Source organism: Lacerta agilis, chromosome 13 (assembly GCF_009819535.1).
Source record: "Lacerta agilis isolate rLacAgi1 chromosome 13, rLacAgi1.pri, whole genome shotgun sequence".
In the NCBI taxonomy this organism is placed as follows: domain Eukaryota; kingdom Metazoa; phylum Chordata; class Lepidosauria; order Squamata; family Lacertidae; genus Lacerta; species Lacerta agilis.
Window position 1 is genome coordinate 39,885,453 of NC_046324.1, and position 119,560 is coordinate 40,005,012.

The following is a 119,560-nucleotide window of genomic DNA, read 5'->3' on the forward strand; positions in this document are numbered from 1 at the left end:
TGCAGAATACTCCCCCCACCCCACCCCACTTTTACAATTAATGCTGTCAAAGGAAGAGGTTCAAAGCCAGAGGAGGCAGCTTGTCACATATACCGGTAATCTGCAGCATGGTTTTGCTATATAGAAGTAGAAACATACGGCATTGTGTGCCAACTACAAAAGGCAGCCTCTCCCAAGGTGGTGCGCTCCAAAGGTTGTTGGACCAGAATTCCTCCCATTAGTGGAAGCCAGCATGGCCAATGGGCGTTGTTGTCCCACATCAGCTGGAAGGCACCAGGCTGGGGAGGTCTGGTTCAAGGGTTCGTTTAGACAACTCTTAATTTTAGATGTGATCCTGCTTTTCTACATGGAACAATATCAAAGCTGCCTGACCTGAGAATTCATATTATGTGCTGCCTGCGCAGGCAATCTTCCTCAATACACCTGGTTTACAATGAAAGCTATTTGCGGATGGTTAATAGATGCTGCCAACTTTCTACATCTCACTAGTTGTTACCTAGAGCAGGCTCAGAATAGTGTGTGCAAAGCACAACAGCAGCAACAAATATAGTATTCTGAGAAATCGCCTATAGGAACTGGAAAAGCACTTTGCAATGAACAAGAGCCAATTTTCGTGGAAAGGAGGGATGTGAAGTATGAAAACTGATTTTGTTTTATAATGCCATGAAACAAAGGGTGTGTGGCATACCAAAAAGGATTACAAAAGATATTAAACCCACAAGAAAGATGGAAGATGCAAGTGCAGAAAGGCATGAAAAGCAAACACCCTCTAGATGGACTGAATGAAAGGACCTGAAAGTATCTGACTACCCAGGATTGGAGCAGCTGCACTTCTCAAGCCAGAAGAACCAGTTTGCCTACTGCAGAAACTGCAAACCCTGCAAAACCATTGCTCAAAGCTCTCACCAGAGACCTATAAAAGAAGCTGATCCACAACCATGTTCAAAAGCCAAGAGCAGTAGAGATCCCAGTATAAAGTATTTATTTAATACTCAACAATTAACACAAATTCATCCTTTTATTTTTATTTTTACAGTAAATAAAAATGTATTATTCCCCCTCATGCATGATCACTGTATTAATCTAAGCCTTTTTAAAATTTTAAATGTGAAAAAATAAAGTGTTTCCCCCATTTCATCTTTTAATCATACCGCTAACATCTGGTGTTGTGCATTAATGGAGACAAGATGTAGAATTATATTAAGCCTAACATGTGGTTTGCAGTTACTTGTAATTTTGTTCTTTTCTTTTTTTACATAAAGTGTTAAAATGAATCAATAAATCATCCCATAAAAATAAATATTGAACAAGAAAGAACCAAGAGGTCTGCAGCTTCCCCTTCTCCAAGGATCACCCTGTTTCAAATATTTGCATGCTCTGTTTCGTCTGCCAAAATGCAGTGTTTTGGCTGGGTTGTAGCAAGATCATTGAATGGGTGCAGGAAAAAAAAAAGCTGTCTCTCAGGGAATGAAGAGTATTTCAGCCACAGTACATATACATACAGTGTTAACTGGACTCAGAGAGGGTCTACTTTGATTAAGCCTTCGGTATTCAAGTGATCCACTCGCATTAAATTACATATATTAAAGTGGAGCAAGACCTTAAAGATGATTTGGTCAGTTCACAGCCCACACGCTATATTCAAAATCACCCTGGGTTTCCAAATCATATAATTTTCTACAATGGAAATTAATTTGGTATTTCTGCTTAGGGTTTTGATTTCTTTGGCTCATCTCGAAACGCTTTTGGCACCGGGTCTACCGATCATCCACTACAGCAGTTACAACTCTGCATTTCACGGGGCCCCTTGGTGACAGTTAAGCGCTTTATTTATTAGTTTACTGAAACAAAGGTGTAGTTTTTTTTTAAAAAAAATGTAAAGCAACAAATGTGTGTTTCAGCTTTATTCAGTGTGACTGTGAAAAGAGGGAATACTGCTCATGGAATCACAGAGAAGGCTACATCTCAGTCCATCACCAACCAGCGTTATCAGAGATCCACTAATGATCACACCAAATCAGCTCTCTTGGCTACCCCATTGCATTTTTACATAAATAATATAGACCAAAACATTATGAACATCTCAGCAACTGTCTTTTAAACAGAACAGAGGAGCCCTTTGACCTGTTGAGAAACGACTGCAGGACTCGTTCTCAAAGTGTCTTTTCTTTCTTTTATCCCCCAGTGAGCACATGGTCAGATTCCAAGCTGCTCTGGAAGGTCTCAATCCAGTTCAATGGGGCTGCTGTCTTCCTGTCCATCTTCCGTGTCATCCTCCTCCCCAGCTACCATCAGGCTGTTTAAAAGATTGCCTAGGATGGAAGTACAGGACAAGGGGAAAGTATCAAGAAGCGGCCATTTTCGAGTGCCCAGTGGAAGGGCAAGTTCCCACATTCTGGTTGAGAGATATGCTGAAATGACAGCTGTCACTGGGTTGTCTGCCAGGGTTGAGTAACCTGGTGATGAGACACTAGTGTTGTGTCAAATGACAGGTAGGCTTTCTAGATTGAGGGACACAGTGCTATTTCTCTGCCAGGATGCAGACTGTAAGTAGGAAAACTGGTTTCAGTTCACACAAGGCCTAAGCCCTGTAAGCTACTGTACTTCAAATGACAATGAGTGACAAGCATCCTGCAGTCTCTTTTCATTTAGGTTATCTTGTTTATCTATGGTGTTAAACTCACCTAATAGTCCTCCATAGGATGATGTTTGTTTGGGTGGGACACCAAAGAAGAGCTGTCCTATCCTGTCTAGATACTAAAAAAGTACAAGAAAGAGGGAATGTTGTAATAATAATAATAATAATAATAATAATAATAATAATAATAATAGTAATTTATTTATACCCCACCCACTCTGGGCAGCTCCCAACAGAATATTAAAAACGCGATAAAAGATCAAACATTAAAAACCTCCCTAAACAGGGCTGCCTTCAGATGTCTTCTAAAAGTCAGATAGTTGTTTATTTCCTTGACATCTGATGGGATGGCGTTCCACAGGGTGGGTGCCACTACAGAGAAGGCCCTCTGCCTGGTTCCCTGTAACCTCACTTCTCACAGGGAGGGAACCGCCAGAAGGCCCTCAGAGCTGGACCTCAGTGTCAAGGCTGAACTATGCGGGTGGAGACACTCCTTCAGGTGTATTGGGCTGAGGCCGTTTAGGGCTTTAAAGGTCAGCGCTGTGGGTTAAACCGCAGAGTCTAGGGCTTGCTGATCAGAAGTGTCAGCGGTTCGAATCCCTGCCACGGGGTGAGCTCCCGTTGCTCGGTCCCAGCTCCTGCCCACCTAGCAGTTCGAAAGCACGTCAAAGTGCAAGTAGATAAATAGGGACCGCTCCAGCGGGAAGGTAAACGGCGTTTCCGTGCGCTGCTCTGGTTCGCCAGAAGCAGCCTTGTCATGCTGGCCACATGACCCGGAAGCTGTCTGCGGACAAACGCCGGCTCCCTCGGCCTATAGAGCGAGATGAGCGCCGCAACCCCAGAGTCGGACACGACTGGACCTGATGGTCAGGGGTCCCTTTACCTTTTACCAACACTTTTAATTGTGCTCGGAAATGTACTGGGAGCAAATGTACGTCTTTCAGGACCAGTGTTATATGGTCTTTGGCAGCCACTTCCAGTCACCAGTCTAGTTGCTGCATTCTGGATTAGTTGCAGTTTCCAGGTCACCTTTGAAGGTAGCCACACATAGAGCGCATTGCAGTGTACATGCTAACCAACAGCATCTGGGAATCCAAGGCAGCAAGAATGCGCTGAGCAGTGCGCTCAGCAAATATGGAGAATAGGGCATTTTCAGTGGTGGGGCCTAGGCCCTGAAACTGCTTCCCTTGGGAGAACTGTTTAGCACCTTGCCTTGAAGCCGTCAGAAAGATGATGATGGCGATGATTTATAAAATTTGTATACCACCCTTCATCTGTAAATCTCAGGGCGGTTCAGAACTTGAGTTTTATTTAGAAGTGCTTTTATGCTGTCTGATTCCCAGAGTTTATGATGCGACTGGTTGTTTTTTTTTTAAAAAAAACCCGAAGTTGTTTCTGAATCCAATTTAATTGTACTGTTGCTGCTTTATTATGTTGTGAAACACTCTGTGGGGAGGGCACATATGGGACAGAAAAGCACAGAAGCAAAAGGAAAGTTTAAAAAGGTGACCGTAAAGGAATTAAAATTCCGCCAATTTAAAAGTTAACTTACTTCATTATACATAGGATCCCTCTTCAATGAAGGTTGATACTGTTCACACAATACTGTAAATACTGTTAGTTTTCCTCTAAAAGAGAAGCAACAGAGAATGTAAAACCAGGCACAAGGGCAAAAAAAAAAGGACAGCATTGTGCTTTGTGACTAAAACAAAACCGTACCCATCAACTGCCAGCAGCAGAAACCAAATGAAATTGAGCAATGGCTGTACAAAGGGAGGTCCCCTTTCTATGGAAGGATGCTTCTGTGTATAGGTCGTAAAAACCACTAATGCACTGCTTTTGTTCTTCAAGCACAGGAATCTGAAAAAAAGGAAACAGAATTTTTGAAGTTACGAAAAACGTAAAAAGGTTTAGAGAAGAGCTATGTACAATATCAGTCCTAGGACAAGAAGAGCTCAATGAGCTTAACTCTATTGTTTCATGCTTGGTCCTGTATACCTGAAGGAGCGTCTCCACCCCCATCATTCAGCCCGGACACTGAGATCCAGCGCCGAGGGCCTTCTGGCGGTTCCCTCACTGCGAAAAGTGAGGTTACAGGGAACCAGACAGAGGGCATTTTCGGTAGTGGCGCCCACCCTGTGGAACACCCTTCCACCAGATGTCAAGGATATAAGCAGCTATCCTATTTTTAAAGGACATCTGAAGGCAGCCCTGTTTAGGGAAGTTTTTAATATTTAATGCTGTACTGTTTTAATACTCGATTGGGAGCCGCCCAGAGTGGCTGGGGAAACTCAGCGAGATGGATGGGGTACAAATAAATTATTATTATTATTATTATTATTATTATTATTATTATTATTATTATTAATAATACCTGAAAATTTGCATATTAACCAGGTCGCCTTCACAGTAACCTCTGGTGTCACCGCTACAGTGGTGCCTCGCTAGACGAAAAAAATTCGTTCTGCGAGGGTTTTCGTCTTGCGAAGCACCAATGCAAACCGCTAGTTTTCGCTAAAATATAAAATAAAATAAATCGTCTTGCGAGGCAGCCCCATTGACTTTTCCATCTTGCGGGGCAGCCTTCCGCTAGCGAATGCCGTTCGTCTAGCGAGTTTTTCGTCTAGCGAGACATTCGTCTAGTGGGGCACCACTGTATTAACATATTAGAGAAGGGAAATTAAGGTCAAGAGTGGAGTCTTGCGTTCGTTGGTGGTAGAACGCTGTTGCCTGAAGGACAAGCCTGGGTGCTTGTGGTTTAAAGCCCACCTCTGCTACATTCTCACTATTCTCTCTCGAGATACAGGGGGTAATAAAACTGACCTACCTCACGGGTTTGCTCATGAGCACAGGGTTCACAGTCCTGCTGGGGAATGTGTTGGTAAAGCAGCAGCAAGCAGGATTGAACCTTGCCCATCTGTGCGTGTTACCCAGCGATGTCAGCTGATGGGACAAGTGGGTGTGTTTCTGGGGAAATGGCTTTGTGGGCCAATTTGGACCCCTTGGTGGGCCAAGATCAGTCCATGGGACAGAGCTTGTATACCTTTCTGCTCCTTTATTTATTTAATGTCTTATATTTGTATCCTGCCCTTCATCTAAAGATCACAGGGTGGTTCACAACATAAAAAGACAAAATGAGAACACCATATACAAAACAAAAGAAAACCAACAACAAACCAATAACCCCTCCATCCCTTATGGCTAAAAAAAGTTATCTGAACAACCACACAAGTGTGTAAACAAATTAAGATCAAAACACATACTGTAACACTGCCTGAGCGACAAACATGTCCACTTCACTGCGGTAACCCCTGGATGAGGAATATTCTACCAACATGTTTGCACACCCTTCACCGTCTGTGGAGTGCAAGAAGTGATACCGAGATTCACAATAGTTTTGCTCTGGAAAAGAAGTTTAAAAAGAAAATCAGTTTGCTTTGTATCTCTCTCTCTCCCTGTGTGTGTGATACATGTATATAACAGTCTCAGTTTATATTGGCAAGGTGGAAGCCATTTTACTTTTCAAGAATATTGCAAGATTAGAACAAGCTAATAAAGAAAGTACATTATAGCATGCAACGTGAAGGTTGGAACCCCAAGATATGAGTGAGGTTTATTATTCTTTTAATTCAATATTCTGATGCAAAATATTCCATATTTTAAAAATGTTGCAAGACATTGATATGACAATAATGCAGTGGTAAGTTAATTCCGTACACATTCAGAACAATAATAAAATAAAAGGTATCTTAAGAAACATATGCAGATTTCTGCTGTTTTTGTTGTTGATAGCACTGCCCTGATGGTCTTGGACCCAGGGACAAACCTGTTGGAGGTCATCAGGGAAATTGAAGCATTTGTTAAAATAGCCAGATTGACCATTAATAAAACTAATTCAGAGCTGCTATGTTTGAATGTCCCCTCAGAATTGCAAATAAGGTTACAATTCAAAAAAAGCTTTAAACTTTGCCCACATCATATTAAATACCTGGAAATTAATATCACAAAATCCTACAGTACAGAGCCAACTTTTTGTCAATGGTGAAGAGTATCAAAAAGAGGGGGGGGGGGGGCCTTAAAACGTGGTCCAAGACATCCCTATTGTAGATGGGGAGGGTAGCATCAGCCAAGATTATTATATCACCAATTTTATTTCTGTTCCAAACTTTGCCCATATGTACTGATACTCTTAAGAAATGACAAAAAACGATTGTAAACTTTGCATACAACAGCAAAAGACCCAGATTGTGCTTAACAGTGCTGTATCAACAATCTCAGCGGGAAGGGGCAGGGGCCTACCACATCTGCAAAGATACCACAATACTGCCCACATACAAAATGTCTTTGGCATGATGAGCAACATAAAAGGAAAGGCACGGGTGCAAATAGAATTCGATAAAGCTATGCAACACAGAATCCCAAGCATACCTTTTAAAATCTGTAATAAAATTATTCTAGAAATTGTTTTTTTAAAAACCCATTTGCAAAAGCAGAAAATCTGGCAGTCTTGGGTCTCCAAATTAGCCCCTAATCACCACTAATCCCATCCACAGTGCACTTTTACTGACCTGAAGGAAATCTATTTGATGTAAAAAGGAAAGGAAAAGGCTTATACAGACCAGCTAATTTCTACGGAAATGATAACATTCTTGGAGCATAATAAATTATGGAAAGTTTGGGTGAGTGTAATGTGATCTAGCTATCTATATATCAGGTCAAAAACTTTATTTCAAATCCAGAAGTTAAATTCCAAAGCACCACTGAGCCCTTTGGAAAAATTACTTTTAAATGTGGCTGTGCATTCTAAAAAAACATTATATACTCAATGATCTTGCCATTGGGCAATGTTCAGCCACGAAACAACTTTGGGAAACAGATTTAGGCACTGAAATTGAAGAAGCTGACTAGAACAACCAAAGGGCAAAAAAACTCTTTAAAATCAGTATCAACATGCGTAAGAGAAAACTCCTTTAAGTTTATTTACAGGTGGAATATGACTCTCTTAAGATATACATAGAACATCTTCACCCACATGCTGGGCAACTGGTACAACATTCCAAATTCCATGTGGTGGACATATGAACTAGTACAACAATTCTTGGAAGCGGTATTTGCTGAAATAAGTAACAACCAGAAAGTACTGGGTAATGAAAGTTTGGGTCAATTAACAATGCTTAAGGAAGGGAAACTTGCTTCATTATATAAGGAACTTACTACTTTTCTTCTGGTGGTGGGACGATTACTTATAGCGCAAAATTGGAAAGGACATGAACATCTGAATATCACACAATGGAGACTGGGCAATTGTCCATACATTCTATTTGGAAAAAACTAATGAAGAAGGTACATGAACAATATGTATGATGTGGATGATTTTATTGAAGTTTGGCAGCCCTTCATAAAATAGTCTAGATGACTGGCATCCACCGACCACGCATGTGGATTTATGGCAAAATCTTATACATTAATCTGTTCCAGGGGAGGAGGGTAAAAATGGGGGAAACGTCTTGTTCTGCTTATACATTGTTGAAAACTAGTAAAATTTTATTTATTTAAGGAAGTTTATTCCTTGCAGATCATGACAGGCTGGTGAAAGCAGACACTTCAAAATTATTAGCAACCGTCATCAAAATAAGGGCCACAACAAAGCCCTTGTTTTTAGAATTGTATAATTTTAAAATTCTAATTTATTTTGGTGGTTTTATTTGCTTAGCAGGGTTCTTGTGTTTATATTTTGTATACAAATTGCAATGGCTGGTGCCTTCGTTTGGTATGATAATTTTCCCTGCTTAGTTTTTTGCATTTTGTACTCTGACTGCAAAGGCCAGTGGCTGGTAAAAGTAATACCTATCTATCAATTATAAGTTAATAATTAGTTCACTATTTTAGATGCCGTAAAATTAATAGATGAATAAATCATTTTAAAACAATTCTTCAGAATTTTCCAGGTATCATTAAGAAGGAAATTAAAAAAACCTTAAAAAGGAAAGTGATTAATTAGATTGTTCCTAGCTAAGTATGTTTTTAACCGAGCATGCCTAATGGTCTTTGTTAATGAATTAACAAACGCCACTCTCTTGTCAACCCTTTCTTTTTCTTATGAAATCAATAAATTTAACCATATAGGCTACATCCCAGATTCTTAAAAGGCGTTTTTCAAAGGATGTTGGATTCACCTTTCTCAATCTACAACTATTTGACAATTTGGCTACTGTCAGTAAATGTATAACTATTATGTCTTTCAGGCAGCCTAGAGCAGCGGTCAGCAAACTTTTTCTTTTTTCTTTTCTTTTTTTTAAATATAAAAAAGCTTTATTTTATTATTTGCCAATACAACTATTAATACATTCGCATATTACAAACAAAATAAACTAACATTCACTCATTATTACATTCACTCATTTTTGCAAACAGAGTAAACTGACATTCAATCATTTACAGAAAAACAACAACAACAACAACAAAAACAACAGATAAAGAACAGAAACGGAAAAAAAAAACAAAAAGATCGACCAGTCTTCCCTTGCATCCTTACACCTGTTTTCCCCACCACCTTTCAACACCCCCCTCACCCTGTGCTTGACTTCCAGTCAACTCAGCTGCAGTTCATTTCCACTTATCCTTTTTCTTTCAACACACTGTTATTCCCATTTCTTATTTCTTTACAATTCTTTACAATTCTCCTTTATTATTCAGCTTGTTTAATATCTAATATTTATAACGGAACCTGTTTATTACAATAGGAGATCCGACTTTTCAACATAATTTTGTAAGTACCCTTTGAACGCTTTCCAGTTTTTTTCTGTCTTTTCTCTTGTGGTCCTTCCAATTTCTTCCATTGTTTTGGATATATTGTAATATTCTAAAAGTTTGGCAAGCCATTCCATTTTTGTTGGAATTACCCCGCTTTTCCAATTTTTTGCTATCAGTAGCCTTGCGGCTACTGTTGCGTATAGGTATAATGTTTTACTTTCTTCCTTTAGGCTTCTTGGGACTATTCCCAGTAGAAAACCTTCTGCTGTTTTTTTGAATCTCATTGTATATCATATCCCAAAATTGTGCTATATCCGAGCAATTCCACCATATGTGCATCATGGTACCTTTCCCAGTGTTGCATCGCCAGCAGATATCTCCGCAGTTTTTATTCATTTTGGCTATTTTTTCCGGTGTTAAATACCATCTGTGTTGCATTTTTAAGTAATTTTCTTTCAATATATTACATCTGGTAAAATTCATATCTTCTTTCCATAATTTTTCCCATTGTTCGAACATAATATTTTTCCCAATATCTTGTGCCCATTTAATCATAGATGCTTTGACTAATTCGTCTTTTGTTTCCCACTCTAATAATAGATCGTATAATTTAGATATATTTTTTGATGTTTCTTGTATTAAATATTTACTAAATTTAGAACATGGTCAGCAAACTTTTTCAGCAGGGGCCCAGTCCACTGTCCCTCAGACCTTGTGGGGGGCCGGACTACATTTTGAAAATAATAATAATGAATGAATTCCTATGCCCCACAAATAACCCAGAGGTGCATCTTAAATAAAAGGACACATTCTACTCATGTAAAAACACGCTGATTCCTTGACCGTCCGCGGGCCGGATTTAGAAGGTGATTGGGCCAGATCTAGAAGGCGATTGGGCCGGATCCGGCCCCCAGGCCTTTAGTTTGCGTACCCATGGCCTAGAGGAATGATGAAGAAATCATCAGACATCTCATAACTAGTGTTATTTTCCATTTCGCTTATTATCAGAACCAAATTTCTAATTTGAAGCCAAGCCCAAAATATAGTTTAAAAATGGGCATGATACCAGTTACATCTCCAACATTTTTGTATATTCTGCTTAGTTTTCATGAAGTTAAATATCTCCTGAAGAATAATTTATAAAGAAAAAAAATTAAGATTCAAACGGAGTGTGAAATGTGGATTTCATTTCCATTTCCATGCTGTGTGTGGAATATGTGGAATATTGTCATTAACCTCACCTTCCCATCTAACTAGGAAGGGATGACTAATAGTATCTAAATTTGCTGAGATTTTACATAGCTGACCTATAGTCTCTTTGATTGTTAGTGCAGTCACTCAATGGGTTATGCTTAGCACTTATGGAGGTTACCACCTAACTTATTTGTAGAGACTGAAAATAATGGGAGGCGAGAGTTGCCATTATCAGCAACTCTGTGTTAACACATTTGCAATCTCAAATTAGACCATAGTCCTCTCATATTTTAAAATTCCCTAATACTCGTTTATCTGTCAGTTTCTCATTACAATAAACTGCAGTGTAAAGTCATGAGCAAGGTCTTCATCTATTTTTATAAGCATAGGAAATTTTAAATAGAGTGCTAAAGCAAGGATTAGACTGGATTTGAGCCAGATCTTCTCTAGTCCAGTAGAAAGGTGTTTAATAGGTATGGAAAATCTTTGTGCTGCCAGCCTGGTAGCTTTATCTAAAGTAAACCACGAGGTTAAGTGGTGCCACACAGCTCTGTAATCTTTCACAAAACACAGTAAGGTGCTACCCCATTTTCATTTAACTGGCATAATGTGCTACTTTGTTTTTAAGGAGAGTGCTTGAGTAATTTCGGAGGGTTATCAGAGGTTAGAAATATGAAAGATCCCTTCTCTCTCTCCCTCTATATGCCCCACTCTACCCCCCCTTCTCCCCACTCCCTCCATATTTCCAACAGGTCAAAATCTGTGACAACATTTTGTTTCGACTATGGCAGACCAACACGGCTGCGGAACTGAGTAAAAATATATACAGTGGTACCTTGACTTACGAATTTAATCCGTTCCGAATGCATATTCGTAGGTCGAAAAATTAGTAAGTCGAAAAAAAGCGATTTCCCCATAGGAATGCATTGGAAACGAAAAATTCGTAAATCGAGTAAACCGCATCTAAAATTCGTAAGTCGAGTAAACCGCATCTAAAACCGCCAACGGATGTCCTTCGGATGTCGAAAAATTCGTAGGCGTGTGGGCACTTTTTTCATTCGTAAGTCGAAAAATTCGTATGTCGAGTAATTCGTAAGTCGAGGTACCACTGTAGACAAATTTCCTTGAAATGCAGCTTGAATTTGTGTGGAGGATGGAGACAGCAGCACGGAATATGAACAAACTTTGGTGAAGGGCTGCAGCTCAATGAAAGGACATCTGGTTTGTATGCAGAAGGTCCCAGGATCAATCCCTGGCAGTTTAAGGGAGGGCTGCGAATTTCCCCTGCCTGAAATCCAGGACAACTGTTGCTGGTCAGTGTAGACAATACTGAGCTAGCTGGACCAATGGTCTGACTTGGCATTTAAGGCAGCCTCCTATGTTCCTAACGTTGAACACTTTTAAAGAATATATGCTGTATTTTATAACGTATGTATTACAATGTAGTAAGAGGCTGAAATACATTCATGTTGAAAGAAGTCCATTTAGCAGGTGTCAATACTGTATGGATATGAGGGATCGGAGGCCTAAAAAAATCTCGAGACATGCTGCCAAGTTCCTAATTTATCTCTGTTGTGTTCATCCCAGATTTAAAAATAAAGCAGACATTGAACACACACTAATCCAAGTTGCCATAATCTCAAGCAATCGGGCCAGACCAGGTTTAGTATTTTACAAGCCAAAAATCTTTCATTCCAGTCTGATAGGCTTCTTCAAGGCTGGGCAGAGTAAAACAAGACATTTAAAAAGATGCAAGCTATGTTCTCAAGAGAGCTATTTTAAGTATGCCCACCAGTTTGCATGTGCCGGTTGGAACATATAGACCCACCCTCAATTTGATATCCCAGATCACTTTGGAGATCCCTCTCAGTTTCAGAAGTGATTGGAAGCGCAGTATGGGAGCTGCTCTTCAAAGCCCCCTTTGGGGCATAGAACTCTTTTTAGATCTAGGCCACAGTGGCCTGGTACACTAGTCACAGTAAATCACAGTTCATGAACTTGCCTTTCTTTTTTTTTTTTTCATAATCTTTTTATTCGAAATTTACAAGCATACATTATATTTACAATACTTTCTTATAAAACATTTCTGTGTTCTGACCTCTCAAGGTCTGGACTTCCCTCAATCCTTCGTTCTGGTTTTCACAATATCGTTTCTTTGTTTTTATATTTATTCCATATATTATTGCTTTAATTTTCACAGTCAACTTAATCTCAATTATATCATCATACAATAACATTCATTTTATACTACAAAGCCTCCTGTAATCCTACAAACGTATTCAATTGTGTATATTTTCTCAAGTAATTAACAAATTTTTTCCAATCGTCGATAAATTTCTGATCTCGCTGTTCTCTGACTCTCCCTGTCATTTTGTCTAATTCCGCATAGTCTACCATTTTCAAAATCCATTCCTCTTTCGTTGGTAATGTTTCCTGTTTCCATTTTTGAGCCATTAATATTCTGGCTGCTGTAGCCATGTATTGGAAAAGTTTTATATCCTCTTTTTTAATTCCTGTATTAATGATGCCTAATAGTAAAGATTCTGGCTTTTTGACAAAATTATACCCTAATATTTTCTTCATTTCATTATATATTTCATTCCAATAATTTTTAACTTTTTTACACTCCCACCACATGTGATAGAAAGTTCCCACGCTATCTTTACATTTCCAGCATTTGTTGTCTCCTTTGTGCATTTTTGCCAATTTTGCTGGGGTTATATACCATCTATATATCATTTTATAGATATTTTCTTTTAACGCATTACATGCTGTGAATTTCGTCCCTTCTCGCCACAACCTTTCCCAATCCGTCATCATAACATTGTAACCAAAATCTTTTGCCCAGCTTACCATAACCGACTTTACCTCCTCATCCTTCAGTTCCCACTCCAACAATATCTTATACATTTTTGATAATGTTTTGTGGTTGTTATTTAGTATTTCCCTTTCAAATTTAGATTTTACATCGTCAAAACCTTTCTTCTTTAAATCATTTCTAAACATTTCGTTTATTTGGTGGTAGTGTAGCCAATCATTTACATGTTCTTTTACTTCTTCATATGGTCTAAGTTTCCACTTTTCTGCATCTTTTTTAAGCAGTACTTCGTATGTTGGCCATTTCTCGTTCATATTTGCTTTTTTAAGAGACATAACTTCTAGTGGTGAGAGCCACCACGGAGTTTTCCTTTCTAGTAGGTTGCTATATCTCTCCCACACTTCGTAGAGGGCTTTCCTGAATATATGATTTCCGAATCCTTTATGCACTTTAGTTTTACCTTGCCATAAATAGGCGTGCCAGCCGAATCTATTGTCGTGGCCCTCTAAATCTAGTAAATTTGTATTTTTTAATATCATCCAATCTTTTATCCAGCAGAGGCATGCCGCCTCATAATACAATTTCAAATCTGGTAATGCGAATCCTCCTCTGTCTTTAGTATCCGTCAATAATTTAAATCGAATTCTGGGTTTTTTCCCTTGCCAAATATATCTTGATATTTTTCTTTGCCAATCTTTAAATATTGCTGTTCCTTTGAGTATGGGGATTGTCTGAAACAGAAACATCATCCTCGGCAGTACGCTCATTTTGATTGTCGCAATTCTTCCTAGAAGTGATAGTTTTAGTCTGTCCCATGTTTCCAAATCTTCCTTTATTTTGTTCCAAACCGGATCATAATTATTTTGAAATAGATTTATATTCTTATTTGTCAGCCATATTCCTAGGTATTTAACTTTTTTGACTACTTCTATTTCTGTGACTTCTAGTTTTTTAATTTCATCCTTGTCCATATTTTTAACCAATATTTTTGTTTTTTTCTTGTTTAATTTGAATCCTGCCAATTGGCCAAATTCTTCAATTTCTTGTAATGCCACTCTTGCACTTTCTACTGGATCTTCCAATGTCAATACTAGGTCATCTGCGAATGCTTTTACTTTATATTGCTTCTTTCCAATTGTTATTCCTTTGATTTTATCTGAATCTCTTACGCTTTTTAATAAAATTTCCAGGACTGATATAAATAGCAATGGTGAGAGTGGGCATCCTTGTCTTGTCCCTTTAGATATTTCTATACTTTCCGATACCACATTATTCACTATTAATTTGGCTTTTTGTTCCTTATAGATTGCTTTGATACTTCTTAATATTTTCTCTCCAAAATCCATTATTTCCAAATTTTTTATCATGAAGTCCCAATCCACGTTGTCGAAGGCTTTCTCTGCGTCTATGAAGATCATCGCAGCTTTTTTTTCGTTTCTGACGGACAGGTATTCTATTATGTTCACTACGTTCCTCACATTGTCCTTTAGCTGTCTGCCAGGTAAAAACCCAGTCTGATCCTCATTGACAATTGTATTTAGGACTTTCTTCATACGGTTGGCTATTATACTTGCAAATATTTTATAATCTTTATTTAATAATGAAATTGGTCTGTAATTTTTAATTTGAGAAGTATCCGAATCTGGTTTGGGGATTAGTGTGATGTATGCTTCTTTCCAGGTTTGTGGTATTTCCGCTTCTTCCCAGATGTTATTCAGTACCTCCTTAAATGGTTCTAGCAGGATGCCACTTGTTTTTTTTATAAAATTTTGCCGTGAATCCATCAGGTCCCGGTGATTTTCCACTTTTCATGTTCTTTATTGCATTTAATATTTCCTCTTTCTCAATTTTTTCATTCAGATGTATTTTCATTTCTGTTGGAATTTTTTGCACTCCTTTCCTGTTTATAAACTCTTCTATTTTATCTATTTTGGATTTCTCCTTCCTTTTATATAATTGTCTATAAAATTTTTCAAATCCCTGTCTTATTTCTATTGGGCTTTCAATCTCTTTTTCTTCAATTTTTATTTTATTTATAGTACTTTGTTCTTTCCTTTTCTTTATCTGCCAGGATAGCCATTTTCTGGGTTTGTTTGCATGCTCGAAATTCCTCTGCCTCATCAATTTTATTTTCCATTCTACCTCTTGATTTATAATCATTGCGAATTGACTCTGTAGTATTTTTATATTTTGGCTTGCTTTCAGATCGTTTGGTTTGGACGCCAGTTTTTTCTCGTTCTCCATTATTTGTTTTAGGATTTCTTCTTTTTTCTTCTCTTTAAGCTTCTTCTTTATACTATTTTTCTGTATGAAGAATCCCCTCATAACCGCTTTACTGGCGTCCCATACAATGTGTTCTTTTGTTCCCTTATTCCTATTTAATTCAAAAAATTCTTTTAGTTTCTCCTTTGCTTCTTCTTCTATTTTTTGATCGTCCAGCAAATTTTCATTCAGTCTCCATCTGTATGACTTTTCTTCAATTCCTTTTATTTCGCAATATATTGGGTTATGGTCCGATAGCGTCCTTGGTAGTATTTCAATTTTTTTTATTCTTGGTATCATCTCGTTTGAAGTTATTACATAGTCGATTCTTGCGTTTGATTGCTTTGATTCTGAGAAATGAGTGAATTCTTTTTCTAATGGGTGTCTTATTCTCCATGCGTCAACCAAATTACAGTTCTTCATCATTGAGAAAAAATTCTTAGGTAATTTCCCATCTTTTGCCTCCATTCTCTTTCTACTTCTGTCCATTTCTAATGAAATTACGCCGTTCATGTCTCCTAATATTATTATTTTTTGGTCCATATACTCAAAAAGTTTTTCTTCCAATCCCTCATAGAATTTTGATTTATTTTCATTGGGTGCATAAATTCCAACTAAGATTATTGTTTCTCCTTGCATTTTGACCTGTATTGCTATTATTCTACCTTCTTCGTCCTTGAATAGTTGTTTGGCCTCTAGGTGTTGTTTTACATATATGACTACTCCTCTTTTCTTAGTTTTGTCCGATGATATAAATTCATTTCCTAATTTTCTTTTAATTAGAATCTTTCTGTGTTTTTTTGCGATATGTGTTTCTTGTAGGCAAATAATGTCCAATTTTTTTTCCTGTAATATATGTTCAATCTTGTTTCGTTTTGCTTTCTGGTTTATTCCATTTACATTCCACGTCCAAATCCGTAATGCCATCTTGTTTATTACTAACCTTGTCTTTTGTCTTTACTTTTACTGTTCCTCCTTTTCTTCTTTTCCTTCCTCTTCCTCTTCTTCCTCCTCTTCCCTGATGCTGTCTTCTTCTTCCTCTTCTTCTCCTCTTAGCGGTGCTGCAGTTGCTCCCTCTAGTAATTCTTCCTGTTTCTCCAGTTCTTTGTATCTTCTCAAGAATTTTGTCACCTCCGGTAAACCCTTCAGCTTGTGTTTTTTTCCTTTATAATAAAATGAGATCCCTTCCGGGAATTCCCATTTAAAGTCAATTCTGTTTCTTCTCAATATCTGTGTCAACCGTTTGTATTTCTCTCTCTTTTTTAGCAGATGCATAGGAATGTCTTTAAACACGATTGTCATTGTATTGTCTATATATATTTTCTTTTCTCTATTCTTCATTAGTATCATATCTCTCATTCCTCTATCTTTGAATATTATTAGACAGTCGCCTGGAAATTTTTTCCCTTTTCTGCTTTTTGTTTTTATTCTAAAGACATTCACTACATTTTCTGCAAACTCCTCTTTTTCTATCTCCAGCCATGCCGCTAATTCGGTAATAATTTTTTCCGCAATGTTTTCTCCCGTTGTTTCCGGGATCGATCTCAGTCTCAAGTTTTTTTCCCTTGACCTCATGTCTTGCATTGCAATCATGTCCAGCATATCTTCTTGTGTTCTGCTTACCTCTAGTATTGCATTGCTTAGTTTGTCATCTTCCTTTTTCAGATCTTTAATATCTTTTTGCGTACGCTTGACTCCTTCTTCCACCTTTTGCGTTTTCTTTTCTACCTCTTGGACTTGCAATTTCAGTTCTTTAACTGTCATATCCCACTTCTGTTCCATTTTTTCTAATTTGTCTTCCACACTCTGTTTTGTTTCTTTTATGTCCTTTTTTAATTCTGCTAACATTTTTATTATTTCCTTGGAGTCCTCTTGTTTCGAACCTCTTCTGTCTCCTGGCGTTGCTGACCCTTTTGTTCCATTCTTTTTTTCCGCCATTTCCTCCCTTTTCTTTGTTCTATTATTATTGTTTTTTTTTTTCCCCTTACTTGTTATTGTTTTTACTATTACCTTTTCCCTTTAGTATAGTTCTGTTAAGGGGTAATATTATTATTTACCCTATAACCACTTCTTTTACCGTCCAAGTCCAGATTGTGAAATATTTGAATATATTCTGCCAAAAGTGTGATTAAAAATCTTATTTCCCCCTGACCCTTAATGTGTTGTTCCTTGATATGGGTATCTTAGAGCATATACAAAATATAAAGCAATATACAAAAAAGAAGCATTAAGGTTATTATATTGTTAGTGCTATATCTTCTTTTTTCCGCCTCTTGGATGGCTAAATCCACATGGGGTAGGGATAAGCTTCAAATGTTTGAGAGAGTTCAAAGGGAAAAAAAGTTTAAATAAACAAGGGGTTTAGAGAGGTTAATGTTAAATGTTAAATGTTTTGTGTTATCTATACCCCTTTTTTATGGTTATATGGTATTTGTCTTCTGCCACTTGGTTGGCTAATTCCCAAACAGGTAGGAAGATAAGTCCCAGAGAGAGGGGGAAAAAAGGGTACCTAAAAGGCAAAAATAAAAACAAACCAAAAATAAAGATGTAAAAAAGATGTAAAAAAAAAAAGAAAAAAGAAAAAATTGATTACTTCCAGTCTTTTCCCTTTCCACTTGGCTCCCTTAATTTGATCCAAGGACTCTGTACTTTGCCTTATTTCTTCTGCCACTTGTATGGCTAATCCACATTGATTATTTTAAGGAGCCAACAAAAGGGAGTTAATTCCTTAGTACTATTAAAAAATGAAACCGTAGCAATGCAGAGAGAAATCAAGCGTGTGGCAGATGGGGGCAAAGGATTCCCAAAAGAAATAATAGAAGGAAGAGGAACGGGAATAAGGTCTTCCGCTTCTTTGTCTGCCCCCCCCACTCCGTTATGGCGAAGTTCAGGGCAGAAGGCTTGCTGTTTGTCACGTAGGCACCTCCCGTCTCTACCCAGCGTAAAAAAGTTTTCCCCCCTTAGGATTTCTTGCGCAGTCTTTATTTCCAAACGAATTATATTAGGCTACTTGTTGCAGGGGCCAAATAGTTAAAAGGTGTCCTTTTGTAGCCTTATATCTATTTTATAGCTTTGAAAACTTTTAAGCTTGTTACAGTTACAGTTGCGGAGTCTTAGCAAAAGTGAAAGTATTCAGTGAGCTCTTTCTCCAGCGAGCTCCGTCTTCTGTTAAAGATCGCTGTTTCCAGCGTCTCTATCATACACTGTCAAGCACGAAGATTTTATAAAGTCCTTCAATTTTCCGGGGTTTACCTGATTTTTACTATTCAGTCCCGTTTTTAGGCTTCAATTTTTGACTCTTCTCACCCTTTGCGCTTTTCTAATATATATAAAATCCCCCACAGTCGGGATTGATCTCCTGTTTATACTCCCGCTGTCCTCCGAATTTTTATTGCCAATTCCGGTTCGGTTACCAACCTTTTAATTTCAAATTCGGGTTTCTTTCTTCCTTTGGAGCCGGGTCGCGGAGCTGGGAAGACCTGAGGCTTCGCTTTAGACGGGTCGAAAAAATGGCTACCCGTATCGGTGTCTCGATCTCACCACCGTGCAGCCTCCGAAAAAAGTGAAAAACCGGAGACCCTCTCGGTGACGGAGAGACCCTTCGATACTGCTGGGTTCTTTGTCCTCAAAATAATCCTTTTGAGGCTTTATGAGGAGTTGCGGCGCCCTGCAATCTCCCCTTTTTTCCGTCTAAAACTGGACTCTGCCCGGAGGGCAGAGTCCCGTCTATGAACTTGCCTTTCTTGACTGTTTGTCTCATTAGAGCACAGCGGAAGCAAAGCACAATCCCTGGTTTGACATTATGTCCAAACCGGGGATTGTGGTCTGTTTTGCCCACTACAGATTGTGGTGCGCTGGGAGCAAAACAAATGATTACCTTGAGCTTGAATGGCTAAGCCATGGATCATGGTTTGTTTCTTCCTGGCATGAGCAGGGAGGAATAAATTAACTGGGTTCAGCATATATATGGTAGAACATTACATGCAAACAAAGCCAGTATCTGGATCTTTTGAAGAGCAAGCAGCCAACCAACTTAATGGCCACTCACATTAACTGTTCCTACCTTTCCACAGCGTGATGGCTAGCAACTGGTGTAATTTTGGATGCCCAAGTTTTCCTGATCCGCCACTAGACCATTTCAGCGCCCTGGAAACAAAGGCCACTCTTTCAGGCGAATTTGGATCCATCAGGCTGAACACTTTGGCCAGGTTCTCTAGAAGCAACCACAACAAGCAACACTTAGCAAAACTTTTTTTTTTTTTTAACGGCAACTGCATCCTTTTCGTTTAAACACAAAAGTGGTGTAAAATGATCAGAATATACTCAGTTAACGTATTTAAAGCGTGAGTTTCTTTAGATAGAAGTCAGCAAAAAACACCTAATTGACCTCTCCGCTGCAGTGCAAGGAGCCACACCCTTTCCTAATACATGATGGCATGTCAGGGGGCAAGTTCCCTTGTTGAATGGCTTAACACAGATGTTCTGAAGCTACCATAATTTCAGGCAGGTGGAGAGAAGACTGTCTTCCATCAGAGGATGCTGTCAATGACCAAAGCCTGAAGATGGAGTTGGGTTGCAGGACACCAGGTAAGTTGCCAGGTTGGCAAGCTACAAAACTCTTTCTCTCCCGGCCTTCATTCTGTCCACAAACCCCTGGATCAGTGGTCAACGTGGAAAAGACTCTCCAAAGGATTTCCAGATGGGCAGCTTGTGTGAAGAGCTATATCAACTGCATGCTTACCGAATCAGGCAGTCTGATAAGTAAAGGACAAAAAGGTCGACCCGCAAGCAGTGAGCGCATCGCCAAGCAGACTGGAGAAGTGGCTGTCCATCAAAACGGCAGAGAGGTCAATTATTGTGCAGACATTACAGGTTGTGCCTGTGTTGGGGAGAGGATAGTGCCAAAGATCACGCTCCACCTACAAACAACTCTAGTTTACTCAGAACCATGGTCAGTTCATTATAATAGTTTATTTTTCAGTAACTTGGCATCAGTCGACGATAGGTCTAGCAGAGGCTTCTAGACATGGTAGCTCATGTTTGGTGTTCAGAGGTAGCATCTCTCAGGTTAGTAAGGCAGAACAACAAAAAGCAAACCTTCACACACTGTTTGTAAGCTGTCAGAGCCACCTGGCTGGCCACTGATGGAAATAGAGTGATGGGCTAGATCAGAACTGTTCTGGTCAAGCAAGACAATTCTTAAGTTCTCCCAACTCAGGGTGACAGAGGACCAAAATAAAAAAAAGGAATCAAAGCACTTGACGCTACTGGTTACACCTCAGAATTCTAGGTGCACAACTATGAAACAAAAACCGAAGAATCTCTTACCTAATAGCTCATCTGTAACTTTTGCATCCGATTTCTCTAGCGTCTCTAGAACTAGCATGGACAAATCAGCAGCGCTGTTTTGCTAGAAGATATAGAAGAAAAAATACTGAATAGATTCAAGTAAACCATCAACATTAAGAGGGCTGTGTGTGTCACAAATTATATATAAAACCCCCCAACTTGGATTGTATCATTACTGTTGCTTGGGCTAATTTCCCTGAGGCTTCTGAATGGGTTTATTCAAACCAGCACAAATATGCTGGTGAAGGCTGCTATCTTTATATTCTATTTGTAGAGAGCTTTTGCAACATTCTAAGAATCAATTATTTAGGGTGTGCTTATGTCTTACTTAGGCTGCTGCTACCACTCATTCACCCCTTCATGGATCACTGCCTTGTCGTGGCGAAGGGGCTTGAATAACTCCAAGAAGTTATATGCCGTGTAGGGCCACCCAAGACAGACAGGTCATAGCTGAGAGTTTAGACTACATGTGATCCACCTGGAGAAGGAACTGGCAATCTACTCCAGTATTTTGCCAAGAAAACTCCATGGGCATAAAAAAGGAGAAGCTTTGAGAAGAAAGTGAGAGTTTCCAAGGCATGCTCTGGTTCATGGGGTCACGGAGAGTAGAACACGACTAAGACGACTAAACAACAACCACCACTCATTCAACAAGGCAACCATGAAGCCAGGCAGCTCCCCATTTTTCTAAACTTAAAGGTTTCTCTCTAAGGCAATAGGAGAAGCGGAAGAGCTGAGGCTGTGCACACTGTTGTATCAGATACTTTCTTCCAGCCTTCAAAGATTTTATTTTGGGGGGGGGGGGAGAAGAAAGGAAAGAGGGGCAATCTGAGCAGCTGTTCCAGAGTTGCCCTGTGCTATATATTAAAATACTTATTGTTTGGGCAATAATGAACCTCTCCTCTTTCCTAACTTCAAAGGGCCACTAAGAGAGAGACAATGTGCAACATGAGCATGGCAGATGCATTTGCCACCCCAGTGCTTTCCCAGAGTAACTGCATATGCCCCAGGTAAGTGCATAAGCAGCAGATTGTTAGGCTGCCTTAAAACTGCTGCAGTTGGCCACAACCCAGCATTTATCAGGGCATTCCCTCCACTATCTTTCAGTGCTCAATATTTATTACATTTACACCATTTTGAATAGGTCTTACTTGATTGTGACTGAAGAACAAGAGGGCCCCCGAATACATGAGTTCTCTAGCTTCCACATGTTTGCCTTGTGACATGTACCTGCACATGGGAGGGAAAAAGAATGAAAGGTATTCAGAATACAGCAGAAAGAGGCAAGCTAGCATATGTTTGAAAATGCTTTGTACTGAATGGATTTTTATCTTTTAAATCATGAGATACTGCAGGAACAAACAAAAACTTGTGGAAGGTGTTCACGAGAAAAGTATTTTGAATTGCCCCTCAATCTTAGGGGGCCAATTTACACATGTACCCACCTAATGAGAGAAAGTATGCATATGAGCATTCCTTGGTCTCAAAGAAGAAAGCAAACTCCCACCCCACTCTACCCTCCAAAAAACCAGACTGCTGCACAGTGTTCTTGGCATCCCATTGCGAATCCATATATTCCTGGTGAGGAGAGATGCTCCTCCTGCCCACCAACTGAGAAGACAAGAAAACCGACAGAGAGAAGACTGCGAAAATAAAAAAAAGCCAAACAACACCTAGTATGTAAATGAAGATTCACCACATGAATAAGACAGCATTATTTAAGAACTATTTTCCCACTGAGCTGCCACCCAGCTGTCTTTGGCAGCAGCACCAAACCTTAAAAAGAAATATCTCATTTATTTTATCTCCACAGTATAGGAAGCCCCCTCCAACCATGGCTTGTCAGTATTAGCCTCCGAGGAAATGGAACCTGCTCTCTTCTTCTGGAGGTCAATCTCTGCAGCAGGATGGAGGCAGCTATCTCTAATCCTGAGCAAGTGGCCCCCACAGCCCCCTGTAGCCTTTTCCTTGCACTTTCAAAACCCACCACACCCTGCCACTGGTTCCAGCTTTCCTGAATTTGCCAAGCCCCTGCTGATTTCTAGATACCAGTGTTATGTGCACTGCATTTACAATGAAGGGGTCCTTTCAGGTTGCTGCTTTCCCATCTAAAATCCCCAAGCAGGGTGTGGCATATGAAAAAGCAGCAGTTAACAGCAGCTGAAATTGACAGCCTCAGTAAATTTGGACAGGAAGTAAAAGTGTGACCAGATGGCAACGTGGGTTTGATATTTGCATGCCAAACCAGAATCTCAGGAAGATGGCATAGCAGGCAACCTCAAAATGCAGACGCTTAACAGTGTAGTAGCCCTTGTCTATGGGCTGCATGACCAAACAGATCCTATGCTCACTAACGCCTGCATCATGGATGGGATGGAAATAGCAAATGATCAGCACCACACAGAGCAGCTGAAGCATGCAGACTGCAGGTGTTTACAGTGCACACATCTGTCTATCTTTGAAATTGCTGCACCCTAGGAAAGCTTCAGTACCAATGCTCCCGCCCTCAAAGATCAAAATCATATACCATATTAGCTCAAGCTATTCCATACAATCTAGGAAGTACCTTATTTCAGAACCTTTTCATTCAGTGCAGAGATTCACCCCAACTCCATATAGCCTCCAAAATCGTTACCCAATGCCTACAAACAGACAGTTTCCTTCCAAAAGCCACCATCTTCTTCCAGCACACAATTCTGCTTTGCTGATTATATGGGATTCCCCATTTCAAAGCGCTTTTCAACTGCCCCCATTCAAAGTGATTTTGCCCCTTTCTACATGCTAGGATAAGGTAGAGGTATAGAAAAGGGGTACCATATAGCCAATCCTGACATCACAAAGACAAATCAGAGAGGGTGAGTGATATTTACTATGTTTTGCAGACCCCCTGATTTATTGCCCAAGATTGGGGATACAATTCGCAAGGGGTAAATTGATTTGCAGTTCTACACTTGTTTTGGTTCAGTCCGAATCAGATACAGTTCTCCTGGGTGCATCAAATTTTCTTTCTCTCTCTTTTTCTTTTGCAAAAACATAGGTTTCTAAATGATACAGGTTTATGTTAAAATAGGCTAGGAAATGGGCAATACTTAATGAAATCACGAAACCCAGAAAAAGGCTCCTTGATCCTTTCCATAATTATCCAACAGTATTATGCAAAAAAGGAAACAGATTTGCTTAATATGCTTACCTTGCATAGGTCACCAAATTTGTGCAGTGCCCAGTATCACAGCTCTGATCATGGCTTAATCATAACCTTGACTGTTTTACTAGGAGTCCAGACAATTATTTTCCACTGCTCTGGAATATCGGCATAACTAAGAACATCAAGCTGATGTTATGCTCCAATTAATAGCTCCCAGACTTTTTGTTTCATCAGTTATGTTTACAGAAATGACACAACATGAAACAAATGGATGAGCTATAGAAGGAAAAGCCTGCACTTCTCAGGTTTCCTGGAATTATAAATAATATAGCAGAACTGTAATTAACTTTGCAGCCATGCAGTTTGGAGAAGATACCATCCACAAGTGTGCTATGCAGCACCTGAAAGCACCCCAGACCACAGTGGTACAAAGAGAGCAGGTACTGCCCAAATCATCACAACTACCACATCAACATATTTCCAACCTTGTCACAATGAGATCTACTTTCTATCATTTTTTCGTCGGCACAAACTCAAGGACATCCTTGAAACCCAACATTCAGATGTTTATAATCTAACAAATCCAACATCTTAGGCAAATATGCAGTGATAAGGGTGAGGAGGCACAGAAAACAAAACAAAAAACAAGATTAATTTCAAACTCTTATCAATTCACAGATGATTCTATGACGTCCTTACAATATGTACGATTGCCATTTCCTCTGCAGTAGTTTTCAATAGGATTTGGACAACTTAAAAAGATACCCTTACACAACATCTGGAAATGAGCTTCTTTTGTGATCTTTCAAGCACTCTTGAGGCCCACTGCTGGCTTTCAACAGAATTCAAACTATGAACTCAATGCCATCTAAAGCATCCGAAAACTTGCCACTTCAGGCCAGTTCACAATGGACACTTGAAAGGTTTCTTGTACTGCTCGTCTATAAATGGAATTGAAAAGTGAACTAAGTACTTTTAACAAGCTCATTCGATTGCCTTGATCCAAATAAAGACTTGTGTGCCAAATAAATTTTTGCGTGTGTATCTCAGTCTTGATCAGAAAATGAAAGGCTATGTCTAGCACCAGTTGTCTATGCTCTGGTTAGATTACACGAAGACAGTTAGGCTACCTCTTTGGATAGTTTGGAAACTACAGGTAATGCAGAATTCAACAGTCAGATTGCTTTCTAAGACAAGAAGGTCTGAGAATATTACACAGAAACTGGCCCAAATGCACTAGCTACCAATTAATTTCCATGCTCAATTCAAAGTGTCATATGTGGCAGAGGGACCCCAATACCACAAAGACAACCTTTCCCCCACAGGAACCAACCCTGACCCCTATAGTCTTGATCAGAGAAAACCTTTACTCAGGCCTTTAGTTGTTAAGCTAGCCTCTAGTGTGGTGTCATCTTGTGCATGTGGGGAGGGATAGGACTTGTCCTCATTCTACTGTGGGATGAACATTTTAGGAATGCTGTGTTGTACATTGGTTTCAATATTTTTGGCTTTTGACTGTATTTAACTCTTTTGTTTTATCTCATTAAATCACTTCAATACTTTTTTGTATAAAGCAGCTAACAAACAACTTTAAATGTTATTGCAACTTGTTTGCTGAAAATCTCTTTACACCCAGGCTTTAGTTTCATTTTTTTAATTAAAAAAATCATGTTATATATCCCCATATTTCCACAAGCCGCTCTCAGTGACAAATGATATATGAACCTTTTAAGGAATCCAACCTCATTTTATTTTCCATTTCAAATGAGTTAATTTAATGTACTGCGGCATGGATCTATGTTTCAGAAATTACTTGATCAAGTGTCCCAATTTCTCAAATCTGCAAAAAGCTTTGTATTTTCAGGGTAAGAGAAATGGGCCTGAGGAAGAAAAAGACAAAAGCCAAGATGTGCAATTAACAACTTACACCACAATAAAATAAAAAGGTAAAGGACTCCTGACAGTTAAGTCCAGTCATGAACGACTCTGGGGTTGTGGCGCTCATCTCGCTTTATTGGCCGAGGGAGCCGATGTTTGTCCACAGACAGTTTTTCTGGGTCATGTGGCCAACATGACTAAGCTGCTTCTGGCGAAACCAGAGCAGTGCATGGAAACGGCATTTACCTTTCCGCCGGAGCAGTACCTATTTACCTATTTATCTACTTGCACTTTGACGTGCTTTTGAACTACTAGGTTGGCAGGAGCTGGGACTGAGCAACGGGAGCTCACCCCGTCGCGGAGATTCGAACAGCCTACCTTCCAACTGGCAAACCCTAGGCTCAGTGGCTTAGACCACAGCGCCACCTGCTTAAATATTAAAATAGTTAATATTTAAGGTTCTACAATAGTCGAATCTTTCTGCTACAACGGAGTACAACGGACTATACAACTCCCACTGATAATGCTCACAACTGGCTTTTTGCAGACAAGTTAATTTCTGCAATAGCTGGTGATTTGTGATTGCAATGGAAACATAAAAGCCCATGTTCTCAATATGCCTTGAATATATTTCCAAGTGTCATACAAATGGTTTCCCAACGCAAGCTATGCCTTATATTTAAATACTTCAATTTCTCTGATCTATAGAAGGATTTGTATCAAATGGGTAAGGAAATGAGACAAGAGGAAGGTAAAGAGGGAAACTGAGGTGCAATTATCAACTCCAACTTGAAAGTACAAAATTCTAACTCAGTTAGCTTGAGTCAATGAGACCTTTGCCATTTTTCCACCTATCAATTCATATACCATTGCCTCAAACTACTGCAATTACAACCAGATCTCTGGGGAAATATTTGATCTATGACAGTGCTTGACTCAGCTCCCACATTAAAATATTTTCCCTTTTCTAGCTGCAAGACTCAAGGCAGCAATAACAATTTCCACTATGGTCACAAATTGAATCCCTTCTCCCACTCCTGATAAAGAACAAGGTTTATTCTACCCTACACCTCTTGTCTGAGGTAATGGAACTTGAAGTTCCACTGAAGTAAGGTGGAACTATGCTTCCACCTTAACCTGTTTTACACCCTGACCTCAAATGCATCTGCTTATAATCCCAAATTTCTTCTCCATTATCCCAGGACTTCAGGATGACTGGGAACTGGCTGCACATTAAAGATAACTAATCAAAAGATTATACTTACTCATTAAAACTTTAGCTATCCTGTCATACACACTACAATGAATTTGTTCCAATACTTTCTGTACAGGTAAAAGGATTTCTCCTGTACAGAATGCCTTATTTTAACTGTGCATCTTAACTTGCTGGCCTTATTTAAATATGTTGCTATCTGCTCAAAGTTCTAAAGGTGCAGAGGTTAAGTAATTCAACTGAAAAGAAAAAAACCGTAATCATGCTAATAATGAGAACCAAGTGTTGTGAAAAACCAATACCATTTATTTCAAAGTGACTTACCTCCCTGCACCTTGCATTGCTAGTCTTTTCCACCTGGTCTGGGAGGTTGGGGTGCTGACTGACTCCAGCTACCCAAGCTGAGGTTGCTGAACAGATTCTTGGGGTGCGGTATGGTTTAGGGGCTTTCATTGCTGTTACTGATAATAATTTTTTGTATCTTTCTTCTTAGATCTTATAACGATTTATGTGGAAAGTCTTCAATTATGGTTGTGTATTTTTCGATGTATTTTATTTATTTGTTGTGGTTTATGTATCCTTTTGTTACGTTTGTAATTTTTTAAATATTTTCATGTTGGTAAGGTGCCTTGACTATGGTTTTAACTATGGAAAGGAGATATACAATTAAATGATGATGATGATGATGAAGTAAGTATACTTTGAAGGCTCCCAGACTAACAGTTACATTGTGTCATGGATTTTGACAAGCTGAAGCCTGCTTGGTCAGATACATCTGATGAAGCAAGATTCAGCCTACAATAGCTTATGAAACAAGGCATTTCTGAATCTTAAAATAAACATAGTTTCCCTTCTCAAATATCACTAAGATGCCTATCCACTTGCTGGATAAAAACGGTGGTTGTAAAATAACCAATGCCTTGCTAGATCAAAGAGGTCTATCTAGTTCAGCAATGTGTGAGCAGCACACTTTGTGCTCTCCCCACATAGTTCTCAGTGGTCTACTGCTTCTGAAAAATGGAAGCTCTATTTAGCAGTCAAGATTAGTGACTGAGAGCAACTACTTCCTATAAATTTGTTTAAGCCTTGTCAAAGCTACCCAAGTTGGTGGCAGTCCCAAAATTCTGTGGAATAGCTTCTACTCATTAAGTGATGCATGAAGCAGCCAATAGTTCCTTAATAACCTACTGCTAATTAAAATCACTGGCTGACAGTGAGTGTTGTACTAAGCAAGATTAAAGTAGCTACATCACTCTGCTACAACAGAAGAAAATGCTAGAAAAACTGCTATTTCCAGTTACTGGTACTGCAAATGCTTACTTCACTTACTAGGTCTACATTTCAGCTTTGAACAGAAATGTCACGCAATGTATAACTCTTGCATTCCATGGTCTTTTCAACCCATTGTTTACTGTCCTTGCCGCCTCACCCCCCAAAGCATGCCAAAATATATCTGCCAACTAAGGATAACCATGCATCTGACAAAGTGGGCACCAACTTACACATGAAAGCACTGGCACAATAAACCTATTAATCACTCTCTCATTGAATATATTACACAGGGCAATTTTAAATGCACTGAACAGCACTTCTGACCAGTTTGCATCAGATCTTGGAAGGCTGCAATTAAATCACTACAGCCGTATTTCCATTGCAGTAATTTAACACATATATTAAAACTCATAAAGCAACATGAGCTGGCTCCCGCCCTTTTCAGCTGCTTTGACGTGAACCACATCCCATCAGGGCAGCGGAGGGCGGATAACAAAGCTGTTTGCTTTAAGCCTTTAACATCTCTGTTTTGTAAGTATGTGTATTTGTTTCGTGTGTCTGTGCTTGCATGCACGAGACAGTGGGAGCAGTTCAACAGTGGAACGTTCTCCCTGGAGAGATCGTGCACTCTCCTTCCTTGGAGGCTTTTAAGCAGAGCTTGGATGGCCACCTATCATGGATGCTTTACCTGTGATTTCTGCATTGCAGGGGGTTGGACTAGATGGGCCTTGGGGACCCCTTCCAACTCTACAATTCTCTGTTTCTATGGTGTGTGTGTCTCTGTACATAGCAAGCTTTAACACCTGTTTTTTTAAGTATGTATATATTCGGGGTTTGTGTGTGTATATATAGGAGCATCCATCCATCTACCTACCTACCTACCTACCGGTACGTATACACCTACAGACGACTCTAAATGCCTATCATATTAACTATGCCCTCCTTACTCTCTCCCTCCATCTCTCTTCTGATCCGGAGTTTCGCATAGATGGGGAGACACACCGAGAGCCCCCTCCTCCCTCCCGCGAACCCCGCCCCTTCTCTCGACCAATAAAGCTTCGGTCGAGCGAGAAAGGCAAGAGGCTCAGCCAATCGTATTGGGGAAAGGGCGGGGGCGTACGCGCGGAGGACTACTGGTGCGCAATTAGAAGCGTCTGGAAAGAGGTGGGGCGAAGCGAGGAATATATTCACGGCAGCGCGAGGGGGGGGAGGGGGGCTATGTGTGAAACGAAGCGCGAGCGGCGCCCCGGCGTACCTGAAGAACAGCGTCCGGTACATCTGGTGTGCCTCGTAATAGTCTCCTTTTTCCACGCTGGCGCGGAGCTTGCCCTCGACCCGTTGGACGCCGCCCCGGTTCCGGCCGCTGACGGCGCTGCCGCCCTTCAAGGCCTCTTGCTCCGCCGCCATGACTGCGGGGCGGGGAGAAACGCCACACAAGACGGCCAGAGTTGCCTCACGCAACGCGGCGCATGCGCAATATCAGCGGCGGCCTTCCCGGCTTCCGTCGGCTCCGCCTAGTCAACAATGGAGAGGAGGCGGTCGGGAGGGTGGCGGCCGCCGAGGGACATGCGCACGCAAACGAGCCCCGCCCTCGGCGTCTCCGAGGGAGTGACGTCCGACGTGGCTCGGCGCCCGCCTCAGATCAGATGGGAGGGGATGTAGGACGCAGGGGGCGTTTCCAGGGGCGTCTCCATGACGACGTTGCCTGCAAAGGGGGTTGGACGAGAGGACCCTCGTGGTTCCTTCCAGTTCTGTGATTCAATTCTCTCGCATGTCCCTCGAGCGCCTCTTCGGATTCTGGGAGGAGTTGGTGGGATCAAGATGTAGCCACTACCACCTTTGGTGGGACTGATCTGGCCTGGGGTGCAGCGATTTTGGCGTAAGGCTTCTGGTGACATAAATAAGACCCTAAAAGAAAACATTTTACTCTTGCCCAAAAAAAAAAATTTTTGAAGGAGAGTATCAAAAGTTTTGAATTATGGTGCTGGAGGAGACTCTTGAGAGTCCCATGGACTGCAAAAAAGATCAAACTTATCCATCCTTAAAGAAATCAGCCCTGAGTGCTCACTGGAAGGACAGATTCTGAAGTTGAGGCTCCAGTACTTTGGCCACCTCATGAGAAGAGAAGACTCCCTAGAAAATACCCTGATGTTGGGAAAGATGGAGGGCAGAACAAGGGGACGACAGAGGATGAGATGGTTGGACAGTGTTCTCGAAGCGACTAGCCTGAGTTTGGCCAAACTGTGGGAGGCAATGAAGGATAGGCGTGCCTGGCGTGCTCTGGTCCATGGGGTCACGAAGAGTTGGACACGACTGAACAACAACAATCAAGATACAAAAATTAAAAGATTTGTTAAATTGCCTTTTTATTGCTGCACGCCTACTGATTACTCAAAGATGGAAAACATTTTTAATTTAACACCACGTTATGGGGAAATAATATTTGGAAAATTGCATTACATGAGAAATTTACCTGGTCCTCGTTTTTAGAAAGAAAAAATCTCTTTTCTCTGTTGGGATTTCATTGAATACATAAAAAAAGAAAATTTAGACTTTTCTCTTCCATAGCCCTACGATAGGTAACATCTAACTGGCTGAACATTTTTCTTGACTTAGTAGCCTTTTTTTCATTGTACTCCGTGTGTGTCTGATGGTTTCTGTTATAGGCCTAGGCTTCCGTATACCTCATTCTATCGTTCGCTATGATGGTACTCTTCATTTGTCTGTATCTTATTGCAAATATACAGATAACCAGCTGTATCATTTTTTCTTGTGAATATAACATCCCATGCCAGCCTTGGTTTTGTTTTGTTTTTATGCATTTGTCTTAGGAAGTTTTATTTTGATACGTGGGCTATGTGGATCAAATTAAACAAAAATATATTCTGGACAACAGAGGTAGCAAGCACAACACCCCACCCCTCCTCACACATAAGATCTGTCTGAAGCTCCCTTGTGCTCCACCTATCTAACACACCACTGTACAGATTAATCCAGAACTTATTTTATGTAGAGAAGAGCAGCATGGTAACTCCTTTGTTTTCCCCATCTGCAGCAATGCTCTTCCAGTTTCTGACCCATTGGCTTTATTATTTAAAATGTTTTAGACACCGAAGAGGCATGTAGGAGAATCTTGTAAAAGTTAAAATGTGGATGGAATGCATGTTGGATGTGTGGGAAACCTCACAACATTCACACTGTCAATCAAGAGCCAGTTTTTTAAAATTCTCTCTCTCTCTCTCTCTCTCTCTATATATATATATAGAGAGAGAGAGAGAGAGAGAGAGAGAGAGAGAGAGAGAGAGAGAGAGAGAGAGCTGCACACAATAATGCAATTCATCCAGAACTGCTTCCGGCTTACAAGACGTTGCTTCCTATTTGGGAAGTACCCAGGAAACATCTACCTTCATCAGTAATGACAGGCCATGGAAACTGAACTTGTTAAACTACCAACACAATTGAAACGAACAACATCGGTACTGGGTGTATCTCTGTAAACAGACGTGGCTAAATCACTCTAATAAAAATGTGGCAGAAGAAACCACACCTGTCCTATTTGTTATATTCTGAACATGTTTCAAGCATACTATTTGTTTCCAAGAGTCAGGTTTTTATAAGGGCAATAAATTTCAAATCTCTTTCAAACAGGCACAACTAAGCAATTTTTGTTCTCCTGCAGTTACCAACCAGATTGCATATTTGCTCCCTCATTGGAAAGCAACAATGTCAAGTTGATAGATATGCTTCATTGGTACACAACAGCTTTAAACTGTGACAATTAAACAAACAAACAAAAAACCCTTCCATACTAAAGCATTCTGAAAATGTTCCCCTGAATACATTTTTTATTTACATATGTTCAGTACCTGACTTGAACAGATTAATTAAAACAGATGTTTCATTTTGCATTAATGCTACTCCTCATTTCCAGAAAGAGGAGACAAGAGGACAAAGCTAGAAGATCTCTTGATGTTTCCTTCTCTCTAGTTCTTATTATGCAGCTGGGCAGGGTCCCAGCTTGTAGAGCAATCACCAGTTCTCTTTTAATCTTTCCACTGCAATATTTCCTCAGTCTAGATAGCTCCTTCCCCAAAGCTGCTAGGCTAGGGAAAGCATACAGATGCCCAATCACTCATCTCGCCTCATGTGACTCCAATGAATCCTCACAAAGTACAGTACGTAATATGATACTGGGTACAGACTTAAGCACTCTGCAAAAACACTGCAGGGTTGTCATGAGGATAACACGGAGGAGGGGGGATAGCTGTGCTTGAGCTCCTTGGAGCAAAAACAGGATACATGCAGGTATTTAGTAGCAAACCAGTAGTAATTTAAGAAGTAAAAGCATTTTTTGAACTTTTATATAAAATTTAATTCTTGCATGGTTGTGTGTTTCTTTCACACAAGACACGCAGCAAATTGTACATGCCCTTGGATCTATAAAACGTGAACAAAAGTACATTCATAATATACTTTCTGCATAATTTTGGGGAGGAAGGCAGAGCATTTGGTGCAGAGATAGGCAAACAGAACCAGAAGAAGAAAATGCCATACTGAATTGGACCCATGTCCCTCTAGTTTAGTGTTCTGAGTCTGGTAGCTGTTGTCAACCAGATTGCTCTGGAAAGGTCAGAGGTGGGGAATGAGTGACGGCTGTCCTATTTGTACCTGAAAGTCTGGTCATCAGAGGGACAGGCCTTTGCAGATGGGGGTTACCTTTAACTATCAGGGCTAATAACCATTGAAAGATCCATCCTCTCCAAGTTTGCTGAATCCTTTCCAAGACTATTTATGTAGTAGCTTAATTGGTGTGGCACTATTAATATACATAACTGCTGTGTGCTGGGTAGTAATCATAGACCAGATTGTCCTGAAACAAGTCACTTTGCACTTAAATAAGATGACCACTAGGTGCCTTTCAGTGGCTTTAAAAATTACCAAGTTATTACAAGAGGCATTCAGCATAAATACCAAAAGGGGAAAAAAAGAAAACTTTTATTACTTAGTTCCCAATATTACATGCACTTTCCAAAAGTTAAACTCTTAAAACATTTTCAATAGCTTCTTGTCAGTTTGGAGGCAGCAAAGGATACCAGAGACAAATATTTTGAAAAAAGCATTTACAAAAATACATTGCACAAAGTCCTATCTTACGTCTTTAAAAAATAAGTTAGTGTTATGCAAAATATTCCCCACCCCGTCAACTTCCCCCATTTGGATTTATACAGGATAATTCTGATTTATATATTTAACCTACAGTTTATGAAACAGCTGTACAGGTTTTAACAAGCTCTTCTCAATAGGCCATTGGTTCTATTTCTAGCTGAACTTAGGCGAGCAAATGGTCTTCTGGAAATAAAACTCTCTATAAATATTTGAGGACTCTTTGTGCAACATACATTAACTCTCCATCTTGTTGTTCCCAAAAGAACAATTATTATAAACTCTCCAAAAAAGCAAAACGTAAGGTAAGATTTTCACACACCACCACTTTCAGGAATCTTTTTCCTAAGGAAGGTTTCTAATAATAATTCCAATTTAAAAGAAATCAAGTTGTCGGGGCATGCAACCAGTTCCATGTGTAACAAGAGCTCTAGGAAAACTTCCATTTCTGTCCTGAAGTTCATAACCATGTTATTGTTTGGGTGTTTTTTTTAAACTAACAGTTGTTTTGGGAGAAGTGACATCAAAACTTTGCCCCTGAGGTTTCAACAACATTCAATCTTGTGAAGTTTCCTCTGGCTTTCCAGAGATTAGCAGCAACCCCAGAATACCCAGTGAGGCTTGGGATATTAAACTGCACAAGAGAGAATGTGTGAATAAGCCCCAGGGATGAAACATCTGAGGTTTAGCATTTCTGGCATCATCCTTTTAATTCTGGTTCCACTTCCACTTCCTTATTATTTCCCATCGCTCAGCATCTACTCTTGTAAGCCATTCTAATTCAACCCTGTTAAGGCCATTTCTTATTGATGAGACCTCTTCCTCCTTTATTCAGCATATACTTCTGTTGATATTACGCTGAAACGCTTGGCCAAATTTGTACTTACCACTCATGGAAACCTTCTAATGCATTCAACTACTATTAGCTACTGTAACCATCAACTTGCTTAAAAGGAAAGTTTTTTTTTTAAAAAAATCAAAATTTAAAGCCATTTATGTTTAAAACACCTGTTAATGACGCTTTTCTCTCTTGTTTTTCCAGTTTGGTTACCAGTCTGAATAGACTTCTGGCTCTATCCCTCTCCTATCTGTAACATTAAAACATAATATATTCTTACCAAATGTGTCTTTTAACAAGATGTTCTTAAACAATTCCAGATGAAATGAGAAACTTTCCCTCAAAAACGCAACACGGGTGTCAAATCCTACTGAGAATTTAAAAGTATGTGAAGCGGCACCAGGTCTGAGAGGTTGTGGCCAAAAGGCAACGCAGCAACTACTGGTGCCACACAGTCTCCATCCCTTAAAGAGGGCTTGTGCTGGAACCACATGCAAACCCCGTCAAAGTGACTGGAAACTATTCAACTGCAGAATATGGTAGACTGCATCCACAGTCGTTTTTTTAAAAATCATATACGTGGGGAAGGTGAACCCCCACAACGAAAACAGATTCCTAGCTGCCAAAAAAGAAGTTTTAAAAAGCTTATATTGCAAAGTAATAAAATAGATATTTACTAGCTTGTTAACTGAGTTTTGCAAATGAGAGTGGTTGGCATGCAATATTTTTCTTAGAATGAACACGTTAAAAATATAAAGCTGTCTGGAAGGTACAAGCTGAGCATCCGAGCAAATAACCTTTTGGTTTGATATACAATTCTGTTGGCAGTCTTCTATACTTAGCCAAGAACTTGGAACCTGCAGCCCATCACGTATCTTTTAAGAATTCCAGTGTTCCAGGCTTTACCTTTATATACATATAAACAGAAAAAATATACATCCAGAAGTAGGAAAGCATACATAGGATTCATTCAGCAGGTCTCCCATGCACTCTAAACCGATAGAGGCAAGTGTACTCTGTATGGCCCCAGTTAGAAAATATTCTTAGCTCCACTATCTGGAATGGTTTTTCAGTTGTCTCCTAAAAAAATAAAGGACAAGGAAGAAGTTAGAACTTAGCAGATAACTTACTTTAAAAGTAATTTATCTGTAGAATAAATTATATTGTTAAAAATGTTAAACGCTATGAATTCAATCCAGCCGTTGTTAACCACATAACTCACACGTTATTTCTTATTGCAATGAACTGGACTAAAAGGGTGCTTATGGTTGTACCCAAAACGTACTCACAGCAGACTCACTGAAATTAATGGATATAAGTTAGGGTAGTATCCAGTGCTAGTCCTTCACAGAGTAGACCTACTGAAGTTAGTGGATGTGAATAACTTAGGTTTATTAATTTCAGTGGGTCTCTTCTCAGCAGGACCTAGCAACCCTTAGTCATGTTCATTAACTTCAGTGGGTTTACTTTGAGCAGGACCAGTATTGGATACAACCATTAGCTTTTCAGTATTTTGTCCTTAAAAGAAGCAGGATTACAATGTTGCATCTATAACTGTTGCTACAGCTTCCTTTGCATTCAACTTTACATGTACTATTGCAGTCAAAATAGGTCAAAAATCCATCAAGCCCATGCAAAAAAGGCAGGGCCAACAGTTCTCCGCAGATCAATTTATGTGGTATCAGAGAAGGGGAGAATTTGCGGTTAGTGCAATTTGAAATTGGAAATTTCCTCCAATTTGGAAAGCCTCGTGCTACTTTAAGATTTCTGTGAATGAGCAGTAAGTATGCTAGTAAAACCCTCTGTGGGCTTATATGCAAGACTGGAGCAAACCAGACTTTCATATTTTATTTGTCACATGCATGATCTAGCTTCTTTGCTTTACAGGAGCAAATCTAAACCTAATACTATTTGCATTCCACAATTACATGTCAATGCCTCCAAGAGTGTAAAAGAAAGAAGCCTAAAGGCAGATAGACTTTGTACTAATGTTGACATACCGTTACTTGAAACATCTGTAATGGCTCTCCATCTTGATCATAAATATATTGCCCAAGAAGTACGCCCTCTTGTTCATACTCACTTTCAAGACCCTGCCAACACAAATGTTTAATATTATTCTGAATTCTCACCAGAGAAGGTAACAATAAGATTCAGTTTTAGTTTCAACCTCTCTCAGTCCCTATTAAAAGACAAGATCACAATAAAAGCAGGTAGGACACACAACATATCCCACACACACCCTGAATCTTTTTAGGATAAGAAAAATATGAATTTACTACTTGGATTTCTATGAAGACAACCACAAAGTCTCAGGATAATTGCAATGTAAAATACTAGAAATGTCTGAAATGTGGTCTGAATGCAAGAGTAACTTTTATAAACCGTCACATCTTGACTTTCTACTTTAATTTTAACACAAAATATATTAAGTAGAATATGTGATCTCCTGTTTTCATTTCTTTGTTTTACTGAAAATTCTTTTATGTTATCTATCTGGGTACACTGAAAAGCTAATTAAAACAGTCTGTTCTTACAGCTGCTTGTACAGATGTCAAATACAGTTCCCAAGGGAAGAGTTTTGAAGCAGGCACATCCGGGGCAGGTTTGGAGATAAATCAATACACTAAGGTATTAGAAGTCCTGTTCCTTTGATCCCCATTTTATATCTTTATAACAATTGCAAAATAAATAAATATGAGGAAAATCATCCTAATCTATTTTGTCAAAGATAAAGCTTACATATACTGAAAAATCCTTTGGAGCACTGGTAATATTGCCTGTTGGTGAAAGTGTTTTTGGTATGTGTTCCAGGGTGAAGGCTGTAGGGTAGATCATCATGGAAAGCCTGACAACCAGATATCCCTGTGATCCTTTGAAAGCCCAGCAGTTTCCAGGATACATGTCAGGCTTAAGGGAAGAAATAAAAAAAAGTTGCAGTTCCATTAATAAGATTTAAAATAACAACGAGATCTGACATTATAATGTGGACAAAGCATATACTGAGAAATTGCATAATTTCCTTAGATGGTGCATATATTTTAAGTCATGTAGCACAGCAGCTCAAAATTATAATAACGAAAGTACAGCAACATAATAACGCCGTGTGGCATCATCATAAAAAATGTGAACAATTATAATGTGAAATAGCTTCCTTTAAGAAACCTTTAAGCAACTTTTGTTGCATAATTCAGTGGTTTTAAAACTTTCTGCACTGTTTTATCTGTTTGGGGAAATCTACCTATTGTGGGGTATTTGAGTGACATGTTTGAGGCCTGTTTGGTTTCACCATCACATTCTCCAAACTTACTGTGCCTCCTAAAATAATTATGGGCTGCCCTTAGTTTGGTGTGATCTGTCTCTTTGTTTTGTTTTTAAGATAGAATCCCCACAGCCTACTTGTATATTTTATAGTTACAAAGCAAGAGGTATGACTGATCTGCATTGTCACCCTAAATATGCTCTCTTTTTAAAGGACTGGATCAGACTTTCTAGTCCAGCATTCTTGGGGGGGGGGGGACACCTCAGGAGCCAACAAGCCATGTTCTGCCTTTTATTCAGACCTGTTGCATGCTCAATACCCCTGTACATGAACACTGCAGAAGGTGCTTATTGGTGGGCAAGCAGTTTTTCAGGGAAGTTTATTACTGATCTTTTCATTGAGCACCTTGAGAAGCCACAGGCTTCCTGTGTGCACAATCTGAAAACTACTGGTGTTTTTTACAATCCAGTGCATAAAAATTTATGAAATAGCTAATAAAAGCAGCTCAGTGTTGGGGCAATGACAACTGTCCTAGCTGTATAAGGGCATACATCCGTATGGAACAGCCCTATATTTCAAAAATGTGCACACACGGGACATACTAGACATCAGAACTCATGACTATAACATTCTTTCAGAAAGCCGGTCAACATTTAAATGGCTTGGGTTCTGAAGAGTGCACAAATTTAGCTGCAAAGCATCTCAGTGGTAAGGAACTGAGCAACAGTCAACATATAAATGCGCCTTCATGGAATGCTTGCCAGAGATTCTGGAAGAAAAGCTAACAAGAGATGGAAACTAAGTGACACCAATGTTAGCTCATCCAATATTGGCACAAAATTCATTCTTATTCCATGAGCACAGAAAGAAACTGATGACAGGATGCCAACAAGATGTGAGGAAGCCAAGATACTGCTGTACTAAGCAGAAATGACCTTACCTGTTGACACAGAAACCCTTCTGGACAAAAGCCCTGAGCAACTTGTGCCTTTTAAAAATCACTAGCCTTTTAATTACCTGGATCACTACGCGAGGAGATTGAGAGAAGTACCACAAGGGAATTCCAAAGAGACTAATTAGAGCTGTTTTGGTTTCGTATGTCTCTGAACAGCGAGTACTCAAAATACTGCCACCTTGAAGAAACAAGGAAACTATTCAGGTTCGTAAATAAGACAGTGCACACTTACTCTGTGTGTGCCTCTTCATTCTTTTTTAAATACTAAAACATTGTGCTACTTAACGCAGCCGTTTTCAACCCAAGGCAGCCAACTACGGTATGCTTTGGTGGACTACAGACAGGGCAGCCAGCAAAAACTCTAGCTGCTGGACAGCAGTTTTCTCCTTTATAAAGAAGCACAGTCTCACCTTCCTTGCTCTAATAATCTAGAGTCCAAGGGCTGGTTGTGCAGACAGAGCTGGCCCTTCCGCTCTTAATTGTGGTTGAGCAATTAGGAGCTAGCTTTTCAAACATGTGCTCCCCCTTCTCCCACCTCTTCCCCTCTTGGCAGTGAATTATTTACATTCCCCCTACCTGAACACTAGGCAAAAATATCTATGCCAATCTTATTTTTTAAAAAATAATTCTTAAAAGCAAATTTAACAAAGAAAAAAGAAAACAATGGGGAAAAGTGAAGGAAAAACAAAACCCACTGTTGGCTCACATTTAGGATCCAATAATCATCTGTATATCCTTCTTAAATTAACCATATATATATTGATATAAGCCACCCAGATGTCCAAACAGGTATCTACACAAGATGGATTTTTATAGGAAATAAGTTTAACAACTTTAACAAGAACAGTGCTAATCTCAACCACGACTCCTGCTGACTAGGGTTCCTTTCTAAACCAGGTAGAAAGAGGTTTTCAGGTTGGAGAATTTTAGCTTTCCTAGTGATTGATTTAAAGCACATTTTTAGATTCCCATAACTGCAGAGTCAAGAGTGAATTCTTCTTTCCTCAATGCAACTAGCTGTTAATCTGCAAGTGTGCCCAGGCCGTATTTCCCAAGCTGTCTCCACCCACTTTTCTTATGTCTGAGCCTCTTACACACAAACTCTATTAGTCTCTGAGCTAAAGCCTGTTATGGGATGAAGTATTCTATATTTATTTATTTATTTATTTATTTTGGGGATTTATACCCCAGCCTTTTGACAAGTGCCCTGAAGGCAGCTTACAAAACAAATCCATTTAAAATCAAGCAAAACTGGCACTGAAAACTACAAAATGAAACAAAAGAAGTAGCAAGTTATAATTAGTATACTGTGTTTCCCTGAAAATAAGTCATACCCATAAAATAAACCGTAGCAGGATTTCTATGCATTTGCGCAATATAAGCCATACCCCAAAAATAAGACATAGTGACGTGGCGCCTCCCTTAAGACGGCCTGGATAGGCGTGGCTATGCAGCGTACCGACGCAGAGTGGTTAAAATAAGACTTCCCCCGAAAATAAGCCATAATGTGTTTTCTTGAGGGAAAAAATAATAAGACAGTGTCTTATTTTTGGCGAAACACGGTAATGCTGTAGTACTCAAGGAGGGTGTGAAGCTGAGTGAGAAGTGTAGCCTGGGGGAGAGATGGTAGAGGGTAAGGAGGGGTTGTGCCCTGGTGAGAGCCCAAAGGGCCAGAAAGAGAAGCCTCGAATATTGAATTTGAGCCCCCAGGCCCAAGGTTCCTCCCTGCTATTTTAGGTGGTAGTCAAATACACCCAGGGAAAAAGTTAAAGGGTTTGGGGGCCACAACAGGAAAGGCCCCGAGAGCTAGCAAAACCTCTGCAGAACTTACTTGTAATGAAAGTCTGATCAAAACATTTAAACTATTTAACTGGTTGACAACACCTCTGGTATAAGACAGGCAATATCCCCTCAGAACTTACCTCCAGATTCCAAGGCAAAGTCAACCATGCCAGTCTTGTCTTGTGAAAAGAGCTTCAGTGCATTATTGACAATAATGCGTGCTTGCTGCAAATATACGTAAGAGGAATATGAGAAATTGAGAGTAAGCACTGTATTTCAGCATTCTGACACACTGATGCCAAGTTGTGCTTTTGCCATAGAATTGTTTTATACAGCATTCATTCATATATATATATATAACCCCAAAAATGTCTCTCTGAATTAAGAAAAAGTTCATGCAACGTAAACAGAGGATGTCTGTTGGTATTCTAAAGCAGTGACACCACCTGTTCCTAATGCCTACCAACTGTATTCCTAGTGGAGGTGGGACAAAGAGGGCCTTGAAGGCCAATCTTAACTTTAAGGCTTGTGCAAACTAGTCTTTGAAGCAACATATGGGCAAATCTGGTCTTTGATGTGACAAAGCCTCAGGTGATTAACAGTTTTAAAGGTCAATGCCAGAACTATGAATTGAGTTAGTGTTCAATTGTACAAATTGTACTCCTGAGCAGTAACCAATACAGTCAATACGGATGTGCTGTCCTCTTTATGAAATGCCATTCAGAATGAATGGGGCTGGTTTTCCTTTTTATGGCTGGAATTTTATTGATGTTTCTCTGGGTGCATTTTTAATTTTTAAGCAGTCCAATCTGACAATTTGATTTTTAAATTATGTTTGTGTTTGTTACATTACCTTGATTACATTATTTACTTTTGTTGCATATCTACCTTGAGTGCCACTCTTATTGGCAGAAAATGTGGTATGTAAATTTCAAATAAACGTTTCATCAGGATTTATTTTATATGCCTATTATTTTTTATTCCCAGCTTTATAACCCAGCAAGCCCTCAAGACATCACCTTCTCAGAATTGTACAGAGACACTAGTCTAGGAATTTGTGTTGGGTAGTAATTATCTGCAAATGTCTAGATAAGGAAAGCTTTAAAGAAGAAGAAAGAAGAGAAAGACTAACTTCTTCAAAGGCCAGGCATGATTAACATGGGCAGAGATCTACAAAATTAGGACTGGTATTGGTAGCAAAGCACTCGTCAGTGGCTTGGATCCCATGTTATTGAAAGTGGATCTTTGCTCATGGGATGCTTCTAGTGGTTGAAAGTTGGGAGCAATGGCATGGGGATAGAGGCGATTTTATTATTCTCCCTTTCTCCTGCAGCACCTTGAAGATCTGCTCATGAATGTTGCAGGATCCTTCAGAATTAGAATGAGGTGCACCACAGAGAGAAAGGGGAATCACTGAAAAATTGCCTCCTTCACTTCTGCCAATGTGAGCTTCCACAAGTTCAAAGAACCTTCCATTCATGGAAGGGTAACTTTGGATCCAAGGTATAATCATCTAATGACAATGATGAAATTATAATTTCAAATACTGGAGCAGAACTAACATTTCGTTCTGACACAGTGATGAACAAAGAACCCACATTAAAGTCAATTCACAAACTGTACTTAACACCACATAAGACTATTTTACACAAGTACTGGTTCCTCCCCAAAATATGTTTGAGGGGATGCCAAACCCTTGAGATGTGCTTGCATTTATGGTGGGATTGCCAAAAGGTTAAATGCTTTGGGGATGCAGTACTCTATGAAACTGGAACTACTATAAAATGCCAGGATACACCTTCTCTGGCACTCCTTAAAGACACTACAATGTACAGCAAGGAATTAGTTGGACACTTTCTTATTGCAGCATGATTCAGAATTTTGCCATTGTGAACAGACTTGGCAGGAGTTAATCTGGATTACCGGTATTCGTATGCAATGGTATGGGATGCTGCATTATTTAAAAAGCTGACATTCAAAATAAGAGTCCTTAGAGCCCAAAGTAAAAAAGATAACATTACAAAATCATACCACACTAAATTAAATTTATATTAATAGACAAAACATGGACTGACTCCATCTTTTTATCATTTATCTAAAATATTTGCTCTCATCTTTCTCCTGCAAAACATTTGTAGTTAAAGATGAATTGCACTTACTGTCTTAAAAATGAAATGCATAAAAACGTAAGCATAACAGTTTAATGAAGCTATTTCACAAAAGTGCAATCTAGAGTTTTAGTGGAAGTGTACAATATTTTTTGTCTTACTTACCGCTTCTGTGATGCCTGAAATCCCAGCCTCATTCACAACGCTCGTTACTACCTCTGAAGTTGACTTTGTATTTGCGACAGACATGTGGAGAGTTATGTTCTTGAGGATCTGCAATTCCATATCTTGTAACAAATTTTGCAAGTCACTCTTGCTCACAAATTTGGATGTTAGCCACTGAAGCAACGATTCTGGCAAGTCTCCTTGTTGGTTGCCAAAAAGCATGATCTTGACTGATTCTTTAACTTGGGCATCTACCTAGAAACATATCATATGGCAAGTTATATCACTGACTTTGCATCACTTTCCAATAGAATAGATGTTCTCTTAACACCCATACTTATTTTAGTTTCCTGCTATTCCCAACAATCAGACTGCTGTACCATAAAAGTTGAGGTGCTTTAACATTATGTTTTAATACATTAAGTTAGGCAACAAACATTTTTCCTCTGTCATAGTCATTCATGTTAACTATTCAAAGGAAACAAGTCAGAAATTCCCCTGGGTTTCTATAAACTCCTTCTCTGGGCCTAATCTGCTCTTTGGATCCCAGCTCTACAGCCTTTAATCCCATTTACCATGATCTTGAAATGGAATGACAAGGATAGCCAAAAGGAAATTCTAAATGACTATATGCTAGTGCCTGCCCACAGAAATTGAGTAGGTCAGCCTCCTGCTTGTAAACAGTCCTGTAAAGTCCTGAAACCAATTGCATTTTATGGTATTGTATTTTGAGTAAGCTAAACGGACACAATCATATGCTTCTCATGTATAGGACTAGCAAATTAATCCCTCCAGGAATCATACCTGGGACACAAAATGCTTTGTCAGAACTGGGTGCACAAATACAATGTATTAAACTTCATCCAGGGATGTCTCCTTTTCAACTTACCTTTTCATGAAGGGTATCCATTCTGTCACAGCAAGTCTTCAAACCCTGTGAACTTAGCAGTTCTGATTTCATGTGAGCCAACTCAAGTTCTAGGTGTTTAATCTTGGATAACAGATGTTTGTTTTGTTCATCGGTGTCACTGACAGCACAGAAAGATAATAAAAAACATACCGTAGTTCAAACATCAGAACTATTAGTAACAGATCTAGTAACAGTAAAAAAAAAATTACGCTGAAGTAAAACAAAATGAGCAAGTTTTTGGCAGAGAGATTTGTTCTCCATGCATGCAAGAACATATTTGATGTGATAAACATGTTTCCTCTACTCCACTATGAACAAGATAAAAAAGAAGTAATGGAGATGAATGTATGAACCATTCACACTTTGCTTATTATTCATTTGGGGAAATGTCCAAAGCCACCCAAGGTTCATATGATTCTTTGGAAATTTCTGTACAATTCACAGCATTTTGTTGAATTTGCTACTATATGTAGGCAGGAAACAGACATTAAATTCCAATTGTTGTTTTAAAGAAGCATGGTGGGGTGAAAATGCTAAATTCTCTTACTGCATAGTTTCAGCACAAAGCAGCAGTAAGCAAACAAACTGAATTTTGAAACTTTAAAATCAATTTTCTGAGCATATGGTTTAAGCCAGTGTAAAACAAGTATAGAATTAAAATAAGTCACCAGAAAGAAAATAAATTCTGAGTCGGTGGAATGACAGAATGATATTCCAGACTTATAGCAAGTATTAGAATGTAATTTCAAGATGCAGTATAGTGACAACAAAGATCAAACATTCAGTAGCTAAAACCACCTCCCTTATAGAGCCACCCACCCACCTTTAATTCAGAGGTGTTAAAAGAAGAACAGCTATCATCAGTTTACATGCTAGTTTTAACTGCTTAGTGACAGGATTCTCAGTTCAAGGAACTAGCTGCAGCCATACCTCACTCTTTGTGTGTTGGTTAGTTCAAGTTCCTTTTGAATGCCCTGAAAAATAACAAAATGATTAAATTCACATGGAACCTCCTTATTCTGAACTACAGAAGAGATGCTGGGAAGAAAAGATTCCCAGCAACAGAAACTTGGACTTGGAAAAAATATAGGATGAGGAACCAATTTGTATACTTTCTAAACTTCATTCAAAATTTCTGATAGCATTTTTGACATATTTATGCCATGGTGGAATGGGGGCAGGTGAGAGAAAGTAGCAGAGGCACTGGACTCCAACTGAGACTGCATGTGACTTGGGGAAGAAAATTGCTCTTAAACTACTTGGTGATAGTGGTTATTGTAATCCAGCTCTTATCCATTAACTCAACATATGGCTTTGGGGGAAGAGAGTGCATCACAAGAAACGAAGGCACAATCCTTCTTCCAGAGAAGAAGCAGAAACATTACCTGACATATGGAGATCCACGTAACACTCTGGGTCCTAAGACTGCAACTTGAGGTTACTAATCGTATTTTCACTAGGGCCTCTTTGCAAGTGAAAAATCCTTTCCTCTTTCTGTCTGATGCTTATCCAGAATAAATCTTGTTTGGTCAAACCAACTGTCTCCCCCATTATCCCAGCACATATCTTATTTTTTAATGCTTTTGAGAAATGGTTAGTGCTAACTGCAATTTTTTTAAAAAAATGTTTCTTAATGCTGGAAAAATCTGCCTTCCCAATTTGAAAATTCTGGTTCTCACAACAAATTATACATTTGGCACACTTTTGGCCTTATGAGCAACTCGTGGTATTTATCCTCACAACCATTCTGAGAAGCTAGTTTGATTGAGAGATTATAATGTGCCAAGAGGTACCCAGTGAGATTTTTAGACAATTTCAACCTAGACTTCCCCCATCCAAACCCAGCACAATAGCCATTAAACTACTACTTTGTGCCCAAATACATCGCTTCCCATCTAGGCAAGCAAGAGGCATTACCAAAGTTCAAGGAGACATTCTGGCCAGGTGACCAATTGGAGGAGGGTTTGCAACAGCATTAGTTCTGGGAGATAATCTCAAAAAAGAGAGATTTGGCTCCCTGGCCTGAGGTTCCACACTCATGAGGTGACATATTTCTCTTTTTCTTCTTTCTCTTCACTAAGCACATTTGCTTGGAAGCAGCCTGTGGATTCCACTGGGACTTGCTTCCAATCAAGTATTCTTAAAATTACAGCCTTTGCTACTGAAAGAAACTTAAAGCAAGTCTATCATTCTTTTCATTACCTCCGATTTTTCAGAAAGTTTTGCAAGGAGATCTTCTAAAGCTACAATGCGCCATTCATGTTCTTGGTGCAAGGTCATAAAGTCACCCTTTAAAAATAAAAAAGAATATTAACTTTTGAAGCCTATTTCTAACAAGATCCTTCCCATTTTTAAATATTGTATGGATTTTAACCACACAACCCAAAATAATATGTGTTCATCCTGAAGCCATATTTAAGTACAATGACCATATGAGAGCTATTTAATGCAGTTTGAAAAGGTAAAGATGTAAAATGGTATCATTTTAAAATCCATTCATGAAAAGCGTATTTTCTTCCTTTAAGAGACAGCGATTCAACTCTTAAGCTAATCATAGGAACGTGTGTTAAATGTACTGTATGTTGGGCTTTACATCAAATAATGCATTTTTAATGTTACCATCTTCAGGTTAAGCCTATGCATTTGGCTGAATGGAATTATAATGAAAAGCTTCCAGTGAGAATGACTATAATGCAATTTGCTAAACTATTACCATGTGCAAGCTGAAAACACTTGTATCCCACCCACACAAGCTCTCATTTCCCATGTCAGTTCTAAACAGCCTCCTACAACAGAAGCATTATTATTTGAATGACAAGTCTATAATGATCACATTAAAACTCCCAAGTTTTAAGAAACAGTTCCAAACAAATTACCGCTGGGTGTAGTGTTTCATCAGGCTTCATTTCTTTAATATGCTGTCCCACCACATTTTTAATGAGTGTCAGCATTTCACTTTTGTCATTCATCTGGGTAACTTGATCTTGAAGGCTTTGCAGGAGAAGTAGCATTTTACTATATTCTTCATCCCGATGATGCCATTTCTTAGACATAAAGGCCATTTTCTTTTCCAGCTCTATCACACGATCTGCATCAAATACCTTCATAGTTTCCTATAATTTTAAGGGTATTTATTCATTTATACTCCAGCTCTGTTCTAAAACATTCATAGTGGTTTACAATAACAAAATAGCTCACAAATGCAACAAATTACAGCTGTAAAACAAAACAAAAACCCTTAAAACAAGCTAGAGCAGCAGACTAAAGTAGCAGCTGCAGTTAATCCTGAATAATAACACCATTCAGAAAAGGTCCAATGAAATAAAATTGTCTCCACTGTTTTGCCTAAAAGCAGGCAGTGATAAGAATGGCATACCTCTCTTGGGAGTTTATTCCAGATTTTGGGATTAATTCTCATTATCCCCAAAGCAACGAATGATAAAATAAAATTTAAGAGATGGATTTAAAGGATACACTGCACATGGAAAGGACATGGGGAGGAAAGGACAAAGGTCATCCATTGGAGAAGGGGCGTTTTAAAAAACAAAACAAAACAAAACAAAACAAAACAAAAAACAAAACAAAACAAACACTATGCATATTGATGAGCAATCTAGATCAAGCCAACACAACTTGTGAAGCATCAAGCCAGCCTCATGCTCTGAGGTTTCAAAAAGAGAGAGCCTGTCAGACACCTGGAAAGTCAAGGCAGCCAGCAAACAATAATTGCTGGTAGGCTGCTGTACATGGCTGGCATATGTCATGTTTGGCATAGCGGACTGAGGCCTGCACAACAGGAACAAAATAATATGGCCAGCTTTTGCTTGTATCACTCCCAACCCTCCACAATTTTGGCAGGTATTCATTTGCAGATGGATAGACCAAAGGCCATCATCTAATAGGAAAGTGTGTAACATCCGGAGCCCCTTAGCCTTCACTTGCAAAACAAAAGGCCTTAAGACACATATTTTTAAATAGCACTTACATCAGGGTATGGAAGAGCATAAGAGGCATCGGGCTGAGGCTCAATGATATTTGCAGAATCTTCCCAGCTGTGTATACTGTGTATACCCGTCCAATTCAAAGCTGGCAATAATGAAAGGAAACCTTCGGTACCCCAGTGCCATAATCCTAAAAGAAAGAAGGCAAAAAGGGATAAAGATAAAGATCTTGATAACAGGAAATTCTCAGATTCTTTTCTAAAGCAAGTTTGACCAAATAAACCAACTTTAATTCGGCATTAATCATTAAATTAATATATTTGACCACAGTCTATATTAGGGGTCAGCAAAATTTTTCAGCAGGGGGCCAGTCCAGTCCCTCAGACCTTGTGGGGGGCTGGACTATATTTTTTTGGGCGGGGGTAAATGAACGAATTCCTATGCCCCACAAATAACCCAGAGATGTATTTTAAATAAAAGCACACATTCTACTCATGTAAAAACACGCTGATTCCCGGACCGTCCGCGGGCCGGATTCAGAAGGCGACTGGGCCGTTCCGGCCCCCGGGCCTTAGTTTGCCTACCCATGGTCTATATCCTTTCTCAATGCAGATATGAAAACTATGGGAACTCAAGAGCAACAGGGAAGTGCCCAGACTCTGTTGGAAAGCATATGTGTTGCAGGTGGAAGGCCTCAGGTACGATCACCAGCATCTCCTGATAGGGCTTGAAAAGCCCCCTGTCTGCGATCACGGAGAATCACTGCCAGTCAGTGCAGACGTAGAGAGTGATGTGGACCAATAGCCTGACTTAGAATAAAGGAGCTTCCAATGTTCCCAATAAATCCCAGGGCCCATGCCCTCCAATAAATTAATGATTTATACCAATTCCGCTACTTAAAACCTTTCAGTCATCCCTCAATATGAAGTGCTATTCTACATAATTATTGTACTTAGACCCTTCTGTTGCTACAAAGATTCACCATCTGTGTAGCTGGGCACACTCTTAACCTTCCAGCTGTGGTGGGAGCAGATCACACATACATGGATTGGATGTTGGGCTCTGCAATGAATTATTCATCATAATTGTGGCTCACCAGTACTAGGCATGTGTACACACACACACTTCCAGACCTAGGCAAGCAGGAAAAAAGGCTGCTCAAGTTTCTAGATAAGTGTTTCCCAAACTTTGGGAAACTTTTTGGACTACAATTCCCATCATCTCTGACCACTGGTCCTGCTAGCTAGGGATGATGGGAGTTGTAGTCCAAAAACAGCTTCAGATCCAAGTTTGGGAAATTATTCTAGATCTGGGATGTCCAACTGGTTGATCGTGGGGTGTTCCTGGTCGATTGTGTGATTCTGATTGAGCGACCTCCCCCCCCCAAAAAAAAACCCTCAACAACTTTGGTGAAGGCTCCCCCCCAAAAAAAAGCTCAACAACTTTGGTCAATCCAATGGGTCGATCACTGCCAGTGTTTTTATAGTGGGAGTAGATCGCAGTCTCTTGGAAGTTGGATATCCCTGTTCTAGATGAACCACTGTTATGTGCCTGGTTGGCTGCATTCAGTCTGAGTGGGCTACACATGTAGGCTGAATACACACAGCCCTATAAATAGGTAACCTAGATTAGTCAGATTTCAGGCTCATTCTAGTGATACATTTCCACCTACCTAGCAACAGCAATAGTGGGAGGAGAAACAACAGCAGTCTGAATATCTTTGGAAGGCATCTGGAAAATAGATAAAGGAATTTCACTGCAATGAGCTCACTGCCATTAGTTGCCTGAACATGTAACATATAACTGAAAATTTCAATTCCATTACTTAAGCACTGTATGACCGTGATCTGTAACAACGCCAACAACATTATGAAGATAGTTTTGTAACCCATTCAGAGAAAAAACAGCAGCACATATTAGACTATAGGCCACAATCTAGAACAGTTTAGACTTGCTCATAGGCTTAAAAGGTGCCTAGGACTTTTCTCTCTTGAACAGTGACTTGCTGTGATGTACTGCAAACTGCCTCTGGAACTCACTGATGTTCTCAACAGAAGCTTGTGTTCCAGTCCTGACGGTCACAGAAAATAAATTGCATGGATTTTAGGATTGTGGCCACTGGCCATTATCTCTCCTCTGTGTTATAAAGCCAATTTTAAAAATAAATTTAGAGGAGTGATATGGGAGGGAATTTTTTCCACTGCTATATTCATCCATTGAAAAGTTTCCATTTGTGGAATACATTACTACATACATTTTTAAAAAATAATATAATTAATTAATACAAGTCAAAATGAGCAACTGGAATGGAGACAGGAAGCTCTCAGAGCATGGCCAAATTAATTTAACCAGTTTCAAGTGCTAACATTTTCTTTCTTTAAAAAGATTTGCCATGCTTAAAATACTTACAAGTATTCCAATAAACTGAAGTTTCCAAACAAAGAATTTGTTTGATTTGAATTTGTTTTTATGTACATTAACTGTGCTTTATTTTATTCATTTAAAAGTAAGATATTTTAATTCAAATACTTTTGGGGGGAAACTTCAGAGATATTTATACAGCAAGGGAAAATAACATGGCATACTTTTTTAAGTTTTGGTTACTAAAATAAAATAAAATAATAAATCTCTATCTATCTATCCTAAATTAGGTCCCAATCTGTTCAGGGTAGTGTTATTCTTTCAGAGAAAATCTACCACTTTGTCTTGAGAACCCCAGTATTAAAACCAGGAGGAAATTTCTTAGCCTAGCTTGCAGAATTTAATAACCAAGCAAGCTCAGCAAATTGAGTGCTTTCCAATTCACATGATCATAACAGGAACAAGCAGCAGCAAGCCTCAGCCTGTGTGCACCCTGGCACCCACAGTATAGCTGTGAAGACTGGACACTTTCATTTCCATTTTCAGCTAACATCAGTATAGCATTACATCTGTAACCTAATCAGTGGTTAACTTTAACTATGGCTTGTTGAAACATGTCATTTTTATAATCAATGGTTTGAAGCTGGCTTATTTCAACCAACAGCAATAGGATTAAGTATTAAAATTAATCACCGTTTGTCCTTGACAAACTGTGGTTGATTTAAAATGAAAGTGAAAGTTTCCAATCTGCTTGCAACCACATCATGGAGTGGGGGGAGAGCATTTGTGTCCAAGACTCCCTGTGCTTTGTAATAATCCAGTGGTTTGTCATAATGTATGAAGCAGCTGAAAAAATGAGACTGTATCATCTTTAATTCAATTGTTTCCTGTGATAAAACTGTGATGAAGAAAACTGATCTACAATCATGGCTCTTCTAGACACATGGTGATCAAATTCTGTTAAGAAATGCTTACAAACCTTGTAAGAAGGAACACATTCAGCAAAGAAATCAGAGTAACAAGTTGATACCATCCAGTCCCAAGCCACCAGAACACTCCTGCAGCTGCCTTCCCTAGATGAGAACAGACAACGCTGGCTGAATTGGGAATATAAGATAATCACCGAAGACAATAGTTTTCAAACGTTTGGGTCTTCAGGGAAACTTTTCCAAATCAACATGTATGCTAGGAATCCCTGTAAGTGGATGAGGAACCTGGGACATATTCTAAGCCACATCCTCTGTTTACACACACTGGCTAGGCCCGCAGAGCTTGGCCACCATCATCCATGAACCAAGATGCACCCAAGGAGACAGCCAACATGGCCCTGTAGCTTCACACTGCAGGGGATGTTCTGTAATGTTGGGCAAGTGGCCTCTTGGGAAAGTTTGTCCACCATTACACATCTTTTCATTGGGGAGATCTAAGCTTCCCTGGAACACAGTTTGAAAACCACTGGCTTAGGAGGAGACTGAACAGAAGCAACAGGGGAGTGCTGTAGAAGAATATTATATGACATGCAGATTTTGGGGGTAAATGAGTATTGGCAAATGACCACACGCATGCAACAGTAAAATCAGTCCGTAACACATATTACAACCTATATTCGTAACCTGAAATGTCACACGCACACACACATGCACAAAGTCATGCAGCAGAGAGTAATGCAGTAGCAACTTAAGTCTGACATTTACAAAAGAAAAGTGCATGCTGAAGCTGCATTCTTAATATGTACTTAGTGTGTCAATGAAACCCCTTGGGGAATGAGATGAAGTAAGATGCCCAAGGTTACATGGAATTGCAAGGAGTCAGTTTTTCTATTTCTGAGAGCAGTCCTCACAACTAGCTAAGTCTGCCTCGCAATACTGGAAGCAGGCACACTGTATAAGGTATGCTGGGTTATTAATAAGCTGTGAGCACAACCACACTACAAATGTTAGCATTAAGCGAACAATGATGGAAAAACCAAAAGGATGCTTGAAACAAGTTCATTTCCTACATGAAAAGCGCTTCAACATAGGCAACAATGTGAAAACTAAGCCAGTCTACACAGTAGCAGAGGAAGGGGGGGGGTGCAGGCCGCCGAGGTGTCATCACTGAGGGGGGGGTGACAAAATGACAAAAATATGAGGGTGTTTTTAAAAAAAACAAAAAAACAACCACCCTGGGCTCACGAAACTTGTTAGTTCAGTCAACAAACATAACGTAACGTAACACGAGTGGCACTGGGTGCCACACTGCAGGGGCAGGCAATTACTGCAGGGCCTGCAGAGTGTGCCAGCCACACGTTTCTCCTGGGAGTGATGTGGTGGCTTGGGTGCCTGCAGGCTCCGCGCTGCCTGAAACAGCAGCGTGGGGCTTGCGTCTGCCCACCGCCTCTCCCTCAGCCACCCTACAGCTGAGGGGGAGGCGGCAGAGAGGCTCCATGCAGCACGCCCCGCCCCCGGCTGCAGGACGTTCGGGCCACCCCTGGCACCTGAGTGGCTAGCTACGCCACTGAGTCTACACACAAGTTTCATCCTCTTTTCCAAATAAAAATGCTGGGCATTCAGGAACTAAGAAGGCGGAGCTGTATAGGACGATGGAGAACACCTGTGACCTTTGTTCATAGCAGGGCTAGTGCCTGCAGGAAATAGAAAGTGGTTGGTTTCTCCTGATCTCCAGACTGGTTAGGTAGGTAGTTCTATACAGAGATTTCTGCCTATTGATTTGAAAGTCTTCTTTCCAAAGCCCATGCCTCATCAGGTGTACTGATGGTGCAAACAAGCCCCATGGCACTTACAGGAAGTGCTTTTTGTGTAGGAAATGTTTCTGTGTAGCATTTGAAGCTGCCCTAAGGATCACAAATCTAGGTTAAATCAGCTGATCACATCTACTATAAGATGCCAGTATGCTTTAAAAGGCAGAATACTCATGCAGAAGCATAAATACACACACACAAAATCAATAGTAACCTGGAGACACAACAGCTAGCCAAAGGAGTGACAAAATCTTCCTGGACACAAACCATCCTGCTGTTCCCATTCTTTGTAACATATGTAGCAAGAAGTAACCTAATATAACACAGATGAATATGAACACAGAAAATGGGGGGCATCTTCAATTAAAAACACTACCATTTTAAAACACTCTGGGATTGTTGTTGGTTTTTTTTTACATCCACATACAAAATATTTTATTAGCATTACAGCAGAGAAAAACTGGAACTAATATTATAAAGAAACATTGGATTTGATAATTCAACAGGCTCTATTTTCCAAGGGTTTACTACCATGTGTTTTTTTTAATAAACAAGAATGGTTTTGAGAAAATACTACTTCACTGAAAGAGTCATACTGCTAAGCAGCATGACAAAACATATCAAGCAACACACTACCACCTGCCTCTTTCTGATATCATTTGTTATCAAACTAAAAAGACCGTATTTATTAGGTGTAGATCTATTTTAGATAGAAGATTTTTTTTGGGGGGGGGGGGGGACGACAGAAACTCTCTTCTCTAAGATTATTGTTCCTCATCTGTAACATTCCATTTTAGCACAGTAGCACAAGCTATTGTATTCTGCGTTCCTAACAGTTCTGCAACATATGTAGAATGAGGATTATCTGCTCCAAGCTTCCTTCATGACAGGGGTCAACCTAAACTCATAGCAAGAGGTGTTGGCTGACACAAGCAAGTCACTCTAATCTACTTTGCAAGAAAGCTCTTAAAAACAACAACAGCGAGAGCAATTAACAATGAAGAGATTGTGATGATGAGAGCAAAAGAAATCAAATACGAAAACAAAATGGTGCAAGTCAACCTGTGTAAGAAAGATGTGCCAAATGGTCCTTGCTACGCTTTTAGACCTTGAGGATTGCATGTGGGCTGTTGTGTGTGTTTCAAGGTGTTTCTTCCCCTTACAGTCATCACCTGTTGGTTGTGGTAACAATCAATTAATATAACACATTCAAGAAGACAGTGGTGTGCCAGATATGTCACAGAAATTTATTTCCCCCCAGATTTCTCACCCGGAATCTTGGTGTGTTTTTGCCTTTTGTCTATAGAAATGGGAGCAGGCAGCAATGCAGTGGGGGACAGGCAGGCATGCCACAAACCTTGTGGTCTGTATCACTTGACACATTCATGCTGCAGATTCACCACCCAAACTTTAGTGACAAATAAAATTAAATTCCATAGACAGTTGCATCTATAAAGACAACTGTTAAAAAGCAATTGACAATAAAACACTTAGAGAGGTAACGGAGCAAACAACTGGAACTTCCTGCAAGTGCAGGATGAATCATGGCCAAGATACATTGCTTTTCCAGCTTCCACAAAATTACGGAATATCCCTGCAAAAGTCAGAATTATAACAGGGTTGTTATGACAAAATGGGAATGCCACCATGTATGCCACCTTCATCTCCTTACAGGAAAGGTGGGATTTAAATGCAACAATAAATAAATACGGTAACACTTTTTAATAATCTGTCAATCCATACTACACATTGATTCTCCATTCATACCCAGGTGGCCATCTTCCCTGAGAAATTCTTTTACATTCATGCTTCCACAGTAGCTAGAGTGAGCTGCAGCACAAGAAAAACAAATAATTAAGAAGAACAAAGATTTTCACACGCTACAAAAACAGAAAATACAACCCAGGAAAGTCCAACGGCAGGCACAATGTGTCCACTGCAATCTTTGATTTCTTTGCACAGCATATTTCCAGTGGAAAGTCACCTTACTTACAAAGCAGCTCACCACCCCATACCCAGAAGGAGAAAAAGGGGACAGCACATGTATCTTTGGAGTAGTGTGGTGAAGAAATACAACATAAAGACCCTCAGGGTGTGCCTATTTTTAAGGCCAGCTGTTCTTTGGATTGTACCCATATATACAGTACCCCCAGTTTGCACATAGCTGACAGCAAGTAAATTATTCTCTTTGTTAAAAGCTAGTTGAGGTCCTAAGAAACTCAACCCAGAAGGATGTTTAAGTTGAACTAGCTAGGATGAGCTATGCTCCATCTTAGTTTTTGCTGGGGGGGGGGGGGTGCTCATGAATTCTGCTGGGGGGAATTTTTAAGTCTATTTATATTCCTGGGTGATTGTTGCTTGCTAATATTTGTCCTGCTTAGAAGCCTTCTAAAGAAGACCTGGCCTGCTGTTTCTGACATTGTAAACACACCCTCTTTTCACTTCTGGAGACCAAGGGACACCAGAAAAAATATTTTAAAATACTTTAATATGCTTTGATTTCCTGCAGGAAACAAATCGTGGAAAGAGAAACCAAGTACATCTTGATGAGAAAGGCCATTACAAGACGACACCGGGATCCAAAGAGGTCACCAAGGGTTCAGCCCCATATGGTGGAATTTGCAGATCAGAATGTAATGTCACACAGTACCAAAAAACAGGTTTGCCATGGTGCTTGAGAACATAATTCCAAAGCGCTCTTGGGCATTAGATGCATGGTTCTTGTATCCAGGGCCAATATGCAAGCACAGTATTATGCATGGAAGTGTGGGTTTGCTACAGAAGCTGCAGACCATCTCAGCTCCCTTGGGCACAGACTGGTATAATATATGTAGATGAAAACACACTTGTCACATCCACACTTACATTTCTGGGCATTCATGTTAAAATGTTTAACGGGACCATCTTAAAAATGCAAATGAGAAGCAGTAGTTGGCCAATGACAGCAAGGAGTTACACTTCTATGGTGGAATATGCCATACACCTGACCAAAGCAAGCATGTTTATTGTTAAATACACTGTATATAAACACTAAAGAAAGAGAAAAACCCCAGCGCTTAAAAGACTGGGACAGTGTGATTTCATCTATAATGTAATGCAATTTAAATAATCTACTTTCATAATCAAGGTTAAGCTTTCATTCAAACCCACTATTCATGCCTTTTCAGAAAGGAAGGAAAAAAGGAGAACCTGCACCAGTGCCTTGTGCCTGCATACCGATGCTTCTAAGAGAATATATATATAAGGCAGGCAATTGAAGCAAGAAATAAGCGAGTCAGGTCACCAAGAGGACATAATAAAGCTGCAGAGTGAAAGACATGAAGAAGCATACGCACACTAAGGCAGCAGAGGGGTTCAGAATTTGTTTTTTAAGTGTTGGCATGGATGGAAAAGAAAATGATAAGCTAAAAAACGAAATACCTTACGTCATTAGCCCAGCTTCAGCAAGATCATTTGAAATAACTGCACTATGAGTGATGAAAAAGATGTTGTGGTATACTTGGCTGCTCGCAGAATCTGATTTGTGTAGAAAGGGAGGCCCCCTATTAAAGAGCATCAGTAGCATGTTAGTTGCTTCCATTTCTCTATTGACTGACACAGTGAAAATACAAGGTAACCCACAGAGGTGCAGTATGGTTATTTCTTACTTGCCAAAATATGAGAAGTCACCCATGGCAACAGTCATTTTTATCTTTCATTCATTCAAGCACATGGAGAATAAGTGGGGTTAAAAAAACAACAACCAAGTTACCAAAAAACACTATTAAGGTACCAGTCTATGTAACTAACAACTTCAGAAAAATAGGTAGCACAATGTTTCCTGCATTCCTTGCTTTGCAAATTTACTAGCCAAACGCTTAAGTTGGCAGATGAGCAAAACTGGTTAGCGCCAAATGCGTCTTCTTCCAGCATTCAAATAATGGCACAGAAAGAATGAGCCGCTCTCAACACTAATTTCCATGGGATACATTCAGACAAGCAGAATGCAGAACTCCTCAGAAGCAAAGACAATCAATACTACTGAGAGATGTAATCCTATAGTTTCATAGAGGCTGCCACTAAGTAAAGAAACCCCAATGAGATGATGGATCATTCTGGAAAATAAGACAGAAGTAAGAATGATGTGTTAGATACAGTTGCTCTGGGGAAAGTAGTTCAGGAGATTGTGCATTTGAAAGTGAGAAACCAAAGTTTCCCCCTTTTAATTCTTCCTCATTAAGAATGTAACCACACTCTAGTAACTCTGCCTCCTACTTTGGATGTCTATTGCACAGCTTATGGAAAGAACATCAGTTCTATGGAGTTTTTCTGAACAAAATGTGATCAGATGCCTTCCTCCAATGAAGATATGCAATGTGAGATTACCATACCCATGAGGGTTGGATAAACCTGTCATCAAGAGAGCCTACCAAGTTCAGATGAAGCAACCAATTCCTACCATGCTGGTGTTTCTATGCTAGAAACTGCTTGGGTTTCTCTGTTTTCGATTAGAAAGAATGTCATGATCTTCGATAAAGGATCAGCAGCACACAAGAACTTCCTTTGTGCCAGAAGTAGTCGCAGATAGATTGCCATGGGAACGTTCTATTAAAATTCCCCAACCTTTAGAACTTGACTCCTAACCAATGTAACGCAACACATTTTCACACAGTAAGATTTCATCATGCACCATTTCTCAACAGTGGCAAACCACAGAATGAACACCAACATTACTTACTAGACTTTGTTTTTGGCTTCGATCCCTGGAGTAAATTCTTGAGGATGGCATGCGAGCAGCCGAGAATGCTGTGAGGACCTCCTTCCGCTCAGAAAGCATGCTGCAGTCACTGCAGGTATACCCATTGCTCAGCGTTGTCTGGTTCTCAGCTGTTGCTAAGTCACCATTGCCCTGAATCACTGTAGTGTCTCCACCTGTTGAATGGCGATAAATATCTAACAATCAAATCCAGTGAATTGGGAGAGAGAAAATTATAATGAAAAACACTCCCTGGTTACCTTTGAGATCACCATCATCATCAAGACTGAAAAGTAAAGGGATGCTTTGTTTAAATTCAAGGAGGTGCACTATTTCTAAGTCAAAGTTAACTGCTATACCAAAAGAAATTCTCCTGCTAATTCTAGAACAATAAACAAGAAGCATAGTGGAAATTTTACTATGTACAAGGGAATATCTTTTTTTATTTATTAAGAACAGCCATTTATGTTATCTACCAAACAGGGTTACATTTCCAGGGGGAAATGTAAAGCAACAAAAAACTGTCTTTTATTACCCATGTTGCTACTGGGGAAGCTAGATAATTGGAAGCACACAATGTTTCTGTTGCTTAGTTACCACTTGCTCTAGCTGTAGCTCATCACAGAATAGTAAAACAAGGCGGTTAATGCCAATATTAACACTTAAAAATGCGCTACTAGTAGTTAACACAGGTTTCTTCAACCTGAGGTAAGCTGAGGCCTACAACTAGACTAGTTAAGTAGCATATGGCCTACAACTACGACAGCACCTTTCTCTGCTCACACAGGATCAAGATCTTCTCTGACAGTAGCGCTGCTCATTTGGCGCCCAGTCCTGCACTCCTTACACCAGAGTAAGTGGAAAATTGGCCTGAACAAGGTCAGACCTCAAGTCAGAAAGGATTATTAGGAAGGAGGGCGGAAAGCTTTATACACATTATGTTCCTCATCTGTCTCCCCAGGTACAGCAGCCCCACATATGCTCTTATATACAGACTTTCCAAATAAAAGATAATTTCTCAAGGTGGACTAAGGCTTTGTCTCAAATCCGTCCTTGAAGTCAATTTACAGTGACAAAGCAGCACCTTACTCCACTTGGAAATTAATGCGCTTGCTCTACAATTCTAGCAATCCCCACACAGCATGCCTCCTTGAGAGGAAACAGGATATAAGCTGCTTTAAAAGAGTCATCTGGCCCTCTGTTTCCCTTTTCTCTAGTTTCTCAGGCACCTGGCCATTAAAAAAGACATTAGTGAATCTTTCACAATTCTCCTAGTGTTTTACATTCAGACCCTCTGTTTACCTTGCTATTTCAAGTAGAAAGCAGCTGGACTGCAATGCATATTCTATGTATTTTGAAATGTACTGCTATAAAAATACTTCCATCTCAAATGTTTTTTTTTTTAATTTACAAAATCCCTGAACAATTTACAGATGGAAGCAAATCCAACACTGTAAGAATGACAAAGTCATCTTGAATGAAATCATATCAGTAACTAAACTGGTTTCATGTATGTCCAAAATTCAAATCGTAACTGGGGCATTGGCACTGGGGGACTGCAGGAATAAGTATAGATTAGCAGGCATTGCCTCCTCCACCCTCCCATCAAAAGGAGTGCCACTTGAGTGCAACTTTTCACAGAGGAAGTCAATGACAGGGTTTATATTTGAAACACACACACTTTACAGGACCAAGTGTACTTTTCAATACAGAATCCACAATTCCTTGTTTAATCACTCTCAGAATCTTCAGCCATCATGTATTTCTGCTGAAAGAATTGAAGAGTGGGTTTTGTTGTATATTCACAACTCTGAAGGTGATAGTAAGCCTTTATGTTCCACACTCTGTGAAAGCTCATTCTCAAAATACTAAGTTGGACCCAGAGAGATCCTTTAAGTACAAATTCACTTGCATTTGGTCAGCAGGATTTAGAGCCATAGATCAACATAGGAAACTGCCATATTAAGTTGAAGTGGGCCATCTAGCTCAGTATTGTCTCTACACTGATTTATAGTAGGCCTCCAGGATTTTTGACCAATCTTTTGCAGCCTTGCCTGGAGGTGCCAGGGACTGAACCTCGACTTTTTGCAAACAACAAAGCTTGTGTATTGTTGAGCTATGGCCTCTCCCTCTGTTTTAATCACAAAACTGCTTCTGGAATTCTTCCTTTATACTGTAAATATATAAAGTTTTGAAATGTAGTACAGTTGCTGCTATTTAAAGGACAAAATCCAAATCCTCCTTGGGCATCAAGGATCCTAGTTGTGCCACCTAACAGAACTTAGTAATGGCCTAGATGTATAACCATTTCTTTCTTACTCAGCCTTATTGAGTATAATGCAGCTTGCCCTTTGAACTAGAACTGACACCATAGACAACAGTATAAAGGTAAAGGGACCCCTGACCATTAGGTCCAGTCACGGATGACTCTGGGATTGCGGCGCTCATCTCGCTCTATTGGCCAAGGGAGCAGGCATACAGCTTCCGGGTCATGTGATCAGCATGACTAAGCCGCTTCTGGCGAACCAGAGCAGTGCATGGAAACGCCGCTTACCTTCCTGCCGGAGCGGTACCTACTTGCACTTTTGACGTGCTTTTGAACTGCTAGGTTGGCATCTGCTGGGACTGAGCAACGGGAGATCACCCCATCACGGGGATTCAAACCACCGATCTTCTGATCAGCAAGCCCTAGGCTCTGTGGTCTAACCCACAGCGCCACCCGCATCCCTGTTTAACAGTATACATTCTAAATATACAGTATGTGTATTGTAGTACATTATTACCTACCCCAAAAATGGTCAACAGCTGTCTGCTCCTGTATTGAAGACTCATCCAATATGGTTGACATTAAAGATCCATCACTTGCGTGGTACTGAACTACTGTGGCTAAAACTGGAAGAGCTGGGCACACTTTTTCTTGGGGTATGTCTTACAGAGCCAGACTGTTTCACCACACTTTGACGCTGCTTTACAAACCTTAAAGAAAAAGAAATGTCAAAGCATTCACCAACAGTACAGGCATATTAAGAATCTGTAACACAAGGCAAAAGAAAAGGGGCATAATAATCCAGCAGGTCTTCTGAAGCCATGTCAGTGTTACTTTGGCTATAGCAACAAAAAAGGAGTTTTCCTTTCCTCTTAAACTAGGAAGACATCTGAAGGCAGCTCTGTATCGGTAGGTTTTTAATGTTTGACGTTTTATTATGTTTTTATATGCGTTGGAAACTACCCAGAATGGCTGGGGCAACCCAGCCAGATGGTTGGGGTATAAATAATAAATTTGTTGTTGGGAAACATTACTCCAACATTAAAACCATCATAGAGCAGATAGTGGCTTAATTCAAATACACCACTCTACGGTCTATGCTAACCACAGGGTCTATACAATGTGGAAACACAGATTGTAATCTACACAATGAGGCAAAGTACAGTTTATTTCAGAGTTGCTTGCTGGTTTTTTGTTTTCTTTCTATTAAGAATTCCTAGCTTAGTCGAAATGACAGAGAAACTAGGACACCACAATCATGGATTCACAAGGTGTCTGAACTGTGTCAATGTGTGAAAACTGAACTTCCAGGGTAGTTTATGGTAACAATAAATCTCTTCCTGAGAACTGCTAACCTAAGGTGCCCATGAGGAAAGAATCCATCTTGTCACAAATTTTGTGGCATACACAGAAAAACGCTTTCATTCTGCTTCCAAGCATCTTTGAAAGTATATGCATTGTGAAAATATCAAGCCAGCCCCTCCCAGAGTTCTAGATGACTCATGAGAGGAGGAGGCCAGTCTCTGACTTTGCACAATAATCACAAGCAGTGACAAACCCTGCTTCTGCTTCTGGACAACTCTAGTACCTGGTCTAACATCACATTCTTTTTTCCCAAAGGACTTGTGGGAGGAGAGAAGGGTCACAACTATACATAATGGTTGTATACCAAAGCTGCTCCAAATTTGTGGATCTCTGTTCAAGCCAGCCCTGTTCTATAGACTGCGCCAAAAATATATGCAGAAGTCCTTTTTTAAACCACTGATCCTAAACTTGGAAACAAGTCCAATTAAAATTAAATAGCTGTAGCATCTAAATAAAGGAGTATAATCTAGGCAAAGTTAACCCTTTAAAGTCCCACTTTTAATGCATGTAATAAGTAAAAGTCTGCATTTCTCCCATTTTAAATCAATTGTACTTTTAACTTTTTGACTGACTATGCCAGGGGTCCCCACAGCCCAATCGCCTTCTCAATCCGGCCCGTGGATGGTCCAGGAATCAGCGTATTTTTACATGAGTAGAATGTGTCCTTTTATTTAAAATGCATCTCTGGGTTATTTGTGGGGCCTGCCTGGTGTTTTTACATGAGAAGAATATGTGCTTTTATTTAAAATGTATCTCTGGGTTATTTGTGGGGCATAGGAATTCGTTCATATATTTTTTTCAAAATATAGTCTGGCCCCCCACAAGGTCTGAGGGACAGTGGACCGGCCCCCTGCTGAAAAAGTTTGCTGACCCCTGGACTATGCCAATTTTATTTTATTTTTAGCACTAGAAATGGTCACATCGTAAACAAAACAATATGCACATATACATTCTGAATCTTCTGTTACTGTAATGGTATTTCCAAGAAACAAGGTCTATGAACTTTGGTGATTAAATAAGTATCCTTTGGAATGCAGATTAATAGTGGGGTTTCTTGAAGGACTTATGTTGTCCTACCTGGAAGCAACTCAGAAGGGACTACTTTAAAATAAAGATGCAGTAACAGGGTTTAAAGAGTGCAACTCACAAACAATTTCTTTGGGATTAACCCAATGAACAGTTCATACCTTTTCTACAGGGGATAGGGTGGCTGTGCAGGCAATGTGTACATGTGAAATGGTTCTTACTTAAGTCCCACTGAGGTCAGAAGGAACTTTATTACATGCCATTTGCAGCTTTTGAGTTTTCCTAAGAAGCCAAGATTATCCATAATCCTAAAATGTTTTTCTTGTGAATATTACCTCCTTCCATCTAGTATGATCATATTTGTGACCAACCAGAATCACTGATAGAATAAATGATTTAAATCATGGTCGATAGTAAGGGAGGGGTACACAAAAGATATTCCAGCTAATGACTGAAAAAGGAACAAGATTAGAATAAACTGAATGATACTGCATAGCTTTCTCTGATGAGAACCTCTAATGAGAAACTCCCCCCACCCCCCAAAAACAATGTTAACCACACTGAGTGAGCCAGTGTGCTGTAGTGGTTAAGAGCGGTGGACTTGTAATCTGGTGAACCAGGTTCGCGTCCCTGCTCATCCACATGCAGCTGCTGGGTGACCGTGGGCTAGTCACACTTCTCTGAAGTCTCTCAGCCTCACTTACCTCACAGAGTGTTTGTTGTGGGGGAGGAAGGAAAGGAGATTGTTAGCCGCTTTGAGATTCCTTAGGGAGTGATAAAGGCGGGATATCAAATCCAAATCTCCTCCTCCTCCTCCACATGCAAAACAAGACAAAATGAATTACTAGAATTCCAGTTACAGAGTTAATCGATCCATTTGAACAGTCCAGAAATGTAACCAGATCACTGGTCACCCGAGAAGCATCTCCTGTGGTTGACAGGTCTGAAAATAATGCAGCCATGTGGACTACATATACAGCTGTCCTCTTGTATTTTTTACTTGCCTCTTTTATTTTAGGCTGGGGACACAGAACACTTGAGCTTACATTAATGCTGCACAGAAGGACCAGGTACAAAGGAGGATCTTGCACAGAGGCGGGAAGTTTGGCAAGAGCAGCTTGTTAAAGATGTGAGAAAGCTGCCCCACTCTTAAGATTATGCAACTATTAAAAGTAATAGAAGAAGCTCCATCCTCAACTAACCAGTACTTTAAGTTTCTCTCGTACAAACCACACTCTCCATTTGCTGCTGCTACTTTCTTGGACTCAAGAGTCACAAAAGCATGTGCTAAAAAGTTAGGGAAGAAAACCTACTCAACTGGAGGCTACAATAGTAACTAGTACCATTAAAACAAAAAACGGGTGGCGCTGTGGGTTAAACCACAGAGCCTAGGGCTTGCCGATCAGAAGGTCAACAGTTCGAATCCCCGCGACGGAATGAGCTCCCGTTGCTCGGTCCCTGCTCCTGCCAACCTAGCAGTTCGAAAGCACGTCAAAGTGCAAGTAGATAAATAGGTACAGATCCGTTGGGAAAGTAAATGGCGTTTCCGTGTGCTGCTTTGGTTAGCCAGAAGTGGCTCTGTCATGCTGGCCACATGACCCAGAAGTTGTACGCCGGCTCCCTCAGCCAATAAAGTGAGATGAGCGCCGCAACCCGAGAGTCGTCCGTGATTGGACCTAATGGTCAGGGGTACCTTTACCTTACCATTTTTTAAAACAAATATTCTTTTAAAGAATTCTACAGTACAACAGAGGTATTTGCAAAACTGAAGCATCACCTTTGTTTTCCAGGAGGAGATGCCTAACTTAGGGAGGAGCAGTACTTCTCTTTTACCCACTGAAAACCCAAAGGAGAGTCAAAATTTCATGCAAACCTTTGAAGAAAAAACTAGTGACTATCATGATTCCCAATGCAATATAGAATACAAAACAAAAATCACAGCATGCAGTTGAACCTCTTAAAATTAATAGAATGGATGCAGTAAGAAGGTAACTTACATGAAGTATCTATTAAAAGAAATGCTTACTTAGTTGCCTTTTCCCCGCCATAGGAGCCGCTGCCACCAACAAAGATGCCTTCATTGTGTGTATCCTCAGGTGTGTTATATGTTGCAGCAGACAAACGTAAGCTGCGCCTTGACATTCTTGGGGAGTCAACACAGGGTCCAGTTTGTGTTCAGTCTCAAAATCTAGAGCTGTTGATGAGTAGCTTGAACTATAAGGAAAGACAGAAAAATATTTTGGTATATCTGCTGAAGGCAGCAGGCAGCTTCTCAACAGAGATGAGGAGACAGGAGTATAATTAACTGCTGTTGAGCAATCCATACTGATTGCTGTTAATGCTTCCAAGTAAAAATCAAGGCACTTAAATCTTTGAATCTCTTTGAGCCTTGCTCATCTGAGAGAGTCCCCATTTCTCCTTGTGCAAACCCACCATTTTATTGAAGATCATCGGGTTCAACGCTACTTCCCAACATGCAGAGAGATCAGAACATCGGAAAGGAACACCATCCTTTTAAGGCTTGAAAACTACCTACTTTCGTAATTTCAAGGGGGAAATGTTGAGGCCCACTTGCTTATGAAGACATTCAGGATGTGAGCTGTTGCAATAAAATAATCCATTTTAATCATTTGCTGTTCTAGAGGATTGGACATTAACAAAATAATGTACAATTATTTACTTATTGCTATGGAGTGGGTGTGTATCTTTTTATCACATTAACTAATTTATCAGGTTTTAAATTTTTTAATGAATGAATAAATATTCCAGTGCTTCAGGAAAGTTAGGTTCTGAAGCCTAGAGTAAAGGTGGGGAATCTCAGGCCACTCTATTTGGCCCTCGTGACTTTCCCCAGGGTTGTAACTTCTCCCACGGACCATAACTTCATTGAGTGCTTTTGCTTTGCTGGAATGTATCCTTGAAACTGTGATGGTGCTTCTTGCTTGCCTGGGAGAACAGAGGTATGTATGTTCATATAAACCTCTAGTTTTTTGCATGGGTGGACTGTAACCTCCTACACAAAGGGTCACATCTCTTGTTCTGCCACTTTTGTTTCTGGCGCTGCCCACCCTGGTATGCACTGCCTGGAATGCTGCCCAGAAGAAATGTGGCTCTCTGGTTCCAAAAAGGTTTTGTGTTTTTATCATCACTGTTATACAGTAGTTTGAATTTGTCAGAGGGCTCAGTTGGGTAGTTTCACTTGCTTTCAAATATGTCCTATCTTGAAGCCTAAAGGCGTAGTAGCTTGGCAAACATGGCGAGAAACTAAGTTTGGAGTAGACGAGACAGGTGCTCTCCACAAAGGATCACCTATTGGTCCTCCCTACGCTACTTTCTTCCTGCAGCACACAGCTTCACTTTGCACATAAAACATCATCCCATGTGTTTCCCTGCCCAGCACCACTACTACCACTATCAAGTAGCAGGATACATTGAAGTCATCATTATGAAAGAGTGGGGGTGACTGACATAGTGACTCTCCCTATGACTGCAATGCACACTAGGTGGGGCCTCTACTGTACTTGCTCTGGAAACTGCAATTAGTGCAGAATGCTGCAGCACAGTTGCTGACAGGAGTGAGACCTCATCAGCATATAACGCCTCTGCTCAGATATCTGCACAGGCACCCAATTTGTTAAATGACCGAGTTCAAGGTATGACTGTTAGTATATCAAGTCCATAACAGCTTGGGACCAGTTAATTGTGGATGCCTACCCCTTAAGTATCCATTCACTCCGATCTACAGAACTGCCACTGTTACAGGTGCCACACAATACTTGTTCCACACTTGTAAGAATCTGATCTTTTAGTGTGGTAACTTTAGATACCTATGATATCAGACAGGCATCTTTGCAGTACTCAGCACCCGCTTTTTGTTTAATTATATTTTGATTATTTTTAAATACCTGTTTTCATTTGTTAATTCTAATGCTTTTTTGTAACCACTTAGAGGTTTTATTATTACAATCAAGCAATGCTGTGAACTAAAAATAATAATAATTTTTAAATGGTGGTACATTTTTCAAGGGCCAGACCGTGCCTGCAGTAACAAGTGGTCTGTCCTTATATCCAGGGAGCCATGTTAGTCTGTTGTAGCAAAAACAAATATGTTAAATGCACCCATGAAAATGTAACTTATTTTAGGGAAAACAAATCTAGGATTACATTTTTAAAAGCAAAACAATGGTCTGAAGAGACTCCCTTTTGATGGAGAAAAAATGTAATGCCACATTAAAACCAAATGTCAGTGAAGTGAAGCTAACGCTTAAGAGAAAGCAGCCTTGAGCGTTGTGTGGTTAGTGACAGAGGAGGGAAAAACAGAATTCTGGCTTGAGAATCTCATTGCTAAAAGTTATTAAACTGAAACTGTTGCAAGCCAAAAATGGCTTATCTTCTGAGTTACGCCAATAAAACTCAGACAAAAAACGTGCACAGCTTCAGTTTTAAAATTAGGAATGCCAGGAGACTGCAATCATAACAAAAGATTGGGTTCAATCATTTATGGGGAAGAATGGGGTACCTCAGCAGCAGAACATGTGCTTTGTAAAACAAAATGTTTCAATCCTAATATGTATGTCCAGGTAGTGCTGAGAAAGACCCTTGTCTGAAACCCTAGAGAGCTGCTGCCAATCAATGTGTATTACTGAGTCAGACCATTGGTCAACCTAGCTTGGTATAAAGCAGCTTCCCAGGATCCAAGATTTATATTCTAGTCTTTTAATTGCATATATAAACATATTTCTCTGTTAATTCTGCAGTTTCACACATAGGAAAAAACTGCACAATAGTCTTCCCTTCCACTGGCATGGAAGGGAACATTCCAGCACATGGGCAGTCTCTAAATTATTTGCTAATCATTTTAAGATTAACCACCACAAAAGAGAATTATCTCCAGCTTGTCTAGAAATAATCAAGGGTCTGCATGGATTGAGTGTGGAGTGCCACATTCAATCATGTGTGTCAAGTCCCTACCCCCACCCACTGTCTGAAGTGGGACAGCCCAGGCACAGGTTTGCTGTCTGAGAGAGAACTAGGCCATGCACAGCAGCCCAAAACGTATTGAGCCTCAGATAAGCTGGACCAGAGTTGCTTAAGATGCATTAAAAGCATGTTCTATGATAACTGACAGCCTCTGCAACTTTCTAACTGACGTATGGAAGAACACATTATTTATTATTACCCATAGATCTCAGGCTCCTGCCCACCTAGCAGTTCGAAAGCACGTCAAAAGTGCAAGAAGATAAATAGGTACCGCTCTGGCGGGAAGGTAAACGGCGTTTCCGTGTGCTGCTCTGGTTCACCAGAAGCAGCTTTGTCATGCTGGCCACATGACCCGGAAGCTGTACGCCGGCTCCCTCAGCCAGTAAAGCGAGATGAGCACCGCAACCCCAGAGTCGGACACGACTGGACCTAATGGTCAGGGGTTCCTTTACCTTTACCTATAGATTTCAGGGCAGGTTCCTGAGACCTTTGGTGAGTTTGTAAGTAAACCATTTTAACTTACCAAATGTGTGTTCTATGCTGGAATACTTTGGAAGGAATTTTTAAATGGGACAGTTTTGGAACTCACCCAGAATAGTATATTTTAAAGGTTTTACATCCTACATTTTCACACTTTATTTGCCTCATATTTTGTGAATTTATATCCGCTGGTGTTTTCTCACCAGAGTAAGGTGTTCTCTCACCAGAGTACTTGCCCCAAATTTGAATCTTGGTATCCAGGAATTCTCTTCCTTTTATATCTATTTTCTTGAACCAGTAACATTTATATTCATTCTTCCCTCCCCCTTTTGCCTCTGGCCTCACCCATCACAGGCATGTGGCCCTCAGAAGGTTGCCCAAAATGAAATGTGGCTCTTGGGCTGAAAACAGATTCCTTGTTCCTGCTGTAACTTCATTTAGTACCTGGCAGCTCACAATTTTGCTTTTCAAAGGAGTGATGGCAATAGTCTATTTAAACATTCCCCACAAGCTACTATTGACACTTGTTATTATACAGTTGTTTTTATTCTACTTCTGCAAGTGATGGACTACAGGCACCTATTCAAATGAAGTACCAGGTGCTACAGACAGCTGCCACTAGCCCCAATTTGTTTTCACTTGGCAAACACACCTATTTGTTTAATAGCATATTTGTGAGGGCTGCTCACAAATGCAGATTGTTTTCAGGTCTTATTACTCTAGTAACAGCATAAATGGTGTCCTACAAACAAGAAAATTGCTCAAACATTAACAGTGCAAGAAAAACCATTGTCAGTTGTACATTTCAGAGATGGAACTAAGTCCACAAAAGTAGCCAGCCCCATCTACTTCTCACACATGCTATGTTGGTGGCACAGTGGAGGTTGGAAAAGGGGAAGGATACAACCCCTTTCCAGGTAAAGCAAACTTCTTACCTGGTAGCCTGGATGTAACTGGCACTGGCAACCAAACAAGTAGCTATTTACAAGGCTAGTATGAGAAAAAGAGCTACAGAATACACCATTTATAAGCTCCAGATATTTTTCATGATGACTTACTCGGGGCACAACCATTATTCAGTAATACTCAAAGCTTGATCTACTATTTTCCTTTTTCATCTAGGTCTAGGCAACCTAACTTCCTAACAGTTACTCCTGCCCATATTAATACATGCTGGATCAGTAACATGTAACATTAAAAGTTTACTGCAAAACTTAGCAATAAAAGAACAATTACAAGTAATAGTAAATTTATACCTTTGTACTTACTCTGCAAAACTGATAAGGACTCCTCATTGCAGTATGGAACTATATTAAGTTATATACACACACACACACACACACACACACCCTGCCATGTAATACCCCCCCACCCTGCATTTGCAAGCTAAAACAATGGTATTTGGGTGTGGTTCCCAAATACTTTATTTACAGCTACTGCCAAATCCTGAGTCACTGTCTTAGTCACCAGTGGTGCTGGATTAGAATCCACTGTAAAAACCTAAAACCAAACTGCTACATGCATCTATAAACAGGAAAGTCAGTGATATTTATGATCAAATGCCAAGTTTCTTTCCTTGATTTAAATCTTGCCACGAAACCCACAACATGCAGAGAAACCAGGTTCTATAGAAGGCAGCTTCTCTATAAGGAAAAAGATTCTCACCTGAGTGCATAAGTATAGCCAGTGTTCTCTGGCACACATTGGGGAGGGGTATACGTGTGAAGACGTGAAAAATCCATGGTCACTGTTTCAAATCATACTGCAAAAAGTTGAAAACACAGTGCTATATAACAGTTTAAAAGACAGAAAAAAGAGCTCTTGCTTGGTTCAGCCGGTACTTTAGAATACTGCAAATAATGCTTTGGCAGAGGAGGAAAAAAGCCACTGATATCAGAAGTAGTGTGCATTTTTAATGTGGCTGCTAATGTTAGATATCCCTTATCAAAAGTCACATGAACCCTAAGCACTTCCTCTTCTGGACAGCTTTTTCAAAAGTCTTAAGCATGCTCTGTTCTGTTTACAAAGTTCTCTTAAATGGTGTAATGAAAAGCTGAACCCTGTCCATACCTGCAGTGCTGCTTATAGTTTACTTGACAGATGCTATTAAACTGCACTTTGCTGAAAAAAGCCAAGTGTTTACAATACCTGCAATAGTATTTTCCCCATTAGTTAAGATTTTCTAGGTATGAGAACTGCACCAATCAAAACAGTTAAGTGAACAAAAAGTGATGTTTTTCATGTAACAACACATTTTTCTTTTAACATTTCATTTGTGCCACTGGAATGGAAAGAGGGAGTCTGGCTGGCTTGTGCTTTGAAAGAGACAGCCCTGTTTAGCTGGGATTGATTCAACTAATCACCTCGAAGAGAGCAAAGGCGCTTATGTACACACCCTAAAGGCTGATCCAAAATACAATCACAATTCTAGTGCTAGATCTGTATTCCTGGAACTTGTTTTAGCTCAGGCATTTTAAGGGAGTCACTTTGAAATGTTTAGACTGTGATCTAAAGAGCCACACAGCTAGCTTTGCTCATCCAAAGGGCCTTTGGGTATGTGTTTTTTCAAGAAGCAGTCCTGAATGCAAGTTACTTTAAAACTAAGCATTTGTAAAGTATTTTTGTATGGTTTGGAGTGCAGAAAAAAATCCCACACAGCACAGTGAAGGTCTTGGATGGGCCTGCGGTAGCTCTTTGGATTCCAGTCTTATTCAAAGCATTCTTATCCCATCCTTCAGCAGAAAATGTTTTCAGAGTTGTTTCCAGATCAAAAGACTGAAGGAAAAAGAAAAGGGTAGTGAGGAGGGGGGGAAGCTAACTCAGGGACAATTTCTTAAAGTTGCAATTCTTATATAGACCAGCTGGTGTGGAAACAGTTCAGGTGGCCTGATGGAATAATGGAATGAGGAATGATGAAATGATGAAACCCAGCCAGATGGGCAGGGTATAAATAATAAATTATTATTAAAATTATTATAATGACCCTTGCTAAGTGACAGATGATGATGATGATGATGAAGAGCCAAAAGCAACCAGTAGAGGATGGAACAGCCCTGCTTCCCTTCTCTAATTCTGCTGCAGCCTGAAAGCAGGATTTTTGAGTTTTCAGTCTTTTACGATGAGTATAAAACTGAATGAATATTAGCTAAAGGGCTACTAGACTGAAATTGAAGCAAACACTAAAATTTTAAACAAACCACAATTTAAGGTTGCAAAATGACTAGATTTACTAAGCAGTTCAAGTAACAGAAGCATGAAGAAATGTTCTTTCATAAGAACACAACACAAAACATTGAGCAATATTAGCTGTAAAGGCTGGTATTTTTAGACTTACTGGGCAAAAAGGGTGCCTTCAAGGCTGATATAAACTAATTCACCCTATTTTAAGATCACATCAGGCGCACAACACTGTTATCTGTGCTCTTATGTGCATGCTAGACACAAAACCAGGGATTCTATTCTGACTGCTTACGTCATGCTAAGTGCCAGCAATCATCCTCAGTACAGGACTAGGCGGAGGAAGAACATGCAAGAACCAAAGCCGGCCCACCTCTTCCATGGTGAGCCTTCAGAAGAAGTGATGTGCTACCCTCAAAGGGTTGTATCCAATGCTAGTCCTACCAAGAGCAGACCCTCAGAAATTCATGAGCATGACTAACATAGTCCCATTCACTTAAAAAGTGAGTATGAAGTATTCAGCTAAAACTCAGTGACTAAGACTTAAGAATGACAAAAGGCTGCTTTGAACAAAAGGAGGACACTAGTCGACACAAGATTCTGGTTATTAAAACTAGATGAAATCCAGTGCTTGCTTTTAATATAATAGTAAGGCAAGTTACTCATGTAGGGTCAGGTTCTCAGAACAGTTTTGATCTGTCTTGTACCAATGTGCTAAACAGGCAACTACCGTTATGTGCATGGTCACACAAACGTGCACAGTGCCAAGCCTGGAAGCAACGTGAAAACATAATAAGGATGTCACTGAAACATCACTAAATGGGTGGGGTGGGGGCAGGGTGTTTGCAGGCTTTTTCAATGGGTTTTTCTGATTTCACACAAGCGCAATGGCCCAAAACACAACCCCCGTGCAAAGAGGGAGTTGCCTATATTTTTTAAAAAGAACATTATTCACATAGAGTGGCTAGGGAAACCCAGCCAGATGGGCGAGGTATAAATAAATCATCATCATCATCCATCATCATCATCATAGCTATAATTTGGCCTTGAAGACAAAGGGGTTTATTAGGAAATGTTCACTCCATTTGTGAATTGAGCACCTCATAGATGAAATGAAGTGCTCTGGGCTTGCTGTTCCGACGGAGACAGGATAGGCTATGGCTAAACACATACAGGAAGGTAAAAGGTCTCAGTCCCGAATTAGCATTCACACAACCACAGCTCAGTAGTGTGGAGCTGGAATGGTAAGGTGGTTCTGCCAGACAAGCACATTCAGAATACATGCAGTGCACATGAATGTGTCCAGATTGCAATGCCTTGACGACAAAAATTAATTAGCTGTAATTTGCTTCAAAACTCAAGAGGATGTTGATGCTCAGAAACACCCCAAACACCTGACCAACAGAGAACACAGAGTACGTAGGTTGGGCAACTCGTTTATAAAAGGTCTATGACAAAGTACAAGTTAATGACCTTGCAGCTAATTTTAACAACATTTGTGCAATCCTCACATCCTGTGTGATGACCATCATTCTTAGAAGAAAAAGTCCCACATTTATCTGATTATGGTCTTTCCTACTTCTGCAGAAATTTGGGTTTAGAGCAAAAAGGTTGTGTGTTCCAATATATGAACTGAGGGAAGTGCATTTGCTTTATCAAGATATACTTTCTTCATGTTTTTACAGTGCTGTTCTGTACCCACCAGAGAGGGCACAGTGATGTCTTCACCCTATGTGCATTACTTGGTTTATTTACTCACACCCACAACCCACAAAACTCCTATTCAATGCAGTTATCATCTGCACATGCACAACTGAGATCTCAGATCTACACATCTCTGCTTAACTGCAGCAGACATTTACAAATCAGATGGAAGCTGGTTTGAGAGATAATGCATCAAACAGCAGTACCTCCCAGGAAACTACAGGATGCATATGGATTGCAGCTAACATCGTATGTACACAGCTTCAAATATCAGCAGCGGGAGTGCACTGGAGCCGGAGTAAACAGGAATGTGTACACAGTCTCAGAAAAGAGTTTTATCCCAGTCCATAAGTGTACTGCATTTATACATGCAATTTCTAAAACTATGTGTGCTCTATTTTATACATCCAATTGTATTATATATGTTTGTTCTGTAATGTGAAATCGTTTTGAGATGCCTCATAGGAAACTATTCATAAATAAATAAATAATAATGTCTAATAATTGCCAAATTGGCACAGTTACTATTAAGTTTAATTCGCAAAATAACAAGAAGTTGAAATCAGGTTATAATTCTGGTTTCACCCATAGGTTTGAGGGGAGTCTAAGGTTAGAGGTACCTATTGCAATGCTGGTTCAGATGCAATGTGAAACAACAGTTTCAGGGGAAAGAAGAGGGAATAATAAGGGAGGGGTGTGTAAAGAATGGGATGCTCCCAGTTGCCTGACTGGCTTGGCAACTGGGCAATTCACTGTCTGAACTGGACCAGTGTAATTACTCATATAGAACTGCAAAGCAGTGTACCCAACAGCTAGATAATGGAAACAATTCTTGAGAAACCTGGCTGTCTACAGTTCCCCCTGGGCCCAAACACAGACTAAGAGACACTGTTACTTAGCAAGCAGCATTGCATCAACAAATCTAATTTTGACCTGGCTGCTCAACAGCTGTCGTCACCCTCCTGAAACCCCACATATGAAACCTTAGATTGCCAGGGAAAGATCTTTAACAGGCACAAACACAAGCTACGTAGTGAGCTGTGACTTGTGTTCTACAGGAACTGGACACATAGCTATTATTTGCATACATCCCCCTTTACTCAAGTTGGAGATGAGCTGTTTAATCATTAAGATTCCTTTCCCACACAAGGCATTTGGCAACTTTCCAAGAACTAAAACTAAATATATTTTGTTCCTTCTTCAGACTATTCTGTATAGCTACAATTACAGCGAGAACTAACAGCAAGGTTATTGGAAACTCCCACTTGTAGCTAGTATTGTCTTCAGCCTTCTGTTGCAAAAAAACACAAGTGCATACCCTGAAAATGCAATCTAGTGTAGCATTAATATTTCTGCGGAAAGGTCAGGTTTCTAGAAAAAGCAGGCACTGATCCTTGGAGGAGCAGAATGACCCTCAGACTGATAAACAAGAGAAAGGACATTTGAAGAACTACAAATATGTAAACACAAAGAACTTGGTTATTGCCAAAGTTTCTCTTTGGGAGAAGTGGATTTGGGCAAAATTTAGTGGGAAAACTTTTTTTTTTTTTTTACATGGAAAGCCCAACAAATTCATATGGAAAGTCAAATAAATGTTAGCTATGAAGGATGAGTTGGTGTGGAGCAAAACCCTTTCTTCTTGAAAATAAATACACTCATTTTCTATGACCAACAGTGCTCTTGGGACCCCCAATTCATGGGGGAAATAAACATAACCCAAAACCCAATTTTCCAGGTAAGCACTCAAATAGGTTCAGAAGGAGGGCGAGTAAGTGTTTTCAGGACTAAGGAATGGTTGGAAGTGTGCCACCTGTGAACAGAGAGAGATTAGATAATGGACTTGCTCCTTAAATTTTTTTATGATGGGATAAGAATGAAATGTAGATGTTGACTGTTTTAATCCCTTATACTGTTAACTGTAATTATTTTTAAACTGTTTTTATTATTTAAATTTTTATATTTCTTGTAAACTGTTTGGAGATTTTAATAGTATATACATTTTGTTAAGAAGCTACCCAAAAATGTTATCAAGCATTGCCACCTGTCTCTTAAGAGTAATGATTGCTGAACTCTTGGTCAGCCTGTTGGAGAAGGCTAAGATGTCCTGACCAGAGGAAGAAATGGAATGGAGTGTTTCTCTCTTGGGATCTGTGGATGGCTTTCCATGTTATTTCATAAGTCTGAAAAGCAGAGAATCTGCAGGAGGTAAGAATGGTGTTAACTGTTTTCCTCACAATCCCGGTATTGACAGCACTGCTGTTCAGTTTTGAAGCATAAAAGCAGGTCTGATCTCAAAAGGACGGTAGATTGGGCTCTGTGAGAGAAGACTCAGTGAGATCAGGAAGGGTTAAGGGCCCAGAATCTCACATTCCATTAAGTCTGGGAATATTGGTCAGCCATGCAGAATACCGGTATTTCAGTTTTCCATGTGGAAGGACTGTGTCTTGCATAGGACCTTCCCTAAAAGTAGAGAGACAGTAGCCACTGTACGAAAAGTGAATCTACCACTTACCTATATACTTGAGTATAAGCCTAGTTTTTCAGCACACTTTTTGTGCTTTAAAAGCTGCCCTCAGCTTATACTCAAGTCAACCATTCCTTAAGAAGTGTACAAGAACGGTGGTTCTTTACTCTCCCCAGGCAGCTTGTTCCATTCCTGAACTGCTCACATAAATGCAAACTTTAGACCCCAGAAGGCAGAAAGCCTATCAGTTAAGGAAGTATTAAAACCCCACAGGTGCTCACTTTCCCTGGCTCCTGCTTAAACAGGACAGGATCCCAGCCTTCTCTGTATAACACAAGGGAACATTGCGCTGTGAGTTAAACCACAGAGCCCTAGGGCTTGCTGATCAGAAGAATGGCGGTTCGAAACCCTGCAACGGGGTGAGCTCCACAGCGGCAAAGGAGGAAGAGGAAGGAGCAGACGAAAGGGCAGCTTTGGGCTGCTCGTTCCTACCCTACCACAGTGGCAAAGGCGAACCGGCTTATACTTGAGTCAATAAGCTTTCCCACATTTTTGTAGGGAAATTAGGTGCCTCGGCTTATATTTGGGTCGACTTATACTCGAGTATATACGTAATATCCCTATTCTTGGAATTTGGAGAAGCAGTGTGTCATTTTGGGGTTCCTTTGGACATGAGGAATATACTGACAATTAAGAAGCCCAGATTAAAAGTTATTTAATGAGTTCTAGATGATACAGTCCTTGCTGAAACCAAAAGAAATTCATATATGAGCCCACCATAAATTTCAGCTGCCCAGCCCAAAATAGCTGATCCACTCAAAGTAACTTCTAAGTGTAGAGCCTGGGTCCAAGAATGGGAGCTCACACCAAAATAATTGACAGTGGTGGCTTTGATGGAAGTGTAATGGTCTCCCTCAGGAGGTTGTGGACTCTCCTTCCTTGGAGGTTTTAAAGCAGAGGTTGGATGGTCATCTGTCATGGATGGTTTAGTTGAGATTCTTGCATTCCAGGGGTTGGACTAGATGACCCTTGGGATCCCTTCCAACTCTACAATTCTATGATTCTATGAAAAAAGCATCTGGATCAAATCTATCATAGGCCAGCACCATTCTTCCTATCGGGGATTCATCTTGAATTCTGCTTTTTTCTGGGGAATTGCTGGCATGGGTATTAATGTAGCCACGAGGCCATCCACTGAGAGGACAGTGCACCTATCCATCACTTCTATGGAAGAGGATAAAACGTTTTGTGATAGGTTTGGAAGCCACAGCATCTTGTCCTCCCTTTCCTGAGCCTGTGGTCAAACAGGTGTGGGGTATAAGGCTATGAAGTTATAAAAGCCTTAAGATTGAGGTGTGATGTGCTGCACTCTTCCCTCCCTTTGTCAGAGGGAAGATAGGCTGAAATGTCTGAAGAAATGAGCAAGGAGGCCTCCAAACCCACATCTCTGTAGAAAAACTGAATAAGCACAGGAACCTCCTGCACAGAAGGGATATCAAAATTGCTGTCCCTGCCTTGGACCAGAGAAGGGATTAAGCCAGTCCAGCCTGCTCTGCTGTCCTGTGACCAAGAATTATCTGGCTGCAGAGCGCACAGAGAAAAATATTATAAATGCAAATGATCCAAGAAACATCTCAAAAAATTGTGGCCTACTCCTACATTATTGCATAGGAGACAGTAGTCCTGTTCGTACCTCCAGCACCACATTTACTCAATGTGTAGAGAGGAGACAAAACAATGAAAGCTAGTGTGGCATAATGGTTAGAGTGTTGGCCTCTGACCTGGGAGACCATGGTTCAAATCCCCACTCAGCCATGAAGCTCACTGGGTGGTGACCTTGGACCAGTCACTATCTCTTAGCTTAACTTATGTCACAGGGTTGTTGTGCGGATGAAATGGGTGAGAACACGGCTATAGTGCAATAGCTTCATCACTCAAGTAAAAATAGCCACATTTTAAAAATGGGTGTGTGTGTTCTGCTCCTCACAATGATTTCAATGTGTCTCTCTGTACTCAACAATCTTATTGACAGAAGTCAATGGCTCAGGAGAAAAACTATTCAAATTGCAAAAAGGCTTCAAACTTTCACTTTTGTTTTTGAATAAAGTTCAAAAATAAGACTTTTTGGGGGGCGGGGATCTCCACTCTTACTTTTCTAACAGGTCTGGATGGTGGGATGGAAGTAATCCGAAGTACAAAAAGTTGAACCTGATGTTCTAAGTACTGTAAGTTGTTGATACAACTCACGTGCTACATTTCAAAACTGCTATTATTCTTTTTAACAAATTCAGAACCATGGACATCAGTTTCCTTTTGCTGCTCAATTCACAGGTTGTGATAAAGAATATGAATACATTCCACTTAGTTTCACTTTTGATAAGGAAAAGGGATTGAAGGAGTAGGATATTAGATGTTCACAGAAAACAGGCATCTTTTAGAACTACTGGAACATATATCTTATAAGAATACACTAGCAGCAATAATACATAAGGCAATAATTGTCAATAAAATGGGCCTTCATTTTAGAATTAAAAGGATATTATTACTGATCAAACAATAAACAAAACATCAATAGTGCTGGTTTAAAAACCAAGACCTGCTATTCTAAAACACTTTAAAAACAATATGGTAACTTATGAGCTATAATATGCTAACTATGTATATTCCTAATGCCTCTTCAAAACAAACTGATATATGAACTCTCTTTTCAGTGCAGTACCAGTACATTAAATTATGGTTAATGCAGCCAATAACAAATAGCTTGCACCTTCAAATTTTAAGAACTTTGCAGCTGCTGTCTCAGCAGTTTACAAGCTAATCTAACTATAGTATTCCATTTTAGTCACTGAAAGCTCATTTCCAAAAATCTGAGTTATCTTACAGGGAATATCTAACATTTTGCAGTCTCTTTCACGTACCTCCCCACTTTAAAATTTAAAAAGAACAGGCTGAAAAGCAAAGAGCTTCACGCAAAAGTAAATACAAGATTTAGGGCAAAATACAGTTTCAGAAAGCTGTATCAATCACATGTTTAAAAAACACAGGTATTCTGACATACAAAGCTGATCATCTATAATATATTGCACTTGGCACAAGCTTTGACTGTAATATTACTTAGACTGTGGCTGTCAAAGGGGAGCACATATTACAACACTGTAAATATTTTTAAAGAATTATTCTGAACTTAAGAGGAACATACATAGCTAAATTGCAGTTAACAGAACATGGAATTTATAAAAATACTGAGCATTTCCTACATGCTTCAGATAACATGAGTGTTTTCACTTTACAAGCTAGTAACCCTGAAAAACAGCAATGATTGAAAAATCCAACTCAACTTGTTCTGTACAATAACACATTCAGATCCCAAATTACTAAGAAACAAATTGCAAACCAAGGCTCACTAAAGCAGAACAAGCAAGCAACTTGGTGCTTTGGCACAGCTAAAAACAAACTCAAGTTGCCAAGTTACGCTCCAGATCTATCAGACCTACACAACTGATCAGAAAACAGTAGCAGAGGTACACCTTCAAACCTGGATCTTTTCAAAATGCAGCATCATTCATCCCACAGAGAAGGAAGGAAGAATACTTTAATTCAGCATTGTGTTCCAGGATGGGGCGATCTCCTGCCCAATAACTCAAAACAAGTTTGAGAGTTGACAGCGCATTCTTTCTGTTCCACACTGCAGAATCCCAAAATGGCTTCCCAGCGTCAACAAAGCCTGAAGGATCAGACGAATCTAATCCAGCCTCTTAAAGCTTCCATTGTCACTCAGAGGCAGACTTTGAATTTATTGGACAAAGCTACTTCAGCCAGCCCACAATATTTAACCACTTAATTTCCTTCAAGGATGCACATACTGAAAACCTTTTCCAAGTGTTTTATTTATAGTTACAGGTTTCCATGGCACTTTCATTCTCACCTTTAATTAGCTCTTTAGCAAGGAGAAGCTACAATACTGCACAGAAGATCCCCCCCAACATGCTTTTGTTGTTTTCCTAGGCAACCTACAATGTTCTGTTTCCACAACATGCTTCTATCTAGCAAAAGGAAGGCAGAGAGGGGGCTGTTCCCTGCTTTTTAAAAATACACTCTGGAAATGTATGAGCAAGAACCCCATTAAATCTGTGCTAGCAAAATTGATACTTTAATAAAAATAATAATTACAAGGAGGCAAGTGCAGTTATTCAAATGCTAAACAATGTTCTTATGAGGGGGGGAACCTTTAATTATCTGCACAGCTCTAGCACTTTCATCATATGCAAAGCAAAATTTGAATGTCAGAAGCATTTTCCTTATTCTTTGGAACAACTTAACTTAAAAACCTTTTCCTACCTCAACAAGAGCTGGCATTAGAAGAAATATTAAAATGCCCCACATCATGCAAGGCTTTTGAAATCTGGCAACACGAGTTCATTCATCCCACCTAGCACTGTCCAGAGCCTTCATCTCCATCTTAGAGATTGTCAGCTTTCACACTGCTTAGGTATGCAGCTCCCCACTCCCCTCTATGCCTCTCATTGCTGCCACCTGTTGCTCACCCACATGCATGCCATATCTAATCTAAAGGGTGGCAGTACTCCCCCCACCATTGCTACAGTGATCCCTTGCTCCTACTTCCCTCCCTCAAGGTTCCCATAACCTTGTCAAAGCAAGCTGCTCTGAAAGCCTCCCTCCCTCAGTTCAACAGATAAACAAAACTGGCAGCTCATCCAATGGCAATATTCATGCTCATTCTTAACCCTGACACACAGAAGCAGTTGTCTGGGGCTGCATGAGACCATGACGTTCCTTGAACATGCAGGATCAAGTCTAGTGAACCCCCAAGGACTAATCAATACGCAAATAGGGCACAAGGTTTGGTGCATTAAACTGGCAGGATGGTGAAGCCAATACACACCCGAGGAGGGGCCAAAGAGGCTTGGCCCTCCCCCGATTATAGCACATGCCTCCTCAGCATTACACATATAAAAAATGCCAGGAGCAGTTGTTTTAAAGCTTTCTAGCTTCAAGGAATCTACCTGTATTTAGCATCAACTAGCCCACCCAAAAACCCAAATACTTTGTGGTGTGCTCTAGCCACACAGTCATTTCAGAGGGTGCCAACCAAGTTTGTTGGGCTCACCTCACCAAATCATCATTAACACATGTGAATTAGAAGTAGACATCGAATACTCCCCTACAGCTGCAGATTTCTGGGAAAGATTGGCGGCAGCAAGCAAAATATCTTTCACGTAAGCTACTAAATCTATTATTTTGTAGTAAATGATAATGAGGTGATTATAGTAAACCAGTTCAATGAATTCTTCAATAAATCAACTTGGAAAACAGAATAATAGGAGTGAGTTCATGAGTAGTGCCTGCATATCTATGCCATATAGCAATATATGTTGTATTTCTCATCCATGTGATGTTTCATTTGTAAATTTAATAAAATCATGCCATACAGTGTAAAAATTACCTTGGTTTCCCCCCTCCCCTTTCTACCTTCAATTTTGGTGATAGATGCTTCAGTTGAGATTCGTGCATAGCAGTGGGTTAGATTAGATGACCCTCAGGGTCCCTTTCAACTCTACCGTTCTACGATTCTATAACATCATTGCCAAGGTTAGAACATTTCCAGGCATAGTTTGGAATTCTAGTGCCTACATCCCCCTACAGGGGTGGAGGACTCATTTAGATGGGCTGCTCCCTGATCCCACCCCAGAGACGAATGGAATATGATCAATTGCTGAATGTTCTTGGGAATTTCCCAATGGATGGGGCAGGCATTCATGTGAAAGGTCCTAGTCTTGCTATAGAATGGCAAGATAAGATGGACAATTGAAAGTTTAGCAATCTAATAAAAGAAAGAAGAGGCTTCGCCCACCCAGACCTTGAACTGTACTACGAAGCTGCATGTCTGGTTTGGATTAGGGACTGGATAAAACTGGAAAAGGAAGAAGCATTAGATTTGGAAGGTCACGATAGCAGATATGGATGGCATGCATACTTATGGTATGGGAAAGGGAAAGTACATAAAGGATTTTATAATCATATAATCATATAATTAGGAGATTACTAATCAGAGTGTGGGAGAGGTACAAAGATTCAATAGAACAAAAACCACCTTGGTGGTTATCACCAATAGAAGCTTTTGTTAGATATAGAGGCTTATGGAGAGACCAGGGAGGGAAATGGAAATTAAGAGAATATGATGAAATCAAAGATCATGTTCAGAGTTGGTTACATTACAGACAATTAAATGATATTTATAAGGAAGATAACAAAAAAGGGTTTAGTTACACAATATCTAGATTCCAAAAGGAGGTTATAGAAGATATGAAGTTATTGAAGAAAGCATATAGTATTCTGCTAGAATGGGAAACGAAAGATGAGGAGGTCAAATCGGTAATGATTAAATGGGCACAAGATTATAGGACATAATATACAATTTGAGGATTGGGAATAACTGTGGAAGGTAGATTTAAAATTTACAGATTGTTCTTTGTTGAAGGAAAACTACATGAAAATGATGTACAGATGGTATATTACACGTACAGTAAAAATGGCAAAACTGTTTAAAACTGGATCAAATATATGTTGGAAATGTAAAGAAAAAGAAGGGACTTCTTATCACATGTGGTGGGAATGTAGAGAAATTAAAAAATATTGGGAGATGATATACAATGAATTGAAAAAAAATGTTTAAAATGACATTTGTAAAAAAAAACTAGAAGCATTTTTGTTAGGGATTTTAGGACAAGACCTGCCAAGGAAAGTAAAGGATTTATTCATGTATGCTACAACAGTGGCAAGAGTTTTGTTGGCACAAGGTTGGAAGAGTGAGGAAACTCCAACGAAAGAACAATGGCAAGAAAAACTGATGAACATATGCAGAATTGGCAAAGTTAACATACAAACTACAGTGGTACCTCTGGTTACGTACTTAATTCGTTCCGGAGGTCTGTTCTTAACCTGAAACTGTTCTTAACCTGAAGCACCAAAGCACGATTTCTGTTCTTATCCTGAAGCAAAGTTCTTAACCTGAAGCGTTATTTCTGGGTTAGCAGAGTATGTAACCCGAAGCGTATGTAACCTGAGGTACCACTGTACGTGAGAAGGACAATCGTGACTTCAAGGAAGAATGGGAACTCTTTACAAATTATTTAAAAAGACAACAAAGAGACTAGGACTCCTAGGCAGGTTTTGAATAAACACTCACAATTTTATTAGTAGACCACATGATAGAGATGGTAATGATACTACAATTTTATAAAATGTGGAAACAATATGTATAAACAAATCAGAGAAGGGAGCTGAGGGAAGTCTTAGGTGGGTGGGGAGGGAGGGGGGGGAAGGTAATTGCATGTATTATTGATAATTTGTATTGCTAACTGCACACTCAAAACCTGCCTGCCTAGGTAAATTTTCCTGGTTTCAACATTCAAAACCTGATGAGCACACTTCATTTTCCATTTCTTAATGCCATGTGGGCACCATCATGTTCCATGCTGTACTGCCAAGATCTTTACCCTTTTTAGCCTGGATCACATATCACCAAATCCATAACTCTACTTCAGAACCACATAAGCATGCTAAAACCAGAGAGACAATGCAAAAGATGGGCGTTACAAAAAATTGTAGTAGACCAATACCAATGGTCTACTATAATCAACTTTTTATTTTGTTCTGTGTATACCACAATGTTTTTTTGTTGCTATGGCCAACGGCTGACACAAATAAAGTTTCATTCATTCATTCAATGGGGCAAAGCCCCAAAATATGTTGTATTCAAGTCTTCCTTGCAGAATTAATCCACTACTGCTAACAGCAGCAATGGCAATAATAACTAATAGTACTGGAGACATCACCATATGTTTCCTGGCATTTATGCAACCTGTCATCAAATTCTTTATTGACAAAAATATACCACCAACGCCCAGCAAGATGCCAACCCAGTTGCAATGCTAACAGAAGGACATCTTTTCATTTGAATAAAGTATGCCGTTTTTTGTTTACCAGCTGTCTGTTACAAACCCCCAGACCACTCTGGAGCAAAGTACCACAAATAGTGAAAACACAGAGAGCCGTTTGTTGCTCTTTTGTGGACAGGTCATTTATCTGCCAAAGAGACAGAAGGCACAGCTGCTACTGTTCAAATCAGAACTCTATTAAAGCCCTGTGAGCCTGGATTATCCTTATAGGACTAACTGTGCCACATTCCCATATGAGGGGGTGTATCTGGATATAATACACTTACTAATTTCCTGGAGGGAAAAAACATAACTACCTGTCTGCAAAGTGCTATCCAAATATTTTTACTACAAAATATGATTACCAAAACTTCATGCCTGTTCAAAACCACCTCTCTCGCTCTGAACTTTTATATCACTCTCTTTAATTTCTTCTTACTTACATTGTCCTCAGTAGCAATCACAAGGAAACAATTTTACCACAAGTTACTCAAATCAGGGTGCTACTTAACAGAACTGGGTCAAACACCCACCATTTTAAGCAACTTTCATATGTATTTATTGGACATAGTTCTTCCTATTCCAAAGTCTTGAGGTGGGTAATAATATGCTTGACTCCATCACTGGCAATTAAAAACCAAATTAAAACCTCATATGGTTTTTTTAGAATAAATACACTTTTCAGAATAAATACACTAAAGCATTATTTTCCATAGAAACTCACTAAAAGTTATTTATTTATATTGATGTATTAAAATATTTATAATCCAACATTTACCAAACATCCCATGTCAGAAATATATGCTGTTAAAAACAAAAACAATGTAAAACAAAACACAGAATTCAGTTACAAATAAAACCAGCAGCAGCAACAGAAACTCAAATGGCTAATACACCTGAATCCCAAAAGGCTAGGCAAAGAGGTGTTATCAGCTGCTGATGAAATGATATCAGTATTGTAGTAAGACATACCTCAGAGGGGAAGTCATTTCAAAGGCAAGAGGCCAATGAAAAGCAAGCCCACCCATGGGCCCCTACCCCTACCCCACAAATCTCATTAGGCCTGGGAGCCACCAGCAGAGCTCTCCCTATAGATCTTAAAACTCAGGCAGGTTTGAATGGGAGGAGGCATTCTTTAAGAAATTTGGGCCATTGGACATTGAGGGGTAGCCAAGAATACCCTTATTGTGTATCCTTACAGACTTTGATTTGGTGTCTATATACTGCACTTGAGAGCACTCCCTGGTGGTCTTAAAAGTTGTAGTGGCAATCATAGGAAGCTGCCTTACACCAGGTTGGATCATTGGTTCATCTAGCTAAGCATTCAGACTAGTTAGTACCCATTCTCCAGGATTTCAGGTAGGAGTCTTTTTCCAGTCCTACATGGAGATGCCTGGGATTGAACTTGGGACCTTCTGCATGCAAAGCAGGTATTATTCCACTGAACTACAGTCCTTCCTGTAACCTTTTGCATGCAAAACATGTGCATGCAGGGCACCTTGAACTTAGTACTAATTTATGTGAGCTCATATTCCACCATACCCAGCAGCTCACAGTATGTAAGTGTGAGTAGGAAAACTATTACCGGTAGTTATTCACTGATTGATAGTCACATGACACATGAGTACAAGTCCCAGCCCAGAGGGGCTTCCAATCTGTGATTGGAAGCCACATAAAAGGGGAAAAAATCACAATGAAACTCAAAGAGGTAGCATGAAAATGTAGAAATCAACCATAAAATGTCTGACAGAATAAAAATATTTCCAACACCCATCTAAAAACAGGAAGAAATAGAATACTGCACATGAAATAGAATTCAGCAATGTATAATTTTTAAAAAGAAAGATACAGTAATATAATGCCGAAGTCCGAAAGTATTGGTGACCACTAGACAGAGTGAAAACATTTAAGAAGTTTTAATCCTAAATTCAGGCAGGCCATACTTTTATCAGAACCTCCCAAAACAAGGAACAAACTTTCAAATGCTCCATAAATTTTCTTCAGACTGGATGTGAAAGCAAAAGTAGGCGGAATGGAAGAGGGGAAAGGAAGGGGGGGGGAATTCACTTCCAAAAAAATTGTTACTTTCATACTCTGTCCTCCAAGTGGTGTAGGGCAGCTTACATGGTCCTCTCCTCCCATTTTATCTGCACAGCCACCCTTTAAGGTAGGTTAGGCTGAGAGGGAGGAACTGGCTCAAGGACACACACTGAAATTCACAGCTGGGTGGGGACTTGAACACCAGGTGTCCCCAGTCTTGGTATGCTACTTTGACTGAAAGGCAGACTATAAATGTAATAAGAAGATAACAACAACAAAACCATCAAGGTGGGTATTGCAACTTATTTTGTCTACATCTTGGTTTGCCCCATTAAAAGTATTACCTGGCTGCGGCTTCTGGAGCCTTCTTATGGAGCAGCAGAGGCTACTTTCTCTTTTTATTTTAATCCTAGAGGGGGAACCTGTGGTCCTTCAGGCTGTTGTTGGATACTAACTCCCATCAGCCCTAACAAGCCCTAACTTGCTAAACTACCTTAGGGATAGTGGTATTTTAGCAAGATGTTGAGGATCACAGGCTACCCACCCCTGCCCTAGCTGGAAGCTAATACATTTTTATGTATTTGATTTATGTTCCATCTTTCATCCAAAGGAGCTCAAGGTGGCATACAGTTTCCGCCCTCCATTTTATTCTCATAACGGCCCTGTCAGGTAAGCCAGGCTAAGAGACGGTGATTTGCCCAAGGTAACCCAATGAGCTTCATGTCTGAGTGGGGATTTGAACTCTGGTCTGCCAGCCCAACACTCTTAACTACACCACCACAATGGCTTGGGCAAGCAGTTAAGAAAATACTTTTCTGGAATTGTTCCTTTCAAATTTTAAACTTGTCCTTTATTGTATGTGCATGTATATGTTTCACAAGGTCTTTAACTCTTAATTATCTGCGACCTCCAGTGGGTGGAATGATTTAAACCTGCCTTTTAAAAACGTAATTATCCTTGTTCTTTCCCTTTATTTTATGCCTGTTTCAATGGATGTGTTTGTTGTAAGCTACTTTGGTTTTAAAAAAAGAGCAACCAATAAATTGTATGTACCGGTAGGTGGTCCTTGTAAACCTGATTCCCCCCCCCCAATGAATCATTGAGTAGAAGGGGTTCCAAGGATCATCTAGTCCAACCCTCTGCAATTCAATAATTCGTTTTGGGTTTTGTTTTGGAGTAGCACCATGCAACTATTTTTTCATATAAAAGAGGAGTGGAAAGGAAGGAGGGGAGGGAGAATGAAACCACCAGATATTTCTGCCTCCCCGCCTTTCTCTCGATTTGCTTGTGTGACCATTGAGGGCGAGTCAAAGAGAAGAGCGCCCCCCTATTATTGAGGGGGGGGAAGGGAGGGTGTTGTGGGGGGCGACGAACAATCCTCGCGCTAAACTGAGGTGGGGATTTCCCTTCCCCAACCTCAACAGCATAAAAGCGGAGGCTACGGTGGCGGTTGTGGTGAAGAAACCCCAAAGCGAATGAAGGCTGCGGCTAGCAATGAATCCCGCTAAGAAACCGAGAGAGGGCCGCGTCAACATAATACCGCCGCCTGCTCTTTCCCTTTCATGTATTCCCGGGCTAGAGAGGAAGAGAAGGAAAGGAAAGGAGAAGCAAAAGCAATGGAAACGGAGTCCATCAGGCGCCTCGGCCGCAGCGCGCGCTCTGTCTCTCAGCGCGGCCGTTAGTTACCTGACGAGAGGCACGCGCACGCGCCCTGGGAGGACGCCGCTTCTGGTTGCCGGCCGTCGTCGGCGCACCTGAGGAAGGTGACGAGGATCTCGCGCTGCTTTACGGGAGCAGCGCCGCTACGCGTCCGTCCATCCGTCCCCCGCCTCGCCCGCCCCGCTTCACTGAGGGGAGCTGGGCGGGAGACGTCGGCGGACTCGCCGCTTCCCTGTGAGGCCTCCACAATTTCTCTCTCTCTGCGCTCCTCATGCCCCGCCCCGCCCCCTTCGGCCGCGGGCAACGGTTCATATTCGAAAATGGCGGCAACCGCAGGAATGGGCTGGGCTGCGGGAGGCCACGCCCACCGCCCATCTTGCATACGGAGGCGGTTGGTCAGGGCGGGAGAAGCGCTCTCTGCACATGCTCAGTGGGAGAAGGGATTTTTCTCCTCAGCCGGTGCTTCCCCCCCCCTTTCCTTCGTTTCTGGGTGTGCCTAAGCCGCGCCTCCAGCTCCGAACCAGGGATTGCCCCGCGGCGCCGTACAATATACAAGTGCGGGGGGGGGGGGGACACACACACCAAGTACAGCACCAAATAAAATATGGAAAGTGAAAACAGCAAAAAAATTAATCCGAAAAATACCCGTTGAGGATAAAGTGAAGCCAATCAGGGTGAGGGACCTCTGGGTATCCTTGCACTACAGCCTAATTAATCCCTTAAATCATACTGGCTGCTGGTGATAGGAGCTGGAGTCCAACAATATGTAGGAACATTTAGATTGCATTTGTTCCAAGGGTGTGTTTTATTATTATAAAAAAGTCTGTTCATCGGCTGGAAGAAAAATAAGATAGATTTGCAGTTTACAAAGATAGTCCCTGACCTTCAGTTTACAATTCTAAAAAGAGGAAGACACAAAAGGAAGGACTGGGAGGGAGGAGGGGGAGAAGGCAAACTTGGATGCACTAGATCTGAGTTGGCAAGTTTCTGCTAAACCTGCTAAAATGGACTAATATAGTTGAAGGAAAAGTTTCTGATGTTTCAGTTGATCTTAGTGCCATGCCTTCCTAGGGTACAGGACTCCTTAGCATCCTTAGGCATATACTAAGGAGTATATACTATTCACTGTAAACTTGGCTGTGATATGCCCAGGCAGGGAGCACCCTCTGATTTTTATGAAATGCTTCTGCCATCTTTATTTAAGCTGCTCCTTTATAATAGTTTTGAATCTGTTTTTGTGCTTCTGTTCTGTGTTTGTTTCTGTATGCAGCTTGTGAGGACTATGCCCTAGAAGGCAGCCCAAAATAGAAGCAAAAAGTGCAAGTAGATAAATAGGTACCACTCCAGCGGGAAGGTAACCGGCGTTTCCGTGTGCTGCTCTGGTTCACCAGAAGCGGTTTAGTCATGCAGGCCACATGACCCGGAAGCTGTACGCCGGCTCCCTCGGCCAGTAACGCGAGATGAGAGGCGCAACCCCAGTCATCCGCGACTGGACCTAACGGTCAGGGGTCCCTTTACCTTTTAACTAAGAGCGAAAGATGAGGCACAAAGCAGTTTAAAAATTAAATCCAATTTAATTACTAAATGGCTATTGTGCCCTTTGAAAATATTTTTGCTAGTGGGGCTCAACAATAAATATATACCCGCACACAATGATATGGTGAGGTCTACCTAGTCCCATTGTGGATATCTTTTTGGTGCCATGCAAATACATCTCCCCTGCCCCTGCCTTCTGATAGTGAATATGGTTTTTAGTTACCTCATCATTCATCCTTTGCTTTAGATAAGTAACCCAGAAGCTGTATTTAACTTCTCAATTATTTCCATCAACTCTGAATATTATGTCTTCCCTCTCTTTAACCAGTTTCAGATACACAACAGGCCACATGCCCTTGCCTCATGAATGCTGTTTGCTCAGGAGCCTTTAGTGAAGGACTTTGCTGAACAATTTTGTAGATTGTAGTCAATTACTTACACACAGAGAGAAATGTATCCAACAAAAAAACGAACCTATCATTGGACACTAAAAGAGAGCGCTTCTGGATATACAGACTCAACACCCTAACACCCCATTGTCTTATCTTAGAGGATAATGCACAATCATTAACTGATGCCTTGAATTGTTTGAAACATATTTTGTACTTATACTGTATAGTAGATGCCACCTTCTTTTCTCCACTATTTTTAGACTTTGGCTCCTAGTATCTGGTTTGAAATCCAGCTGTCAATGACAAAGGCAGAAGCCAATATATTTAACTGTAGAATGTTAAGCCTCCTTTCTGATTTGCCAGTCACTTGACTCTTACACACACACACACACACACGATGCATTTTATGATAAAGTATCAAAAAACCCAATGATATACATGAAACATTTCATCAAACTGGGCACTGTAAGCTAACATGGGAGTTCAGTTACTTGCAGCCCAACCAATGAAGAAAAAACAGTGGTTCATTTAATAAAGGCACTTAGACATGGAACAAAAGAAAAATTGCAACAAACCAAACTATAATGAATATCCAGAGAAAAGCAAATAATTTAATTATTATCTATAATTAAATCATTCCTTACCAAACCCCATATATAGTTAAGACTCCCCAATTTACACACTCATCACATAGTAATCCAAAGCAGTATAATGATACACGTCCAGGATATTGGGTATTACTGGAAATGTGGTAACATAAATTTACCGGTAAGTGAAAGGCGATAGCACTTTCCTATTTTTTCCGCAATGTATGCATGTTGTCATGGTCAGACACATTCAGTCTTAATTCAAATGAAGACAGCCACTCCTGCTTGCAATGATCGAGTGTGTACATCGGGGTCTAACTGTTTCACACTTGAGAGGTCCAATAGCAATACTTTTAAAGAACTTATCAGGGTAAAAAAAAATTGAATTCTGCTTGGTAAACCTTTAAATGTCTCCAGATCTTCATTTTGTGTCATACAGATTTTACAAGCTGCATGGTAACTTGTATAATACACACTGAGTGACACATTGTAACATCATTCAGTGGTCTATGGTTCACCGCAGATACGTTAGATGTGGGATTTGCAACAATATGAAAAACAAAGTAAATCTTATTCACACGTTTGTCTTTTCAAGTTTTTTCTGTTAAAAAAGTTAAAAATATTTTGCCTGTAAGAGTTTTTATTTATATCTGTGCATGAATGTCAGTATGTGGCAGCTGAAACTTCTCCATTTATTGAAGTGTCAACATTGTATGGTACAAATGAGAAGTCACAGCTCACAAAGGCATTTATGATTCTGAATATCTCCAGCCCGTTGATTCAATGTGCAGCAGCAACTGATCACAGTAGGCTGGAGAGCGATGTTTGTGCACAACTGCTTCAATTTGTTTTGCCAAGCTATCTGGATAGAGAACACCTCCTTCTTTCAAAATATCTGCAAAACACAAGTTTATATACGGTTACCAAAAACAGCTTGTCCTTCACTTCCTACTGTGCCAAAAACACAGGAGCATTCTTAACTTAGAAAGCATGCAATTTTTCAGAAACAATATGAAGCTGATCATACCAAATATAAATATAAAACTTTAAGTATTTTCATTGTTTCTCCCTGTGTTGCAAAAATAACCCAAAATCCTCCTGGAGTTTTTTTCAGGAAAAAAATGATGCCTCCATAGATTCCTGTTTATTTTTATGCAGCCAACACAATTGAGAGCCCCAAATACACACCAATGCAAATTTGAATATTTTGTGCAAATGAGCTGCTTCCTCCACTGAAATTCATGGGGAAAGTCTTGCTGTATGGATGCATTGGCGCACCTGCAAGAATAGCTCAGTGCAATTTGAGCCAAGGTTGCATGTTTCAGTTACAGGCACAGTGCTTGGTAAAACCTATAGTCAGTGTCAAGCAAGTTAAAATGACATTTTGCACAGGTCTTAATAAGATAAACCAATCATTTGGTGAGTGGATTATGAAAGACAAAGATTGCAAGCTTGGAAAAAATTTCCCAACAACAGTAATAAAACCCTCCACAACAATTGGTGGAGCTACCGGTACTCCTAACACAGACATGTCAAATAAAAAGGGACATCAGAGAGTTTAGTCCAAATTTACAAGGAAAGTGTAAACTCATATTTTGTAAGAGTTCTTCCTCCTACCTCATTAGCCAAACTAAGGCATCCATGTGTACATTTATTCAGAAATTACTTCACATGGGATTTAGTATAAGCAGGACTGGTATATCTGTGCCTTTGGAAAGACAACCTCCTTCATCCCTTCCTCTGCAGTTCCTTCCTTTGATACTTGCTGCCCTAGCAAACATCTTACCTTCTCAAAGCTGACCACCTTTCACACAGAACATGATTTTCCACAAGCACTTAAGACACTTCACATTGCCAGAGCACTCTCCTCCACCCAGAAATATCAAGCAACTCTCTCTCTCTCTCTTCTGACCCTCATTTGGTGTCACAGCTACTACTGCCCCAGAAAATAGGTGCTTAATCCAACTTCTTAAAAAACATCAAAGTGACAACTCATTCAAAGGCTTACCTAAGACAGCAGACTGGATATTCTGGTCAGGGTCATCTAGGTGAACCAACAGTTCTTGATACAGGAACTCAATGTTGGTTTTTAATAGGGCTTTCTTTTCATCATTGTTTATACATCTGAACCAGCTAAGTAAGGCATTGGCAGCTGCTAGTCGTACCTCATGCGATGAATCATCCAAACGCTTTAGGAGTTCTGAAAAATGATACAACAGCACCAAAAGTTTACTATATGGACACTATGCCATATTCAGTAACAAATGGAAATTATGTTGCAAAGAGATGGGGAAGTTATTTTGTTCCTAAAATTTACACTCTGCTGACTACAATCTAGTGGTCGGTCTCTCTCTCTCTCTCTCTCTCTCTCTCTCTCTCTCTCACTCTCACACACACTCACCAATTAAAACATTCCATACAATAAAATTAACACAATAAAGCAATGTGAAAATGTCTTTATTTTCTTCAACTGATTTCCTGAATAAAAACGAAAAGGTGAGATTCTATGCCAGTTATGGGAACCTGTTGTTCACCTCCAGGTTCTGTTGGACTCTCATCCTCAACTGCTGGCTATGCTGCCTGCGGTTGATGAGAATATCTGAGGGGGCACAGGTTTTCCAATTGCTCCTCTTCATACTGATCTGTCCTTCCCACCAAAACCACAATTGTTGCCTGTGGTTAGCAGATTTCATTGCCCCCCCCTTTCTTGGCTCAGTTATGTTCAAAAATATAACCCAACAGAGTCATTGCTTTAAAAGGGCTCCTTCACATGTTGTGAACCACTTGTTTCTGTTCTCCATACAAGTTTGCACAGATCTCACATTTTATACCATTTCAATCTGCAGTGGTCAGCAGCTGCTTTTGCAGATGCAGCAGCACTTGCTCCGACTCTCATCAAACTGCAAGTGGCTCAGGGCATAGCCACACGATGCGAAAACCTTGCTGGAGCTAATCTGCCCAGGCCTCTGCCCAGGTCAGTGCCTATGGGAGAAACCATACAGGAACCCCGTCTGTGCTACGTTCAGGTTCCCCAAATGTAAGATGAGCAGTTAATGTAAGAAAACAGTGTTCTTGTGTCAACTGTCACTATGTAAATTTGAAATTAGTTTTAACCCTGTGGGTATTTACTTCATTTTTAAAAAAGAAACACACCATGTAAACTAGATGGGCCTCTTCACACCTGAACATGCCCATGGGTCTGGCTATGGTAACCAGTCAGGTCCACTCTCCACTCCGACTGTCTTTCACTCTCCTGCTCCACAGTTTAGCAGACTAGAAGGTAAAACATACCAAGGCACAGGCAGATGCACCTGTACCTGTGAACTTGAGGGGCACATTCTCAAACAAGAGAAGTCAGAAAGATTGTCCACACCACCACCAATGGCTATCATACCTGGATAAATTTTGCTGAGTTCAAATTGTTTTACGCAGCCGTCTAGAAAAATGCTGATTATTCGACAAGACATTAAGCGTGTCATTTTGGAATCTTCTTCCAGTGTGGCAACTATTTTGGGCATCAGCACATCTTCAACTTTCAGCATCTGAAACCAAGGAAAGGAACCACCAGCTTAAGAAAAGGGGACTGTAGTTACAATCAGTTCAATTTCAGTTATTGTCTGCTATTATATTCACTGATGTCTGCAGGACTCAGGCAAATGCCAAGAAATGCTTTAAAAAAGTAAGAGAAGCATTGTCTTCTTGGTTCATTCACTGAGCAGATCTTTCCTTTAACCACAGTGAACAGCTCGACGTGTGGGGATTTGCTCCTGAGAGAGAACATGCATTCACATAGCTTGTTCTCAATCGCTTTACCCTTTTGGCTTGTTCAATTAAATTTATGGCAGATATAATAAAAGTGGCCAGGTGAAAATATGAACTGCCTGGCCCTAAGAGGAGATTATGATGAGTTTGGGTTTTCTATACAGAAACAGACACACACAGAGAGAACTCATTGAACTATGATGTGGCAAACTGCTTTTGAAACTATCAAAAGCAGTTTGTGATATGGCACTGGCATCAGAGAAAGGTAGTGGGGGAAATCCCACTGAGCACATGCACACCTAACCCTCTGGATCCCAGCCATGTCCTCATGACCTTTTCATTTTCTGTGTATCTGCCGTTTCAGCTCTGTGGGGTACAATAGAGTTCTCTAAAACCACAATGCAAATATTTCAGGGGATTAGGCACATATTTTGAAGGCTAGGGAAGCAATTCCAATGAACATATGACATGGCTGCCACCACCAGCCCACTTTTGGAGTGAGAGATGAATTATTTAAAGTTAGCATTTCTTTAGTGTTCCAGAAGATGGTGCTCATGTTCAAATTTAAGCTCTTAAACCAACAGTCTTGCACCTTAACCCCATCTTGCAACCAATATACCCTCTACCCTTAAGCTTTTCAATTTTTTAAAAATCTTAAGACAAAAGCAGAAAGAGGACCATGGGTATAAGGTGTGACACATATTCTACCAGGGTGCAAACCATGCTCTACACTACACAGCCTGCTTTAGGGTAAAGTATGCAGAAGAACATTTGCATTCTAACAAATGCAAGGATGTGCATGTCATGCATTCATCCTAGAGGGATCTTCTGAGCTATCTTCCAAATTGTTTAGTCTCTCAAGTCAAGTGAGTTTTATTGTCTTGGCCTTAAGCAGCCACAATATCCAAATATAGACAAACAGTAAAAGTCAAACTACATTTGTAACAGACCACCCAAATCTCAAAAGAAAGAAAAATATGGATTGTTAGGGTTCGTGCACAAACTCTACATCAGAGATAGGGGCAGAGAATACTTAGTGTTACTCCTTTCCCAAGTTGTAGCAAACCTTTGAACAGCCATTGCCTACTATTTCATCTGCCTCCTTTCTTGTTGCGTAGCATCTTCTCTTTCTCCAGATCTTCCACACAAACCTCTTTTACCATGTGTGGTTCCCAATTAATAACTCTCCTTGCACTTTGTTCAGTTCAGGGTCTCCTCCATACCCTTTCATGCTCCTATATCATGTTTCAATTTCATTCTGCTACAGGGCAGTTAAGATATGTACCAGCTTGCAGAAACCATTTAGGACAAGGATCAAGTCAGTGCCAAATCATGTAAATGGCCAAAGAATATAAGGAAAGTCCTGCTGATAAAAATTCTCTATCTAGTCTAACAAATTGCTTTCTTGGGTGGTCAAGCAGAAGTCTCCTGGGAGACCACAAGAAGGGCCATAAGGCAATAGACTTCTGATGTTGTCTAACAGCAACTGATATTCAGCAGCATATCTTCTCAAAAGTAGTTTTATTGAGCTATTTGGGCAATACCTGTTGAATTTACCCTTGAATTTGTCTAATCCTCTTTTAAAGCCCACTTTAAAAGAAACTGATCCAAGTGTCGGGCATTTCTTTAAAAACTATGGGCTGGATCCAGACTATGTTAGTGGCACCAAGTTCCCATTAAAATCAGTATCATTTGTTAATTATTACTCACTTTTCACGTTCATTTCAATGGGACCTAGGGGTGACTAACTTATTCCAGCTCCAACCCTTTATTTTTATGATTTAGATAGCATTGCTTAATATATGAATGCAAAGCTCCAATATTATAAAATCTAAGTATTCATCAATACTATATGTGAAGCAGACAGACCTGTAGGGCTGGGAGAGGGAGAAACGAACTACCCCGGAGGGGGGCTCTGGAAGTCAGTGGGACACAGCAAGGATCTAAATATAGGTAGCAATGCATTTAAAGTCACTTGCTAAAGGATTTGAATAAAATTAAATATAAGGGCCAATCACTTGCCACTTAGTCCAGTGCCTTTGCTCTCTCATTTGACAGGGTGTTGGAAGGTGCAAGCAGATTTACTTCTTACTGAGCAATTGGACAGAATATTGCCTGCATGTGACTTCCAGGCATATGGAAAGAGGCTAGAAATTTACATATTTTAAAATAAAGCCTTCGACATTCAAAGAAGGGGTCAGCTCTCTAATAATACTTCCCCACCCCCGCAAATAGCTGCTGCCCTGTTTGCAAGTGAAGAGTTTCAGAATTTCTGCCTTTTTTTTGCAGGTCCCTCCCCCGCCATCAAAAATATTTATGTTAGGAGTGACCCAATGATAAAACGCTTGCTACCCAAGTATCAATTTTTCAGGCTAAACCGATATTCTAAACTTGTATTCTTATGCTGTATTTTGGCAACAGCTTTGATTTATAGAAAGACAGAGATGATTTGCATTTCTGGATGACAATATTCAGAATGGCTGTCAGGGGAGGAGGGGGACGTTTACCTCTTCTGGTGAAAGCAGTTCACTGTAAATAAGAGCCCAGAGGCATGATACAGCAGTTGTGCGGATGGCAGCTGCTGTTCTTCCAGCTTGCCACTGCAGATTAGGAGCCAGGATGTCTTTTATCAGGATCTCAAGGTAGTTACAAAACTGCCTGAAGCCAAGAACAAAGAGCAGCAAAATAAGAAGCTTTATGTGAACGTGATGGAATGACTGGGAGGGTGAAAAGGCACATTTTCAGTCTTGAAAACAAGATAGCCAGAACAGGAAGAACGAAGCATGAAAAAGAAAAAGAATGAATCTAATATGATGACAGTGTATGTTAACAATACTTCATTACTCAGATTTCTTTTGAGGGAAAGTAAGTGGACTTTGTATAAACATTTCAGGAGGAGGAGAGGCAGAAATCTTTCTCAGCTTCAGGCGCTGCAAGGTATGTTCCTTGTCATCCCAAAAGGCCCCTTACTTTAGTGTCTCAGAAACAAACCACTCCAAGTTGACTTGAAGAGGCTTTAATGTTTCTCTATATAATGAAAATGCAAGAATGTTGTTGTGTAGCCCACATTGGAGGATTTGCAGTGCTGCATCACAATCCTTGATTTCCATGAAGTCAGGGCGGGGCAGGGGCGCAAAAGTGAAGATCGCTTGCACTACAGCAGTGGCTATGGCTTGGGAGCGGCACTGAGAGGGGAAAGTAGTTTCCCCCCCCAAAAAAAAAAATATTTACAGAAGTTTAAGGAAAGCAAGGGTGGAGGCACTCTGAAAGGCAATGGCAGGGGGGTTGGCAAGTGCGGCAAGCAAGACCACAGCTCCAGTATACAAAAAATTACCATTGTTACAAATTCATCTTGTCGATCTCAAACAATGAACCACCGTGGAGCATTTACCTGTCTCAGAACTTAATCTCAAGCATCAACATTCCTCTGTGATACAGGCCAGAATCAGGACCAACTTTTCAGATATTCAGATATGTTTCTATGACAGCAGAATGGGGACCTGCCATGTTTCTATGGCAGCAGATAGAGGCCAACCTACACTGGTCAATACCTTTGGTGTAGCACTTGGGGGACTTTGAAAGTACAAAAACGGCAAAAGCTTTTAATATTAAATGCTCATTTATGCAACCATGCACCTCCATGTTGACTTCTTGCCTATCACCCAGTGGTCATGCTCAAGTGATGCATGATCAAATCTTGTGTGTTCCTTGGCAAATACTGGAAAAGCATTTTTGCAGTGTTGTGTAAAATGACCGATTATGCACATGGTGCCGGCTGCATAAACTTCATTACCCAAGGGGTGGGAGCCTACATTTTCAAGCAGCTACTGGCTACCAACTGTTGTTAGTTGGCCCTTACAAGACAGCTTTCCCAATCTTATGCATTTTTTTCCTCCAGCAGGTGGCATTTAAGAATTAGTAGTGAAGACAGCAAATAGCTCTAAGCTCAAATAAAAGCCAACAGCTCAACATGCTTTCATCCCATTCTAACATTAGCTCTTTTTAAAAGGCATTTAGATGTGCCTAGTTGAGCCAGAATGAGGATTCACGTTCAAATGTGCATGCTACTGAAAACAATGCAATGCAGATGAATGGCGATCGACATATGGATACACAATCTAACGCATACCGGATTTCCACCAGCAAATGATATCTGCACAAGTCTCCCAAGCAGGATCAGGGCATTTACATCTTCAAATCAAAATCAACTCAAGGTCCAAATGGGCGTACAGAAATTGCTTGAAGTTAATGTGCACATTGCCTGGAGGGAAATGGCCAACTGTCTACCTCCTGGCAATATTCCACAGTGCATTGATTGTGTTGTGTTAGTTGTATTTTATTTTGTGGTACAATGGCCCTGTGACTGTTGTGACAAAGGGCCACATAAAAAGACCTTAATTATATTTTTTATGGGCCACATAAAAAATATATAAATGCATATACATGACACAGTTGTGTAACATCTAGCCAGCTTGCCATTGGCAGAGAGCCACAATGCCCTACAATTTCTATAAACTCCAACAAACATGGTGGTTGTGTGACCATGCCTGAATGCACCTCTTTTTTTTTTTAATGTATTACTGATTGTATTTGTGGCAACGTTATATTGTATTATTAAAAGCTATATAGCCGTTTTCTCCATCAAGTCATTTCAAACCAGTGTTTGGCTCCGAGGTGGTCTATGCTAAATGACCCCTGAGAACCTTCACGTTTTTGGTAATGGCTTCTTTTAATCCCTTAAATAAAATGTGTCAAAAACACAAAAGATGGGTTTTAGCAGAGCCACTTACTCACTGGCAAAGGAATGCTCTCTGCGAAGACAAATGCATTTAGAAATGTGTTATATTTAATATCTTTGAGGCAAAAGAGGAATAGCACTGCCAAATTGTTCAGCAAAATGAGATATCTGCTCAAGAGCTGTAACAAGGTACATTGCAACCTGTCAATTTGAACCATTTGCCAGAAAAGAAAGTCTATTGCATAGTTAAAAGAAAGTGCATGCTTGCTTATAAAGATGCGGTAGCTGTTCCAACATGGGAATGTGTCTGGCTTTTGCTCAAAATGAGACTTAAATTGCACCCTTCTCTTCCTATTGGGGACCTGAATTGCTCTCAATATTAGTAATTATCAATAAAGCACCATTACTGTGATTGTAACAGTGGAAACATGAAGAAATCATGTCCCTTCCCCCGAGAATGGCTTACCCATAATGCAAAAACACATGATTTCAATTCGTCTTTGTTAATGGGTGAAGAGAACCCCCAGAAGAGCAAAGGTAAAGACAGGCCTCAAAATAGTGAGACATGAAGCCTCTTTAACTCCACCCCACCCCCTGAGAAAGAAGTTGAAATGCAGCCTTCAAATAATACTTCATTTTTAAATTAAGCTCTCATAAAATTGATAGATTGGCTCCTATAGCTATTCCTTTCATGCAGATCCTCTGAATGGACTTTAAGAAAATGTTTCATGAAAACAAGGTTGCAAAGATAGTTTGGGTTTTTGTTTTTTTGCATAGAGGCACTGCAGTTACATTAACTTCAACATGGAAAATCAACAGGTACAGCTTTTTCCAGTATGGAGATAGTAGTGAGTGTAGCTATGCCTAATTATTTTTGCCTGTCCCACAGCTGTTGGAAGCACAGAACCACTGTCAATCCTACATTAAAATGCTGCTATATTTGGCTTATGGGATGTTCTTAAAGTAAGCAGTTTTGTTTTTGTTTCTAAATGTTCCAAAAGTACAGGTTCTACTTCAGAGAGGGGTGGGGAGACCCTGACCATTTGTAATCCAGTTAATACAGTTTCTGTTTAAGATTTCCTAGCCTCCGCTTTACCAGATTAACAACAGCCCTAGGGATTTTTCTATGTGTGCCAGAAGAAGTCCAATTTAAACTATTTTTGTCTTTGGGCCAGCTTGGTTACAAAGATTGATGTACAATCGCTGACATCACTTTATTCTGGAGTGTCTCAGAATTCCTCCTTCCCTTCTCCTGCCCACCCCCAAAAAATACTCCACCTGAGGCTGCAGAATGTCAAGGGTTACAATGCAAAAAATGGCTGCTTGCCAGGAGATTAGGCAGGTGTTGGGACTTGCAGGCTGGCTCCAGTCCAAGCACTTGAAGATTCAGAGGATGTCCAATGCATGGCATAAGGCTGGGAGTAGCAGAAGCAGCTTCTGAAAATGCCTCCTGCCTTTTCCCCAAAGCCAACCCCACCCCTTTAATCCTTATCTACCTCAGGGGTTCCCCCTCATTTCCCCATCATACATCCAGCACATGTCTACATTCACTGCCAGAAATAAATCAAATCTCACTATGCAATATTTCAACATGTTATTGCCATACATTGTGGGAATTCATAGATGAGGCGAGGGACAGCATTCTTCAGTCAAATCCACTCTACAGTACATATGCTTTCTACGATATAAGCAAGTGTCTAGAGACACAAGGAAGGTCTCTTACTGGAAAATTACCATCCAAGGACCTGTAAACTTAGGAAGTCCCTTTTCTACACAACAAGCTTCTAGGCATGCACAATCATGAGTACAGTTCTAAAATCATAATGAAAGCTGGAGTTACTATGGGCATAACTGGAGATGTGTTTACAGTAAGCTTTGAATTGTGCCTTTCGGTTTTCCATTTCTGGACTTGGCCTATTGGAATGTCTCATATTGTTTTTATACAATTTGTGCCAGTGAGCTATAACAACATCCAGTGCGCTATAACAACATCCTTTGACTGGGACCATATATGAGACAGATTAAGAATAGAAACATCTGAGGGCAGGTGTTATTGTGAAGGAACCAATGAATTGCAGAGTTGGAAGAGACTCTAAGGATCATCTAGTCAACCCCCCTGCAATGCAGGAATGTGCAGCTGTCCTATATGGGGATCGAACCTGCGACCTTGGCATTATCAACATTATCACGCACTAACCGCATCACACAGAGCACCAAACCACATCTTCTCTTTAAACAGCAACTGGGAAGCAGAACAGGCGATGCTAGAGTTCTCATGTCATCATGTCATAGTCAACCAGAGTTAATAGTTTGTTGTGAATGCACAAATGGCACCCACTTCACTCCCCACCCCACCCCGCCATGCAAACCAGAGCAACAAACTGTGGACTTTTGGTTTGTCTCTCTCCGAACAAATCATGAACTGAAGCTAACTTTGGTTTTGGCCTACCAATCGTAGTTTGAGTTAAGCAAGCCACAATCCCGTTTTGGACATAATGCTGAGGCAAGGATCATGGTTTGCTGCCCATGCTAGGAGATAAAGAAAGTGAGTGAAATCAGCCAATAGCTTACTGTGAACATAACGCTTTACACCATTATGTGCAACTGAATGGTGCTTACCCTTGAGAATTGACGGTCTCATTTGGTTTCTGAAGCAACTGGGATAAAGTACTGAATAGTTTCAGACGCATCCTGGGATCTCTAGATGTCTGAAGACATGTTTTAAGAATGAGAATAAAATCCTGAAGAGCTTTGCCAATCATGGGGCCTAAAAAATAAAAGTGGAAACACTATGTTTTGTACTAGCACAAATTAGTAGTATGGTATACCTTGCATCAAAAGGCTTAGCTCTGAAGACAAACAAAAGCTGTAAAATAAATTAAACTCTTCCCTCTTGAAATGGAAGAAAGCCAAAAAAAAAAGGAAAAGAGAAAAAACACATTTTCTTTTGGATTTTGGAAAGACAAGGCCTGGGAAACATACACAAACTCCAATATGCCAGATTTTGTGAACCTACTTCAAGCTGAGGTTGCAAACACCAGTTTGAAGCAAACCAAGGTTAGCATGAACATTGGTCCTGATGCAACACTGCCCCATGGAAAATTTTCAAAAGAAAAGATAGAGGTAAATATGCACAATCGAAGGGAGAAGGAAGCTCACAGCTGCTAGTTAATCATGGTTAAAAGGTGGGAAATTCTGTATTACTTTAGAGGCTTCATTCCTTTTGGAATTATAGTGTTCTCCCATGATCGTTCACATTCATACCAATTCTGCTAAGTCCACATTACCTGAATAAGTGGCAATCACATCAAACTGTAGTAATTCTGGAGAGAAGCAGGTCCAACGATCATGAGTTAAGGATACCCATTCCATAAGTTGAGATATATGTTGTTGATAAAGGCAAACAGCACCCTCCAAGTGCTGCACTTGAGCCAATGCATCCATTGCCTCTTCTAACTGGGGGGAGGGGGGAGACAAAATGAGTTTAGAAAGTGTTGGTTTTAACCAGCTCACTGTGTGAATCCTCACACAATGGGCTGTTAAAACAATGACGCCTTGAAAACATGATTTATTTATTTTTAACCAGCTGACTAAAAAGAGCGTTTAGCTATGTTTTTCAGACCATGCCACACATGAAATGGTCCTTTAAAAGGCCACCTTTTCTAGTGATCAGTTTGTCTGCCTTCAAGACACAACTGTTTTATTTATTTTTTTAATCTAACCTCATTTATATGCTCTGATATATCATCTCGACTCTGGTGTTGTAACCTGCCTTGGGACCAGCTGATGAAGGGCAGGTAAGAAATATAATAGTAACAACAAAAGAAAATCCCATATCCAACTGCCTGCTTAATCACTCTGTCAATTCTTCTTAAGATTGCTGCCCCAGCTTTGATCACTTCTTAGATTCCTGTCCTCCTCAATTTGACTGCCACTTTGACTTCTTTCTTCCAGCTTCTTTAGATACAGTGGTACCTCGCTAGACGAATGGCTCGCTAGACAAAAAACTCGCTAGACGAAAGGCATTCAGTTTCCTATGGCCGCGACTCGCAAAACGAAAACGTTTTGCGGTTTGTTTGTTTTTGTTTCATAAAGCTGCGCTTCCTCCGACCGTGCTTCGCAAGACGAAATTTCCGCTATACGATAGCACTCGCGGAACGAATTAATTTCGTCTTGCGAGGCACCACTGTAGTCAGTTCCAACATCCCTGCAACAACCAGGACCTCTCTTCCTTGCACTAGTATTGCACTGGGAACATTAAGCAATCTGAGCACATCTGCCTATCTCTGGGAGCCTTGACTTCAGGCTGCAAAAGCAACTACAGTGCACGCTCGGGTTGCGAACATGATCTGTTCGGGAAGCACGTTCACAACCCGCAGCGTTTGCAACCCGTCTGCACACGCGCAGGTTGTGATTTGGCGCTTTTGCGCAAAGCACAATTTAGTGTTTCTGCGCTTGCGCTTGCGCGAGCACCGAAACCCGGACATAACCCATTCCAGTACTTCTGGGTTTGGCGCAGTGCACAACCCAAAAACGCACAACCCTAAGTGTCTGTAACCCAAGGTATAACTGTATACCTGGGGAGCACTGCTTGGGTAATAAAGTATGCATCATCCATTTTCAGGATTTTCTCAAAAATAAAATAAAAAAAGATGTTAAGCAGAAAGGTGAGGTTCTTAAAGTTCAATGAATGTACTGTTCACCAGTATGTACTGTCTCAATTTTCTCAAAGGACATCTATTTGGATGCTATCAGCACTGAACATTTTCTTCAAACTTGTCTAGACAACCCATTTTTCTTCAAAATCAGGTTGTTCAGGAATTTATTCTTTTAAAATAAACCAAACAGGCCCCCCACACGGAAAAACTAGATTCCTGTGACTTTGTACAAGCGTCGTGACTCCATACCTCTAAGTATTCTTTCTAGCTTTTGTGTATAAATTAATGCAAAATTAAGGTGTATTACATTTACAGTTTTGAAACCAACTTTCAAAATTATGACTTTTTTGGAAGTTGCTTGTCAGTGACAAGGGCCATAAATACCAGCTGAGATTATCATGCCTAGAGCAACAGTACAGGAAGTAAAACAGTCATTATGAAGAAGTAAGTGAAGAAGTAAATGAAGAAGCAAGTCTGGCAACAAAGCTTGCTTGGGCCACCAAAGAGCTACTATGAAAAGATGGCCGACTGATTTATTTGGCATCCGACTTGGGAATAAAGTGATTTATGGTTCGGAGATAGCCATCAGGAGGGAAAAAAGGCCAGCCTTTATCAAAGGCATCTTTGACTGTTGCCTCAGATTTTAAATAATGACTGAAACATTTTTAAACTTAGGACGGGTGTGGAGGTGAAAAGGGCAGCTACTGAAAAGACATTGCTGTATCCTTTGACTAAGTACAGAAAGAAAACTTTAAAAAAAACCCATATTCTGAGTTATCGCAATTGGCACAAAAAAGACTAGTATCATTAGCAGCTGATTTCTTTACGGTTTTGAGAGAATGCATAACCTTAGGCTGAAGAATACCTATACCAACATATTCCCTGTACAAAATATATTTTGGGTTTGCTCTGACTTGCAGGTTTATGGTTGCTTCCTCCTCCCCTTCTTATTTTTTAGCTAAGATCACCCCTTCTGCAGCAGTTTTGCAAAAAAGCTCACACTTGGGTCTTTTTTCCACAATGCTAGCTCCAAGAGATTAAAACAAATCCACCCTTTGAGACCACTTCTTTATGGATAATCTTTTCCCTTCGGGGAAGTTCCAAATAAAGGTTTTATAATGAAGCTCAGATAGTACTCTGAAATCCTGCCGTGAAACATGGTACACTGCGTAATTAGTGAGGGTAATTAAAAAGGTCTTGGTTTTCAGCTTTTTGTCTGGCGGCTTATAGGAACGGACACAACTTGGTGATAGAGCACACGATTCGCATGCAGAACGTTCCCCAATTCAATCCCTGAAACCTCCACTACAAGGATTTTAGGTAGCCAGTTTGGGGAAGGCCCTGATGAGGATCTTGGAGAGCTGCCATCAGTTAGACAAAACCAAATTGTACCACCGATAGAATTTGGTGTAAGGCAGCTCTGCTTTTTCTGTTTCACTTGGGGACACTACAAAGCTTCGTGGGCTAAAGCAGGGAAGCCTGTAGACCCGTCCAAATGGTGCTGGTGTATAACTCCTGTCATTCGCTATGCTGGTAGGTGCTGTTGGTAGGTAGAATCCAACAGCACCTGGATGACGACAGGTTCAACGTCCTGAGGATAAAGGGCCAGCTTTGGCAGGCCAAATATGGTGCACAGGCTTAACCATGCTGACCCTGTGCTTAGTAATAATAATAATATTATTATTATTATATAGTACATTTTCAGGCAGTAATTTTTATTTTTCTATTTTTCAGACTGCTTTATTTTTAGTCTTTGCTGCTCAATTGCGAGAGTCTGAAGATGCCACACCTGGAAAGAACCAGTAAGTTCAATGTCATTTGACTTAAGGAACCAAACAAAATCAAAACACAGGACCATACAGCAGTGGTTCTGTCAAGGTTACCTTCACATGCAAGGGTCCAGAAGTTGGTATGGCCGTTATTGTTACCAAAACCTTCATTAGCTGAAGGCTTACTTCTTTACAGTCCTCTTGGCATACATCAATGAGCGCTTCCACACAGCAAAGCAGCTGCTCCATGTAAAAGACCTACCAAATACAAACAGAAAGGAAATGCTTCCACAAGGCAATTGTTGACATTCCCGCGTTGCTCCGCCTTAAGTCACATGGCCATATCCATGCTATTTCATGGTGGTCATGAAAGCCTGTTTTCTCCCGTAGTTACAACTATGCTATCACTGTGGCCAATGGCCATGTAAACACAAAAGGAAACAATCATTATGTGAAAAGGATCTAGGGGTCTTAGTGGACCACAAGCTTAACATGAGTCATGAGCGTGATGCAGCAAGTGCTATTCTAGGCTGCATCAACAGAAGTATAGTTTCTCTATCATGGGAAGTAATAGTCATGCTCTGTTCTGCCTTGGTCAGACCACACCTGCAGTACTGTCTCCAGTTCTGGATGCCATAATTTAGGAAAGATATTGAAAGTTTGCAGGGGAGGGCAACCAAGAAGATCAAGGGTCTGGAAACCAAGCCTTATGAGGAACGGATGAAGGAGCTGGGTATGTTTAGCCTGGGAAAGAGGAGGCCGAGAGAAGATATGAAACCTATCTTCAAATATCTATAGGGCTGTCACATGGAATAGGGAACCAGTTTGCTTTCTTCTGCTCCAGAGGCTAGGACCTGAACCAATGGATTCAAGTTACAAATTCCACCTAAACATCAGGAATAACTTTCAGACAGTAAGAGCTCTTTGACAGTGCAACAAACTCCCTCGGGATGTTGTGGACTCTCCCTTCATTGGAGGTTTTTAAGCAGAGGTTGGATGGCCATCTGTCACGGATGCTTTAGCTGAGGTTGGACTGCAGTTGGACTAGATGACCCTAGGGTTCCCTTCCCTTCCACCTTGATGATTCTGATTACTGTTACCAAAGCTGCCCTAAAAATGGTTGCGGATGGAGGGTGGTATGTAATGTAATGTAATGTAATGTAATGTAATGTAATGTAATGTAATGTAATGTAATGTAATGTAATGTAATGTAACGTAATGCATCAAGCCTAAGGAACTATCTGAGACAAGACTTACAAAGACTTACAAGATCTGGACACTGTCTATAATTCCAGCTTATTTTGCATTCTCCTTACCTCTTCAGACCTCTGTCTTATTTCAGGGCAAGCCAGTGTGCTGGCAAGGTGCACCAAATGAGGCTGCAAGACTTTCCTTGGCGAACCCCTTATAACTGCCGCTAGCACCATGAGGTAGGATGGCATAGGCGCTTTTTCAAGGTCAGACGTGATTAACTTCAGAGATACTGCTGGGCTGACAAAGGCGCCAATCAGCTCTGCTGCATTCACACACTATGAAAGGGAACACAAACACGTTGCCCAGATTATGAGAGGCAAAGGACCAAACAAATTCAACGTGGCCATTCTGAAAACAAAAACCGAGGGCGCCAGCTCGCTTGCCTTTGCTCATTTTTTAAAAATGCTTCAGAAATTGCCTTGTAGGCCTTTCCACCCTTTCACTCACAATTTTATGGATGACAAAGTTTTCTTGACATGTATCAAAGAAGCTCAAAACGAGCGCTCAGATGCCTTCTTTCAGCACCAATCTCTCAAACAGGAATCATGCCAAATAGCATATTGATGGCTTACAAACCTACTTTAAGCCATGCTTTTACATTTTGGTTTACTGGCTAGTAACAAACCACAATCTGTCAATTCAGATACCATGCCAAACCATAGTAAGCTTCCTTAACCATGGTTTGGAGCGATGCCTCAAATTGAGCCCAACTTTTTACTTTTTAGCGAGGAAGAATGGCAAGTCCTAAGAACGAAAGAATAAGCCTACTAGATCAGACCAGAATCCCAACCAGCTGGAATCTTGTCTCCCCACAGAGGCCAAAGTGATGCCTTGGGGAAGCCCTTGGGCAGGACACAAAAAGGGTTGCCTTCTCCTGCTGCTGTCCCCAGCAACTGATACTGACAGACATAATGCCTCTGAATCCCAGAGGTTCAATATAGCCATCGTGACTAGCAGCCACTGATAGACTTCTTCTCCATGCCATTCCTGCACATGTGAGCTTTGGAACACTACAAATGAGTAGCCATTCAAATCCAATTCAATTATTAACTTTTCAGAAATGGACAAAAATGCAATATTCTCTTCTTCAACATTACCATTTGTAGTTTTGCTTGCAAGTTTTACTAACATTATGAAATGGGAAAGAAGATCCTTAAGCATTATTTTTACCCATAGGAATGTCTTTTCCCCTGTTCACGTGCTGTGCTGGTAAATAAGCATGCAAGCTTTCTTAAGGTTGGGTTTTAAATGGCACCTATTGCAAATAATAAAGTGGATTAATTATTGCTTCCACAAAGACAAAGGAAAACAGCAGGAAGGAAGCACAAACTTGCCATGTCTGAACACCAATTAAAGGTATCACATGGAACACACATACTTTAATATTGTGGGAGGATTATGCAGCAGAAAGAGGGAGAAAAAGATAACGTGAAATTAACTAGAAAGGGCATGAACTGCACATAGTTCTAAAATGGAATTTATCCCCCCAAGCATTTACACTTTAATCTCCTGCTTATGATTTTTAAGAGGCTGCTAATGCTTCACTTGGCCAGCACCACAGGTGATACTTTGAACAATCTCACCACTGATCTGTATAATCGAAGAGATATACATTTAGTTTAAGAGTGCCTGTATAAGTTTCCTATCTGCCCTGATCTGGCAAGGATGATCCACAAGTGGATTACCTTCCTGGACTGTCTACCGCACATTCAAAAAAATTGCGTAGCATGCAGGAAGAAAAACATCTAGGACTTGGTTGTGCTAGGTTTACTATGGTTAACAACCATGGAGCACAGTTATGTGTGGTGGAAAGGTCTCTGCAGAGAATTTACTAAAATTGGGGGGGGGGGGGGAACGGACATTTCCAGAAAATTTCCAACTGGATTTCTCCAGGAAATTTTTTTCACTTTTATGATTCATATCATAAAAACAAATCAATAACTAAATGAATGGACACAATCAAATCAAATTTGAATGGATACAGTACTAGTCAAATCTAAAATAAAAATTATAATTATTTCCCTAGGAAACAAATATATTTATGCACTGCAGCATTTCAGGAATGCTAAAATTAGGATAAACAGTCTTCCCTTCCCCTCTTATAATCTAAACAATGCAAGGGGAATCTGTGCTACTGAGTTATCTCTTAAAATATTTACAAATGTTCCAAGAAACTTATTTTCCGAGAAACAAATGTTCCAATAAATGTTCCAAGTAAAGCTTTGAATTTGTTTGAACCAAACCTTTAAACCACACACAGTTATTTAGCTGTTAGGAAAACTTTTAGATTATTTATGAAGCGTGTAACATTAAGCCAACTTTTTTAGTTTCACCAAAGACAAGTCAATTAATGTGCTAAACCAGGTCTCTGTCAGCCCAGAAGAGTAGAAATCTTTCTGGAAACAGTGTTTCACAAAGGGGGTGAATTTGAAATTTGCAGACTTACATTCCTAGTCACATTACTTTCTTCATCTGAGCACACCCGGTACAGAGTTCTAAGGAGGAGTTCCATGTGTTGTGTGATGTGGTCTTCTACATGCTGCAATAATATAACCAGAAGCTGTGACGCCTTTATTCTGGTGCCCTCAACCCAGTCAGTTATATCATGGCAGAGACCTGGAAGTATTTTGAAAATGTTTCTGATCACCAGCTCCCGACATCCCAGATCTGGACGAGTCACTAGAGTGAAATAAAAAAATTAAGGGAAAAAGAGAGAGTGAGAATTCAGGGTTAGGGAAAGGCCTGTGAAACAGCTGTATGTTTTTAAGTTCTTGAGTCACAACAGGTATGCTTACAATGAAACCAGAGTATGCAAGCTATACCCAAAGCGCCATGCACATTTTGTTTGTGAATGCATCAAAAGGAAATGAAATAATCTCACAAAAAGAAAGGGACGGCTCACATAGGTGGTGCTGTTACCAAACCTTCTACCTGCACACCCAACTATTTGCATGGACAAAGTAGTATTGGAAAGTGGTGGTACATAGAAACGAGATGACCTGTGACTGCCGTGACCACAGCAGCCCTATTTGGACCAGTCATGATAAAAGGTATCACAGAAAGGGCACCTAAAAAAGTACACATGAACCTCGTTTATATGCAACTTTCTGCACACATGTGGAAAAATATGAACCTTAGCCAGCACCCTTCTATATGTAATTAGGTCTACAAATATCCCGTAATGTGATTCTTTTTAATGCTCCAGATGCACCTTATCACTCACTTTTCTGGCTTTTTCCATTGCAAAACCCTGAAAAGGGTCTCTCCAATGTCCTTTTCCCCCCCCCCCCCCGCGCGCAAAACTGCTCTGGTGTTTGATTCAGAAATCTCAGAATGTGGCTTTATTCTTTCTCAGGATGTTGCTGTTGTTGTTCTTTCCCAACATTGCCAGTACGATTTTTAAAACCTTTTCCTGGTATCCGTCTGTTTTGTAGGATGTATAGTTTTAATCACCTTTGATGACGGAGCTAACAAGTCAGCTCTATCAAAACTTAGCCTGCAATTTGGCTGGACACTCTTGATGGATGGACGTAACATTCTTTTGGCAGTCTGGCATGAACTGTGAACAGCAGCTATAGGCAATTCAAGACTAATGAGGTGGCATTTACTATCCAAATGTAAAAGACACAAGCATGGCCCTAAGAAATGGGCAATGGGATACTTTATTTCTTATAATGTAAACTGCTACAGCCTAGCACTCCGTTCAAACATTAAGATCCTCATCAGAGGTTGAATATCCCACCTTCAGAGGAGAGGTGGATGGCAACCAGAGACAGGGCCTTATTTGTGGTGGCACCAATGCTTATGCCGTTTCCCTTCCCGACTGAATGATCTGTCCAGCACTTCCCTTTTAAATTTTTAGATACCAGGCCCTTTTTAATCTGCCCAAGCTTTTACGAAACAACCCTTTTTTATCTGACCTGCAGAGAACTCTTACATGGGCCATTTTATTTATTTCAGGGTATTTTCTCATTTATTTGTTTTTTATTGCTTGACGCTTGCTTCTATTTTATTCAGTTTTGCAGCTTTGAGTTTTTAAATAAATTGTATTTCAAAAGGTCTTCTCGTTTTTTATTAGTATGTGTTGTGCACCACTTTGAACATTTTATTTTAAAAAAAGAAAACAGAGGCAGGACATGCAGTTCTGAAATAAAGATAAATGGAGACAATGCTAATAGGAGGAGGGCTGTTGGTAAAATGGAACTGACTGAAGAAGGGGACTCTCACAAAAGAAACCCCTCAAGCATTATGCAGTTTTGCAAGAGGCCCTCTACTTGTGTGGCTATACAAATAATAAAAAACCTGATGTAAAACTTAAACAGGATGCAGAACACAGAAGTGTCTGTGAAGCACCTACTTAAAGGCAAGGATCTTCAAAGGCACTCTGAACTAAGGCTTCTTTTTGTCATGGAAGAGAGCATTTGGATTATGGAAATTGACAGCAGAAAAACAAAGAGGTCAAATTCAGAAATCCTGCCTGAGAAGACAAAGATAGAGAGTGGCATCCTATTTGACCAGAGGCATCTCCCCCCCCCCCCAAATGATTTTGACTGGTCCTTTTCAACAGTTCCCTTCATTTCTGATGCACAAATGCAGCTATTTCATCCGCATATCTCACTCCTGTCAAAGGCTTCTCCGCTGCCCCCTACCTTTTCCTAACCTGTCTGCACCCCTATCCTAAGGCAATGCTTTCTTCTTCTTCTCAGTGGAAAGTCGCCCTATTGTCAGGGTGGCTTTCAGTTCCTTCTTTGCTTTTCACCCTGACCTGCAATCTCTGTCAACAGGAGATCAAAGCACACTGAGGCAGAGGTGTCAGGTTCATTAGCTTGCAGCTAGAAAAACGGGGGGGGGGGGGTTAAAGAGAAAAATTCAGGGGCAGGGGGAGGAAGGAAACGGGTGGTCTGCATTTTGGAGGTGAAGTACTCCAGAAACCATTTAGGTTCTGTTAGAGAGAGAAGCAGATACTGAAATATAACTATTACATGGATGTTGGAAATTAAACTTGGTGCCTTGGAACGTAATGTGTTTATAATGTTTATAACGTGTTGGCATTGGCATGATTAAACTGTACGTCTTCCCTGGATCTAACTAACACTGTGATGTGTACATAAACCCCTATCTTGTAACCCCTGCACAAATGGGGAGTTGCCTGTACTTTATGTAACTTGGTAAAGGGATTTGTTCTTGAATATATATATATATTTAATTTTCTAATCAATTGTGCTTTACAACTTGAATAAAAAAGGAAAAAGGTGCCATAAACTGTGCCAAATATTTCCTCAACAGGTTGTTTACAGAAAGCACCAAAATAAACTTTAACAAATTTTACCAGGTCCAGGAGTTCTGCAAATGCCCCAAATGTAAAATGAGGAAGCATTTGCTACTACCATTGAAGACGTCTGTTAAACATTAAATCATCAGCAGTCAGCCTGTCGCACAGGCACCACACGTTGCACAAGCTGCAGTCATTTGGGGCAAAGGTAGAGGGATCTGTAGCCCTGGCTATTCCTATACTCCTGCCTTGGTGTCCTAGGTGTGCTAGTCCCCAGCTCAATAAACTAAAATTACACCAGAGCACAGAAACCTCTTATGTACTGCAGTGTGCATGAAAGCAGCAATCTCTCATACTTTGGCCTCATCTTACATCACAAAAGGCTTGCCAAAAAGACTGGCCACTGTTAAGTTGTGCACAGCCAGGTAAGAGCTTGTCTCATACAATTCTGCAGTAATGGGAGAGAACAAGAACCATTCCACAAACCAATTTTGAACTTCTTAAAAGATACAGTGAAAAGTTATCAGGTCAGTTGTCTAAAAAGGTCCATAAATCTTTCCACAGGAGATGCAATTACAAGATGTTAGAAGGCAAGATGCATGAAAAATCTCAGCTCAGCTAGGCAGTTGGGGGGTTGCCCAACCTTGTGATCTACACTTGTTTTGCAAAGAACATTGTCTCACACAGATCCCTTAATGCTTGTTATTACTCACCAGCTATCTCTGCTGCATAACAATTTATCCTCTAGCACCCGCTTGGCTGTTATGCCTCAAATTATTATAGTAGTCTTACCAAAGCTACTAAGTACTCTAAGTATCATCACATGATTCCTAACTACAAAAAGATTATCTAATATACAAACATTTTGTTTTTAATAATATTTCAAATTTAAAAGAACACGTTAAATTTCCAAATATTTCAAAACGTTTGCATTTTACTTTCTCATTAAGAGACTATACTTTGTACCTGCCATATCAAATAGCTGCTCATTACAGGCCTGTGGAGATAATAACGGGACAAGGAATTTGCACCCTGAACATTTTTTCATTATACTCACATCCTGGAGGATAATAAGGTGGCACAATATAGAAGTCAAGTTTATCTTTAATATCGTTCTCGTTTTCTTTTTCCCATTGCGAGCCTACTTTCTTCCAATAAGTTAGAGCCAGTTCCCTGAGTGTAAAACAAAGGCATCAAAAACACACATTATATATAACATACACAAATAATTTTTAAAAAAAGGTTCACTTAAAACAACAAAATCCCTTTTCAGCACATCTGAAAGTGTTGGTTTTATTTTAAATCATACTCTGAGGCAATCTCCACAGCTGCATTTCTGAGGTCCCGGGAATGTCATACATGTGCCACAGTCACTGAATGTAGCTCAAAATACAATCTGCAAGTGCGAATGAGCCATCAGATTCATCAGAATAGACTGACCTTTCATATTGGGCGGACACAGGGGTATGCATACCCCTAAACATGTTGTGAATCTTCATCTGGCCTCATTGAGGGGCAGTATTTCAACATGAGTAGAAAAACAAGAGTACCCCTAAACATTTTTTTTTAAGAATAAAAGCACTGCCTATGTCAACTCAAAGGACATACTTTTCAGTGCAGAGACCAAAGTATTCAGCTAAGAGTCATCAAGTAATGAGAGATCCTTAGGTACTTGGATGTGTAAACTAGCTTGACATGTGAAGCAGGTCCCATCAGAGAAGTATGACCAACTGTAAGGATTGGGGCAAGCCCCTCCCTGAGCCCCCAAGGGCTACTTCTTCAGTCTTCCCTGGGTACACTGAATCGGCATCCATCTGTTTTGAAGAGTGCACCTTTGGGGATAAAGCCAAACCATTGGCAAGTTACAGTCTGCAATGGATGTAGAAACCAACAAGGAGCGACATGTTTTGACGCAGCTGGGGCAGATAAAAGCATCGAGTTTTGTGGCTGGATATTCACCATGGCATTTCTTCTCTCTGCGCTCCTCCCAGTGGTCATTCCTCTCCTGGCCACTGCTGTGGATACACAACCTGATTGTCTCCTTGTCTGCAAGGAATTCCCACAAAGCAGTGTTAATGCTGCCAGCCTTCATGTCACATCTGCCAGCATCTTTGTAATGCAAAGCTGGTAGAGCACAGTCTTTGGGGATCCTGCCATCTTCCATCCAGTCTATCAAGCCAGCGTAGGTGTCATTGAGACAGGAGTGTGAACATGCTGGGAATATGGGCTTGGGAGAGCACATATTTGCTTGAGACTTTGTCCTGATGCCCCAAATCCTCCTGACACAGCACATATGGAAGGCATTGAGGTGTCACTCCTGGCAAGTTGCCCATGACTCATTTCCATACAGCAACATGCTCAACACGAAAGCCTGGTAGACCTTCATCTTGGTATTGGTCATTAGCGTCACATTCTCCCATACCCTTCTGGAGAAGCGAGCCATTGCCATAGTGGCCTTGCCAATACACTTGTCCAGCTCAGAGGTGATGGAAAGGTTATGGTGGAGCCCAGGTAGACAAAACTGTCTGCCACCTCAAGCGTGTGGTCACCAGTAGAATGCTGGCAACCTCCTGACCCAAGATGTTGGTCTTCATTTGGCTGATGCTTGAGAGACAGAGGGAAAGCAAGTATTCTGAGCCTTCGTTCTCTTTTGCGTACAGTAGTAAATGTTACTTTCTGACTGGAAGCCTTTTTGCATACAGCTGTATATATGAAGGCTTCTACCTTCATTCATTTCAATGCACATACATTAGCAATGGACGGACACACCATTTCAGTAGTAGAGCTAGACAACATGGTCCTGCTCTCTACTTTAATACATTAGCTGCAACATCCACATAGAGCATAAATTATATAAACTGGATTCTGAGTTCTGCTTACTTGTTTTCATGTATTTCATCAGTAAGGCCAGTGAGTAACAGAGGAATTAACTTGTGAAAATAGGAATACCTATCCCGCAGGTGCAGTAGCCACTCTCCAGTGACACTGGTAACAGCCTCTCTAACCTAGAAATGTTCAAGAGAAAAGCAATGCATTTACATCCATCAAATGTCTAAACGGACCATTGTACTACAATTTTTTTTAAAAAAACAACAACCTTAACTCCTGAAGTCTGAGGTTTTGGTTAAACTTCTTTTTTTTAAAAAAAAGAGTTCAGCTTTCCTCATACATCCCTGCAAGTTCTTTGAGATGGGGTGGGAGGTTTGTTTGTTATTATGTTATGTATTTTTGTGGTTTTATACTGCAAACCGCCCTGTGATCTTTGGGTGGTATATAAATTTAATAAATAAAGAATAAAGAGAAATATAACCCAGGCAGGCTTTTACTTTATCCTTCATCATAACATGCAAAGTGGTGTTCCATAAATTTAGTTTTAAAAGCCTCATTTCAAACAGGAAAATCTTAACACGGTCTTAAAAATCTGACACTAAATTAACCTAAAGAGAAAAGCTGTTCAAGACTGCAGTGCTAAAATAGAATATTAAATATGGTCTCTCACGTGTCTCTTCAAAAAAGAACTGCCTGGATTAAAATTTAGCCAGAACAAAGTTACCTGTGGGATCTCATCAAAACACCGCTGGGCTAGGTGAGACAGCACATCGTCCAGAGACTTCACATTACCAAACTGAATCACTGCTCCTGTAGCCTGAATGACAGCAACACGGACTCTATAGTGTTGATGGGAAATTGCTTGCATTAAGGGATTGATCAAACTTTCTGACTGCATGTGAAAGGTATCTGGCAGAGGAAAATAAAGAAAAAATATGTTACTCCTGTTGAAGTAGTGTAGTTAGGTGTGTGTACTGTTTTACAATAGCACACAGAATGCTGAGCAAAGATTTAGGCACTAGCAATATACAGCCTCCAATGAATCTGTAATGGTGCTGTGGAATGGTAGAACAGCAATCTTAATCTTACTGAAAGATTTCATTTCAGCTGCCTTTTTCTACATTTTCTGCAGGGTGCAGTGGAAATGGGAGGTCACAGAAAGGCCAAAGTGAGGCCAAGGTGAGCATTATCATACATTTTTGAAAGAGAACTATTTCACATTAATGAAATGCCTTAAACATGCTTCTTATGAATAACTGTTATTGATTTAAATTGTGTTTAACCTTCAAGTAAGCATACTTATAGGTGCATTATTTTAATTTCCAGTTTGTGTGTGCAAATTGCCATCAGACAGGGCAATTTGCCAGCATATTGGTCTAGCCATGGGGGCAGATTATGTCTCTTGGAGGTGACTGCCCACCCTCTTCTGGCAGCACCTATTACTTGACTTCTTCAGCCTGCTGCTCTTGAAGACAAAAGCAACCCAGGCTGTTAGTTTTCACATCTCCTGTGGTCTTTTAGCAAGATGTAGCTGCCTTATATACAGAAGCAGCCCTCTAGCTCGGTATTGTTTGCCACACCAGCGGTCACTAACATACACCCACAGAGGCCTTTTCTGGCACCCACAGGGTCCTTCTCACCCCTAGGTACACATACACAAAATTAGGTTTGAAAGCAGATTTTAGTTGTAGTTGTGTACTTGGTTCCAAGGTGCATATGTGGTGCCCACAGGAATTTCTCGTTTCCAAATGTGTCCCCCAAAGTTGGCAACCCCTGGCCTATACTGACAGGCAGCAATTCTCCAGCGTTCTGGGCAGGCTTTTTTCCCAGCCCTACCAGGAGATACCAGGGGCTGAACCTGGGACCTTCTACATGCAAAGCAGATGCTCTACCATGGAGCTGCGGCCCTTTCCCTAAGTGGGGATCACATCCACACCATATTAATTTAAGGCACATGGCTTCCCTGAAATAGAACTACAATTCCCAGCACCCTGAACAAACCAGAGTTCCCAGGATTCTTTTCGGGGGAGAAGCCATGTGCTTGAAACATATGGCATGGATGTGGCAAAAAGCAGGACTCCTGTTCCATCTCTACTGTCAGTGGCATTATGCCTCTGAACACCATTTGCTGGGATCACTGGTGAGCAGAGTGCTATTGTCCCTGTGAGAAGAGGATGCTGGATCAGATGGGCCCCTGGGCCTAATCCAGGAGACTCATCTTCTTATGCAACTTCATTTGCCCTAAGCCTAAGCAAAGGAACATTGAGGAGCAGGGCTTCCCTCACACTTGATCCGGAAGATGCAGTTAGTCTAGAATGCTGCAGCATGATTGCTGACAGGAGTAAGGTCTTGTCAGCATATAACACCTGCACTCAGAGATCTGCACTGGTTGCCAATTTGCACTGGGCCAATTTCAAGGTGTTACTATCTGTGTATGAAGCCCCTATCGACTTGCGACTAGTTTACCTACAAGATCGCCTTACCCCGCATGTGCCCACTTGACTGCTTCAATCGGCACAACTGGCACTTTCACAGGTGCCATATAATACCTGCACCACAAATTCAATCACTTAGTGTAGCAGCACCTGCACTTGGGAATGCCTTGTCTATGGAGATCAAGTAGGTCTTGCCTTCACTACACACTTTTTTGGCACCTGCTATAAACATTCCTGCTGTGGTCAAGCATACCCGTATACTTAGAAAGTCGAGGCAATTCCAATCTGTTTTAGCCGGTTAACTTCTGCATGCTTTAAAGAAGGGCTGAGATTTCTTTTTTCTTGATTTTACAGTTTTAACTTTCAGTAAACTGCTTTGAGATTTATTTTAGATGAAACAGGATAGTTCAGTCAGTAGAGCACGAGACTTTTCATCTCAGGGTCGTGAGTTTGGAGTCCCATGTTGGGCAAAAAGAGTCCTGCATGGCAGGGATTGGATGTGCAACCCCCCCAGTGGCCCCTCCCAACTCTACAAATCTGTGATTCTGTGAGTGAATTTGCGCTGTGGTTTCGCTATGTTTATGTTTATATGTCTATATGGGTTTATAGCTTCATTAAAATTTATGTCTGTTGCGCTGTGGTCTAAACCACGGAGCCTCTTGGGCTTGCTGATCAGAAGGTTGGTGGTTCAAATCCGTGCGATGGGGTGAGCTGCCGTTGCTCTGTCCCAACTCCTGCCAACCTAGCAGTTCAAAAGCACGCCAGTGCAAGTAGATAAATAGGTACTGCTATGGCAGGAAGGTAAACGGCGTTTCCGTGCGCTCTGGTTTCCGTCACAGTGTCTCATTACGCCAGAAGTCCTGCTGGCCACATGACCCAGAAAGCTGTCTGTGGACAAACGTCGGCTCCCTTGGCCTGAAAGCGAGATGAGCACCGCAACCCCATAGTCACCTTTGACTGGACTTATCCTCCAAGCGGGCTCAGACCTCCTGAAGAGGCTGTGACCCTTTTCCGGGAGGTGTAGTTCTTATAACAACCGTCCAGGGGTCCTTTACCTTTTTTCTTTACCCTACATAGCAACCCAGCTGGGAAACCCTTTTCTCCACTACTCTTCAAAGTGTCCCGCCTCATTTTTTCTCTCCCCCCCCCATGCCAGCCAAGCTCCCCATCCGCCAGTCCACCAGGCAGCCCCTTCCCCACGCCCCACCCTACACGCATGCCGGCCCCAGCCCCCCCCCCCCCAAGCTGCGCGCACCTGGCATGGCCTTGGCGCAGGCGGCGGCTGCCGCGCAGCCCTCTCGCTTGGCCTGCGGATACGGGTCGAGGAGGGCGCCTCGCAGGGCGCGCACCAGCTCGGGCAGGTAAGGCGCCAGGGCGTCTCCTCGGCACGCCTGCAGCAGGAGGCTGAGCAGCTGCAGGAGGCCCAGGCGCAGCTCCTCGCACGGCTCGCCTTCACCCGGCGGGAGGCCCAGGCGCTGCGTCAGCGCCGGCACCAGGAAGGGCAGCGCCTGCTCCGGCCGGCTGCCGTGGCTCACGCCGTGGCGGGTCAGCTCCAGCGCCAGCTCCCGGCAGCGCTCGGCCGGGTCGGCCACCAGGCAGCGCGTCAGCGGCCGGAGCATCGCCTTCGCGAACACCTCCTGGAGCACCGGCGGCGGGAGCTGCCGTTCCAGGACCTCCGCGCGGAGGCCGGCCAGCGCCTGCAAGCGGGACTGCCGGGACCCGTCCTGCAGGCGGTCGAGGTGCCGGGACACCGCTTGGCTGACCTCGGCCACGCGAGGGTGGTGGTCTCCGATGGCCCCTGGCTCGTCAGCCATGCTGCCGCGTGCCCGTTGCTAAGGGAAGGCGGCGGCTAGGCCCGTTGCTAAGGGTCCCGAATGCGGCTTCGCGGCCGCCGCCACGGTTTGTTTACGGCGCCCGGCGACGTGCTTTACGGCAGGGGGCCGGAAACCGAGGACGCGGCTTGGCGGAGGAAGGGTGCGGGGGGGGGTTGGTTACTAAAGCCTCGTTAACTATACTCAAGAAGCGAGCGTCGCTGCCTGAGCTCTTACGCTTTTCTGCTACTAAGTTGCCGCGAAGCAGCTTACGAGAGTACTGTACCCTAAAGCAACACAAAAGCGACGAGTCAATAAATAAAATGCATTGCAATTCATAATGTTGTCGTTGTTGGCATTTGTCTGTCTCAAGAGACAGTGCCCCTCTGAGGGTGAAGGCAAACCCACCCCAAGAACTTCTGCCATTTCAGCCTGTTTCCTGGAAACAGACTAATTCATTTCTGGTTCCATCCAAGGAGAGCCCTGGGGAGTTCACCCAATGTCAATGGTCACAGAATTCTCGTTGACATCTGTCTGTCTTGTGAGACAATGGAGTGTGCCGCTGGGGGTGAAGCCAAACCTCTGTGTTAACGGCAGCAAACTGACCACCTTGGGACGCAAGCCTTGGCAGTGTATCTGCGAGGTCCTGGGCCGCCCAGACCACAAGACCCTCAGTCTCACTCCAAAGGAAAGCAGAGCAATACGTTTGGTACTGGTTTGGCTGGAAGGAGGCGGACAAGGCTCCCTGCAAGGTCTTGGGACAGCAAAGCAAGTGTGTGCCTTCTCACAGCGTTTTGTGCACGCAAGTGGGAGTGTGGTTAACGTGAGCAGCAAGTGGGACCTCAGCATTCTTACTAGCAAATCAGAGATTCTGTTAGCAAATAAAAGGAGAATAGCTTTTACATTCAAATGACAGGTGCTAAGAAAGCACTTTCCCTTGACTTTTTCACTCATTCGTTCATGATTTTATTTGCTGTTTTTCCACACAGACTGAAAAAATCATGCTTAAAGCTGCTAATGACAGAGAAAGCAGAAAGGTGTTTCAAAATCAAACAGTGCAAAAGCAACTTCATAATGAAACAAAAGCAAATGTAACAACATACCAAAACACACACGCGATTTACGTTCTATAAACATAACAAGATTACATTAATGTTACTCCACCTGTAAATAGCAAAAATAACAAGGGAGCTGGACGGTTTCCCATTGGTCCTAAAAACAGGCCCTCTCCTGCAGCAACTTGCAAGGCCTCATAAAGGCAAGGAGTGAGATAGCTGGAAACACCTCTCCCATGCTGTTGCTTTCATGTTTAATTGCCACAACATTAGGGGTGGACATATCAGGACACAGAAAGGGCCAAAAAAGATGGGTTACTCCAGATGTTGGGCTCCAGCTGCTATTTGCCTCTGCCAGCATAGCCAGTGGATGATGGGAGCTGTAGTGCAGCAACAGCTGGGAGGGTCACAGGCTCCCCATCTCTGGCTTAAAATATCAGTTATGTTGTTTTGATGTACGCTTTGACCATCTTTGTCAGTGAAGAAGAAGGTTGTCATTGTGGTAAGAACCACCTTTTAACCCTAGCTTGACTTCTGTTATCCATGCCATGATAGCCTCCTGTTTGGATTACTGCAATACATTGAATATGGAGGGGTCTGCTTCTGAAGAGGGCCCAGAAATTTCATTTCATTCAGAACACACATGCAAGATTGCCAGCTGAGACAGTGTTTATTTATGTCTATTTATTTTGCAGAACATGTAGACTGCTAAACATCAAAATATCCAAGCAGTGTACATTAAAAAAGATAAATAACAATGAAATATAAAAAACATAATGAAACAGATCTCATACATAAGAAATGTGTTAAAATGTGGCAAGGGCAGTGAGATCCTCAGACCATTGCAAAATAGGTGGTGGA

At 40.7% G+C, this 119,560-nt stretch overlaps 3 protein-coding genes across 3 annotated transcripts; all 3 read right to left on the minus strand.

Annotated features, from left to right (window-relative positions):
* Nucleotides 1-965: 965 nt before the first annotated feature.
* On the minus strand, nt 966-29,991 carry GET4 (guided entry of tail-anchored proteins factor 4). The gene is made up of 9 exons (XM_033166706.1): nt 29,778-29,991; nt 22,166-22,244; nt 20,994-21,075; nt 19,729-19,878; nt 5,902-6,040; nt 4,358-4,498; nt 4,191-4,266; nt 2,685-2,757; nt 966-2,312 (listed from the first exon to the last, which is right to left on the minus strand). The coding sequence occupies exons 1-9, from the start codon at nt 29,927-29,929 to the stop codon at nt 2,224-2,226; spliced, it is 981 nt and encodes a 326-aa protein (XP_033022597.1). The 5' UTR covers nt 29,930-29,991; the 3' UTR covers nt 966-2,223.
* Nucleotides 29,992-33,498: 3,507 nt separating this feature from the next.
* SUN1 (Sad1 and UNC84 domain containing 1) lies at nt 33,499-78,660 on the minus strand. The gene is given in 23 exon segments (XM_033167280.1): nt 33,499-35,603; nt 36,524-36,616; nt 37,266-37,433; nt 38,803-38,918; nt 40,663-40,747; nt 42,796-43,050; nt 43,685-43,823; nt 44,636-44,679; nt 45,908-45,994; nt 46,582-46,818; nt 47,691-47,836; nt 49,319-49,377; nt 50,987-51,080; nt 52,962-53,060; nt 54,494-54,577; nt 57,470-57,658; nt 57,743-57,769; nt 60,270-60,358; nt 60,360-60,458; nt 64,166-64,295; nt 64,298-64,353; nt 69,265-69,361; nt 78,472-78,660. Coding segments are annotated over 22 exon segments (2,487 nt in total). The 5' UTR covers nt 69,342-69,361; nt 78,472-78,660; the 3' UTR covers nt 33,499-35,489.
* An 11,051-nt stretch (nt 78,661-89,711) lies between these two features.
* DNAAF5 (dynein axonemal assembly factor 5) lies at nt 89,712-117,707 on the minus strand. Its single transcript, XM_033166954.1, has 13 exons — nt 117,089-117,707; nt 114,123-114,307; nt 113,450-113,574; nt 111,627-111,742; nt 107,744-107,976; nt 105,360-105,572; nt 104,158-104,301; nt 100,904-101,072; nt 100,236-100,383; nt 95,386-95,536; nt 92,511-92,658; nt 91,125-91,316; nt 89,712-90,011 (listed from the first exon to the last, which is right to left on the minus strand). The coding sequence occupies exons 1-13, from the start codon at nt 117,645-117,647 to the stop codon at nt 89,866-89,868; spliced, it is 2,529 nt and encodes an 842-aa protein (XP_033022845.1). The 5' UTR covers nt 117,648-117,707; the 3' UTR covers nt 89,712-89,865.
* Between the last annotated feature and the right edge of the window lie 1,853 nt (nt 117,708-119,560).

What these genes read in the sequence shown, in the direction of transcription:
- GET4 (XM_033166706.1), bottom strand. Translation starts at nt 29,929, where the DNA reads ATGGCGGCGGAGCAAGAGGCCTTGAAGGGCGGCAGCGCCGTCAGCGGC. An exon ending in AGCCATCACGCTGTGGAAAG is followed by an intron (nt 6,041 to 19,728) that starts GTAGGAACAGTT and finishes CTTCTTTTCCAG; the next exon opens with AGCAAAACTATTGTGAATCT. An exon ending in ATCCTATGGAGGACTATTAG is followed by an intron (nt 2,313 to 2,684) that starts GTGAGTTTAACA and finishes CTTCCATCCTAG; the next exon opens with GCAATCTTTTAAACAGCCTG.
- DNAAF5 (XM_033166954.1), bottom strand. Translation starts at nt 117,647, where the DNA reads ATGGCTGACGAGCCAGGGGCCATCGGAGACCACCACCCTCGCGTGGCC. An exon ending in AAAGTAATGTGACTAGGAAT is followed by an intron (nt 105,573 to 107,743) that starts GTAAGTCTGCAA and finishes TCCCTTTCATAG; the next exon opens with TGTGTGAATGCAGCAGAGCT. An exon ending in TAAGACAGAGGTCTGAAGAG is followed by an intron (nt 104,302 to 105,359) that starts GTAAGGAGAATG and finishes TGTATTTGGTAG; the next exon opens with GTCTTTTACATGGAGCAGCT.